Source organism: Vicia villosa, linkage group LG6 (genome assembly GCF_029867415.1).
Source record: "Vicia villosa cultivar HV-30 ecotype Madison, WI linkage group LG6, Vvil1.0, whole genome shotgun sequence".
Lineage (NCBI taxonomy): Eukaryota > Viridiplantae > Streptophyta > Magnoliopsida > Fabales > Fabaceae > Vicia > Vicia villosa.
In genome coordinates this window covers 155,668,528-155,812,706 of record NC_081185.1, presented here as the reverse complement: position 1 = coordinate 155,812,706, position 144,179 = coordinate 155,668,528, and the positions used below count along the sequence as shown (strand labels likewise).

At 33.1% G+C, this 144,179-nt stretch overlaps 4 protein-coding genes and 2 long non-coding RNA genes across 48 annotated transcripts; 3 read left to right on the top strand and 3 right to left on the bottom strand.

Moving 5' to 3' along the window:
- Window positions 1-35,647: 35,647 nt before the first annotated feature.
- LOC131615068 (uncharacterized) lies at window positions 35,648-36,792 on the bottom strand. Its single transcript, XM_058886583.1, has 4 exons — window positions 36,438-36,792; window positions 36,298-36,389; window positions 35,888-36,180; window positions 35,648-35,768 (listed from the first exon to the last, which is right to left on the bottom strand). The coding sequence occupies exons 1-4, from the start codon at window positions 36,790-36,792 to the stop codon at window positions 35,648-35,650; spliced, it is 861 nt and encodes a 286-aa protein (XP_058742566.1).
- Window positions 36,793-39,340: 2,548 nt separating this feature from the next.
- Window positions 39,341-88,040, top strand: LOC131610699 (uncharacterized). 41 transcript variants are annotated; one of them, XR_009286591.1, is made up of 10 exons: window positions 39,345-44,554; window positions 44,655-44,828; window positions 44,943-45,002; window positions 45,196-45,331; window positions 48,133-48,770; window positions 48,861-51,640; window positions 52,140-52,163; window positions 52,315-52,394; window positions 52,525-64,552; window positions 64,623-67,369. It is a non-coding gene; the product is annotated as an uncharacterized LOC131610699 (long non-coding RNA). The 41 variants fall into 41 exon arrangements; XR_009286592.1 differs by having other exon boundaries at window positions 39,346-44,554; window positions 48,861-50,882; window positions 51,582-51,640; window positions 52,315-64,552; XR_009286596.1 differs by having other exon boundaries at window positions 39,341-39,905; window positions 40,604-40,648; window positions 41,544-44,554; window positions 48,861-64,552.
- Window positions 45,327-47,043, bottom strand: LOC131610702 (uncharacterized). Of its 3 annotated transcripts, none has more exons than XR_009286598.1 (4): window positions 46,545-47,043; window positions 46,337-46,410; window positions 46,148-46,248; window positions 45,327-46,050 (listed from the first exon to the last, which is right to left on the bottom strand). It is a non-coding gene; the product is annotated as an uncharacterized LOC131610702 (long non-coding RNA). The 3 variants fall into 3 exon arrangements; XR_009286599.1 differs by having other exon boundaries at window positions 46,337-46,404; window positions 46,545-47,042; XR_009286597.1 differs by having other exon boundaries at window positions 46,337-47,035.
- Window positions 88,041-93,833: 5,793 nt separating the features above from the next.
- On the top strand, window positions 93,834-117,558 carry LOC131610698 (protein ILITYHIA). The gene is made up of 60 exons (XM_058882722.1): window positions 93,834-94,173; window positions 94,329-94,708; window positions 94,809-94,940; window positions 95,036-95,417; window positions 95,534-95,680; window positions 96,551-96,735; window positions 96,827-96,953; window positions 97,061-97,134; window positions 97,214-97,290; window positions 97,386-97,422; window positions 97,498-97,664; window positions 98,215-98,398; window positions 99,400-99,477; window positions 99,929-100,048; window positions 100,177-100,236; window positions 100,641-100,766; window positions 100,842-100,941; window positions 101,039-101,208; window positions 101,431-101,733; window positions 101,810-101,926; window positions 102,015-102,116; window positions 102,217-102,366; window positions 103,328-103,492; window positions 103,560-103,736; window positions 104,342-104,464; window positions 104,602-104,682; window positions 104,806-104,922; window positions 105,387-105,559; window positions 105,727-105,804; window positions 105,885-106,032; window positions 106,771-106,893; window positions 106,980-107,036; window positions 107,111-107,221; window positions 107,297-107,488; window positions 107,569-107,742; window positions 108,850-108,960; window positions 109,053-109,122; window positions 109,225-109,303; window positions 109,458-109,560; window positions 109,635-109,805; window positions 109,897-110,019; window positions 110,105-110,218; window positions 110,327-110,433; window positions 110,515-110,566; window positions 110,682-110,788; window positions 110,889-110,948; window positions 111,033-111,147; window positions 111,294-111,404; window positions 111,501-111,638; window positions 111,720-111,842; window positions 111,958-112,029; window positions 113,088-113,200; window positions 114,138-114,296; window positions 114,857-114,953; window positions 115,097-115,279; window positions 115,822-116,016; window positions 116,093-116,272; window positions 116,351-116,483; window positions 116,963-117,041; window positions 117,219-117,558. Exons 1-60 carry the CDS (start codon window positions 94,053-94,055, stop codon window positions 117,259-117,261), a joined length of 7,896 nt encoding a protein of 2,631 aa, XP_058738705.1. The 5' UTR covers window positions 93,834-94,052; the 3' UTR covers window positions 117,262-117,558.
- Window positions 117,559-127,984: 10,426 nt separating this feature from the next.
- Window positions 127,985-129,412, bottom strand: LOC131612883 (putative F-box protein At3g16210). The gene has a single exon (XM_058884630.1). It carries the CDS (start codon window positions 129,303-129,305, stop codon window positions 128,118-128,120), a length of 1,188 nt encoding a protein of 395 aa, XP_058740613.1. The 5' UTR covers window positions 129,306-129,412; the 3' UTR covers window positions 127,985-128,117.
- A 9,706-nt stretch (window positions 129,413-139,118) lies between these two features.
- LOC131610696 (protein neprosin-like) lies at window positions 139,119-141,845 on the top strand. The gene is made up of 7 exons (XM_058882720.1): window positions 139,119-139,510; window positions 139,665-139,751; window positions 140,024-140,293; window positions 140,474-140,644; window positions 140,750-140,803; window positions 141,025-141,171; window positions 141,263-141,845. Exons 1-7 carry the CDS (start codon window positions 139,307-139,309, stop codon window positions 141,638-141,640), a joined length of 1,311 nt encoding a protein of 436 aa, XP_058738703.1. The 5' UTR covers window positions 139,119-139,306; the 3' UTR covers window positions 141,641-141,845.
- The last annotated feature ends 2,334 nt before the right edge of the window (window positions 141,846-144,179 follow it).

Genomic DNA, 144,179 nt, shown 5'->3' with positions numbered 1-144,179 from the left:
GAGGGCGATGTTGTTTGGAACAATTAATGATTTTCCAACATAGGGAAATCTATCCGGGTACAGCAATAAAGGTCAAAAAGCGTGTCCTGTTTGTGAAGATGAAACCGATACGACACGATTGGATCTTTGTCAGAAGAATGTCTTTCTCGGCCATCGTAGATTCTTAAATTCTAATCATCACTACCGTGGGTGGAGAAAAGCATTCAATGGAAAGGCCGAACATCGTACAGCCCCGCCTTTTTTGTCAGGTGATCAAATTTTTGAAAAGGTGAAAGATGTGAGCACTCAGTTTGGAAGAGATTTTTACGCATGAACAACTAGGCGTCGCTAATATGCACTCATACATCCGGTAATATTCACTCATCCGATATATTCTTTAATTAGTCGAACAATTTATTGACACATTTCAATGAAAATAATCTAATGTTTATTATGTGGTTATTTAAGGTTGTTGTATGACAGAGTGTTGCACGGGACTGCATTGTCAAACAGATTTTGTTTCGTGTCTTCCGCCCATTGCACCGGAATGACAATTTCTTCGGAACCGGAATCAGTTAGACAGAGCTTAGTCGATAGATTCCTGTCCTCCAGCAATACAGAAAGTCTGATTCTTTGGGCGTATAATACCCGACCAGTAGGGTTAGTTTCTCATTCTTGATTCATCTAATATTTGTTTCTTTTGCGTAGCAAAATTTTCATATAACCTATTGTTTTAATTTATAGAGCACACTGGTTGTTGCTTGCTATCAACCCTATAAGAGAGGTGGTATATTTTCTGAATTCGGTAGATGGTGAGTGGAGCAATTATCCGGCTATGAAGGAAATGATTGATTTGTAAGTGGGATCGTTCTAAATATTCGTGTATATTTATATATTTAATTATTTGTGAGATTGATCTAAATAATTGCTTTTATATTTTTGTTAGATCAATACAAGTGTTCCGAAGTCAACGAGACGCACAGGTATCCCGGACAAAATCAAACAACATTACATGGATCAAAGTGCAGGTACATTATTTTTCACAATTTTGCTTATAATATTTATGCTACTTGATAAAACAAGACGTACAACTATAAAATGTTATTTGTTTTTCTATGTAGTCTCCGATACAGCGAAACAGTTCAGATTGCGGATACTATGTTTTGAGATTTATGAAAGAAATCCTTCAAATGAATCAATTAGAGATTCCAATCACGGTATGGATTTATAACTTAATTAGATAACTTCTTATAATTTATTACATTTAACTAAATCATTCATATTATGTTTTTGTTCTGTAGTACTTTGACGAATTCCGTGCTGCTTCTTACACGAGACTTAAGTTGGAAGAAATCAAAGAGGATTTGTGTCAATTTTATATTCATCAGCTATTCATGTAGGATTTGTGTCGATTTGATGTATCAAATTATAGTACTCTAGGATATATGGTTACTAACTTTGTTCATACTGTTGCCAATATTTGAAGTATAATATTGTTGTTGTTACAGATTTAGTTTGTTTGACAGGAATTATAATGATGTATATATATAATTTTGGATATTAATTATAATGGTATTATATTAGTGTATATATATATATATATATATATATATATATATATATATATATATATATATATATATTGTCCTACCTATGGTTGAAAATATATCGTCCAAAATATATTACAGGTCGAAAATATTACAGGTTGAAAATATATTTCAGGTCGAAAATATTACAGGTCGAACTGGGAGGCTTAAATTACAGGCTGCACTTTAAAATACCTCATTTAGCAACGACAGTGCTTTTAAAAAGCGCTCTTAAAGGGCCACATACGAAAGCGCTGCCAAAGATTAAAAAAAAGCATAAAAAAAACAACCTACGAAAGCGCTTTTGGAAAAGCGCTCTTATAGGGGGGGCTATCAGAGCGCTTTTTCCAGAAAAGCGCTCTTATAGGGGGGTCTACAAGAGCGCTTTTCTGAAAAAAGCGCTCTTATAGGGGGGGTCTACCAGAGCGCTTTCAAAAGCGCTTTTGTTACCTACGCCAGCGCTGGCTTTGACAGCGCTTTAAAGTGCTTTTAAAGCCCAAAATAAGCGCTTTAGAAGGCCTTCCGTGTTGTAGTGATTCATGTGCTCCAAGTCTTCCATGCCCATATGTTTCTTCAATCTCTTGAATACTTCAATCAATACTCCTTTGGTCCGCAAATCGGCCACTTGATCTTCACTTCTACAATACCCAAACCTTAATCTTTCTTCACTAACAAGCTCTCTCAAGTAGTGTAACCTTATCTCAAGTTGTTTGTTTTTTCCATGTGCAATGTTAACGACCATGAGTGTTACAGCCTCACCTTTTTCGCATCCTAGCTTCTTCAATAGATTCTTCAACCATAAGACTTGGCACGTGCACGACAAAGCTGCAATATACTCGACCTCACAAGAAGAAAGCGCCACTATCGGCCTTTTTCGAACAGCAAGAGACGAGTGTTTCTCCGAACATAAAGATGTATCCAGTTGTAGGTTTTCTATTGTCTTTAACTCCGCGCAAGTTGGAATAAGTATATCCTAAAAAATTTCACTTTTTGCTCTTTTCCGTTGCGGAAAATAAAATTCTCCGGCCAATAGAACCTTTCACGTATCTTAAAATCCTTTTGGTTGTTTCCAAGGGAGATACCTTCTGTCTCTCCATGAATTTCGACACTAAAGGTCAAATCCGATCTCGTGTTACACAAGTAACGTAAGGATCCAATCAGCCTCCGATATTGAGTTGTACTAACATCCTGTTCATGCTCATTCTTTGACAGTTGCAGCCTTGGTTCAACAGGAGTAATAGCAAAGTTACAACGTTCCATTTCAAACTTCTTCAAAATTTCGAGCACATACCTTCTTTGGTGCATGAGCAATCCCTTCTCGAGCTTGTGAAACTCAATGCCAATGAAGTATGTCATTAGTGTCATACATGTCATGCTCTTTATCAAATCACTTGGTTGATGCATCTCATTCTCCTCATATGCATTACCTTTACATTAGGTCATTCAACACAACATGCATCATTAATTCATAACTTGGCATGGGATCAAGGATCTTTAAGAGTTAGGGTTTCTCTATTGCTTTGAGGCTCTCGTTTTCATTCAAGGTTGATCCAAGATGTTTCTTCATCAATTATGGTTGGAAGCTATGGTTTTGGATTCATGATCATTGTGAACTTCCTTTTCCTCAAGCTACAAGCTTTTCCTCTATCAAGATTCATCAAGAGCAAGTGGATTAGGGTTTTCATTGGCGTGAGTTGGGATTTGGTTTCTTCCCAACATCTCAAGTCATCTCTTTATCAATATGCATCCATGGCAAGAGGATTAGGGCTTACATCTCATCATGCTTGAGCTTGTTAACATTTTATCAATTGGGGTTCATTGGACTTAAGGTTTTCATAATCATATTCTTTTCTATACTTCAAGTCTTATCATTCATCCTCGGGGATTCTTCAAGGAAATACTATGGTGTTAATCATCAAATCAAGGCATGATGTGGTGGATTCATTGACATTATTGTCATCTCAATTGTTTATTACTTGTTGCTTATAGGGCAAGATAATATGGATTTAAGGATGAGGTTAGGGGTTTTATCAAGAAGGCAAGTTGATTTGGATTCATTAAGAATATATCTGTTTTATTTTTTTTATCTTTTTACTTAACACTACCAATTAATCTAGATTAGATTTTGTTTCAAAAAATTTAAAGGATCTTTTTCAATTTTAAAAAAATGATTTTTCATAAAAAATAATTTTAAAAAAGTTATAAGGGTTTTAAATTTTATTAAAATTTATATAGTATATGAAAAAAGTTGAACAGATTAAACATCATAAGTACTAAAATTTATTTTATATTATTTTATATTTTGCTGTTATAGAGAGAGAGTGTGTTTAATTGATATACACTGTCAGTGTAAAAAAAAATTTAGGTGAAGGCATTTTACTTAAAAAAATTAAAAATTAAGGAATCTTTAGGTGAATGCATTTTACTTAAAAAAAATTAAAAATTAAGGAATCTTTGGTCTGGGGGCCTCTAGGGGGTTAAGTTAAAATCAAATCCCCCTAATATTACTGGAGAATTTTGTATATTTAACCCTAAAAAATGTCAATAAATCTAAAAAATTTATTTTTATTTATTTAGTGATTTTTAAAAAGTATCATTAATATATATATATATATATATATATATATATAATTTTAAAATTTATATTTCAAATAAACTATTATTTATAAGAGATCTTATTAAATATTTTGAATATTCTTACGTAAAGTTGAATACTACTAAAAAAATTAGCTTATATATATTTTATATCATTTTATTAAAACTACATTTTATTAAAACTACACACAGAAAAACAAATTTCATCCATTGTTGCATAATAAAAATACAAAATAGTAGTGTTTGAAGTTATAAAATTTAAAGTCCGGGCAAAATATTTTGAAAAGGACAAAACTTAGGTACAATTTTTTAGGTGTGGTTCTTACTATTTTCTAATGAAAATATGACAAGTGTATACTTTTCTCTTACACATATGCAAATTTCTCCTATTTTCACTCACTAAATGATAGTTAAGTATATTTGTCATATTTTTATTGAAAAATAGTAAGAACCACACCTAAAGAATTGTACCTAAGTTTTGTCCTTTTGAAAATATATTTTTTTTAACTATCTAAATAAGGAATGATTATATACAATACTTTAATTCTTAATAAATATTTTATATAATGTTTATAGGAATCATGTCATATAAGGAAACTCCACTATGGGATCAAATGTAATATGGACGGGTCTTTTGTGGGAAACTCCACTTTCAGGTTGCGGTGGCATCTTCCGTTGCGACGATGGTTCTTTTTCCCTTGCCTTCTCTGAATCGCTTCCTTTTAGTTCCTCCCTGTTAGCTGAGTTCTGCGGCGCTCTTCGAAGCATTGAAATAGCTAGTGCTAGAGGTTGGAATAGGCTTTGGATTGAGTCTGATTCTTTGATTGTAGTTAATGCTTTTTCTTCTACTTTTTATCTCAAATTCCTTGGCAATTAAGGAATAGATGGTTACACTGCCTTAACCTTACTTTAAATATGGATTCTTTGATTGTAGTTAATGCTTTTTCTTCTACTTTTTTTCTCAAATTCCTTGGCAATTAAGGAATAGATGGTTACACTGCCTTAACCTAACTTTAAATATGGATTTCATTATTACTCATATTTGCAGGGAAGGTAATAGTTGTGCGGATTTTTTTGCTAATACAGGTCGCACATCTAACACCTTAACTTTTTTTGACTCTCTTCCTCTTGAGATTAGATGTGATTATGTAAAAAATAGGCTAGGTTTGCCTTTCTAGAGTGGGTTTTGGTATAGTCCCAACCTTTTTGTGTATCAATCTTCTTTTTTCAATATAATCCTTTTATCCAAAAAAAAAATCATATTATCTTCTTCATCTTCAAGTGAAACCCATTTGAAAATTCTCATTGTTCAGACAAATTTATACTTTAAAAAAAATAGAAAAATACAAATTATTGGCATTGTTCAACAATTTTTAAAGTTCATATTAGAACAAATGAAATTTTAACAAAAAACACAAATAGTTAAAATGGAAGAAAAAAACATAACTGATTATCAATGTTCACCATCTTAAAAATCGACTTTCAGACCAATCTTTACTTTAAAAGAAAAAACATAAACCTGAAATTTTTGGCATTGTTCATAATATTGCCTAAAAATGACAACTTCGTGAGAAAAGCTCAGACCCCTCTTCATCATCACTCATAAAAACAACAAAAATCTAGACCCGAGAGAAAAACTGTAAATCAAACAAAAAATCTAGACTTACCACTCAGTAACAACAACAACAACAAAATTCAGATCTGAGAGGAAAACTACAAATCGAAATTCATAAAATTTTAAATATTTTATCTTTTACAAATATGAATGTGAATCGCTAAAAATTTATGTTACGTTGATGAAATAAAACATAAAATAGAAGATCAGACATGAGTGGCGGCGGTGGTGGAAATAATGGCGTTAGCGACATGAATTTTAGAAGTGATAATAAAGGAGAAGGAGAAGAAAAAAAGAGAAATTAGGAAAGGGAATTTGAGAAGAAAGATGAGTAAGGGAAAGAAAGAAGTGGAAGAGAGAGAAAGAGTGGGGAAAATGAAGGGGAATAATGTGAAAGAGAGATATAATAAAAGTGATAGAATTGTTTAATAATATAATTGGTACTAAAATTTTCTTATAGATAGATTTAGTAATTTTATAGTAATGATTTTAATACTATATAACTATTTTTTTATTAAGAAGAGGTTGAAAAAACGCCCGGGACAGCTAGAGGAAACTAGAACGCAGCAAACCTAGGGGTTATACTATATAACTGATTTTTTAGGATGATTTCAATAAATTCATTTAAGTTATTGTTAATATTAGTTCAATTTGATTGGACTTATTTTATTTGTGAATTAAATGATCAAAATTATCTCAGAAATGGAGTTAAGATTTATGTTAGATGTGGAGAATTAGGGTTCTGCATTGTTTAGAAATGAAATTTTAAACATAAATTTTCATATTGAACTTAGTCAATTTTATACCAATGATTTTAATACTATAAAATTAATTTTGTAGGAGGGATGACCAACAAAAGGATAGATGACATCGGAGGCAACGGAAGCACTAACTATATCGGAGGCAACGAAAACACTAACTATATCCTCCTAAACGTCAATGTGCAACCGAGGCGGCCCTTGTAGCAGCTAGGGCAACTTATGAAGAAAAAGTAGAAATGGTGGGTATGGACAATGACGTCTGATTGTTCATAATTCGCATTTATACACGTTTTCAAGAAGCTTCTGAGACTATGATCAACTTGCATAATTAGGATGACGCTAATTGGATTCAATGATGATGTGATTATTAAGGTTTTGAGTGGAATTATTAAGAGTGGAATGGTTCTGAGTGAGTATGATAATGAAATATTATAATCAGTTAAATATTTTAATGAGAAAATTTTGTTTTCTTTCTGTAATTGACTTCATTATAAATTAAAAAAAAAAAAAAGTTTTTTCTTGTGTAATTTAGAAAACGGGTGGGTAAATTACCTATAATAATGTGTTGGCAATTAAACATAAAAACTCATTTTTATTTTTATGTATGATTTTATAAAGTATTATTATTTTGTTATTAATAATTATAAATTATTATAATTAATAACTATTTATAAATTCATATACACAAATTATTATACTTGGAAATAAATATATGAGAAAAGTTATCAACTTACTCTTTAAAATAAAATCCATGTGATTTGATAAATTGTTGTTGAATAAAAGTAGAGATCCTGGATATTTTTTGGCATCTAACGCATTTTTATTTATGCTCTTGTTTTCAGAAATACATATCAGAAAATATTTTTTGTCAAAATTTAATTTTTTTCGAAATTACATTTACGGAATATGTCTTTTTTTGAGTAAAAAAATATATGTCCAGAGATACATCTCTAAACAGAATCATATCTTTGGAAGCAAACATAATGCTACGGTGGAGTAAGAAACTCTCTAAAAATACGTGCGTTAATTTTTTATTGTTAAAAGATTAGTTGTTAAAAAATTTGAAATATATCTTTTAAAATTTGATGACCGAAAAGAAAAATAAGGATTTTGTAATGACTATTTTAGATAACTTATATCGGAATTAAAAAAATAATTTTTTAAAACAAAAAAGTGAAAATATGAAGAAAAAATAAAACATGAAAAAGAAGATATGAGTGTTATTTTTGCCAAAATAATAAAATTTATTTATTTTTCAAAGATAAAGAATGTGCAACTAATTTAGTAAATGAAATAAAAAAGAAATATGAATTATTTAAAAAGATATTAATTTTTATGATAATTTTTTTCATTATTAATTTATAAATATCAATAAGTTGTTAGATAAACACCCATTACATAATAGATGTAATAGTTAAACTACTTCATTCATCCCTGAAAATAATTTGAGGTGTTTATTTTTAACAAACTTTTAAAAACATTTAAATATAAAAGTAATAATAGCAATTGAACACAAGTAAATCTTTCCTATGTGTTGCACTTATATATAAAAATCATTATTCATGAAAAAGTTATGATAAAAATTATCAACCAGTTTTAAACACACATTTTCTAAATGATTTTTCGTTAAAATCAACATCGCTCTTAACAAACTAAGATAAAATTCATGCTACTAGTCATTCACCTTGCAATGCACGGGAATATAATATTTAATTATTATTAATGATAAAAATTTCATAACATTAATTTATAAAATTATCAACTACTTTTAAGCACACATTTTCTAAATGATTTTTCGTTAGTTAAAATCCACATCGGTCTTAAGAAACTTAGATAAAATTCATGTTAGTAGTCGTTCACATTGCAATGCGGAATATAATATTTAATTATTATTAATGATATCAGAATATTAATTTATTAAATATAGAACAACATTTTGTAATATTAAGATTTTCATTTTAATTTTTAATTTATTAATTAAAATCCACCTAGATTTTTATTAGGTTGTATGGTACATGCATCACATATTCACATTGACACTTAACACATGCATGGTGATTGTACATGCATCACATATTCACATTGATATATCTTCAAGCCACATATAAGTTCTAGCCATAGTATTGAAACTTAACACATGCATGGTACATGCATCACATTGATATATCTCCAAGTCAAGTTGGTTACATACTAATCTAATGTAAACACATGGCATTAGAGACCATAATAAATCACTAAATCACTTCCCAAGTGAATCCAACAAGTTTCGGTTGGCAGAAAGAGAATACTTGTAATGTAGGAAAAGGCTAGGCTATGAAGCACATGTTGCTAATGCATGAAAAGGCTAAGATATTACAAGATTGTAAATAGAGCTTAATTTTGATTGTGAATCCAACAAGTTTCGATTTCTCTTTTGTTACTAGTTTTTCTAACGATATCAAATTTATTTAGATTGTAAATAGAGCTTAATTTTGATAAAGAATTTTCACGTTTTCTTTTACTCATTTTCTATATTTCCAAATTTAATTTTCAACATTTCACAAACATTGAACTTACTGCATATTTATGGCAACACCAGAAACAGTCCCAAATAAATTACCTCAAAGTAAGCAAAGGCTTTTCGGCCAACATGCGATGAATATAGGCCTCATTGAGACCCTTACACAACTCTTCCTCAACACCTACAACAACTTCAATTTCAGCACTCAATAGTAAAGATTACATACAGTGTTGTTTTGTTGTCTTAGTACTTTATTAAACTGAGTCTCACATCAAAAACTCAAAAAGAAATAAAAGTGTTAATAAAGTCATTTGACACATTAAAATTAAAATATTAAATATTTGGCTGACTTCAAATAATTGGATTGAATATTCCATCACCTATAAGTTGAATACATTATTTTAATGATTAATTTATAAATAGATTTAAATAAAAATTAAAAAATAAAGAATAAAGAAATATTTTATAAATTATATAAAAAATAAAAATAGAGGTAACTAATTATAAAAGTAATAGAGTTAAATATATTTTTGGTCCTTATAAATATCTCAAATATTTTATATTTAATATCGAGTTTAATGAATATGCACTTACAGTGTAAAACAATCATCCAATAAAAAAATCATAAATTTATCATGCATTGAAAGAGTGATTTAATTAGATATTTAGATACATGGTTGTGATTGATTGACAGTATTAAGATGATTCATTGGAATCACAACATTAACGCAACTCTGAAATCGCAATAGAAATCGGAAATCACAATAGAGACGTGTGTCTGCGGGAGAACAGGGTGGAGGAGGATGAACCGGAGAATCTCGCCTGCTACGGAAAGGCGAAGTAGTAGGAGTAGCAGGAAACCCCTTTTTTTATTTGTTTGTTTTATCTTATTATTCTCTTGTTAATTGGGGCAAATCTGTCTTTGCTTTTGCTTGTACACCACTTATGCATCCTTCACATCACCCCTTTATTTTTTTCCTTTTTTATCTTCATTTTTTTAAAATTAATTTTACTTTATTTGTTCAATTAAATTAATCAATTAATATTTATAAAATTCAAATTAAAATTAAATGTTCCAAATTAAATATAAATTATTCAATCAACATCGAGTACATTTCAAAAACCATTTCACCATCAAATGGAAAGATTTTCAATACAATTTCAAGATAATGCAAATCGAACACTTGATCAACATCAAGTCCTTTTCCAAACTTAATCGAACGCGCTTCAAAATATTTTTCACATGACTCGGATTAAAAAAGGAAAATTAGGTGTACACTCTTTTTATCTTCGAATAGTCGGACGCAAAGTGTACAATTTGTTCAAAACGATTATTTGTCTTGAGCCTAAAATGATTAAGTAAACTTGGAATAAAAATGACAATTGGATGAACATCCTTTTGAAAGATCGAGTAAACTAGTGAAAAGTGTACACTTAGTTCCCACCGGTTACTCATATTTTGCAAAGATAACTTTCATAAATCCAACATTGATGCAAAAGAACTATCGGATGCGCATCCTTTTGAAATCCTGAATAATCGGACGCAAAGTGCACACTTTGTTACATCCGAGCATTCGTCTTCCATATAAAAATAATCTCAACTCATCAAACTATCTTTTTTATGCCTTAGCGCGACCGAAAAAAAGTTTAGAGATGGACATTAAAATGAACTGTCTACAACTAATATCTCATAGATATCTTTAACATCTACTCGGGAATCCAAATGAGTTTTCCAATCCTAAAATGTATGATGACAGCTACCGGTTAAATTTCAGTTTTAAAACTTTCTATCTTATTATATCCTATGAACATTTTTTTTAAATCTACCATGTATGATAGCTTCCCGTTAAATTAAAAACCTAAAACTATCTTATTAGATCATATTTAAATTTTTTATAAACATAAAATATATGACAACACTCCGTCAAAATATAATACACTATGTAATATATGCTCATGCAAATTCGAAATGGAGAATAAAATCAAACAGATAACCTAATCTATTTTTTATAAAAAAATAAAAAAACCAAAATAATATCATTAATTTTCTATTAAAAACGGGAGAATAACAAAAAAAAATTAATTTAAAATAGAGAGACTACTTTCGTAAATAAAATAAAATAAAATTGGAGATTAAAATTATAATATAACTTTTTATATTCTTGATAAACCAAGTATTTTGAGACAATGGTAACTTATTCTCATTTATAAAAACAATGGTAATTTATTTGGTTTATAAAATTGACTATATCAATAAATTTTTACCTTTTATCATTAATTTTTTATGATTACCATTTTATCATTAAATTTTCATGACTACCATTTAACATTTATTTATCATGATTACAATTATTAAGTTAATTTGAAAAGATTCTGATAAGTTTTAGTTATTTCATAAGTTTAAAAAAATTACAAAATCTCAATTGGTTTTGTTTTGTTTTATTAACCTTTATATAAAAATCTAAATAATTTCAAAATATATTTTATCTCAAATAAGGATCTAAATAATTATAAAACAATTTTTATTCGTAATAGTAGTTTTTCCAAATACTTTAGTTCTTACCTTTAATATTTTTTAAAAATACGTGATTTTTATTAATATTTTATAAAATACATGATTTTTAATATTTTTTAGTAACAAAATATTATTTAAACTATAATAATACTTACTTTTTTTTTTGAAAATTAATAGAGCTTTGATTAACTTCAAAAAATAATAATTAAAAGCGATCTAACAAGATCCAGCAACCAGCAATTCGTGGAAGACTAAGAAAAAACAAATGTAAAATCACAACTAAAGACCTATAATCCTCTCATCATTAGGATAGCAATATACTTCCTAACCTTCTTGTTATTCCATCCTCTATAAATAAGCGTGTCTACAATTTTTTGTCCTATTTCCGTGTTATCCACATTTTTACCAAAGCTCTTGTTATTCCTCATATTCCATATCTCATATATAGTTTCCGTGATTGCCATTTTTAGAACAGCAACTTTTGTACCCTTTCCACTTGTGTGTTGGATAATCCAATGTCTCTCATTGTGCCACTCTCTAGGAATGTGACATACTTGAATCCACTCCAAGACTTCCAACCATATCTCCCTTGTACTAGGACATTCAAAGAACAAGTGATTTAGCGATTCCATTCCCGAACAAAAACAACAACTCACATTATCAATCATCCCAAATCGGTGTAAACAATCTTTCGTAGCTAATTTTTCATGGCATGCTACCCATAAAATAAAACAAGCTCGGGGACGTGCAATGTTTTTATATAGTAGATTCCTCCACTCAACTTTTAACTCACAGTCTTGCACCACCTTGTAAACTTTACCCATATTGAATTTCTCCCATCACAAAATGTCTTCCCAATCTGCTATATTGTTTACGGTTTGACGTTGCATAAGTACAACCTTCATAATCCAAGTATGGTTATTTTTAACTTCAAGCTCCATCAGATTTTTGGTTTTTAAATAGTATGCTTGTATCCATCGTACCCAAAGAGAATCTGCCTTACCGCTTAAATTCCATAGCAGCCTAATCAGGTTGGTTTCATTCCAAACCTCTATGTCGATAACGTCGAGACCACCATGACTCTTTGGTTTACATATCTTCTTCCACGCAACAGGCAACTTCCGACTACCTTCAAACCCACCCGTCCATAAGAAAATACGGCATATAGATTCAATCTTATGAAGCACACTTATGGGGAAAGGAAAACATTGCAGCCAGTAATTGGTTAGCGTAAATGTTACACTTTTAATAAGTTGTAATCTGCCTGTGTACGACAACATTCGAGCTGTCCAGTGCTTGATTTTCCCCACAATACGGTCAATCAGCGGCATGTAATGATGTGTAGATAATTTCTTTCCAGTCACAGGCACACCTAGGTATTTGAACGGCAGTTGACCCTCCTGGAACCCGGTCGCTCTGAGAATATCTTGTTTCACTTCATTTTCAACGCCAGCGCAATATAATCTACATTTCAGCGGGTTAACCACTAGGCCAGTTGCCTTTGAAAACTTGTTGAAAGCTCTCATCATCATCTCCACAGATACCCTATCACCTCGTGAAAACATCAACAAATCATCGGCGAAACATAAATTCGTGATTTTCAGCTTTTCGCATTTAGGATGATATTTGTAGTTGTTGTCCTTCTGCATAATATATAGGTATCTGTTCAAGCATTCCATCACAATAACAAATAGCATAGGTGATATTGGGTCACCTTGTCTAAGCCCTCGTTTTGCTTCCATGATGTCAGTGTAATGCCCATTAACGTTGAAACGATAGGATACAGTAGTCACAGCTGTCATAATCCATTTAGTGAATTTTCGAGGGAAACCCACTTCATTTAAAATCTTCTCCAGCGCATTCTAATCCACCGTATCGTAAGCCTTTTGGATATCCATTTGCATCAAGCATCTTGGAGTACCCCCCTTCCTTCCATAGCCTTTGATCAATTCATAGGTGAGGAGGATATGATTGTGTATATTCTGACCCTTCACAAACGCGGCCTGATTTTGACCGACAATAGAAGCCACAACCTTGTTCATTCTATTTGCTAATATTTTGGATATGATTTTGTAAAGAGTGCTACAACATGCAATAGGTCTGTAGTCTTTGATTGCTTTCACATCAGAATGTTTGGGTAGCAATGTCACAATGGAACAATTTGCAGCCTTATAAATTCTATCTTTGACAAAGAAATCTTGAATAGCTTTGATTACATCAGTTCTGATTATAGGCCAAGTTTTCTTGAAAAAATATGCCCCATAACCGTCAATACCGGGAGATTTGTCGTTGTCAATACTTTTAAGAGCTGTAGTTATTTCCTTCTCTGTAACAGCAACAGTAAGCATTTCCCTCTGCTCAATATTCAGTTGGGCACCCTCTCGCATTGCTCTTGGATCAATCCCTTCCAGTTCATTGGAAGCACGCCCCATTAATGTTTTATAGAAAGCCATTACTTCATGTTCCAGCTCTGGTTGGGTATTCAGATAGGAACCATCAGCTTTTTGTAAATTTTTCATACATTTCTGTTGTTGTCTAGACTTTATGGTTGCGTGGAAATACTTGTTGTTTCCATCACTTTGACGAAGCCACTCAATTTTTTATCTCTGTCTCAGCATGTTCACCTCCATATCCTGCCAACGAATTAGCTCTGTAGAACAATTTCGAACTCTATCAATAATATTAACATTCATCCTGTCAGTGGTTAATTCCGCCTGTGCATGGTCCAGATTATCTCTAGCTTGTGCAATGTTTATAGAGATATCAGTTAGAATAATAATACTTACTTTTAATTTTAAATAAATCATAGTTTTGCTAAAATAATAATATAATATAATATCTTTCTTATTAATATTTCTGAGAAAAATATAATTTTTTAATAATTATTAATAAGAAACTCTTTTTTTTAAAATAAAATTTGTTTAAAAATGATACAAAATTTTATCGATTTCAATGGTTCACTTTATATATTTAATTTCAAGTTATTCAATAAATTTATTTTATCATTTTGGAATAAATAATAAATCATTTAGTAATTTATATGATTTTTAATATACTTATAATCATAAATCATAATTTATAATTATAGTGTATAGTGACAATTAAGGAATAAGGAGTGCGTATTGTGTGTATTATAAGTTCAATTGAATACGTTATAAATAAAAAATATATTCACGTATTTCATGGTAACAATTATGAGGGTTAAAGTTTCAACTTTTAAAAAAAAATATTAATAACATTCAAAATCATATAATTTTTTTTAAAATACTTTTTAAATGCTATTTAAAATTATATAAACATTATATAGTTTATTTATATTAATTAATTTTAAAGAGTCAATTAAACTTTTAAAAATAATCTAATTGAATTAGTTAATTACTCTTTGATAAAGTTACTATACATATAATGGTTTTTTTTTCAAAACTATTCTATAATAAAATATTAAAAATAAAGTACTTTAACAAATCTTAATAAAAATTCGGTTATAAATATATCAGTAGAGTTATTCTCGTTTACAAATATATTAGTAATTTATTCTTGTTTATAAATTAAAAAATACTTTCTTTTGCAAATAGAACAATAATGGTGTATACACCCGTAGTATCTTATACATGATTGCTTATTTCATATTAAAGTACTATTTCATATTAAAGTACTGTTATGTTTAAGAAAACACTATTCATTTGATATTTTCATTTTTATTTACAAACTGTGACCTAACTGCATATCCAACTATTTCGGTCATCCGAAGATACAATCGTTACCATATTCAACTATTTCGCTCATCCGAACATACAATCTACCACCATGTTAGAGTGCATATAAATATGATATGATAATAAGAGTCCAGAAAACAGACTTCCATATAAACAGAAAATCTACCATGAAAATAGATGTTAGACATTGGTTTAGGGTTGCTAAAATGTGAATAACATAACCAACTTTCTAATATAATGTACCTATGATACAACATGTTAATATCTTTGTAATGGTTTTAGACGCAACAATAACATCCTTGAGAAAATTGTTTCTACAGCTTCATCCTTCGTATCAGTTATTTTCCACCAATTGATATCACCAATAACATCCAAAATATAACTGAATTATTATCACATAATCTCAATAAAACTACTTTCACAGTGCAAATACGTGCTTTCCGGAGCAACCAACCACCAACATTTTTTCTTCGGCTTCTGCAACTAACATCATCATATTTTAAAAAGGAAGATAATCATAAATCATCAACAAAAGTCTTACAAATTCATAAACCGAAAATCAAAACAATGGATAACAGATGGAACAAATCAACTTGTGTTTCAAAATGGAACAAATGGGTAACGAAAAGCAATAATAATATGAAATAGAAATCAACTTTCGAAGTGAAATAGAAATTTATGAAGGTTGTGAGGGTAGATATCAATTTGAGTTTTCTGGAGAAAATCAAAATTGATTTTGATAATAAGTGTCATAATCGATTTAGATTTAGATTTTGAGGTGAAATCATAATCGATTAAGGCAAAAATAAAACATAGAAAAATTGATTAAGAGGAAGAAACAATGTGGGAATGGAGATGGATTTATGAATAGGAAAAAGTGATTGGATAGTTTTAATTTCTCTTCATTTTATAGACTTTCAATGTGATTTTTCAAAAGAAAAATCGGTTGAATGAATCTTGGGAAAGAGTGGTTGCATTTGAATATTGTGTGCCTTCTCAATGGGAAGTTCAAAAAAATTCGGCTCAGTGTTACGTTTCCAAGGCAAATGCAAATGCAAACAATAATGGAGTTGTTTTGTTCAATACGTAAAACAGTGGTATACAATAAATAGTAATCAGTAAAATAGGGTTAATTAATGATTAACAGTGGAATAATATTACGATTTAAATTAAATAAAAATTATTGGAATAAATTTGGTGTTGACACATCACCGGCATTTAATGCCAAATGAATATAAAGCTAGCAATATTCAAAAAGTCAATTTTAACCCTTATAATTAGATTAGATAATGCTTTTAATTAGAGGGGTTAATGTGTAATTTTTAAGTACTTTAATTTTTATATATTTATTTATAATAGATATAATAGATAGATATTCTAAACCCATTATTTAACTTAGCAATGTGGTTATGGTAAATAACATAGTTTTCAATTGAATCAAATAAAAAATTAATATAATTTATCCGTGAGATTTATTGAAGGAGTTAAGTGAAATTTATTTTATATTTTTGAATGTACTAGATAGTATATAGTACATTCAAAAATATAAAATAAATTTCACTTAACCCCTTCAATAAATCTCACGGATAAATTATATTAATTTTTTATTTGATTCAATTGTTTTGAATGTACTAGATAGTATACTAGATTGCCGGTCCGTTCTTCGCACGAGTATATTAGAAATAAAATTATATTTTTTTATAACAAATGATATTTAATTTTTTATTTGCATATAAATTTATTTTGTAGGCCATTTAGATTATGTCTGCAATTATATTATTAATTTTTTTTAATGTGAAAGACAATAAATTAGAAAAAAATTACTTTTTAGTCAGTTATATGTGAGATTAAATTACACGTATTTATATTATATCTACTTACATAGACATATTACCTAGACCTTTATTTGTATAAAAATTTAATTTATAATATTTTGAGGCTATGTATATAACTTGTGTGTTGCACAGGTTTTATTAAAATATACTTATATGAACTTTTTTGTTCAACGAAAAAATATAAATAAAAATTGATGACATTAATGTATGATTGTATATAAATATTTTTTCTCATTTATTTGATTTCTTTTTATCTTTTTTATTACTCTTATGTTACTTTTTCCAAATATTATATTCTCATCATTATTTTAATTATATTTCAAAGAAAATAATAATTATATATCATAGGAAAACAAAATAATATAAAATAAGAGATAATTTACATGGTCGAATTAAATTCCTTACAAATTATTTCAGTTGTTTTTATAACATGTAATAGAATTTTTGATTCATGCACTTTATTATTAATTGTGCACCTTAACTAAATGTATGCGATCATACTATCAATTTGATCAAGTGCTTCTACATAGAAATGTGGAAAATAAAAAAATATAATCTTAATTAAAATTGCAATAAAATAATAAATAAAAAAATTTAAACTCAAGCTTAAATATTTTAATAGAGAGGTATGGATAAATTTCAGAGACGACATGGGTAAGATCATACAAAATCATAACATATTTATTTTATTTTATAAAATAATAATTTATAAACATTTTAAAATCAATTAGATACATATTTTAATAAAAATAAAAATCATTTTTATCATTCTCATTATATCAAGTGAATCACAAATACCTTTTTCTCAATAAAATATTGGCAAATGATACATTTTTTGTATTATTAGATTCTTCATTTTTGTTTATTGAAGATCTCTAATAAATAAGAAAATAAATTTAAATCAAATACACATTTTTCTCAAAGATTATTGTTAAAAATATACTTACATGAGCTACAATTTTTCTCATGATTTTCAAGTAACAAGGATGCAAAACTAATATGAGTTTTCTTATCCTCTTCTTTTCGCTCACATACAAAAATAATTATATTCAAATAAACAATAAAAAGAAGAGAAAATCATAAAATTAGATAGAGAAATATTATATTGATGCTCAAAAAAAATTATTACAAAACATCATAGATAAAATATTTAAATAATTGATAGGATAAATAAAGTTGAGTCTTTAACCTGGAACATAAATAAAATTCATTAGCTAGCATGCAACGTAAATTAAAAAATAATTAACGTGTGTGTGTGTGTATATATATATATATATATATATATATATATATATATATATATATATATATATATATATATATATATATATATATATATATATATATATATATATGGTAGGTTAGGTGGTAGATGTAACCTATTTATATTGAATAAAAATTCCTTATTGAAGAAATTAAAAAGATAAAAAAACATCACAATAAAAATATTTAATGGGGGTACCGTTTATTTTCAATATAATTTTCTATAGAAAATATACACTTGATAGTTTATTGGTCTGTTATAAATATAATAGTAAATTATATTAATTAAATTTAACAATTTTAAAACGTTACACATAAAATTATTAGTTATAATGATTTAAAAGGAATTAGTTATAATGATATAAAATAAATTAGTTATAATTAGCTATAATAATATAAAAACGCTACACATTAAATTAATTAGTTATAATGTTTTACATAAAATATCATTTGAATTATTGATTTATATAAATTGTATGTAATTCTTTAAAGATTACACATCAATATCAATATAATTGTTCAAAACAAATTATTTCAAAACACCATAGATGAGTCTTTAACTTGGGGCATAAATCAAATTCATTAGCATACAACGTAAACTAAAAAATAGTTAAAACATAAGAGAGCTCTGAAAAAGTAATCGAGATATCAATACAAAAGGAAAAGTAGATAGTGTAACAAAAAAAATAGATCTCATTTTTATACGGGTTGAGTGGTAGATATAACCTATTTATATTGAATAAAAATTTTATATTGAAGAAATTGAAAAGATCAAAAAACACCACAATAAAAACATTTAATGGGGTACTATTTATTTTCAATACAGTTTTCTATAGAAGTTATACTTAATAATTGTAAATTATTAGTCTGTTATAAATCTAATAGTAAATTATATTGATTATATTTAAAAATTTAAAAACGTTACACATAAACTTATTAGTTATAATGAATTAAAATTAATTAGTTATAATAATATAAAATAAATTAGTTTTAATTAGCTCTAATAATATAAAAATATCACGCATTAAATCAATTAGTTATAATGCTTTAAATAAAATACTATTTGAATTATTGATTTATATAAATTGTATGAAAATTTTTAAAATTACTATGTTTATTATTATTATAATTTTAATTATTATTATTTTTTAGATTAAGGACAAAACTTAGATACAATTCGTTAGGTGTGGTTCTTACTATTTTCTAATGAAAATATGACAATTGTATTATTTCCTCTTACACGTATGCAAATTTCTCCTTTTTTTACTCACTAAATGATATTTAAGTATATTTGTCATATTTTCATTGGAAAATAGTAAGAATCACACCTAAAGAATTGTACCTAAGTGTTGTCCTTAGATTAATTGGAATACATTGTCAGTGCAAAGCATTTTTACACTGTCATCCAACTAAAATGAATGATTTTGACATATAAGTATGGGATTAAGAATAAAAATAAATAAATTATAATTAAATTATTTTAATAACTACTTCTTCCATAATTCTCTCATCTTATGTGTCAAAATCACTCATTCTAATTGGATGATAGTGTAAATTGTTTTTTATAGTATTCCAATTAATCTCATTATTTTTTTATTTATATAGAATATTTACTTTTATACTTTATTAATAACTAATATATATTTAAATTGTATTCATATTTTTTTGTATACTACTATTGCAAAATAGATAAATACTTATTATTTTTAAAAATCATATTATTTTTAATCGTAGTAGCTGAATAATATATTTTTTTATTAGATGAATATTATATTATAATTTATTAATTATATTATTATTGTTAACAGTGATGGTTGAATATTATATTATTATTATTATTAATATTATTTTAATCGTAGTAGCTGAATATTATATTATATTATTACTATTATTTTTATTATTTTATTTTTTATTATTAGATGAATATTATAATTTATTATTCATATTATTATTGTTGTAAATTATTGGTATGTTAGAAATATAATAGTAAGTTATGTTAATTATATTTAAAAATTTTAAAACGTTACACATAAATTAATTAGTTATAATGCTTTAAAATAAAATATATTTAAAACGTTACACATAAATAAATTAATTACAATAGTGATGGTTGAATATTATATTATTATTATTATTATTTTATTTTAGTTATTTTAATAAAATTAAAATTATTATGTTTATTATTATTATTATTTTTATTATTATAATTATGTTGTTGTTGCTTATTACTATTATTATTATTTATTTATTTATGTAGGTTATAATATTATTATTTCTCAATATTATTTTATTATTATTAGTACTAATTTATAAAATATAAAAAGTATTTTAAAATCTTAAAATATTTAATGATAATATAAGTTATAAAATTTTAGCTACATTTTAGAAAAACATAAAATATTGAGTTATATAAAATATTAAAAATAATTGTATAAAATATAATAATAATGATAATTTTATTTTTAATAATGGTAGTTGAATATTATATTATTATTATTATTAGTACTAATTTATAAAATATAAAAAGTAATTTAAAATTTTATAATATTTAATGATAATATAAGTTATAAAATTTTAGCTATATTTTTGAAAAATATAAAATATTGAGTTGTATAAAATATTAAAAATTATTAGAAACTTAATATATAATTATATAAAATATTTATTATTATTATTATTATTATTTTTAATATTGATATATGAATATTATATTATTTCTATTATTACTAATTTATAAAATTAAAAAAAAAGTAGTTTAAAAGTTTATAATATCAATGATAATAGGAGTTATATATATTACAATTACCATATTTTAAAATAAGTATTCAAAATTTTAGGATTAATTATTTTAATTATATTTATTATTATAATTATTATGTTTATTATTATTATAATTATTACTATTTTAGTTATTATTATTTTGTTGAATGAGATTTCATTAATTGGTAGAATTTTGTGAGTATGACACATAAGCATGAGACTATATGATGATGACACATAAGCACGAGGCTATGTGAAAATGACACATAAACAAATTCTAGGGTGTTTGTCTAGGATTGTCATCATGACAATGTTAGAAATATCGGAAAGACCGAATGGATTCAGGCTGAATCGCGAACGGAATCACTTTCCTTAAAAATATTTCAAGCACACTCTCAATTGTCTTAGAGTTGGAACGGCCTGAATACCCAGGATAATTCAGCCTTACTCGAGTCTGCACAAGACCGGTGAAGAAACTCGAATGCAAGGAAGCTGTCTGGAAAATATATTAGAGGATAATTATTTTGGGTTTTTGATTCCGAAGTAAGAAACAAGATTTGTTCTGATCAATATTCTTAGTTTTGATGATAACAAGGATATGAATTTTGTGTGAGATAATGTGGTACTCTAATACATTGCAATTTCCATTTCAGGAAATATATATAAAGAGTATGCACAAATCAGCGCTCAGAAGCTTCGTCTCAGAAGGTTCAGCATGCAACATCAGAACATGGTCTGGCAAGACATCAGAAGATGGTCAAGGCAGAATCAGAAGTATATATAAAACTCGAATGCAAGGAAGCTGTCTGGAAAATATATTAGAGGATAATTATTTTGGGTTTTTGATTCCGAAGTAAGAAGCATGTATTTATAGTGTTAGAACAAGATTTGTTCTGATCAATATTCTTAGTTTTGATGATAACAAGGATATGAATTTTGTGTGAGATAATGTGGTACTCTAATACATTGCAATTTCCATTTCAGGAAATATATATAAAGAGTATGCACAAATCAGCGCTCAGAAGCTTCGTCTCAGAAGGTTCAGCATGCAACATCAGAACATGGTCTGGCAAGACATCAGAAGATGGTCAAGGCAGAATCAGAACATGGGTCTATGAAAGCATCAGAAGAACTTGAGGTCAGAAGCAGAAGCACTGAAGTTCTCATGGTATCACGCTCAGAAGCACTTCAAGGTCAGAAGACAAGAAGATGCTATGCACCAAGCTGTTTGACTCTGATGATATTCAAATATTATATTCAAACATCAGATCAGAAGAAAGTACAGGTGGCAGGCTACGCTGACTGACAAAAGGAACGTTGGAAGCTATTAAAGGCAACGTCAGTAGACACAGCGTGAACAAGGCTCGAGGTAGTTGACAAAAGCGTGAAACATTAAATGCAAAGCTGTACGGAACACGCAAAGCATTAAATGCGTTCAACGGTCATCTTGTCAAACGCCTATAAATATGAAGTTCTGATGAGAAGCAAGGTAACCAATTCTGAACGAAATTATTCAGAAAGACTTGCTGAAACGCTGTTCAATTCAAAGCTCAGAAACTTCATCTTCATCAAAGCTCACTACATTGTTGTTGTAATATATTAGTGAGATTAAGCTTAAACGTTAAGAGAAATATCACTGTTGTGATTATAGCTTTTAAGAAGCATTGTAAAACTCTTATTTGATTACATTAATTTGTAAGTAACTAGAGTGATCAAGTGTTGATCAGGATACTCTAGGAAGTCTTAGCTTGTGTCTAAGCAGTTGTAATTAGAGTGATCACGTGGTGGTCAGGATACTCTAAGAAAGTCTTAGCTTGTGTCTAAGCATTTGTTCCTGGAGTGATCAGGTTGTGATCAGGATACTCTGGAAGACTTAGTCGCGGACTAAGTGGAAAACCATTGTAATCTGTTGCGATTAGTGGATTAAATCCTCAGGTGAGGTAAATCACTCCGTGGGGTGGACTGGAGTAGTTTAGTTAACAACGAACCAGGATAAAAATAACTGTGCATATTGTTTTTATCGTTCAAGTTTTTAGACTACACTTATTCAAACCCCCCCTTTCTAAGTGTTTTTCTATCCTTCAATTGGCATCAGAGCGTCGGTTCTAAGGTGCAAGCACTTAACCGTGTTTAGAAAAGATTCAGGAAGAGAAAAACGCTTCAGTAAAAGATGGCTGGTGAAATTCCAACAAATACAGTTGCATCTACATCTGGCTCTGCTGAGCAATACAATGGTAACAATGGTTATACTAGACCACCAGTATTTGATGGTGAAAACTTTGAATACTGGAAAGATAAACTGGAAAGTTACTTTCTTGGTCTAGATGCTGATCTATGGGATCTTCTGTTGGATGGTTACAAACATCCTGTTAAAGCTACTGGTGTAAGGCTCACGAGAAGTGAAATGACTGATGATCAAAAGAAAGATTTCAAGAATCATCATAAATGCAGGACTGTTTTGCTGAATGCTATCTCTCATGCTGAGTATGAGAAGATATCTAACAGGGAAACTGCCCATGATATATATGAGTCATTGAAAATGACCCATGAGGGAAATGCTCAAGTCAAGGAGACTAAAGCTCTTGCTCTAATCCAGAAATATGAAGCCTTCAAGATGGAGGATGATGAAGACATTGAAAAGATGTTTTCAAGATTTCAAACTCTGACTGCTGGATTGAGAGTTCTGGATAAAGGCTACACCAAGGCTGATCATGTAAAGAAGATTATCAGAAGCTTACCCAGAAGATGGGGTCCAATGGTGACTGCATTCAAGATTGCCAAGAATTTGAATGAAGTTTCTTTGGAAGAGCTTATCAGTGCCTTGAGAAGCCATGAAATTGAGCTGGACGCAAATGAGCCTCAGAAGAAAGGTAAGTCTATTGCATTAAAATCTAATATTAAAAAATGCACTAACGCTTTTCAGGCTAGAGAAGAAGATCCTGAAGAATCAGAATCTGAAGAAGAAGATGAACTGTCCATGATCTCCAGAAGGGTGAACCAACTCTGGAAGAGCAAGCAAAGGAAGTTCAGAGGCTTCAGAAGTTCAAAGAAATTTGAACGAGGAGAATCTTCTGGTGACAGAAGATCTGACAAGAAGAAGCCTGTCTGCTATGAGTGCAATGAGCCTGGACATTACAAGAATGAGTGTCCAAAACTTCAGAAGGAGAATCCCAAGAAGAAGTTTCATAAGAAGAAAGGTCTTATGGCAACATGGGATGATTCTGAATTAGAATCAGGATCAGACTCTGAAGGAGAGCAGGCAAACTTTGCGCTGATGGCGACAGAAGATGATGGATCAGAATCTACATCAGAATCAGATTCTGAAGAGGTATTTTCTGAACTATCTAGAGAAGAGTTAGTTTCCAGTCTAACAGAGCTTCTTGAATTAAAAGCTCATCTTAGTATCAAATACAAAAAGCTGAAAAAGCAATTTGAATTTGAAACCAAGAAGCTTGAGTTGGAAAATTCTGAATTAAAAGAAAAAGTTTTAAAATTATCCAATAACGTTGGATCTCCTTCTGATTCAGAAAAATCCACTCCCAGTCTGAATCATATTCTGAAAGAATATGATTTAAGTTTCAGGAAGTTCTTATCTAGAAGTATTGGCAAAAGTCAACTAGCTTCTATGATATATGCTGTGTCTGGAAACAAGAGAGTTGGCATTGGTTATGAGGGTGAAATCTCATACAAGCTTGAATCTGTGGATGATATGAAAATATCATACAAGCCTCTGTATAACCAATTTAAATTTGGCCACTCCCATGATATTAAGCACACATCACATGCACAAAGTTTTCACATAACACACAAAGAAGCATGTGACACAACCTAAGAAATATCATGGAACTCAGAATAAGAAATATCATGCTGTTCCTCCTGCTAAATATTTTTCTAAACCCAAGTTCAATCAGAACTTGAGGAGAACTAACAAGAAAGGACCCAAGAAATTGTGGGTACCTAAGGAAAAGATTATTCCTATTGCAGATATCCTTGGCGGCAAAGAGGACAGAAAGCAAAATGTCATGGTACCTGGACTCTGGGTGCTCGCGACACATGACGGGAAGAAGGTCTACATTCCAAGACCTGGTGCTTAAACCAGGTGGAGAAGTCAAGTTTGGAGGAGATCAGAAGGGCAAAATCATTGGCTCTGGAACCATAAGTCTTGGTAACTCTCCTTCCATAACTAATGTACTTCTTGTAGAAGGATTAACGCATAACTTATTGTCCATAAGTCAATTAAGTGACAATGGTTATGATATAATCTTCAATCAAAAGTCTTGCAAGGCTGTAAGTCAGAAGGATGGCTCAATCCTATTTACAGGCAAGAGGAAGAACAACATTTATAAGATTGATCTTTCTGATCTTGAGAAGCAGAAGGTGACTTGTCTTATGTCTGTTTCTGAAGAGCAATGGGTCTGGCACAGAAGATTAGGACATGCTAGTTTGAGAAAGATTTCTCAGATTAACAAACTAAATCTGGTCAGAGGACTCCCAAATCTGAAATACAAATCAGATGCTCTTTGTGAAGCATGTCAGAAGGGCAAGTTCTCCAGACCTGCATTCAAGTCTAAGAATGTTGTTTCTACCTCAAGGCCGTTAGAACTCTTGCACATTGATCTATTTGGCCCAGTCAAAACAGCATCTGTCAGAGGGAAGAAATATGGATTAGTCATCGTTGATGATTATAGCCGCTGGACATGGGTAAAGTTCTTGAAACACAAGGATGAGCCTCATTCAGTGTTCTTTGAATTCTGCACTCAGATCCAATCTGAGAAAGAGTGTAAAATCATAAAGGTCAGAAGTGATCATGGTGGTGAATTTGAGAACAGATTCTTTGAGGAGTTCTTCAAAGAAAATGGTATTGCCCATGATTTCTCTTGTCCTAGAACTCCACAGCAAAATGAAGTTGTAGAGCGAAAGAATAGGACTCTACAAGAAATGGCTAGAACCATGATCAATGAAACCAATATGGCTAAGCATTTCTGGGCAGAAGCAATAAACACTGCATGTTATATTCAAAATAGAATCTCTATCAGACCTATTCTAAATAAGACTCCTTATGAATTGTGGAAGAACAGAAAGCCCAACATTTCATATTTCCATCCTTTTGGATGTGTATGTTTTATTCTGAATACTAAAGATCATCTTGGTAAGTTTGATTCCAAAGCACAAAAATGTTTCCTTCTTGGATATTCTGAACGCTCTAAAGGCTACAGAGTATACAATACTGAAATATTGATTGTAAAAGAATCAATCAATATCAAGTTTGATGATAAGCTTGGTCTTGAAAAACCAAAGCAGTTTGAGAATTTTGCAGATTTTGATATTGACATATCAGAAGCAGTAGAACCAAGAAGCAAAGCTGCAGAAGCTGGCAGTCTCAGAAGCAATGGATCAGAAGATCAAGTTGCTGCATCTTTAGAGAATCTGAGAATTTCTTAAGAACCTACAGTCAGAAGATCACCCAGACTTGCTTCAACTCATTCAGAAGATGTGATCCTTGGGAAGAAAGATGATCCTATCAGAACCAGATCATTTCTTAAAAATGACAATCAGAAGCAGTGATCAGAATCAAAAGGCGTAAAGTCTATTCATATTTTACAGCTGTCATCCATTATCTGATGGTGAACACGTGTCTGTGCAGTTTGTACAAAGCGTGCAGTTGAAAAGACGCCGACCTAGGTAACTGTGTTAAATCATTTCATTTACCATGTTATCTCTCTCCTAATGTCATTTCTCATTAAATGCATATTGATTTCTTTATTTTCAAATCTTTTAAATAACCCGCTTCATCTTCATTCCCTCTTTTTCTCTTTTTCTCTCTCTCTTGTGCATCCCCTTCGTTGCATTTTTTTTCAAACCCTAGTTTTTGATTTGATCTCAAAGCATCATCATCATGAACTCATCATCCTGTTCATCGAACTCAAAAGAAAAGCTCACCTCTACACAGATCCTTCTAAGCAAATATGAGTATGCTCCATTAAAAACATGCTTAATACCCACGAAAGAACTGGAAGTTCTATGTGAATCTGCTGTGGACATCAACAACCTAAAAGCAAATGGCTTTAAGTGTGATGCAAGAATCTTTGAGCAAGGATAGTCTAAGTATCTTGATAGATTGGTTGGTCCAATTTATCCTGAACTTGTGAAGGATTTCTGGGTACATGCAACGGTTACCCCAACTGCCATCATTTCATTCGTGCTAGGGCATGAAGTGGTTATCACTAAAAAGCTCATCAGGAAGCTGTACAATCTGAATGATGAAGAAGGTTGGACTGGTTTTCGGCATGCTTCAGTTGATTGGTCTAAAGTTGAACAACAAATCTCTCAGACTTTTGGAATTGACTCTAATAACACTGGCACCTTAAGGCCGTTTTATAAAGTATGGGCTGAGATTATTCTGGGTTCCCTTCACCATAGAAAGAGGATGCTCTCCTCCTCCTACATCAGTCCAGATCACAAGTATACTCTTTTCTGCATTGGCAAAAAGACTGAGATCAACATCTCCCATATTTTGTTTGAGAATCTGAAGATTTCTATCTTTGAGTCAAGAGAAGACGAAAGGGCGAAGTATCCTCATATTTCAAGAACGACTATTCCTTTTGGAAGAATGATATCAGACATTCTGATTGAAAGCAAAGTGCTGGACTCCATCAGAAAACTCAATGCGTCTCATTTTCTTGGAGTAGTTCAAGGTCCCATTTTCAATGGCGTGGATTTGTTCAGACTGGAACTCATTCAAAATGTACCTTCTGTGTGCACAAGCTTTCCTGACATTCTGTCAAGAAGAGTTGCTGTTGAAGGTTTTGCATCTTTGTTTCAAAAAGAACTGCATCAGGTTGTCAAGCTTTACCTGGAAGATTGTGTTAGGAAGCAATCAGATATTGATCCTGCTTGGATCCGTGGCAGAGTACTTCCGTCCAAGGCTGATCTTCTGAAGAAGGATCAGAAGGAACTAAAGGCTAGGCTAAAAAGAAAAGCCCAAGAAGATGAGGCTAAGAAAGCCAAGAAGTTGAGAGTCACCTATGATCCTGACAAGGTGGACTCTGAAGAACGAAGAGATAAAAGGATCAGAGATTCCTTTCGCAGAACCAGATCTTTTTCTTCTGTACAAACCTCCAGACGGGTTTTTACTCCACCTCCTTCTGTCCCTAAACCATCTTTCCAATCACCTCCATCTGAACCAAAAGTAAACTTCACCTTACCTAATCCTTCTCCATCATCCTTCTCCTCTCCCTTTCTAAACCCCACACCTTTAAGTATTCTTCCCCCAACTCCTTCTGATAAATCTTTCTCACCAATTGCCTTTACAAATAATCCATCCTCTTCTCAATCTATCATTTCTGGTGTTCCATCTTCATCAATCATTCTCTCAGATATCCCTTCTTCCTCATCCTCCGCACCTCCACCTTCTATATCCCATCCCTTACCTACCAGAAAATCCAAACCTTACTGTCTTCTCTACCCTGACTACAAATTCACCTTCAATCCGCCTGAACCTGAACCCTATACCTACCTGGAACTTTTCAGACATGAGGTGATTAGCAGTCTAGACCTTCTGAAGGATGCATTTCTAAATGGTCTGGATGATGTTTCTACAAGAAATCTCTGGAGAAGATTTCGCAAGGATTTTCAAGTAGAAGCAATGGGAGTACAGAGAAGACTAGTGGTTGCTGCTCCTGGTTACCCTGGTTACCTTCTGGAGGGTGATAATGGTATATACTACCATCCTCTCAGAAATTGTGTTGCTGCTGAGGAGAAGCCCTTTGTGGATGAATTGGAACAAGCAAGGCTTGCTGCTGCAATGGAAGCTAACCCTTGCAGGGATATTGTTATCTGGATTCCTGATTATCCAGTTCTGCTCGGGGATTTCAAGACCCTCTTTGAATTTCTGAGGGAAAACCCTTCTAAGAAAGACCCAAGCTTGGTCATTCCAGAAGTTGTTGACCCACCAGAAGTTGAAGGTCCTCCTGCTTCCAGAAATCTTGCTGCCATTCTTCAGGCACTTGAGAATGGAGATTCGGAAATTCCTGCTGCAGAATATGGAGATGCTTCTATGCAAGAAGCAGATGTAGAAGATCATGTTGCTGAATCAGTTCCTGTTGAGGAAATCCCTGCAAATGATCTATCTATGGAAGCTACAGATCACAATGCTATTCCTGTGGTTAGAAGCGGTGAAGCTTCTTCTAATGAATCTTCTCGTCTTGCAACGACTCTGGAAGTTCTTCAGAAGAACCAGGATGAGTTTAGAGCTTTCATAGAGAAGCAGAATGAGTACAATAATGGGGTTCAAGAGATGCTGGCCAAGATCCTGTCAAGGCTAGGGTCGTCTTAGATTGAGTCTATGTTGTTTTTTGCTTTGTGCTGCATCTGTTTTTGTGCATCTTGTCTTCCTTCTCTGCGTGTACTTCTGTACCTGCTGTTTGAACTTCAATGAAATCATCCTTTTTCCTCCGTGTGTTTCTTTTTGTTTGTATCTGAATCTTTTATGTTTTTTGATGATATGACAAAAAGGGGGAGAAATATGTGATAAATGATTTGATTTAATCAGTTGCTTTACTAACAGAAGCTGCAAGCTTCATATGTTTTTAAGTTGTGCAGGAATCAAAGATTCAAGATGATGAATCAAGCTCCTGGATTCTTGAAGCAAGCTGAGTGCTAGGAAGCTTCAGAATCAGAAGCAAGAAGCAAGAATGATCAGAAATTCTGATAATAGAATTTGATCCAAATCATTGTCTATTTGCTCTGATACATTGTCTATTGGATCTGATATATTCTATATGGCTTATATGGCCCTGATACATATTTTGTGTTCTGATACACATTTTATGTTCTAACTCATTCATGCTGACCTTTGTCGTTTAGTTTTGTTCTGTAACATTTCAGGATGTAGAGATGCTCTGATGATGCTCTGGTACATTCAACAATGTTCTGATACAATCTAGCATGAAGTGATGTAAGAAGAAATTCAAAGCTCTGAAGCTATCCGAGGGAAGCAGAAATCAGAAGCTGTGAATGTTCGAAAGATCCAGAAAACTCAAGTTCTGAAGCTGTCCTAAATGGAAGCATGAATCAGAAGCTGTGAATGTTCTGAAGATCAAAGAAATTCAAGTTCTGAAGCTGTCCTAAATGGAAGCAGGAATCAGAAGCTGTGAATGTTCTGAAGATCAAAGAAATTCAAGTTCTGAAGCTGTCCTAAATGGAAGCAGGAATCAGAAGCTGTGAGTGTTCTAAGGATCTAAAGAAATTCAAGTTCTGAAGCTGTCCTAAATGGAAGCAGGAATCAGAAGTTGTGAGTGTTCTAAGGATCTAAAGAAATTCAAGTTCTGAAGCTGTCCAATGGAAGCAGAAGTCAGAAGCTATGAATTATCAGAAGCAAGAAGCTCTTGTGATCGTCTCTACCGAAATAATCAGGGAAGTCTTTTATTATTAAAGTTCTTCGAGTATTTATTTCAGGGGGAGATTGTTAATCTCAGGGGGAGACATATTCACATGCTTATGCTATAGCTGTGTAATTTGTCTTTAGCCGTATGCTCTTTCTGATCGCAAATTCATATCATTTATATATGTTTTTGTCATCATCAAAAAGGGGGAGATTGTTAGAACAAGATTTGTTCTTATCAATATTCTTAGTTTTGATGATAACAAGGATATGAATTTTGTGTGAGATAATGTGGTACTCTAATACATTGCAATTTCCATTTCAGGAAATATATATAAAGAGTATGCACAAATCAGCGCTCAGAAGCTTCGTCTCAGAAGGTTCAGCATGCAACATCAGAACATGGTCTGGCAAGACATCAGAAGATGGTCAAGGCAGAATCAGAACATGGGTCTATGAAAGCATCAGAAGAACTTGAGGTCAGAAGCAGAAGCACTGAAGTTCTCATGGTATCACGCTCAGAAGCACTTCAAGGTCAGAAGACAAGAAGATGCTATGCACCAAGCTGTTTGACTCTGATGATATTCAAATATTATATTCAAACATCAGATCAGAAGAAAGTACAGGTGGCAGGCTACGCTGACTAACAAAAGGAACGTTGGAAGCTATTAAAGGCAACGTCAGTAGACACAGCGTGAACAAGGCTCGAGGTAGTTGACAAAAGCGTGAAACATTAAATGCAAAGCTGTACGGAACACGCAAAGCATTAAATGCGTTCAACGGTCATCTTGTCAAACGCCTATAAATATGAAGTTCTGATGAGAAGCAAGGTAACCAATTCTGAACGAAATTATTCAGAAAGACTTGCTGAAACGCTGTTCAATTCAAAGCTCAGAAACTTCATCTTCATCAAAGCTCACTACATTGTTGTTGTAATATATTAGTGAGATTAAGCTTAAACGTTAAGAGAAATATCACTGTTGTGATTATAGCTTTTAAGAAGCATTGTAAAACTCTTATTTGATTACATTAATTTGTAAGTAACTAGAGTGATCAAGTGTTGATCAGGATACTCTAGGAAGTCTTAGCTTGTGTCTAAGCAGTTGTAATTAGAGTGATCACGTGGTGGTCAGGATACTCTAAGAAAGTCTTAGCTTGTGTCTAAGCATTTGTTCCTGGAGTGATCAGGTTGTGATCAGGATACTCTGGAAGACTTAGTCGCGGACTAAGTGGAAAACCATTGTAATCTGTTGCGATTAGTGGATTAAATCCTCAGGTGAGGTAAATCACTCCGTGGGGGTGGACTGGAGTAGTTTAGTTAACAACGAACCAGGATAAAAATAACTGTGCATATTGTTTTTATCGTTCAAGTTTTTAGACTACACTTATTCAAACCTCCCCTTTCTAAGTGTTTTTCTATCCTTCATATAGGCCATGCACGTGTTTGTTTCATAAGTTGCAACTCTTCATGAAACAACATCATTTAAATGTAAATTTGCAATGGTTTACAAAATACAATGCACCACTTCATGAAGTGTTATGTATTTCAAGTGCTCAAGTGCCGTCTACAAGCCGCCACTAGCACCTCTACGTCCACGCCCTCGGACCCGGTCCCAGAGCCGGTGTTGCCACCGACGAGGGTGTTTTTGGTAGAGACAAGTGGCATAAGGCTTGGGACCACCACATATGTCTATGTGGCACTTTATCCACTTTGGCTCCTTTGGAAAGTACATTGATCCAAGGACTTTATAAATGCTTTTAAAGTTTACTCCACTTCCTATGTGGGACTATTTATGAAGCATTTATTGCCAATTAACATTATTTCACTTTTGTCATTTTGGAACATAACTTTATGAAATTAATTATCATAATTTCCAACAATCCCCCACTTGTTCTAATAATGACAAAGTTAGTAATTCCATAAATGAGATATAAAGAGTGTTAATACAGTTAGATATCTTTCAATTTAAAACTTAACCTTAGTGAGGACAACACAAAGTTTAATCGGAATATTAGGTAGCAAAGCTTTTAAACCATGAATCCATATGATTAGATCGGTGTTGCCTTACACACACTCTTTAAAGGTTCTTCCTCTGCATAACTCGCTTAGCACTTATTTATGGCCATGTGCTATCCTGTTTCATGAATTTTTCATGAGAGAAACTCCAACTCTCACTTTGAGACGGCACCATCTCGAAATTCACATAGGTGAAGTTCATATTGTGTCCTTTTCCACAAGACACGTACCCTCGGTATTGAACTTCATTAAGAGTTTGAAATAAAACTCAACCCTCGTTTAAGGTAAACATTATCACGAAATTCGACAATTATCCAAATCAACGACTTGTTGTTACCCATTGAAAATCTTGAAGTTAATGTTCTGTTAATATAAGATTGGGTTGTCGCCGTTGTCAGAACTCTTACTCAAGGAGTTTCAACCCCATGCTTCTCGAGGTTGTTTTTACTAAGTCTCCGGCAAGTGGCTTAGTAAACGGATCAGCCAAATTATAGCTTGTTCATATATACGTGAGTGAAACGATTACATCCTTAATCAATTTTCTCACGAACGAATGTCTAAGCCCTATATGCCTAGACTTTCCATTATACAATTCGCTGAATGCTCTTGCTAGAGTGGCCTGGCTATCGCAGTGTATCATAACCTTTGAAACATTATCCTTAGCCAATGGAACTTCCAAAAGGAGATCCCTTAACCATTCTGCTTCTTGACCAGCGGAAGCGAGAGCCACAAACTCTGATTCCATGGTCGAAAGAGTAATGCATGTTTGTTCCTTGCTCCTCCAAGAAATTGCTCCTCCAGCTAGTGTAAATATCCAACCAGTTGTAGATTTATGATCTCCAACATTTGATATCCAACTCGCATCGGTATATCCTTCTAATATGGCAGGAAACCTACCATAATGAAGGCCAAGATCTTTGGTTTTCAGTAAATAGCCAAAAATCCTCGTGATTGCCTTCCAATGTTCATTACTCAGGTTGCTAGTAAATCTACTCATTTTACTGACTGCAAATGATATGTCAGGTCTGGTACATTACATTAAGTACATAAGACATCCGATTGCACTTGCATATTCTAGTTGAGTCACTGCTCTTCCATCATTCTTTTCAACTTTGACTACGTGATCAAATGGAGTGGCCACTTCCTTGAATTTCAGGTGTTTGAACTTATCAAGCATTTTTTCAATATAATATGTTTGATTGAGTTCATAATCCCCACTATTTCGCTTGACTTTTATTCCTAAAATTGTGTCAACAAGTCCAAGATCTTTCATCTTAAAAGTGGAAGTTAGAAATGTCTTTGTTTCTAAAATTCCATTCATTTTGTTGCTAATTATTAGCATGTCATCAACATAGAGACACAAGAATATTACAGTGTTGTTGTGCACTTTTGTATATAAGCACTTGTCACAAGAATTAGGAATAAATCCATTTGACAATATTGTAGTATCAAATTTTTTATGCCATTGTTTTGGTGCTTGTTTTAAGCCATATAAAGATTTGACAAGTTTGCACACATTTAGTTCATTTCCAGGAAGCACGTAGCCTTTTGGTTGTTCCATATAGATTTCCTCATCAAGATCTCCGTTTAGGAACGTTGTTTTAACATCCATTTGATGAACTATAAGATCATTCAAAGAGGCTAAAGCAAACAACAATCGAATTGTGGTTGTCCTTGCTACTGGTGCATAAGTGTCAAAATAATCTATACCTTCCTTTTGTCTGAATCCCTTTGCCAATAACCTTGCTTTATAAGTGTTTAAGGTACCATCGCTATGATATTTCCTTTTAAACACCCACTTGCATCCAATGGGCCTCGATCCCTTTGGTAAGTCGACAAGTTCCCAAGTGTGGTTGGACATAATTGAATCCATTTCATCTTTGATAGCGTCCTTCCAAAAAGATGAGTCCCTAGAAGTTATTGCTTCCTTATAAGTTTTAGGATCATCCCCTACTTGAAGAATGACCGGAATACTTTGAACGAATTTTGTACTATTTCCTTCGACCAGATAAAACGAAATGGATTGAGAATCAATTTCGTCTGGTCCTAGATTCTTTGTTTTCCAGACTCTTTTGCTTATCCTAGGTTCGGGTTGTGATTCAATGATTCGAGAAGTGCCTTCAGGTTGTATTTCTATAATCCGAGAAGAATATTCTTCACAAGATTCTTTATTTGTGGCCGACTCTAATTCTTTATCCTTAGTGATAATATTTTCAAAGAATTCTACATCTCGGGATTCAACAATGACATTAGACTCTAAATTTAAGAGTCTATATGCTTTACTATTTTGTGCATATCCAACAAAAGCACATCTTATCCCTCGAGGACCCAACTTGGTTCTCTTAGGATCCATATTTTTGTAGTAAGCCACACACCCCCACACTTTGAAATAACCGATATTTGGTTCCATGCTTTTCCATACCTCATATGGAGAAATACTAGTTTTCTTCAAAGGAATTATATTAATTATGTGACAAGTGGATAGTAAAGCTTCGCCCCACAAATTGAAAGGTAATTCTGAGTGCATTAACATGGCATTCATCATCTCTTGATATGTTTGATTCTTTCTTTCGGCTATGTCATTTTGTTGCGGTGTTCTAGGCGCCGAACATTCATGTATTATGCCATGTTCTTCACAAAATGCATTAAATTCAGTAGAAAAGTATTCACCGCCCCTGTCACTCCTAAGGACTTTTATACTTTTGCTTAATTGATTTTCTACTTTTGCTTTATAAATATTAAAGGCATTAAAAGCTTCATCTTTATGCTTTAAGAGATATACATATGTGTATCTAGAAGCATCATCAATGAATGTGATGAAATATCTATTTCCCCCACGGGTCAACATGCCATTAAATTCGCACAAATCTGAATGTATAAGATCAAGTAGATTTGTCTTTCTTTCAACACTTTTGAAAGATTTTGTAATAATCTTTGATTTAACGCATAATTCACATTTGTTGAAATCATTAATGTTACATGATATCATTCCAGATTTAATTAGTCTCTTCATTGAACTAATACAAGTATGTGCTAATTTATTATGCCATAAAGACACGGAATCAAGCATGTAAGCAGAATTAGAAATTTCATTAATCATACTGTCGGTAATACATAGTTTGATCATTCCCTCAGCAGAACATCCTTTCCAACAAACACACCATTACGGGTCAATATAAGTTTGCCTGATTCATAAACAGATTTAATATCAGGTTTTCCCAATAAATCCCCACTAACAAGATTCCTATTCATGTCGGGGACATGAAGCACATTGACAAGAGTAATTTTCTTTCCGGAAGTAAAGTTGAGTTCGACCAGTCCAGTTCCAACAACTTTAGATCGTACTTCATTTCCCATTTGTACCTCTTGTCCATCATTTCGCTCACAGTAGCGATTATGTCATCATTTGCATGAACAGCATTGATCTCATTTTTTGATTTGTTATGCCTGCAATCTCGAGCATAGTGTCCAGGTTTTCCACAAACAAAGCATCCGTTTTTTGGACCCTTTTGACCCCCAGGATTCTTGAACTTGTTGTGTTCCTTTTTTGGTCCTAGATGACGTTTGTTGCCATCATGCTTCTTTCTTTCCTTGTTGGTCACAGCATTGGCTTTGGAAAGACCCGCAGGTTCTGATTTTTCCCTTGCCTTCGATTCCTCCTCGATTCAAAGATGTTTCTGGATTTTCTCCAAGGAAAAATCCTCAGAACTGTGCAGCAATTTCTTTCTATAGCCTTTCCACGAAAGTGGCAACTTTGCAATGATTGCACCAACTTGAAAAGCTTCAGGGATGTCTATTTTCACCGCTTTGATTTTGTTCACCAGGACTTGCAATTCGTGCACTTGGGGAAGAATGGGTTTGGCGTCTATAAATTTAAAATCAAAGTATTTAGAAATTAAAAACTTTTTCGTACCTTCTTCTTCGGCCTTGAACTTAAACTCGAGGGCTTTCCATATCTCAATTGCGGAGGTATTGTGCGTATAGAGGTCGTAGAGACGATCAGATAATGTATTTAGGATATGTCCACGACACAACAGTTCGTCCTCCTTACGTTTCTTGCGTTCCTTCTTGACTTCGTCAGAATCATCATCTGTTGGTTCTGGAATTGGCGTTAAGTCAGGATCTAAGACATAGTGAACCTTCAGAGAAGTCAGAAGGAATGTCATCTTGTCTTGCCATCTGGTGTAGTTAGTTCCATCAAAACGATCCAATTTGACAAGATCCTGATTCATAACTTTAATGCTTGAAACTGCAGCGTCGGAAGCCATTGAAGAATAAATATTTTTAAGATTGTTAGAAATATCGGAAAGATCGAATGGATCCAGGCTGAATCGCGAACGGAATCACTTTCCTTAAAAGTATTTCAAGCACACTCTCAATTGTCTTAGAGTTGGAACGGCCTGAATACCCAGGATAATTCAGCCTTACTCGAGTCTGCACAAGACCGGTGAAGAAACTCGAATGCAAGGAAGCTGTTTGGAAAATATATTAGAGGATAATTATTTTGTGTTTTTGATTCCGAAATAAGAAGCGTGTATTTATAGGCCATGCAAGTGTTTGTTTCATAAGTTGCAACTCTTCATGAAACAACACCATTTAAATATAAATTTGCAATGGTTTATAAAATACAATGCACCACTTCATGAAGTGTTATGTATTTCGAATTCAAATTCAAAATTCAAACTTTAGGCAATAGTCAAAATCTGGAGCGATAATAAGAATAAATTCGCAGTATTCCGGCCGAAAGCCGGGCCGCCCGCCGGAGCTCCACCGGCGCCGCGAATAGCCCGATCGCTCCGATGCGAAGTGCCTAAGTGCTCAAGTGCCGTCTACAAGCCGCCACTAGCGCCTCTACGCCCACACCCTCGGACCAGGTCCCGGAGCCGGTGTCGCCAACGGCGAGGGCGTTTTTGGTAGAGACAAGTGGCATAAGGCTTGTGACCACCACATATGTCTATGTGGCACTTTATCCTCTTTGGCTCCTTTGCAAAGTACATTGATCCAAGGACTTTATAAATGTTTTTAAAATTTACTCCACTTCCTATGTGGGACTATTTATGAAGCATTTATTACCAATTAACACTATTTCACTTTTGTCATTTTGAAACATAACTTGATGAAATTAATTATCATAATTTCCAACAGACAACATTACATTTATATATATATATATATATATATATATATATATATATATATATATATATATATATATATATATATATATATATATATATATATATATATATATATATATATATATATATATATATATATATATATATATATATATAAATATATTACATTCAAAAATATAAAATAAATTTCACTTAATCCCTTCAATAAATCTCACGGATAAATTATATTAATTTTTTATTTGATTCAATTGAAAACTACGTTATTTACCATAACCACATTGCTAAATATATATATATATATATATATATATATTTATAGGATTGCAAATATTGCTCCTTTTATATATATATATATATATATATATATATATATATATATATATATATATATATATATATATATATATATATATATATATATATATATATATATATATATATATATATATATATATATATATATATATATATATATATATATATATATATATATATATATAAGGAGCAATATTTGCAATCCTATAAATTATGGTGATTTACCTATTCTAGATCTGAATGTGTGTTATAACATTACAATGTTGAAGCTCTTTTGGAACTTAAGTGCAAAAGTTGATAATTTGTGGGTCTAGTGGGTGCACATTTATTATATGAAACATGATATACTAATGGAGTTACAAAGATGTGTCCATCACTCTTTGATTATAAAATCCTTCCTCCAACAACGTGATCTTGTGAACAAAATGCATTGAGATTGGGATAGTATGGTGGCTCGGAAGAGTTTAATATGAAGATTATGTATTTAAAGATGTGTACCGCAGAGTTAGGGCATCTGAGTTGGAATAAGCTATTTAGTGGCAATGTTGCGAGATCAATAACGCTGGTGATTTTATGGCTAGTCTGTCATGGTAGATTGCCCACCAAGGATAGGCTATGCCGCTTTGGTATGCTGGTTACTAAACAAAGTTGTTCATATCCACAGGATGAGTATTAACCATTTAATTTTTGGATGCAAGGTTCTAAATGATATTTGGTGTAAGGTTTTAGAATGACTACAAGTGTGCATGACTCGAGGGAGTGGAATGAAGAAATGAAATGAATTGTTGTGAATTATAAAGGTAGAGGTTGGAGAGCTAATCTCTTTAAATTGTTTGTTGAAGAGAGTGTATATGACATTTGGAAGTTTAGGAATGATGTGTGTTTTGGTAATAATATAAATAATAAAAAAATAATGGATAATATTTTAGAGATGATTGTTTATAGAGAATGGTATAACAAAAAACTTGATATTTTTGTCGGTTTAGTGGGTTGGATCCGAGCGATTAGCTTATATTCATTTGTTTTTGATTTTTTTTTTTTAAATTGTTGATTTATCACTATTAACAACTTATTTACAAATAAATAGTGCTGTCAAAAATTGAATCTTAGATCAACAACTCCTTTAACTCAACTAACAAGTATTGGTTGAGCTCTCTTAACCTTACCCATTTGTAATGCAAAGTTATTTGATTAAAAAAATATAAAGTTTAAAAAAAAACTCAAATAAATAAGATAAATGTGGATGGACTAAAAAATTTGAGTGAGATTGTAAAATAATATAATAGGTACATTAAGTTGGTGTGCTTGCTTGGTACGCAAACCGACTGCGACTCCAACGATATTTTATCCCGCGCATCTGACACCGCCTTATTTGGAAAACGCGTCAAACAGTTTTATTTTAATTGCATCGTCACCGTCAAATGTTCCACCATCTATGTAATCTTAGCCGCCTATCTGGACTCCGGATCCTATATAAACTCCTACAGGGTTCCTTCATTGCTCAAATTTGTTTGCTTCGTGATAGCTCTCGATTTTAGGGTTCGTCATTCTTGTTTTTATCGCTCTGAGTTGTTTTCGTTATTTGGATTGGATTGTAGATATCAAGAATTGCGGTACTCAAGAATTATTTGTATAAATTTTTGATAATGAAGATATACGTTTAACAGTTTTGCAGCGACTCTTTTTGCGATTCTCGATACCACAGATAAGAACGGGAATGGTTTCAGACTTCTTGATTTCAGAGTTTGCTCGTTCTCGTTCTTGTGCCCTACTTTCTCTCTTTTCTTAATTTCTTGATTGCTTGCTTGATTAGTTGCTCAGTTAATTGCTACGCGTAAGGCTTGATTTCAGGTTCTGCTGTTCGACTGGCTGCTATGAACGTGGTTGTTAGGGATTTTCTTATTGATACCTTTTCTGTGGAACCTGTGGTAGGCCGATGTTCATCTAAACTAAAAATCTTCTCTCTCATTTTCTCCATCCATTTCTTTGTGAGTTCCCTGTAGGCCTCACATGGAAATATGTGCTTAGATGATTGTCGTGGACATTCTGCTTGATGTTTCATGGAAGAGAGGCAATGAATGTATCGTGGAATTTGAACCTTCGCATTTGATGCAATTTATAAATTGGAAATAGGAAGACTGTAGATCATCCATGGGGCTTAAGGGAGAAGATGAGCCTTGACAAATATATGATTTTATAATTTCTTTTACTCTCAATATTTCTTTATCAATTCTGAGACCAGATGATTCCTGATGTGTTGTTATTTTCCTATTTTTTATTGTAGGTGAGATGATATATAAACACATGATTCCTTATGGTTCTATCTTTCCTTAAGTTGTTGCATTCTCCAACCTAGTTTTTAGATTTGGTGATCTTTATTAAATTCTCTTCTACAATTTAAACGTCAATGCAATATTGCTCATCAGATACTATATTATTTTGATCTTCCTCATTTTGATCTTCCAAGTTTTGTGTTCTTATTATTTTGGTTTCTTTGTTTTGTTGTTTCATCTGGTTGTTGTGGTTTTCATTTATTGGCATATGCTCTTTTATTTTAATGAATTGCTACTATATTTAGTTCTTCAAATATTCTTCTTCTTTTGATCATGTTTTCATTTGTTGGCAGTATGATGGAGTTCTGATGTGAAATTTCTGCTTTAAGGTGTTGCAGGTAAAGTATCAAATGTTGGTTATGTTTTGCAAACTTGATAGATTTACGTGTTTATCATCCTTTGTTGAATTTGTCAACTGCATCACATATAGTATCCAACAATCAAGTTTATTTTAATACTCTTCTTGGATTGTGCGATATCTTCGAAAATATTGTTATGCAATATAAAGCAATTAGGTTTAGTTTGATACACCTTTTTTAGATTGTGGGTGTTACACAGGAGAGATAGGTCTATTGATGTACGGTGAGGGGGTGGTTATAACTAGAAAGCTAGCCTTAGGGTTTTCTTGAACTTTAATTTTGCAGTGCTGAAGTTTATCTAATTTTGGAGAAATTGGGACAACTTTGGGGGATTCATTTTGTAACCACGTTCTACTGATTAGCGTTGTTTGGAGAATCATGTTACACTCACTTTTTTCTTGGAGATCACTAAATGTCTCAGGGAATTTCTTATTGAAATATTCATGTACATGTGTATGTTAGAAACATGATACATAAATCAAAACCAATAACTTCTAGTTTTTATTTTGTTTGTTTTTGTCACTATAAAATATATATGTACTTGTATCATTCGGTGCCGAGTACACGTAATGCATGTGTTGGTTTGCAGTCTGAATTTTGAGATATTGGAGATGAGTGTCTGAATTTCAAGATATTAGAGATGAGTGCTTCTGCGGTGTGAACTACTTAACATGGTGTCGAGGAGATGTGGATAGTCATGTTTGGCTGGTTGAGCTGTATATTCTGTTGCTATGCTTAATTTTGTGATCCAAACTTAGATTTGGATATTTCTGCATCATCCCTTCTGATTCTTCTATGCAAGTTTGTACTTAGATTTTCACACTTTTTCATTCTTCCTTACATGCTGGTGTTTGAAGTTTTTGTATTTCTTCAGGTGATGAAGCTTTTGTTGTGTCTATATGAGGAACCTAAATTATAGTTTTAGCATACAAGATTATGGAATTACTTTTTCCCCTTCCCAAGTTGAGGAATTTTTACAAGATATGTGTTGTTTGTTTTGATGATTGGTTGGTTGGGGATAACTCAACTTTGTCCGAATAGGTTTTCTATAATCTTCTGTTATGATGTTTCTATTTGTGATTTATGATGATTATGATACATACTCCTAAAAGACATCCTCTCTTCTTTGCTGCAGTGGACCAAAGACTCTTATTAGGATGAAACCAAAATTATCATTACATGATCTCTCGAGTTCCTCATATTTTGTGGGCCGTATACTCCCACTGTTGCTACGCTCTAGTTTGGTCATCTCTACTAATACTCTTTTCATTTCAATATTTGTTTGATTTTGATATTCAATATCTACTTTATTCAACATATACTTTTGTCAGATCCATAGTCTCTCCTGTGTGGATGTTACACCGGAGATAACCTATAAATGTCTTCTTTTTTTGGTGGAACCTGTGGCAGTCAGAGGCTCACATTCTTTTTGTTTATAGCTGCCGTCAGAGGTTAACATTCTTTCTGTCTATAGCTTTGGGAAAGAATATTCAATTTTTTAGTTACATATGGTCTATTAGTTTTGGTATTTGGGATATTTGTCCAGTAATGGTGTGTCCTGTTTTAGTTGGGGGCATACAAGAAACCATACCCGATTCTAGGGAACATCTCTATCTCGAGGATAAGAAAATTTGCGGTTTTATAATATATTAATAAAATATTATATTATATTATAAAATTATGTAAACTATTTTTTTACTTTTAAGCGAAAGTGGTGTTTTCTGTTTAACATATATTATAGGTAAAAACGTGGTTAAAGATGTGAGGTTAACTGAATCCAAATAATAAGGTAGAATCTGTTTTTGAGTTTGGTATAGGATATTTATACTTTTGTTTTTAACTTTCTATATGTACGGCCTATATTTATTTATTGGCTATTTCAATTCAATAATAGTAGAGCTTTTTCAACTTCTTTTTTTTTTTTTTTCATTTCGTAACAAAAGGAACACAGGATGACTATGGCGAAAAATGAAGGGAATATGTCGTGTTACAGCGAAGATGAATGATATAGCGTATTTGATATAAAAAATGAACATTTAGTAAGCGGTGGAAAGCATGGAATGTGTGATGATGCTTTTTGCCCTACATGTCCCGAGTACTTACAAGTTAATCAAGAAATAATATCAGAAGTTTCTATTTTATCACATCAAGAGGTATTTTTCTTCCTAATATAATTGATACTATAAATTAAAGAAAACTTTGATTTATAGTATCAATTATATTAGGAAGAAAGATACCTCTTGATGAGATAAAGTAGAAACTTCTGATATTATTTCTTGATCAACTTGTAAGTACTCGGGACATGTAGGGCAAAAAGCAACATCACACATTCCATGCTTTCCAACGCTTACTAAATGCTCATTTTTTATATCAAATACGCTATACCAATCATCTTCGCTGTAACACGACATATTCCATTCATTGTTCGCCATAGCCATCCCATGTGTTCCTTTTGTTACGAAATGAAAAATAAAATAAAATAGGATTGGGAAAGCTCTACTATTATTGAATTGAAATAGCCAATAAATATAGGCCGTACATATAGAAAGTTAAAAACAAAAGTATAAATAGGAGATCCACTTTGACTATACCAAACTCAAAAACAGATTCTACCTTATTATTTGGATTCAGTTAACTCCACATCTTTAACCACGTTTTTACCTATAATATATGTTAAACAGAAAACACCACTTTCGCTTAAAAGTAAAAAAACAGTTCACATAATTTTATAATATAATATTTATTTATTTTATTAATGTCTTTGAACTGTCTATAGAAATTAATAAAAAATATTATATTGCATCCAAAGAGTATGGAAAAGGTTTTAGAATGAGATAAATATATTAAAAATTATTTTTACACCCTTCTCTATATTTTAAAATTTTATATTTTGTTGTATTTTATACACTACTAAAAATAATGCAATCACTGCAAGAAAAATGTTGATTAGCTGGGTGAGTTTGCCAGGTGATATACACCTCGCAAATTATTGCAGTTGCGGGGTGCAAAACACCTCTCAATCCAGTTTTTAAAAAAAATATATATATAGATGTTTTTTAAGAAATTTGAAATTTTGGGAAAAAACGTTGCAAGAGTGTTAATCACCTCGCAACAATGTTTTAAAAAAATATTGGAAAATCAAATATTACATTTACTAAAAAGTCAGGGTGGCAGGTGACTGTTTGGTGATTTTATTGACACAAAAGTTGCGAAGTGCAAACCACCTCGCAAGTCTCAAGGCCTCTGTGCGTTGTGGGGTGAGGACCACTTCACAAGTTATTTTTAAAAATTTTGAAGAAAAATAAATCTGGCAATTAATGATGGCACGGAGTAGCAGGGGTGCTTTGTCAGACACATAGGTTGCGGGGTGGAATGCATTTCGCAACTTGCAATGGCTTTTTTTATTGCGGGGTGATTAACACTACGCAAGTTTTCTAATAAAATTAGGGGGAAAATAAATCTGAAAATTAATGATGGTATAGAGTAGTGGAGACATGTGTCAGAACAGAGGTTGCGGGGTTATTAGCACGCCGCAAGTTCCAACGTCAAAAATATTTGCTGGGTGTTTCTCACCTCGCAAAATTTCTTCATAATACTTTTCATTTTCATTTCCCACATTCAGTATTCACCCAAAAAAACCCTAAAAGTCATCTTCTTCACCCCGACACCACCAGTCTTCACCCCAACACCATTGTCTTTGGTACTTCCCATCAAACCACCACAAATCTCAGTCTCTTTCGCTTTTTCCCTAAAAATCATCGCCTTCAGTTCATCTTAATTCCATTTTTTTTACAAATCAACACATCAAAACAGCTTGTAATGCCTTGTTGGATTTGTCTATCACCACCTTCGCCTAACAACAACTTCTACATTTCGAAGCATAATGTAAGCTATTGCACTTAATTTTAGGGTTTGTCTGATTTCACTTATTTGAGTTAAATTGTTCAATGTGAGCGATTTTTGTTTTTTGTTTTTTTTGCATCAGCTTATGTTTATAAAATGGGGCTTGCAATTTCTGTTTCATTAGTTCTATAAGGTTGGATTGGAGTGTGAGGGTTATTAGAAAATAGTTTTCTAATCACATTGCTGGGTTCAAGCATTAACAGAGCTTTTTAAGAAGATCTCTAATTCAATTGAAGCTGATGGAAAAATAAGCAAGGTACTATTATTAATATTATGTATTGAAATTCTTTATAGGGTTTTTCTATCAGCTTTTTGGTTAATTTGTTTGATTAAGATTATGAATATGATTATGTGTATTCTTTATTTGTAGGAAGAAATTAAATTAGCAATCTTCAAGGATAGTCAACCACAAAATTTATATGCAGATCAGGTACTATACTTTAGTTTTCTTAATATAATTACTCTTTTTTATGTTATTTATTTTGCTGACTTCATCAAAGCACTCCATGTCTTCTACCCGAATACAGCAGTAGAGGAGAAGATAGATTGTATTATATATGTTAATTTCTTACTAAATTCTTGAATATGTTGAACGGAAGATTTACTGCTTTGGTTTTTTGCAGGAAGTTTTTCTCTTCCAGTTGCTTAACTACTCTTTGATTGTGATCTTCAACTTTGTTTGTGAAGAGACCAGATAGCTCTTGGTATAGATACCGAGAAGTAGAAAAGTTGGCATCTCTTTCAGGAATTTAACTAAGGGTATGAAAGTTCATTTCTGTATTTTCTATGCTTTTTTTGCTTGAAATAATTTTGAGGATTATGCAGTATAGATGAAACTGACTTTATCAATTTCCTGAAATTTGATGTGATTGTTTAGTATCTGTTATGAGTTTCATATTAAATGAGATAAGATCTGAAAATGAAGATCAAACATATGCATGACTTGCTTGTGGGATGGGGTGAGATTAACAAAACAATCCACCAAAAACTAAATATGCTATTGGCAATTCCTTAAACTCTTGTTCATTTCTAAACATGAACATTGTCAATGTTTTTTTTAATGAGCAACAGAGAGAATATTATTAGACCAAACATTCTTAGGTTGAAATACTAAGAAAAGTGTAGACATTAATGTTGTAGATAAAATGAGGGTTATATTACATAAGATAGAATGATTACATAAGTGTACGTCAAACCGGTTAGACTTCTAGATCATGTTCTGCTCAAATTGCGATCAAACCTCAAAAATAACGAACGGTAGTAAATTTTAGTTCAAGATTCAATCACTTAAATCATCTGGTTCGGTTCTTAAAATATAGTTAATCCTGTGACAGTTGTTACTTTTAGTTTACGAGCACATACCATTAGAGGTGTCAATACCGCCAGCAGGTTCTTGGTGAAATGCATACCATTGCATCTTTCCAGCACCTACATCTGACGATACGAAATATTGCTTGTGTCCCAAGAATACTCGGTACCTTTCACCAGAGAAGTTCAAGTCAACTTCTCAACATGGTATGCTTTTTCATATAACTAAATAGGCATTTTTAAGTTAAGAGAAATGGAAAAACTTACCCAACAGATTCAATGTCAGGTGGCACAAAATCTGCTATACCAGTATAACAAGTATATCCAGAGTATGTAGCTTCTGTTGCCCCAAATAACTTTGTCCTCACCTATTCACAAAATAATACAAGTAAAATAACACAAAACCATAAGTTACTATACAAAAAACTCAAAACAAAAGAGAGAATTTTATAGGACCTTGGACCTAATCCCATCTGCTCCAACCAAGAGATCGCCATCATATTTATGACCATTCTCCAACACCACTGTTACTTACAATACAATTGATGAATGTGGGTTGACACAAGTGATAAGCCAAATAATGTCTAATCATATTAGTCTTAAAAATAATATCTATGATAGCAATCTGAAGAGTATCTTCAACATAAAAGTTTTCTTTAAATACCTTAGTTCCATGATCAACAAAATCGACAACATTACTGGCATTCATAACGACATCTTCCCCTACTGCACAAGCAAGAATCTCTTGTAAAGCCATTCTACTAATAACTCTAGTGACTGGAAGTCCGCGTTCTGCTGCAGGAGTGAATGTGTCAAACTTGATGTACCTGATAACCAAACTAAATATCAATTCACAGTAGATGCTTATGTTAACATAACTAGGAAAAAACAAAGTAAGGGAAATTGTAGTGGAATTAATAAGAGACATTGATGACAAAGAAGAGAAAGTGAGATGTTTGAATCACACCAATAATGGAGAATGTTAAGCCATGTGGCAGTCTGTATGTGAGCTGAGTGGCTATTGGTTGGTTAGGCTCCTATGACAACAGACAGAACCTGAAATTGTGGGTTACGTGTCATTATACTATAAGCTCATATACATAAACAATAGTAGTCAGATAGTGAAGTTGAACCGACTGTTACGTAAAATATTCATTCAAGTTGATGATGATAAATGAAGTTGAACCGACTGTTACGTAAAATATTATATTCTTTTTATCTCAAGTTAAGTGATCTAATAGATCATTTAATATGAATAAAAGAGAAAAACTAAATATAATTCTATTAGAGTCTCTATTACTTTACAATGGACAAAGTGTAACTAAGAGTCTGAACATTTGAATTTCAACTAGGCTGAGACTAAAACCTTCCTCATATATATAAGTTCATGTGTTTATACGGAGGAGGCACAAAGTTTTTGAGTTTATACAGGGGAGGTACAAAGTTGAAGTGATAAGAAAGTAAATATAAGACTAATTCTTGTAACAATATTTTTAACTAGAGGCACAAAAATAAATAAAAAATATAACACCGGAATACAATTATTTGGACTCGGAAAACAAAGTTGTCTTGTTTTATTGTGATTGGTATGATCCATCTGCTAGAGGCACAAAAATAAATAAAAAATATAACACCGTAGAGATTAAAATGGACCGAAGGTACAAGCATTATGATCATTTCATCATGGCACATCTTGTCAGGCAAATTTATTACGTGCTCTATCCTTCAATTTTGCGAGCTAAGCGTGATTGGTGTGTTGCAATCAAGTCAAAACCAAAAGGCCATATTGAAACTGATGACCTTGTAGAAGACCTTGCTTATCAAGTCGATGAAATGTCACAAAATAATCATGTGATTGAAGTTGAACAACTTACAAGTTTGTGTGATAACGAAGTTGAGGGTCAGCAAGTTGATGCGTCTATATTGTTGCCATCAAATAATGTGGATGAAGATGACGAAGAGTCGGAATCTGAAGATAATTTTGAATCAAATGAAGATAATGAAGATTTTGAATGATGATGCATCTAGTATTTTAATGAAGCTTTTAATACATATTGTAATGAATCTAGTATTTTAATATGTAGATGCCTTTAATATGTTCAAACTTTTAATGCATATTGTAATGAATCTAGTATTTTAATGAAACTTTTGTTGTCCTTTAATATGTTCAAACTAAATATACATATTGTTTATCTTAATGATGCATATTGTTTATTAAATATGTTATAATCAAATTCTTTTCTTTTAATTAGGTAAAATGCATCCACGTCCTGAGGATAAAGGTAAGAGTGTTAAGAAAGTTCGTCGCACGAGGATACGTGTAGTTGAGGTTTCTTCAAATTCTATGTATTGCCCTTTGCCTCAGTCTAGTCAGGGGGCTCAGCAGACTACACCTCAGCAGACTCAGTCTAGTCAGGGGGCTCAGCTGACTACACCTCAGAGGACTACACCTCAGCAGACTATGCCATATCAGACTATGCCTCAGTCTATGAGCACAGATCCATCTCATAGATATTATACTTCACTTCTCACTTCACAGAATGTTCCACCAGGATTTTTGATACCCGACATGCAGCCTGGGGGTTCTAGCATCCCATATCCCCACCTGGACCCTCACCATCCCATCAGCCCGAGGAATCTCGCATCCCACATGTCGATCCTCGTCATCCCACCACTCCATGGGCTCAGGCACCTCACATTCTCCACATGGATCCTCGACATCCCATCACCACCAGGAGCATGATGATCATATATTGCCCGACTAGGAGGATGAGGAGGAGGAGGAGGAGGAGAAGGAGGAGGAGGACATTGAGGACGTGGATGTGGTTGCGATGGAGTATAAACATGAGAAGCAGAATGGAAGATGGGTTATTAGACCTGTTGGAAACTCGTAAGTTTCTTTCTTATATATTATTAAGCATATGCACTTGTTTCCATTTTTTAAAATTTAATTAATACTTATTCAAATTTTGGTTTTAAGTTTTGTGCCAAGTAGGCCTGCTGCAGTTAGCATAAAGGAAATTATTCAAGAGTTGTATAAAGCATCTTGGAAGACTTTCGGACAACTTGTGAAGAAGGATCGCGATATATATAAATGTTGGTTCGACAAATTTCGGGTATAATATTTTCTTTGAGCAGTTAATTTTCTTCTTCTAGTTGGTAAATAATGCATGTTAGGTACACTATCTTTGCTATGATTGTTAGATAATGCATGTTAGGCTGAGACCAAACAATAGTGCATGTAAGGATTGTTTGTCACTATGTGACTATGTACACAGTCTGGTTGTTAAATAATGCATGTTAGGTTCGACATGCATGTTATTTCTTCTTCTAATTATTTTCTTCTTCATGAATTTATAAGGACCTCATTTGGTTTACATCAAATGTAATAGAAAAAAAGCAATGCAAATAGTATTAATTTAAGCAAGTAATGTCTATGATAGGCAAATCAATTTTAATTAAGGATAAGGGAAGTAATACTGATTGGTGTTGGTCACTTGCTTGAAAAAAAAAAAGAAAACAGTGAGGATTCCACTTAGTTCAAGTAGCTGTATAAGAATTTTCAGTTTAGATCGATGGTGAGTAAAAAAAGTATCTAAACTTATTAAAAAGAAAAAATCTATTTGGTGCTGAGTACACGTAATGCATGTGTTGGTTTGCAGTCTGAATCTCCAGATATTGGAGATGAGTGTCTGTCTGAATTTCAAGATACTGGAGATGAGTGTCTGAATTTCAACATATTGGAGATGAGTGCTTCTGCGGTGTGAACTACTTAACATGGTGTCAAGAAGATGTGGATAGTCATGTTTGGCTGGTTGAGCTGTATATTCTGTTGCTATGCTTAATTTTGTGATCTAAACTTAAATTTGAATATTTCTGCATCATCCCTTCTGAGTCTTCTATGCAAGTTTGTACTTAGATTTTCACACTTTTTCATTCTTCCTGGGATTCTATTTTACTTACATGCTGGTGTTTGAAGTTTTTGTATTTCTTCAGGTGATGAAGCTTCTGTTGTGTCTATACGAGGAACCTAAATTATAGTCTGACTTAGCATACAAGATTATGGAATTACTTTGTTCCCTTCCCAAGTTGAGGAATTTTTACAAGATATGTGTTGTTTGTTATGATGATTGGTTGGTTGGAGATAGCTTAACTTTGTCAGAATAGGTTTTCTATAATCTTCTGTTATGATGTTTCTATTTGTGATTTATGATGATTATGATACATACTCCGAAAAGACATCCTCTCTTCTCTGTTGCAGTGGACCAAATGAAACCAAAATTATCATTACATGATCTCTCGAGTTCCTCATATTTTGTGGGCTATATACTCCCTTGTTTCTACGCTCTAGTTTGGTCATCTCTCTACTAATACTCTTTACATTTCAATCTTTGTTTGATTTTGATATTCAATATCTACTTTACTCGACATATACTTTTGTCAGATCCTTAGTCTCTTGTGTGTGGATGTTACACAGGAGATAACCTATAAATGTGTCCTTTTTTTTTTGTGGAACCTGTGGCAGTCAGAGGCTCACATTCTTTTTGTTTATAGCTGCCGTCAGAGGTTAACATTCTTTCTGTCTATAGCTTTGGGAAAGAACATTCAATTTTTTAGTTACATATGGTCTATTAGTTTTGGTATTTGGGATATTTGTCCTCTAATGGTGTGTACTGTTTTTGTTGGAGGCATACAAGAAACCATACCCGATTCTAGGGAACATATCTGTCTCGAGGATAAGCAAATCTGCGGTTTTTTTGCATCTCTTTTGTTTTGTTGATTTGCCATTTCCTTTGTTATAATTTATTTTTTGTTTATTTTTATTGTCATATGTGATATATCAGAAATTAAAATCTTATCTCCTATATGGGCATCCCTCAGCTGCTACTGGTGCTAGAACTTGGTATAAGGGGAGCCTAATTGAGCACAAGAGGTTGCAATTGGTTGTTGTTGTTGTTGTACTATCATGTGGTGATCTCTACATGTTTTTTTGTATATTAAGGTATTGTTTTCTCGATTTCTTTGAGTTCTCTGTAGGCGTCAAATGGAACATGTGCTTAGATGATTGTCGTGGATATTCTGCTTGATGTATTGCTACATGCAAACTTTACCAAATATCTGAAAAAATATATACGATTCACTAGAAATGTCAATGCAATAATGCACGGTATCCATTTAAGCACTATTATTTCTTTATTAGACGAGATTTTATAAATTTGAAATAGGAATATTGTAGATCATCCATGGGGCTTAAGGAAGAAGATAAAAGCCTTCACAAATCAGAATATGATTTTATAATTTCTTTTACTCAATATTTCTTTATCAATTCTGAGAGCAGATGATTCTTGATTTGTTGTTATTTTCCTATTTGTTATTGTAGGTGAGATGATATATAAGCACATGTTGCGTTCTCCAACCTAGATTTTAGATTTGGTGATCTCTATTAAATTTGGTGATCTCTATTAAATTCTATCTATGGATTTAAATGTCAATTCAATAATGCTCATCAGATACTACATTATTTTGATCTTCCTCATTTTGATTTTCAAGTTGTGTTCTTATTATTTTGGTTTGTTCATTTTGTGGTTTCATTTGGTTGTTGTGATTTTGATCTTGGAATTTCTTTCTTAATTTAATAATTTGCTACTATATTTAGTTCTTCAAATATTCTTCTCTTGATCATGTTATCATTTGTGGGCAGAACGGTGGAGTTCTGATGCAAGATTTCTGCTTTAAGGTGGTGCCAGGAAAGTATCAAATGTTGGTTGAGTTTTGCGAACTTGTTACTTTTACATGTTTATCATCCTTTGTTGAATTTGTGAACTGCAAGATCACGTGTAGTATCAACCAATCAAGTTTATTTTAATACTCTTGTCGGATTGTGCAATACTTTTAAAAATATTGTTGTGCAATATAAAGCAATTAGGATTATTTTGATACACTCTTGGATTGTGGTTATTTTGATTTCACTAATTTCACTAATGCTTTGCATAGTTTTATTGCCCTGTTTATTTATTCCTTAATGATTTTCACTTGGGTGTTACATGGAAGATGGGTCTATTGATATAAGGTGATGGGGGGTTTATAACTAGAAAGTTAGCCTTAGGATTTTCTTACCATATACATATTTATCTTCTCTTGCATTTTAGTTTTTGAACTTTAATTTGGTAGTGAAGAAGTTTATCTAATTCTGGAGAAATTGAACTTTAATTTGGTAGTGAAGAAGTTTATCTAAGTCTGTGCCTTTTCATACATGTAGGATTTTAGACAACTTGGTCACGCCGTAAGTGTGCCGTTTGTTCTGATGATTTGTTCAAGGACAACTTAACTTTGTTGGGAGAGTTTTTCTATATTCTTCTTTTGTTGTTGTGTTTATATTGTTATTTTTTATTTATGATTATGATGCTTCTAAGAATATATTCTCTTGTTTACAGTGGCCCAAAGACTCCTTTGTATTAGGAGGAGGTTGAAACTGTGTATTTTCATAAGGATACATGTCCTTGCAAATTGGATGGTAAATTTGTTCTTTTGTAGTTTGTGGTGCATACACCCTATCGTTGTTATGCTTTAATTTGGTCATATCTACCAAGACTCTTTACATTTCAGTCTTTGTTTGATTTTGATACCTAGCCTCTATTTGCCAGATCCATTGAGTTTGCATTTGGAACCCATGGTTGGCTTAATTGGTTCACATACTTTCCATTCCACCGCTTTGGGATGAAACATGGGATTTCTTACCTGCATATAACACAGAATCTGCAATTGGCTGCTTTGGGATGAAACATGGGATTTCGTTACATGCTTTCCATTCCATGATTTCTTTATTCAAGATCTAGTTTTCTTGATTTCTTCATAAGTTTCTTGTGGATGTCATAGGGGGATATATAATGTGGAAGTTGTGACAAATTTATCATGGACATTTTGCTTGCAAGAGAAGCTATGAATGTACTTGGGTATTTTAAAATTATGCTCGACATTATGAATGAGATGCTTTTTTGTTTTGGTGTGTCCTATGATGTACAATGTAGCAGATTTGTGTGTTTAGAAGTATGGGTTTATGTTTAGGAGAATTTAAGCATTTATGGTTCTATATTATATGTCCACCTCTTTCTTGGATAATTGAAACATGCGTCTGTTTTGCAGAGTGAAGTTTGAATATCTAGAATGTTTAGAGATAATTGATGAAATGGAGAAGAAACAAGAGTTTGTAAAAGTCAAATATCTTCAATGATTCATCCTTCACTATTTTAATATCGAGTTCTATTTATAAGACATGAGTTGATTCGTGAACTTACTTTTCTGTAGTTTGGTTTGGCAAAATATTGTTCTTTGTCATATAGAGCCACAACTTTGATTTGGTGATCTCTAATATTAGGAAGATCCTAAAAGTCCCACATTGATTGGAGATAGAGCATTGAAAGAGTATATATAGAGGGACACTCCTCACCTTACCAACCGGTGTAAGGATGAGTTAGGTCAAACTCTTATATGGTATCAGAGCCTATCGACCGGACCATAGGCCGCCCACCGTTAATATCCACGCACCAAGCCCAAAAAGAGTGCTGGGCGTGAGGGGGTGTATTAGGAAGATCCTAAAAGTTCCACATTGGTTGGAGATAGAGCATTGAAAGAGTATATATAGAGGGGCACTCCTCACCTTACCAACCGGTTTTGTAAGAATGAGTTAGGTCAAACTCTAATATCTAGTAAATTCTTTTACTTCTAGTATTCTTTAAAACCTGAAAGGCATATATTTGTTGATTTGTTAATTTTGTGTCTGGTGTTGCTGATGAACACATGATTCCTTTTAGTTTTCTCTCTCATTTGTTATTCAAGTTCTTGTATTTTCAATCTTTTTTTCCTTGGTGTTGCAGATGAACACACTTCCTTCTTCCCTCTGATTTGCTATTCAAGTTCTTGTATTATCAATCTTTTTCCCTTGACTGCTTTGGTTTCTTGATATTGTTGCTTTATTTGGTTCTTGATGGTATTGGTATTGGAGTTTGTTGTTTGATTCACCGCTGTTGATGAGTTGTTTGGGTTTTGATTGATTGTTCTTACAATTATCTTTGATTTAATGCATAGTTTTTATGAATAATTATTCATTTGATAATCAAGCAATAATTCTTCAAGTAAAATAGTATTGAGAAGTGTTTATCCTTGTTGCAGCATGTTGGTTTTAAGATATCTAACATTTGGCAATTCTTAATGAAGTGGATAAGAACAAGGGCTACCGATATAAATCAATTCCTTCAAAGAGTCATTCTATATTATTTTTATTTTCAGGCTTTGATCACATTACATACAAATTGAATTGTGAACTTGTTTTTCTGCAGTGGTTTGCCAAAATAATCTGTATCTTTCATTACTGAGTGGAGCCTATGAATTTTGATTTGGTGATTTCTTTTAAAATCTCTAGTTTTCAACAATTGTTAAATAATAACTATCTTTCAATAGAATGGATTGGAGCCTGAGTTTTGATTTGAAGATTTCTTTTAAAATCTTTCTGGTTTTCCAACAATTCTTTATCGCCTATTGAAGCCATATTTTTCTTAATTTTTTATTTTCTCTGGTGTTGCAGGGAAGGTAATTTGTGAACACATGTCCCTTGATGTTTTGTATTTGCTTCTGGTATTGATTATAAGCTGAAACGACTCCTTTTTTCTTATGTAGAGTTGTGTGTTTTGAAACAATAAAATCGTGTAGAACAATTTCCAGGTATAGTTTTTTTTATTCTTATTCCACTTCTTCCTGATTTAATCTTTTATGATTTCCACTTGGATAAGTCTTTTGATTTTGATGTTTAATTGAATAGTTCAGCCTTAGAGGTTCTTACCATCAATACTATTTTTTTTTCTTCCGTAAAAGTGTATGCTCTAAATTTAGGTTTTTTATCTATAATTTGACAGGAAAAAAGCTTACACATTTCTGGTGAGCTTCTTAGTGTTTCATAGGTTTGATGTACTTAAAAAGTTTTCCTCTTTCTCAATCAAATTGCACCTGTTTAATTGGGTTAAAAATGTCCCCTTCAGCCTATATTTTTATTTCACTTTATACTTATACATAGAAAATGAGATTCATCTTCTGAAGTGAAGAAATCGAAGTTGGTTTTTCTCTCTCTTTAAACTCGTTGGATGAAGTGGAGATGTAGAGATGAGTGTTTCTGATGCCCTGTACTACATATCTGTGAAAGAATAAAACGGGACACATGAGCCATAATTTTCTGCTGACTGTGTTAGATATTTGCTAGGCATTAATATTGTGATCTCTATTTAGATTATATAAATTTTCCATTCTTATGTATTGTTTCAGCATCCTCGCTTTAGTCATTTTTAAATTATATGCTCTTTAGTCTATTTGTATCAGTTACTTGAGTCTTACTCTGGTTTTGCTGTAACCCCGTCCTTCACAAATTGAGGAATAACCCTGCCCTCCCCAGAATGAGGAATCTTGGTTAGGTTTTATTTGCTTTAACTATCTGTTTGTTGGGGACACTTTGGCAATGGATTGATGATATTATTTTAATGTTTATTGTTTCGGTTTAATTTGTGATTTATGACTTGTACTCTTCAATCAATATCCTCTGGTTTTAAGTGGAAGCTTAAATTTATAATGTTTTAGATTGAGGACAAGATCTTGCAAATTGGATTGACATCTGTTCCGAAGAACCAGCATGTTCTGTAGGCTGTGTTGTATACTTTAATTTGGTCATCTCTACCATGACACTTAACATTTCAATTTTTGTTTTGATTGATACAATTATTTTTCTCAGTTCTTTTGAATTTTCAATTTGGTGTTACAATATTGAAGCATACAAGATTTATTTTCCAGCTCCGTGAATGAAGAATTTTGGGAAGTTTAGTTTGGCGTTGTTATAAATTTTGGTGTGCCTTGGCTCTGTTGCAAGCGGAGGTTAACATTCAATCTGATATCCTTTCAATCTTTTGGACAAAACTAGTCTTTTTTCACACTTGTATTTGTTTTGCAATTGGGATATTTGTCCTTTGATGCTGTATCCTGGTAGTGTTGGGAGTTTTTGCATCAAGAGGTGGAATGTTGAAGCACACAAGGTTTGTCTGCCAACACCAAGGTTGGAGAATTTCGAAAAGCTTGGTTTAGCGCTGTTTTGTTCTACTGGTTTTCCATTTCCTTTGTTATATTTTTTTCTTATAATTTTCTATTTATAAGAATAGGAATACTTTCTCCCAAAACATAATCACTCAGATTTGGAGTATAGCTATGTGGTGGAGTAGAGCCTATGTAGCACCAGAATCTACAATTTTATTTGGTGTCTCTATTCCAGTTATAAGAAAAATAAAAGTGGTCTAATTTTATCAAATCCTTCATGAGTTCTCTTCATATTGCTTGGTTTTTATTGAGGATCTAGTTTCCCGTGGACTTCATACAGGAATACATACAGTGAAGGTTGTGGCAGAGATTATCATGGGCATGGTTTTACTATTGTTACAAGGCTGAGAGGCTATCACTATACTGTGGGATTTGAAAGTTATCGCCAACATTATTAAAGACATGTTTCTAGCCTTTGGATTTAATGAGGGTCTTTGTTTTCCCTAGTGTAATTTGAAAGCCATCTTTTTCTTGGATAACTGGTGGGATGTGTGTCTGCATTAGCAGCGAGTTGATGTTTGGATATCTCTACTGCTTGGAGATAAGAGGAAAGTCTAGATAAATCATATTTCATCCTTTACTATCTTCCTTTTTTTCCTTGATTACTATGGTCTCTAAGTCTCTCGATAATGAGGTTTGTTTTGGTTATTGAGCTTTGCTCTTAAATATAAATTTTCAATTCTTTTGGATTATTTGTTTAATTATCTGATATAATTCTTTGTTCAATGATTGAGCTATGCTCTTTAAAATAAAAGAAAATTGAGAGATATACATTTAACCATTTTGTGGCGATTGATATCTAAATTAGGCCTCTACATGAATTGTGAATTATTTTCACTTCTTCATATTCTTATTGCACGACTTCTTGATTTTCTCCTTAATGATTTACACTTGGTTGTTTCAGTTGAGAAAGTTACACTGATGTATAATAGAAAAGTTCAGCCTTAGGGATTCTTACCATCAGGGTTATTTTTATTTTACAAATGTTAGTTCTACATTTCGGTTTTTACTTTGTATTTTGACATGGAATAAGTTTCCATAACTCCGGAGAAGGTGGGCCTCTCTTTGTTATGTTAATTTGAGAATTGGTGGTTTGAAGAATTATGCGATTATTCTTTCTTTTTTCTTGGTTCTTTTTCTACAACTCGTTTGTCACAACATAATTATTGTGTTGATAAGAGTAACTGTTACTTGGGTTTTGATGTACTACATGAAGTTGTGGTAACTTGGTGGGCCTCTCTTTGTTTTGTTGATCTGCGACTTAGGGGTTTGATGAATTATGCTATTATTATTTTTTCTTCTTGGGTCTTTTTCTACGACCCATTTGTCGCAGTATAACTTTGTGTATATCTATCACGTGTTGACAGAGTAAATGTTATATGGGTTTTGATGTACTACATAAAGATTCACAATTATACTGCTCCTTTTTAATTCGTCATCCGAAGTGGAAAAATTGGAGACAAGTATTTCTTCCGATTTGTACTAATATCCTTCTATGGTTGAATCGACAAGGGCATGATATCTGGATGTGTATTTCAATTTGGTGATCTCTACTCGTATTATGAATTCTTTACAGTTCAGTATTTTGTTTCATCATACACGTTTGATTCCTATCATTTAGAGCATACAAGATTCTAGGGGTAAATGCAATGCGCCTTTCTAAAAATGAGGAAATTTGGATAAGTTGGTCAGGTGTGATGAAATTCTTTTACATTTATACTAACGATATCCTCTTCCTTACAATGGCCTTAGTAAGGGCTTTCTTTGAATTTACATATTTTTTTATTGGTACTCAGCAATTACATAAATTCGATCCGTGGAATTTTCTTGGTGTTGTTATAGGGGAGAGACGTGATGAACTTTTGGTGTTCTGTGGCCTGTGTAGCAAGCAGAGGTTATCATACTTTATTTACAATCTTGGGATAAATCCAGTCACTTTCTTACAATGTTTTTGTTTTGGGATTAAGGATACTTGTTCTCTGATGGTGTGTCCTGGTAGTAGTATTGGAGTTTGTGGTTTTGTATCAGGAATTTGATCATTATAGCATACAATATTGTAGAGTATATCTTTATGCCTGCACTGGAGATGAGGAATTCAGAAGGCTTGTTTTTTAGTTCAGTTAGTTGATTCTTGGGAGAGAAGGAAGAGACAGTCCATGAAGTTGTGGTGTGCTATGGGTCACGGCAAGCAGCGGTTAGCGGTTACCATACTGTCCAACCTTGGGATAAAAACCGTCACTTTTATACATATTTGTTTAGGGATGGGGGATAAAACCCGTCACCTTAGGAATTCATGACGTTTGGCGCTCTCTTCTATTCTGTTGGTTTTCATCCGCTCTCTTCTATTCTGTTGGTATTCATCTTTCTTTGTTTTTTTAAATTTAACTGATTCTTAAGAATCTCTTTTTTATTTATCTGCAGTCTTGGTTACTTCACTCTTCTGTACAGGAGGAATAGCTTGATGGAATCACTTTGTTCCGCTGACGTCGTCTTGGTTTGCAAAATTACACTTCCCTTTTCCTCCTTTTTTATTGACATCTCTGTCACAGTATGTAAGGAAGAATAACTTGGTGGAATTACTTTGTTCTGCTGACCTCCTTCTTAGTTTGCAAAATTACGCTTGGCCATTTTCCCCTTTTTTACTATTGGCATCTCTGTCACAATAATGTAAGGTTCTATTTTCTCAGCATAATGAGCATGTTTTTCTGTAGATGGAGAAATTTGGAATAACTTTTTGTAATCATTTTGTTCCTCTGTCCTGCCACTTGGTTTGGAGAACTACACTTCTAGCTTCATGTAAGAAATAGGCGATCTTCTCTTGAGTTAATACTTATCTTTTTTAACCTTAAAGAATTCTTAGACATGTAGGTTTGTGCAGTGATAGTTCAACATGTCATGGTTTGGCATCATTCTCAAATATCAATTGCTGTCTTCTGAAGTTTGAGATATTGAAGATTTTTCCAGATCAGGCCGTAACAAATATTATAGATGAGTGACCTAATTATTTGTATCCCTAGGAGAGGAATATAAATTTTGAATCTTTGATAATGTTTTCTTATTTTAGTTTTCTGGTTGTTGGTTTTGATAGAGAATGTTGCTTGGTGTGGCGTGGTGTGAGAGTTTCGGTGGAGATTATAGATAATTTTATGTAACTTGATGTTATGTATTTGTTTTGAACTAAAGATAATTCTCTGATGGTTTGAGTTAGCCTGCAGCTGTTATCAGTGTTGGAAAAAATATATATTTTAGAATTTTGGTCAGCTTCGATGGACTTGGGGATGCTTTTCTTTACCCTTTATTTATCTGGTGATGTACATAGAATTGAATCTCTTCTTGTAGGTTGTTATTTTTTTGTTATTGCCACATATTTCTTAGTGCATAACAAACACACTGTCTTGACATCATTAACATTGGCTTGACGGTGATTTCTACTCGGTTATGTATCCTTTGTTCTTCGGCTGATTCTTTGTATTTTAATCTCTTGGAAATTGTAAATGTAATGTCATGCATTATCTAAGAACAACCAAGATTCTAGAATATATCTCTTTGCTTAAACCAGAGTGAAGGACTTCTATCTTCGTTCCTATGTAGATCGCATCGAGCTTGGTACACACTTTGCTCAGTAGCTAGAAACTGTGTGCTAACTCATGTTTTTTGTGAGGTGTCTTAATTACAGTAATCATGTAAGCATTCTATTCAAGATGAAAGGTTTTGGAAAGGAGCTATTACTGTTTATGTGATATTTGTAAGAATCTCTGCTAAATTGAGCTCCATTTACTCGACATAATGCTTGAGCATATACTAGACAAGAGCCTTGCGTCATTGTTGGCGAGTTCTTCATTTAGTTTCTTATCCTAAAGTGTCGGATGGTTATTTGGTAGTGTTAAAGATGAGTGATTTAACAGCCTTCTTTAAAATGTGAAAGTCGTCTTTCCTGATGCAGAGCCAACTAGTTGATTAACTATTAAGCTCTCTGATTGATGTGAATGAAACTGCTAATTATTCACAACAAACCAAACCTATAATAAGTAATGAATTGTAAGAGATTTTACTAAAAAATATATTCTGAGAAAATTAAAGTCCATTGGATTGGAAGAGATTTTACTAAATAGCTATGACAACTTGAAGAATGCTTTGAATGTTAATCTCTTGTCTGCAAATTAATGTTCAAATTTATATATAGAAGGTCTCTACTTGTGCTCTAACTGTCATTAGAATATAATACTTCAACCTTAAACCCATCGTTATCTTTTCACATTTACATGATTTTAGCAAAACTAGATCATGCCTATGGTAAGATAGAAAATAGCTTCAGATAAATTGATTTTGTTTATCTTGTGTAAGTAGTACTATGTCAACCTGCTAAAAGTGATTTAATTTATGAGTTATTTTATTTCATGCAAAAAAATTCAAGGACATTTATACTATGGAAGCTTTGACAGAATTATCAAGGACATTTATTTTATTTCATGCAAAAAATTTCAAGGACATTTATACAATGGAAATTTTGACGTATTTATCAAGGACATTTTGCTTTTTATTTTGCAGGCTAGAGAAGCTATGAATGTATTGTGGTATTTAAAAGTTGTGGTCGATATATTATGAAGGAGATGCTTTAGTTTAAGCCTTTGGTAATGAGTTATTTTATCTCTCTCTCTATATATATAGAATGTACTTGTTTTAGGGTTTCCTATGATGTTACCTTTGTCACAGAGCCTCAACTTTGATTTGGTGATCGCTTGTAAATTCTTTTACTTTGAGTATTATTTAAATCCTGAAAGGCATATATTTGTTGGTTTGTTATTTTTGTTTTTGGTGCTGCACACAATTCCTTAGTTCATCTTTCTCTTATTTGTTATTCAAGTTCTTGTATTCTCAATCTTGGTTGCTTTGGTTTCTTGATATTGCTGTTTTATTTGGTTCTGGATGGTATCGATAATGACCAGTTGTTTGGGTTTTGATTAATTGTTCTTACAATTTCTTTGATTTTTATGGACAATTATTCATTTGATATTCAAGCAATACTTTTTAAAGTAAAATAGTATTTGATATGTGTAACATGTTGGTTTGTAGATATCTCATTTGTCAAATCTTAATAAAGTGGATAAGAACAAGGGCTACCGATATGAAAATCAATGATTTGGTGATTTCTTTAAAAAATTTCCTGGTTTTTATCAATTAATAAATAAGAACTATCTTACAAGAGTGGATCCTCTGAACTTTGATTTGATGATTTCTTTTAAAACCTGTCTGGTTAAATTCAACAATTCTTTATCACTATTGAAACCATATTTTTCTTCATTTTTTATTTTCTCTGGCGTTGAAGGAAAGGTAATTTTTTTAACACGTTTATCTTCTTGTTTTATTTTCTGTTATTTGGTATTCATGTTTTGTATTTGCTTTTGGTATTGATCGCCATACATATATAACTGAAATGACTATTTTTTTCTTATGCAGAGTTGTGTGTTTTGAAACTATAACATCGTGTAGAATCAAATTCCCAGGTTTATTTTGTTCGGATTCTTATTGCACTTCTTCTTGGTTTACTCTTTTATGATTTCCACTTGGATAAGTCTTTTTTTTATGTTTAATTGAATTGTTCAGCCTAGGGGTTCTTACCATCAATACTACTTTTTTTTTGCAAAGTGTATGTTATAAATTTGGGTTTTTGATCTATAATTTGACAGTAAAAGAATTTACACATTTCTGGTGAGCCTTCTACTCTTCTAGTGTTATATGGGTTTGGTGTACTTAAAAAGTTTTCTTCTTTCTCAATCAAATTGCACCTGTTTAATTGGGTTAAAAATGAGAATTATCTTCTGAAGTGAAGAAATTGAAAATGGTTTTGTATGAAGAGGTGGAATGTTGAAGCCTACAAGATTTGTGTGCCAACGAATTTCGATTTACATCCCCAACACGTAAACTTCGAACAGATTGTACATCATCACCACAGCTATCATCACTGTCAAAAACTTATCAACTTTGAAATTCTTCATCACTAGTCTCAATTTTCTCACTTTCTTCACCATCATCAAATTCATCTTCATCATCATCATTATCATATTCTTACAATCCTCTTTCGCCAACAATATCCTTACTTTGTTTCTCATTTTTAACATCAATGTCGTCAATCTCACCAGCATCACCATTATCAACATTTTCTACTTGTTCAACACAAGCCTCAGAAAATTTCTTATTAAAAAATTTCAATCCCCTCTTGATCTCCTTCCTCGTCAGTGTCAATGCAAATAACATCATCAGCATCACCATCAACATTTTCTACTTGTTCAACACAAGCCTCAGAAAATTAGAAAATTTCAACCATTCTTGGGTTCCCCTCATGTTGTTGCATCCTGTTTTTTAAAGAATGGTAAATATTAATACACTAGTATATTCCAAATAACCAAAAGCAAGAGAGATAGAAGGAGAGATTTCATAGTAACATATTGGGTATATTATATAAAACATGATTTGAGCTATATCAATTTTAAATGCATAGAACATAGTGGGTATATTATATAAAACATGTGGTATATTTCTGAGCATATTTGGGCTGTGTTTTTTCTCCCATGACTCAAACCATTTTTATCAATGGATTCCTTCTTAATGTCATGATCACAATTAGAGGATGAACTTCCCATATTTTCCTGCACAGCTCCATTGGTCCCTAAATTTCCTCAGCTCCATTGGTCCCTAAATTTTCTCCAGGAGTATTCAGCAAGGAGACGCAACTCCTTCGGCAAAAAAACTGTGTTTTTTCTCCTATGACTCAAACCATTTTTATCAATGGATTACACTTCTCGCCACTACGGATGTTAGCTTTACTTTTAAAATCCTTTCCCTTCCTCTCCGTGCCAACGAATTTTGAAAAGTTTGGTTTGGTGCTATTTTTTTCTATTGGTTTTCCAATTCCTTTCTTATATTTTTTTCCTTATCATTTGCTATTTATAAGAATTGGAATATTTTATCCCAAAATATTATCACTCAGACTTGGAGTATAGCTATAGGGTAAAGCTTATGTAGCACCAGCAATTATAAATTCTTCACTTTTCTTTGTCTTAATTGAAGGTCTAATTTTTTCAAATCATCCATGAGTCTCTTCACATTGCTCTAGTTTGAAGAATTATGCGATTAAATATTCCAATTCTCTACACTTTTCTTTCTTCTTGGTTCTTTTTCTGCAACTCATTTTCACAGCATAACATTTTGTATATATATCAATTATGCGATTAAGAATTATGCGATTAAATATTCCAATTCTGTATATAGTAACAGTTACATGGGTTTTGAAGTACTACATGAAGTTGGGCCAGCTTGGTGGGCATCTCTTTGTTTTTTTTATATGCGATTTGGTGGTTTGCTTAATTATACGATTATTCTTTCTTTTTTCTTGGTTCTTTTTCTAAAACTCATTTGTCACAGCATAATTTTTTGTATATCTATATGTGTTGACAGAGTAAGTGTTACATGGGTTTGATGTACTACGTAAAGATTCATAAATATACTGCTACCTTTTAATTTGTCATCTGTAACAGAAAAATCAAAGATGAGTATTTCTTCCGATTTGTACAAGTCTCCTTTTGTGATCAAATAAAAAAGACATGTGAACCATAATGATATGTGGATGTGTGTTTTAATTTGGCTATCTTTACTCAAATTATGAATTTTTTACTATTCAGTATTTTGTTATATCATACACACTTGATCCCTATCATCTTTGGGATAAAATACGCATTTTTCTGTAACAGGCAATTCTTCCTGTTGTGTTTCTATATTCGTAACATGAATTTTACTCTGGTTTAGAGCATACAAGATTTCGGGGCAACTCCGCCCTTTCAAAAATGAGGTATTTTGGATAAGTTGGTTAGGTAAGATGATATTCTGTTACATTTATATTCTGAAAATGATATACTCTTCATTACATTTGCCTCAGGGCTCCTCTGTATTCAGGTGGAAGCTTAAATTGTGATGTTTCTTATTGAGGACAAGATCTTGTAAATTTGATGGAAATGAATCATCATGTTTTGCAAACTGTGTTGTCATGCTTTAATTTTGTCAACTCTCTACTAAGAAAGACACTTCATATTTCCGTCATTTTTATTGTTACTCAATAATTACATAAATCCGATCCTTTGAATTTTCTTGGTGGGTTTTATAGGGGAGAGACAGGATGAATTTGTAGTGTTCTGTGGCCTGTGGCAAGCAGAGCTTATCATATTGTCCTTTAAATTTTGGGAGGACCAGAGGAAAAGACAACACCATTGTCGGCAAGATCGCTAATAGAGCGGCAGCTTCCGTTAGAGTTGCTAAGGCAGAGGCTTCTCAGAACGGGATGGACATGCTACAACTGGTTTTCACCGGAAACTGATGGCTGAACAGGTGCAGCGGTAATTTTGTGCACCCCGACGTGGAGCTGCTAGAGTTTCTAATGCTGTCGAGGAGTCTGCTTCTGTGGAGGAGGTACAGGCTGAGTATGTTTCTATTGCTATTGAGGAGGTATAGGTTCCTGTTGCTGTAGATGAGGTACCTGTTGCGGCTGAGCAGGTTAGTGATGAAGTGGTACTTGTTGTGGCTGAGCATGAATTTGTTGCTAATGAGGAGCTATTTGTTGCAGCTGAGCAGGTTCCTGTTGTCGATGAAGATGATACTCCTACAGATACAAAGGCCACGACTTGTGCATCTATAAAGGTATTTGTTCACACAGATGGAGCTATCTCGGTAGGATATAGTGATCGATCTAGTGATCGTTCTGTGCTCACAAAGTAAGTTGACCATGTTACATACAGAGGGTATGGCAGGGAGAGGTATTTATCTTATATTTTTTATTTGCAAAATATTTAATATGGTTTGGTGATGTGTTGAAAGTTAACTGATAATTTTTTAACTTTGTTTCCTACACGAACGTCCATCGCTGAAGGTTGTATCTCATTGGTTGAAGTTGAAGAACTTCCCCCCGAGTCCAATGCCTGCGTGAGTTAGGCGTATTGTTTTTTATTTCAGTCTGTTGGAATTCGCCGATTGCTCATTAACAATGTTCAACGCCTTCCTTTTGTCATCAGATACTATATTATTTTGATTTGTTGCGTTCTCCAACCTAGTTTAGATTTGGTGATCTCTATTAAATTATTTTTTATGAATTTAAATGTCAACGTAATAATGCTCTCATCAGTTGCTATATTATTTTGATCTTCAAGTTTGGTGTTCTTATTATTTTGGTTTCTTCCTTTTATGGTCTCATTTGGTTGGTGTGGTTTCAATCTTGGAGTATGCCCTTTTATTTTAATGATTTGCTACTATATTGAGTTCTTCAAATATTCTTCGTTTGATCATGTTTTCGTTTGTTGGCAGTATGGTGGAGTTCTGATGTGAAGTTTCTGCTTTTAAGGTGTTGCCAATAGAGTATCAAACATTGGTTATGTTTTGCAAACTTCATACATTTACATTTTGTTCTATTGGTTTTCCATTTCCTTTGTTATATATTTTTCTTGTAATTTGCTTCTCTACTGATATGTATTCAATTGCTTACATCACACCGTTTACTGAATAACGTCTGACTACAACTTAACGTCCGACTACAACTCAAATGAGTTCTTATTTTCTCCTAAAACATTTCTATTCTAGTTATAAGTTCTTCACTTTTATTTTTCTTAATTGAAGGTCTAATTTACATGAACTGTGAATTATTTTCATTTCTTCTAGTTCTTATGGCACGACTTCTTGATTTACTCCTTAATGATTTGCACTTGGTCGTTTAAGTTGAGAAAGTTTTCTATTGATGTTTAGTTGAAAAGTTCATCCTTAGGGGTTCTTACCATCAGTATTACTTTATTTTACAAATGTTAGTTCAACATTAGGGTATTTAATCTATATTGTGACAGGGAATATGTTTTCATAATTCCGAAAAAGATGGGGCAGCTTGGCGGGCCTCTCTTAGTCTCTTTGTTATTCTGATCTGCAATTTAGTGGTTTGAAGAATTATGCGAGAAGAATTATGCGATTATTCTTTCTTTCTTCTTGGTTCTTTACGACTCATTTGTCACTGCATAATTTTTTGTATATATATCATGTGTTGATAGAGTAAATGTTACATGGGTTTGATGTACAGTACTACATAAAGATTCATAATCATACTACTACTTTTCAATTCGTCATCCGAAGCGGAAAAATTGGAGACGAGTATTTCTTCTGCTTTCTGTTATCCTCTTGTGATCGAATCAACAAGGACACGTGAACCATAATGATATGTGGATGTGCGTTCTAATTTGGTGATCTCTACTCAAATTATGAATTATATAGAGTTCAGTATTTTGTTTCACGATACACGTTTGATTCATATCATCTTTGGGATAAAATTATGCATTTTTCTATACTACGCAATTCTTCCAGTTGTGTTTCTGTATTCGTAACATAAATTTTACTCTGGTTTAGAGCATGCAAGATTCTGGGGTAACTTAGCCCTTCAAAAAAAATGAGGAATTTTTATAAGTTTGTTTGGTAAGATGATATTCTTTTACATTGATACTAAAATGATAGCCTCTTCATTACACTGGTCTAAGGGCTCTTCTGTATTGAGTGGAAGCTTAAATTGTGATGTTTCATATTGAGTACAAGATTTTGTAGATTGGATGGAAATGAACCATCATGTTTTTCAAACAGTATTGTTACGCTTTAATTTGATCTGCTCTCTACTAAGAAAGACACTTCATATTTTTGTCTTTTTTATTGATACTCAGTAACTACATAAATATGATCCTTTGAATTTTCTTGGTGGGTGTTATAGGGGAGTTACATGATGAATATGTAGTGTTCTATTCTATGGCTTGTAGCAAGCAAAGGATACTTTCCTTTCAACCTTGGGATAAATTCAGTCAATTTCTTACAACGTGTTAGTTTTGGATTGAAGAAACTTGTTCTCTGATTGTGTGTCATGGTAGTGTCGTAATTTGTGTTTTTGTATCAGGAATTGGAACGTTGGAGCATACAATATTCTAGAGTATGTCTTTATGCCTGCACTGAAGATGAGGAATTCGGGAGGCTTGCTTTTTGGTTCTGTTAGTTTTCATCTTTCTTTGTTCTATCATTGATTTTTAAGTTTAATTGATCCTTTGGAGACAAGGGAGAGACATTTCATGAATTTGGGGTGTGCTATGGACTATAGCAAGCAGAGGTTACCATACTGTCCATTAAACCTTGGGATAAAACCTGTCACTTTTTTACATATTTGTTTTGGGATTGGGGATATTTGTCCTTCGATGGTGTGTCCTAGTGGTATTGAAGTTTGTGTTTTTGTGTCAGGACTGTACTAAAGATGAGGAATTCGGGAGGCTTGGCGCTCTTCTAATCTGTTAGTTTTCACCTTTCTTTGTTCTGTTGGTTTTTATTTTTCTTTGTTCTATCCTTTGTTTTTTAAGTTTAGTTGATTCTTAAGAATCAATATTTAATTCATGTGCATTCTTGGTTACTTCTCTTCTGGACAGTATTCAGCTTGGTGGAATCACTTTGTTCTGCTGACTTCATGTTGGTTTCAAAATTACACTTCCCGTTTCCTCCTTTTTTGTGAGGTATCTTCTTAATTAGTAATCATGCACATGTTTGTTCATTGTGATTTCTTTGTGCTTACTTATAGTGATAATTGCAAAATATATGGTCTGTGGAAGCTTTGGGGTTCATGTAAGCATTCTATTGAAGATGAAAGATTTTGGATAGGTCATTGTTTCATGATTTCATCAGGAGCTATTAATGTTTATGTGATATTTGTGAGGTTCTCCTCTGCTAAGTTGAGCTCCATTTAGTAGACGGCGTTACGCTTGAGCACATATTAGGCAAGAGCCTTGCGTCATGGTTGACCTAGTTCTTCATTAGAGTGTTAACTGATGCTTATTTGGTAGTGTAAAAGACGCGTGATTCAACAGTCTGATTCAGCAACCATCTTTTAAATGCTACTGGTATGGGAAGGTCAAGATTATCTCATTTGTATACCATCTCATTCCATATATTTTTAAGCGTCTTTTTTTACTAGTTCTCGTCTGCTTGAGATACCTTCCCGGATGCAAAGCCAACTGATTGATTAATCATTGAGCTTTCTATTGATGCGAATGAAGCTGCTCAATATTCACAACAGACCGGACCTACAATAAGCAATTAATGGTAAGAGATTTTACTAAATAGCTACGAAAACTTGAAGAATGCTTTGAATGTTAAACTCTCATCTGCAAATTAAAATTTAACTTTGTTGTGAAAAACGATACCAATAACAAAGTATAATAGGGAATTAGAGAGGATAAGAAGAACACAAGAATTGGTTATAACTGCTATTCATTCACTTTCTCTTAAAACAAGATTACAAGTTTACAAGAATAACAAATAACCTCTCTCACCCTAAATTAGGATTTGCAGCTTAGCAATGATGAGAGACTAGTATGCTATTTATAATAAAACCTAACATACTAACTAATGGGCTTTTTCAGCAAGGTCCATTACACAAGCCAACTTAATAAACAAGCTAACTTAACAAATTAGGGTTTAAACATCTAAAACCTAATTTAACATGCTAACAACCCTAGCATCTTCGACATCTGCATGCTAGACCCATCTTCGACTACAGCATGCACACTTCGACAGCAGCATGTGAACAATCCTTCGACTTCATGCTTAATTCTGTCGAACCAAGAAGCTACCCTTCGACAATACTAGAGTTCGATCCAATATCTCACAAATCTCCACCTTGGACCTAACTCTACAACGTCAAGGAACAAACTAGCTTTCTTCATGCAGCTTTATCAACTGCATACAGTGGAAAAACTTGCAACTCGGCAATGTCTTGGTGATCATATCAGCAGCATTGTCTTCAGTCGAAACCTTCAGCACTTTGACTTCTCAACGCTCGATTACTCCTCTGACGAAATGCAGCCTCACATCAATGTGCTTAGTCTGCTCATGATAGGCTGAATTCTTCGACAGGTGTATTGCACTTTGACTATCACATTTAACAGTGATACCTCGACCTTGAAGTTTTAGCTCCTTCGCAAAACCTTCAAGCCACAATGCTTCTTTCACAGCTTCAGTTAGGGAAATATACTCCGCTTCAGTGGTTGATAGAGCAACAACCTTCTGAAGTGTTGCTTTCCAACTAATTGCAGTGCCAAACATAGTGAAAATATATTCAGAAATAGATTTTCTGGAATCCATACAACCTGCATAATCAGAGTCGACATATCCTTCTATTACTGCTTTACTATCTTCACCCAAGGCTCCACCATAAATTAGGACTCTATTCAGAGACCCATTTATGTACCTTAAAATCCACTTCAATGCTTGCCAGTGAGTCTTTCCAGGATTCTCCATGTACCTGCTTACAAGACTTACTGCGTAAGCTCTGTCGGGTCTAGTACAAACTATAGCATACATCAAAGAACCAACTATATTAGCATACGGAATGCTATTCATATAGGCTCTTTCGACATCAGTACTGCGACACTGATCAATACTCAGCTTGAATTGAGGGTTTGTTGGAGTCACAACTGGCTTCGAATTCGACATACCAAACTTTTCAAGAATCTTCCGTAGATATGCCTTTTGAGATAAGCATAACTTCGACTTCTTTTTATCTCTTCGAATGTCAATTCCAAGAATCCTGGAAGCAGCTCCCAGATCCTTCATATCGAACTCCTTATTGAGTTCAGCCTTCACCCTCGTCACATCTTCAACATTGTTGCTTGCTATGAGAATATCATCCACATAAAGCAACAAAATAACAAATGAATTACCAGATCGAAATCTGAAGTAAACGCAGTGGTCGAACTGACTTCTAATGAAACTTATGCGTGCCATGAACTTGTCGAATCTCCTATTCCACTGTCGAGGAGATTGTTTCAGCCCATACAAAGATCTCTTTAACTTGCACACATAATCTTTCTTCCCCTTTTCGACATACCCTTTAGGTTGCCTCATCAGGATCGTTTCATCTAGATCACCATACAAGAACGCAGTCTTCATCCATCTGTTCCAGTTCAAGATCGAACTGTGCCACCATGGCAAGCAACATTCGAATGGACCTATGCTTCACAACAGGAGAAAACACATCATTGAAGTCGACACCTTCTTTCTGAGTGAAATCCCTTGCAACTAACCTTGCCTTGTATCTTTTCGACGTCACTCCTTCAATTCCTTCCTTAACTTTGAAAATCCATTTACAGCTGACTAACCTTGCCCCAACAGGTTTCTTGATCAGTTCCCAAGTATGATTATCATGAAGATATTTCATCTCATCATCCATGGCCTTCAGCCATTCAGTCTTATTTCGACTCCTGATAACTTCCTTATAGTCTCTAGGTTCTTCGTCTAGAACCTCACTTGCAGAGATTAAGGCATAAGCTATAAGATCTGCATATCCAAGTCTCTGAGGTGGCTTGGTGACTCTTCTCGACCTATCTCTCGACAATAGGTAGTCATCGTCAGTTTCCTCAACTTCAGCATCTTCTGCTTCTTCTTCATCTGGGATATGCAATTCAGCATCAACATGCTCCACCTCAACAGGAATCTCTACCTGTTCCATCTCTTCGTCAGATGTTTCTGTACTTCGACCAACATCATCAGTTTTCTTAAAAGCCATTTCAGCTTCATTGAAAACTACATCTCGACTGGTGATACACCTCCTGTGACCTGGCTCTAGGCACCATAGCCTATAAGCTTTGACTCCTTCAGGGTATCCCATGAACATGCATTTCAGAGCTCTATGTTCGACCTTGTCTTGCCTAATGTGAGTATAGGCTACGCAGCCAAATACTCTCAGTTTGTCGAGATCTGGTGGATGTCCCGATCAAACTTCTTCAGGTGTCTTCATATCTAACGCTGTCGAAGGACATCTGTTTATCAGATATGTTGCTGTCGAAACAACCTCAGCCCAGAACACCTTTGTTAACCCCGCACTAGTCAATATGCATCTGACTCTCTCCAAAATAGTTCGATTAAATCTTTCAGCCAAACCATTTTGCTGTGGAGTACCTGCAGTAGTTCTATGCCTTGCAATACCAGAGGCAGCACAAAAACTGTCGAATGCCTCATTGCAAAATTCAAGGCCATTGTCGGTTCTCAACCTCTTGACCTTTCTGCCAGTCTGATTTTCAACCAGAGTCTTCCAACTTTTGAAATTCTCAAAAGTTTCATCCTTAGTCTTCTGGATGAATACCCATAATTTTCTGGAATAATCATCTACTATGGATAGAAAATACCTTGCTCTTGAATGTGATGGACACCTTGCAGGCCCCCAAAGATCAACATGGATGTAATCAAGGGATCCATGTGTTCTTTGTTTGCCTTTGTTGAACTTCACTCTGCAAGATTTTCCAAGTACACAGGGTTCACAAAACTTCAGCTTTTCGACTTTGTCTCCACCAAGCAGATTTTGTTTCCCTAATTCGACCAGACCCCTTTCACTGACATGGCCCAATCTCATGTGCCAGATTTCTGTCTTCGACAAAGGTTTCGTGGATACAACATTTGTCGAACCACTTACAACTTCAGCCTCAAGGGTATACAAGTCTTGTTTCTTCACGCCTCTCAAGACTTCCTTCGAACCCTTCATGACTCTTAGGATACTTTTCTCTCCTTGGAAAACATATCCTTTCTTGTCGAATTCACCAAGAGAAAGCAGATTTCTCTTCAAATCAGGAACATAGCTGACTTCAGTCAACAACCTTATTGACTCATCATGGAGCTTGAATCTCACAGATCCAACACCTGCAATCTTGCAAGCCTTGTTGTTTCCCAACAATACTGATCCACCATCTTGATCACATAATTTCTCGAACAAGTCTTTGTTTGGAGTCATGTGTCAAGTGCAACCTGAATCCATAATCCACTCCTTCTTAGAGTCACTGCTTGAAACCACAAGAACATCAGATGATTCGAAATCATCTTGAACAATGGCAGTGTTGCCATTATCCTTACCTCCATGATATTTCGGGCGTTCAGGGCACACCTTTCTTGTGTGACCCTCCTTCTTACAATGGTAGCAGCGAATGCCAGATGCTTCGCCACCGTAAGACTTCGACTGGCTTTTGCCTTTCTTCTTGTCAAACTTACCATCCTTTCGTAAGAGTTTTCCTTTAACGGCCAAACCTTCGCCAACAGTCGAAGGTTTATGCTCCTTTCGTTCATTCAAGTCCTTAGAGTACAAGGCTGATTGAACTTCTTCAAACGTCAGGGACTCCCTTCCATACAAGAGAGTTTCTTTGAAGTGAGCATGTGATCGAGGCAAAGAACACAATAGTAACAGCGCTTGATCTTCATCATCGATCTTCACATCAATATTTTCAAGATCAAGAATCAGCTTGTTGAACATATCCAACTGCTCAGCCAACACTTTGTCTTCAATCATCTTGAATGAATACAAAGCTTGCTTCAGGTAGAGTCGATTTACCAGCGATTTGGTCATATACAAACTTTCAAGTTTCACCCATAACCCTGATGCCGTCGTCTTCTTTGATACCTGCCGGAGAACCTTATCACCAAGGCTCAACAAAATTGCGCTGTGTGCTTTCTCGATCATATTCGTCTTCTCCGCTGCCGTCAATTCTGCATTCATGGCTGCCTCTCCCTTCAACGCTTCCAAACAACCCTGCTGAACCAGTAGGGCTTTCATCTTCAAGCGCCACAGACCGAAATCATTCACTCTGGTGAACTTTTCAATCTCATACTTTGTTGAAGGCATCTTCTCCACGCTCACCGCACCAATTTGTTGTGAAAAACGATACCAATAACAAAGTATAATAGGGAATTAGAGAGGATAAGAAGAACACAAGAATTGGTTATAACTGCTATTCTTTCACTTTCTCTTAAAACAAGATTACAAGTTTACAAGAATAACAAATAACCTCTCTCCCCCTAAATTAGGATTTGCAGCTTAGCAATGATGAGAGACTAGTATGCTATTTATAATAAAACCTAACATACTAACTAATGGGCTTTTTCAGCAAGGCCCATTACACAAGCCAACTTAATAAATAAGCTAACTTAACAAATTAGGGTTTAAACATCTAAAACCTAATTTAACATGCTAACAACCCTAGCATCTTCGACATCTGCATGCTAGACCCATCTTCGACTACAGCATGCACACTTCGACACCAGCATGTGAACAATCCTTCGACTTCATGCTTAACTCTGTCGAACCGTCGAACCAAGAAGCTACCCTTCGACAATACTAGAGTTCGATTCAATATCTCACAAACTTCATAGCAGTTCTCTACCTGAGCTCTAACGGTCATTTAAAACATGTGTATAAATATTTCAACTTTAAACCCATCATTACCTTTTCACATTCTCAAAAGATTTTACCAAAATATACAAGCACTAATGTGCGCAACATATAGTTGCAATAAGAATAAAAATTAATACAATCGAAAGTAAAAAGTAATTTGAATTATTTGATTTGGATTCTGTATCTATAACATTTTTTATTTAGAGGTCTATGGTAAGAATATATAATAGCTTCGGATAAAATAATTTTTGTTTATCTTATGTGAAAGTAGTATTACTGATTTAATTTTATGAGTTATTTTATTTCATGCAATTTTTTTATTTTGTTTTATAAAATTATTTGTGAGGTATATAAAGTGAGAGACGAGAGAATTCAACATTCTCTCCTCTATTTTGTTCTCTTATACAAGCTGAAAGTTAAGTTCTCTCTCTAAAAAGAAGGAAACCTAGTTATAGAGTGATAGACAAGAGAATTCAACATTATCTTCCCTCCTTTTTTGCATTCTAGCACATCAAAAGGAGCGTTATAAGCTTTAATTTAAGGTAAGTTTTCCTCACTCATTCCTCATTACTCGCATTAATTTTTAGTTTGAGCAGAAAGAAAGAACATGTTGCTTAAGAAATGTACTTTCGAATTGAACTCACCTACATTTTTTCGAAAATGTTATTTCGAACTCATCTATTACTGGTTTTAAAAATTATGTTGTTTTGCTTTTTATTAGATATGGTTCACCCAGATATGTTTTTTAAAGTAGTTGTATGTGACGATGTAAAACATGATGTAGCGAAGGTAAATGTTAAACTAGTTGAAGTTAAGGAGGATATTAAACTGAAAAAAGTAAAACATATTGTTAAAGTGATATAAATAGATATTGGTCAATGTTTCATAAATGAACAATTGTATATTACTCGCTAACATATGCTTCAATGGGTCCGCATGATAACCATGAATTTGGGGTTTTGCATTGTAATTGAAAAGCTTGATAATGGTTCTAATATAAGACAAATATTTGTAACCATGATATATAATATGCGAGAGAAGTGGGACATATATTCTCCCAGTTCGAAAGTTGAAACATGATGATACTAGAACGAGAAAGAGTGGTTGTCTGTTTAAGCTGCGCGGATATTGTAGCATCGATGGGATGTGAAAATTTAATGTGCTTTTTGGAATACATAATGAATTACAAACAAAGTTAACCGGTCGTCCCATTGTATGTCGTTTTAAATCGAAGGAGAAGGAAATTGTTTCAAACACGTCTTTAATCAGAGTGGCGTCTAAAAACATACTTGTAGATTTAAAACAGAAACACAAGCAGGTATACAATCAGCATTATAGAAACATGGCGATAGGGGTCTAAGATTCAAAATTCAAAATGCAACTTTTGAAATTTTGGATGAATACTACTATGTTTTTAGGTACGGAGTATGTGATGATAAAGTTAATGTTCATCGCATTTTTTGGACTCATCTCGGAAGAATCAAGTTGATTAACACATTTCTTATTGTCATCATTATTGAATATTGATGCAACGTACAAGACCAACAAGTATATGTTTTTGTTTTTTGAAATTATTGGTGTTACTTCTATGAAGGAGATTTTTTCAGTGAGATTTACATTTTTGAAATTCAAAAAAGAGGCCAACGTTACATGGGCCTTGGAGGTGTGCAAGACTTTGTTGGAGGATCAAGAAAATATGTCGAAGCTAATTGTCACCGATTAAGACATTGCACTAATGAATTTGGTTGCAAAGGTGTTTCTTACTTTCTACGCATTACTTTTTCAAAATCACATTACAAAAAATGTGAGGAGTCAGCTAAAACCTAATGTAGGCACCAAATAAATCAAGGGTGCATATTGGAAAAATGGTCAAAGCAAGTACGGTGGCAGAAAAGATTATGGGTGCATGGTCTGATATATTAAATTCATCCATGGAAGAATTGTATGTTGCTTTCGAAGTGCAATTTAGTAGCATGTGTGTCTGATATCCAGATTTTAAAAATACGTTAAGAGTAGTATTCTGGACTAAGTGAAGGAAAAGAATGTTTGTGCATGAACCGATCAGGTTAGACACCTCGATACTATAACGATTTACAAACTTGAATCAGGGCATGCGACGTAGAAGAAATGGTTGGGTGATAGTAAGGGTGATTTCTATAAAGATTGGGATGGTGTGAATCATATTCTTCAAAACCAGCATTAAAAAATTCAAACCACTTGTAGTCGAGGCATAACGGTGCAAGAACATGGATTCAAAGACAATATTATCTATTTACAATTGGTTGGATGTGTATCTTGGTCGGCGTTGAATTTCATATTTCACGAAGCGAAGCTAGCTGAATAGACAGGTACAGATTTAGCAAAGTACACTTGTTCAATTCAAAGTGCATGTGTTCCTTGTCGTAGTAGTAAGGCACCGTTTTTAAATGGATGTCCTGAAATAGGCCACCTGATAACAAGTATGTATGTCAGAGTGTGTATCAATCTGATAAGACATGAGTTATTGGAGATATTTTTTCTATTACGCAGTAGTCCATCTTAAAACAATAATGGACGCATCATATACATATGGTTTCTTTTAAAGGGTTTATACTTTGTTTAGGTTTATTTTGAAACCTGGGTGTCCAATCTCTATTACATTGATCGAGTGGACGACGCATTCAACAATTGAGGTGGAAATTTGGCTGGTAGAGTTCACAAAACTCATGAAGTTTGAAAGAGAATCAAATAAGAAAGAGTCGAAGGCAGGACCAATTGTAGATTTATGCGGTACTGGATCTTTTGATGCATTTTGGATTGTAATCAATACATCTTTTGTATTATTAATTTTGAAATAATATAATACATATTAATTTTATGGTTTTCTTTTTGTTTACGATGCATGTGCATATTTATAAAGATTTTGGATTTTTTTCTAGTTCAGTGAAGTTTTTAGAAATGTGACCCTGAAGTCACCCTTTTTATAACTAAACGTGTGATTTACTCAGACATGTGACTCCGAACTCACAATTTTTATATTTTTTTTGCATATGCCTTTTCAAATTTTTATCTGATACATGATAAGAATTTTGTGGTCCAAAGTTACCCAATACTTGTATAAATATGGTGTGTCTCAACCTTGCTGCATTAAAACACTAAAACCAGAGAAAATGACTTCTTATCTCCACCTTGTATTTGTGTATTTCAATAGTTAGAAACCACCTCTTCTGTTTAGGGTCACTGAGGAAACATCACTTGCATATCTGATATCCAAACTGAATATTCTGCTACGCTTTTTAAAAAATTGCAGAGTTGTCAAGCTCGAGTATCGCTCACCATTTGACAACGAAGAGAATATTCATTTCACCAACATTTAACTGAAGACGAGTGAAGATGTAAAGGTTATATAGAGTATTTTCTCCGTTATGAATCAAAGGGTCTTATTGAAGTGGATGCGAAGATTCAAAGATCCGTCGAGGATATAATATTATGTTGCGACTTTCCAATGAAATAGTTATTTGATGTGAATTTTATTTCGTGATTATCTATGTAATGAAATGTTGGTGTTGGTATGTTTTTTATTTTAAAGTCATGTTTCCATTTATGCTTGTTTGGTTGAGTTCTGGAAGAAGGTCTTGCTCGGAGATGCATCTCTAAACATCATTAAAATTACTTACGAGATGCATCTCCGATTTTGTTGTGAAAAAATGGTTTTTGGTGTGTCCGGATATTAGGGAAGACAAATGGACATGCCCGGCCCATTTAGGTCCGTCCCACAAAAGCCGCAAAAAATGGGTCGAGACAGGCCTAGTTAAGGGTGCGAGCCTAAAACCTTGATCTGTCCCATAAAAAAGTGAGGGTGAGACAAACTAAGCCCGCGGGCACTATACCTTTTAACTTTTAAGCCTCAAAGTAAAAAAAATTATTTTAATTTTTATGCCCGCATAAAAAACGGGTGGGGCTGTGTCATTAAAGGGTGAGGGTATAAGACTTTGACCCGCCCTGCACTAAAGTGTGGGCAATACGAATATGTCCAATGGGTCGGACCCGTTTTGTCACCCCTATCAAAGATCCATCTCTGAAAATTGAGACATTTTAAGAATTTTGCATAGAACCTGGGAAATGTATAAGGGTAGGATGAAAATTTGTCTAGAGATATGGCTTGTGTTTTGTTTATAGGTGGGGGCGATTCTCATCGTACTATCCGATTTTGTAGGGATGAGTTAAGTCCAACTCAAATTTTGAGATGGTATCAAAGCATATCCTAAATATATTGTTAGACTTTCCACATCGTCCATGCTTCAGACTCATTAGCATGTAATATTATAGTATGTGTATATTTTTACAACATCAAGATTGTAACATATTTAGAAATTACATTCATTCACAAAAGCTCCATCAAATTCTCTTCTTTTTTTTTTTTTGCTCTTATGCTTTGTTTGATTCTTACAAGAAATTGTGAAGAGAGAAATAGGTAAGAGAGAGTAAGGGAAGAGAGAAATTGATAAGAAATAAAGTAGATTTAAGTTATTGTTTGGTAGAATAGAAAGAAAGGTGAAATAGAGAAGAGGGAAGTAGAATAATTTATGAATTTACAAAAATACTTTATCAAGAATTAATTAAACAGTTGATTGATTTATTGGACACTTCTTAAATATTTACTATATTCATTGGTAAATTTAAAATTTTATTATATTTTAATATAAATTAATTAATTAAACCACCAGCTCTTTTATTCACTTTATTTCCTTTTATGTTATTATTCCAAAAGGTGAATTCTTATCTACCCAACTCAAAAAGGTAGGTAAAGTTACCTTCTGTGTAAAATGTCTTGAAAACAACAATCAATTGTAATATTTAATAAATAATTAATTGTGTTAAAATTAGATGGCATTATATAATTGGTCGAATGTACATTACCCAACTTTTTGTGATGGGTAGAGAAGTTGTCCCCTTCCAAAAATGTATTATTCATTCTCCAACTGTTGCCAACTTCACCTTAGTAATACAAAATTTTATTTAAAAAATTTAATTGTTACTATTGTTAGTAGTATTATATAAATAAAAATAAATGTAGCACTAAAGTGTCAGTGTGAAAGTGTGAAAGAATGACAATAAAGTTTTGTAGTTAAAAAACAAAGGACAAATATGGAAAGGACAAATAAAAGAGTGGTTTATGCTACTTTCTTTGCAAATTTTCGGAGAAACAAAAAGGTGGTAGGAACCACCATAATCTATTCTCTCTTCTGTGTTTCATAGCAGGAGAAGCTGCAATTTCTCGCCCCTCTCTCTTCGCTACCCTCTCTCTTCTGCATTTCCCTTAAACCAAACACACTGTTAGCTAGTGTTTATTGGTTTGAGTTTAATATATAAATATTAATTTTTTAAAATAGATAAAATTTAAATGATAATAGTTTGATTCAATTATGTATTTATAGATTTTAAAGTTATTTATGATTATTTAAAAAATCATTGAATCCCAAAAGATAAAAAGAACTATTTAAAAAATGTAGATGGTTTTAAAAGATAAACACCAATTTTCTAAAGCAAAATTAAAAAATTAAAATTTTAAGAATAAATTATAAACGCCAATACTTTTTTTGTTTATTAACATTTAAAAGTGTTTAAGTGCTAAGAAAAATATAAGAAATAATGTTTAGCATTACCTCAAACCATCACTAAACATAAAAAAATAAATAATAATAATAACAATGACAATTTGAACAGTCATAATTCCAAATACGAGAAGGTTAGTAATTGTGACCTCAAACACTAAAATCAAAATTCTTTTCATATGACGTTTAAGTATAAGCACAAATTCCTACGACCAACATAATTCTTTTTAGTATGTTTTGTCCAACTCGCATATTTCTTGAAAACGATTTTCCTATTGGCCAACCATCCCAAAGGTTCTCCAAGTTGAGTATGACAATTATGAAGTCTTCATGATATGGGTTACCGAAAAAAGGTCAATTGTGGAGTCTTCATAATATGGTTACCGAAAAGAAGTTGCATTTGTTTCTATGTACGGAATGAGTCGTTAACTCTTATGCTTCTCTATTCACCATGCAGTCACAAACAACCTTAGGATTTCTCTAGTTCTACTGTGGGTTCGATCTATAATTTATCTAGAGTTGTTCGTTGTTCTTACTTGTACTTTGATGTTTATCACCTCGTTTGATTCATCCTTGGTAATCAATATTTGAATTCTATCTAGCATAACTTACACCTTAGCTCGATAATCTTAAATGCATCCAAAACCGCAAATTTGAGGGCTTAAGAAGTACACTTCCAACCGCTACCATAAATGTACATTTGGTCCTATACAGAAAAAGGCAACTAAGAGACCTATGTTAGCACAAAAGTTATTTGAGAAAAATTATTCTATCGGATATTATTTTTTCCCTTCCTCTGCACGACTCCATGAGATGACATTTCCCATTAAGTCATATTGAGGACAAGAAAAGGATGCTAACCTTTAGAACGACAGACAAACTTCCTACCCAAATAACTCATAGACTTGACTTAAAGGCCGAATAAAATTGACCTGCTATGATACCAAATTGTAAAACCTAAGTAGAAAGAAAATAGGATATTTTTTTCAATGCGGAAATATTTCTTAAAATGGAGCTCGGATTTCACTAATTTTTTTTTTTTCAAATAACTTTATAGTTCAAAGAGACTTATTAATTAAAACATGCCACTTAAAAGAAAGTTTGATAATATTTTACAATCCAGTATTTTTGAAAGCAAAATCATAAAATATAATTTTAAATCTAGACTATGTTGTGATTTGACTCCAATGGACCCAAAGTAAAATCTTATGCCTAAAAAATAATCAGCACAGTGGGATAATATATTACAATCTTAATGAGGTTTCAAAGAGGGATAAAATATAGTATGCCACATTTAATAATACAATTGTAGAAATAGTCCTAAAAAATTAGGATAAGATAAAACAATCAGGATAAATTATAAGTCTATTTTAAACTCATTTACTAACCGAACGCCTAGATTTTGCCTTTACACTGAAACTTAATTTGACCATGTTTATCCCATAGTTCTTATAATTCTCATACACATACGTAGATCTAACACAATATATAATATCTTTTTAATTTTATTTCTAAATACCATTGAGCGTGAGTGTACTAAAAGAAATTTTCTTCCTAGTGAAGTGAGACATGTAAATCACAATAGACATTCTTTATGTTTGCGTACCTTCACAACTCTATCTCACACATTATTAAACTTCTTTAATTTCCTGTATAAAAAATTAGTACTTGTAGCGCTAATAGTCACCTTATTTTATTTACTTGCTAGCCAGTGAAGTGAGATATATAAGTAGCAAACAATCATTATTTTTTATCCTACCTTCACATATCTACCCAACAATGTCTTATTATATTATACTTATTTCTACTTAAATGCATAAAGTGTGATTTTAATTAATCACCCTAATGATTAGTTACTAGATCAAGATTCATAAACATGATCCACTTTTAAAATTATAACTAAATCTAATAAATTATGTATAGTTTTTAATGATAAAAGTTCTACTCCTAAATTACTTCTGTAAGATGATTTATGAACACAATATTGGCAATATGTCAAATACTTCAATTGTAGAATTTTAAAATAGTAGTTAAACTTACAGCTCAGTTTTCTCAGTTATACCACAACCAAAATGAGACAAATTAAAGTTCGCAGTTATACCACAACTAAAATGAAACGAATTAAAGTCTATTTCGTATTAAATTTTCTCTGGTTTCTAATGTTTCAAGTTTTACTCTTAAAAGAAATGTGTAACTAAATGTTTAAGTAAATCACTAACAGGGCATACCAATCACAAGTTGAAGAATTTACATCCTATCTATTCTATTATTAATCCCATATAAGATATCAGTGGCGGAGCCAGGAATTTTATGCAGTCTGGGCAAAATTTTTACACCATTGATTATTCATTTGTTTTAATTTTCACACCTTATTTTTACTAATTTTGCCCCTAATTTGCCCCGGATTTTATCTAAAAATCGACTATTAAATTAGGGGAGTACAAAGAAAATAGGGGTTGAGCCCGGGCGCCTGCCCGGGCTAGTTGGGCCTTGGCTCCGCCCCTGTAAGATATAGTACATCTTATGGTTTTATAGTGCCCCCTAACATTTCATAAACATCAAATACATATAGAAAATTTCGAAGGTTAAAAACATTAAATATGGAATGTGCATATTCATTATGTAAAAAAGATCATTCTAACACTATTATGCATGCATCATGATCGATTCATAATCAAAATCATATCTTTTATTTTTACAGCCCTTAATTCGAAAATAATGATGTGTGAGGGATGGGAAGACCTAAACCTAAAAACACTAATAACATCAATAATGTGAACAAATACAAGGTCTTCATTTAATCAAATATAATCAGGATTGGATAATTCTAATATATTCAATTTGTTTGCACAATGATTGCCTTCTATGGTAAAATGTATTGTTAGGAAACAAATTGACACGAATTTTGTCAAATATATGTAATTGATCCATCCATTTAAGAGGCCCAAGGATTATATAAGTTTCTAAATGTTATAATAACCAATTTAAAATATGTTTCTAACTAAAGTTTATTCCACCCTTTATCACATTTGGTCTAAACGGGTTGGCCCTAGCGGGCCTCGAGCTTTTCAGGGCCATGCCCAAAAATCCCAGATTGAATATGGATTCTAATTTTGCTACCTGAGCCCAATCTTGTATGGACTATGGGCTACCCAGCCCTAAATGGACCCATTACAAAAAATAATGAAATAGTCTCCTTATTTTTGTAAGTAACTATGCAATAATACTTGTAGTATGTATTAAATTTCAAATCCAAAACTAGGGTTTCTAAATAATCCATCTAAGTTAACAATTAAAATCTAAAACAACACATTAACTTAATTTAAAATGATCACAATTTATCCAACCTAGCACACAAATTTAAATAACTTGTTCCAACTAGGGGTGGCAAAACGGTCTGTGGCCCGTTGGGCCGGTCCGCGCACCCGCAAAAAATTGGCAAGTTGGGTTGGAGTTTTGGGTCTAGCGCCCACCAAAGTCCGCCCCGCCAAAACCTGTCGCCCATCAAAGTTCGCCTCGCCTATTCGTTCAGCTCGTCTTGCCTTAAGTCTGCCATTTTTAGCTAATTCTAGTAACTCCAATTTTAGATGGTTTTAATTTATACATTTATTTGTAAATATATGTATTATTTTTTAAGTAAAATTTGTTAAAAAGATGCTTTTATAAAAAAATTGTTTTAAAAAGTAAGTGAAAATTTTAATTTAAAGATAAAAAAAACATATTAATCTATTAAAAAACGAAAAAAATATAAATAAAAAATAGGCGAGCAAGCCCGCCGCCCGCCAACCCATCATTTTGGCGGGGCGAGCATGATTTTTATACCCACTTCACTTGGCGGACTTGCCCACCCCACTCTCTTTTTGGCGGGCTTAAGTCGGGGCGGGCGACCCGTTTTGCCGCTGTTGCACCCCAAAATTTGTCCTCTTTCTCTGTGCTATAAGTTTTAAAAGACGTTTATTTCGTCGCTTGAAAATCAGAAAAGTTATAAAGAGTTTCTTATGCATGATGTGTGCGATCGTTAATTCAACTGGCATTCATTGAATTTCATAGTGAAGTGTTCTTATGTGCTTTAATTTTTATCTTCATCAAAGGAGTTCTCCAAGCCTTATGGTTATGTTAAAGTCTTTTGTTGAGGAAGTACCTTTGTCAGGACATGATATATGACTTAAGAATTCATTTCAATCGATGCATCCTCGTTCTTTCAAATTGTTTGGTTGTTTGAAGTCTAAGCCACTTGCGGTTTGATAATTAAATACGAGTTTTCGTCTAAAGAATTGGATCCATTGGTGATTTCTAAAGGCCGTGAGTTCATGTTTGTTCAGGATGTTAAGTTTTGGTGCCCACAAGGATTTATTGGTGTTCACATTACAAGGCTAAGGCGTACATGTTTATGCATCAAAAGGATTCGTTCAAGTATTGATACAATTTCTTCCGAATTCATTCAATCATTCATTCGTTCAAGTTCTACACATTTTGGTGTTAATCATCATTCAAGTTTTCATACATTTCAACTTTCATTCAAAACTCATTACAAAAAAAATCATGTTATTACATTCAACTTCATTCACAAAACCCTTTCAAATTTCTATCCAATGTTCATTACAAAGCCCACTAAAAAAATTTCCATAGTTCATTGTTCGGATCCTATTTCACTACGCTTCAAATAAACCTATCCCTGCATAAAAACTGGTTCAATCAAACTGAGCTGCAAAAAAGGAAAAACAGAAACCTGCAGCAAAATAAACCAGGTCGGTTCAGAAAGAAGAACAAACCGAACCGTAACACCAAGCCAAAAGAATCAGCATAACAGAATCAGGAAATTAGCAGTAGAAGAAGAACAAAAAAGAAATGAACCGAATGGTAACAAAAGGGGGGGAAGATTCAGAACCAGAGAAGATAACTGAAAATGATAACAAACTCTGCAAAAAGGGATCTCGATCGGAATTCTCAACAATCTTCACAAATCCATCTTCTTCATCTTCTTCACAAATTCAACAAACAACCGTAACAAACCTCCTAAAACTTTTCCAATCTTCATCATCTCTTCTTCGTAAAAAATCATCATCCCCAATCTTTCAATCTTTCTCTCTGGATGCATCACACCTCTAACTAAAATCCTCTTCAAACCTTCTTCAATTTCACCTTCATCAACATCGATTCGACCTTCACAGATTCAAACCTTCATCATTCATCATCTCCATCTTCATCAACATCGAATCTAACCTTCAATTCTCCATCGATTTCACCTGCAAAAAAATCACAAAAAATCTTCAACAAATTCTTCATCACTCTCCCGATTTCATCACAATCATCACCGTATTATCTTGCTCCGTTCAACCTTCAACAAACCTGCAACAACATGATTCATCAATAACCTTCAACCTGCAGAAGAACAAGAAACAAGAAAATCAATTATAACAGAAATCTTCGTGCGGCTTCAATCATCATCAACCATCAATCCTCTTCAGAATCTTTCTCTCTAAACTTCATCGATCTTCAACAACCTTCACGCACATCAATCATCACCATGGCGAAACTGTATCTCCAAGCGTAACTTTCACGATACCTGCGAGTTCAACTCAACCACGCCGCAATTTCCAGAAACGTTTCGATCTTCATCATCAAATCATCAACAAAACCTGAAACGGAATCGAAATCAACGTTTAATAGCAATAACGTTTCATCATCATCAACACGCGAAATGAAAAGAAGAAGAAAATAGAGTAAGAGCACCGGATGTTGGATTTCTCATCGTCTTCATCGGTCTTGAAGAAGCACAGAACACTGTTCCGAGAAGAGATATGGTCGAGCGAGAGATTAGCTAGGCTGAGCAGAGATCGAGAGAGGTCGAAAGATTGAGGCGAAGAGAACTTGATTCGGAGAGAGTGAGAGGTTGAGCCGCGAGAGAAGCGAATCGGAGAGTTTTTGAGAAAACGAGTCCGGAGAAGAGAGAGCCACCGCACCGTCGCCGTTCGCGGCCATACGAGAGAGGAGAGAGCTTTTCAGGTTCAGTTGAATGGTCATAACTTGACCTAATCCCTCTTTTAATTGTCTTGTTTAATTTGAATTAATGTCAATTAATATAGAGTCTAATTTGGTATTGAATCTGATTAATGTGAATAAAAAACTGATTGAATTGCTGTTAATTGAATCATTAATTTGAAGTGATATAAAAAAATCTGAAAAAATGTGTTGGATCATGATAATAATTATTGTGGATCAATAATCCTTGGGCCCTTCACCGAACTACTATTCGAACCTCCCCTAAGCCCAATCACACTCATTCTTTTTTGTGCTAAATGAACTGAACAAAAACAATGATTCTTTGGGCCTCAATCCCCAGGCCTTGCGCTGACCTTGCTGTCTGCACCCTATTTTCACACTTAAACCCCCTGGCCCATATAAATTCATGCTAGAACTTAGTTTTTTGTTTACATAGTTTTTCTCTACTTCTTTTAGATAATAAAATGACACATAAAAACAATTGTTTTGTTAGACTTTTGTATGTTAAAAATGAACAAAAACATGTATCCTTTTCTTGATTAGAATTTAAATGTTTTGTTTCATAGTGTAGTTCTAATTCTTTGATAAAATACCATGAAAAATACAATATTTGATTAGACTTTTGCATGATAAGAAAAGAATAATAAAAAAACATGTAGTATTTTTTTTGTTAGAATTTTATATTTTTGTACATAGTTTTGTTCTTATTCTTAGATAAAAATGCCCTAAAAAAACAATTTAATCTTGTTAGACTTTTGTTTAGGATTTATTTATAATTTAATTTCTCTTATTTTCTATGGTCGGTGCATGCTTCCTTGTTCTTACTGATTTGGTTGTTGAGATGTGCGAGGTACTTCGAGAAAGCCTTCGATTGCGATTCGACTTACTTTGTGTCCCACTTTATTTGTGGGACACGAATTCGCTTCCAGTGCGATTGATTTGAGTCGTGTTCCACTTTATTTGTGGGACACGAACTTATTCCCGATACGATTCACCTGATCTCTCATTCATTGAGATGTATATTCTTGAATTGTCTGGCTTGTGTTCTCTTGCAGGTTTGTATGGTTATGCTCGACGTGTACCACATGTCGCTCGTGATTTATTTTCACGACGACACTTTCTGACTCGCTTTGCTTGATGATGGTTTACGCGAAGTACTTCGGACTTCTCTGCTTACGCTTGCTAGCTCATTGCGGATTTGCTATCCGTTTGGTATTGTCTCCTTGGCCCTTTTACTTCTTTCTGTACTTTATTGCTTTTCGCATCATCCTATAACATGAGAAGTAGGACCTAGACATGCATCTGGCCAAGCCCTCGAAAGAGGCTCTGTTTTTGTTGGTATGTTTACATTTGTGCTTTGCGGCAGGGAGTCACGGTGTAATAAGTCCTATATGGCACTCCGTTAAGTCCTCTTGGAAGGCACGCGGAAAGGGTTAGCAATCAACCCCCGCCCAGTCTCATCGAGTTTGTTCAGTATGCGCACGCTACGCGTGGCTCGCTTCTGAACCTGCACAAGATCTTGTTATTGAGTATGTCAGGAAAAGGGTTCATGCAGCCGGACCCCCGCCTTTCCTATAGGTCGCGTCGCTCGACGTTGATGCTCGGTGTACGCACGCACCGTCTTCCTTTACGATCCGTGACGGCTTGGTTGCTGAGAGGGATCCGCTCCTCTTGTCTATGGCTCGATCATTTTCGCGAGGTCTAATGCTTGGTTGACTTGGGTCGAGTTGCTCCCCTTGGCTATGGAGGGACCGCTTTTCTACCATTCGGTCAGTACCGTTGGTTTTGTTTGCTTTACGAGCGGAGCTCGTTTGTGTGATATTATTATGTGCTTTCCCTTTTCCCCCGTAGGTTGATAGGCTAGTTTAGACTTGTACCCTTTGTATGATAACATTAGGTAGCAAGCTTTCCCCCTTAGCTTAGGTTTTCCTCATGCATTCTTTAAAACACAAACCACACTCTTTGATTTTCTTTTCTTAAGAGCTTGTTATTTCCGCTCCATTCCCAGCATAAGTCTCCAAAGGTCGAGCAGCGGAGTGTGAATGTAACTTGTTCACCTAAAAAACACAAAACAAACAAAAATTAGTTAGCCGAGCTACGGTAACTCTGATTCTGCAAAACAGATACGTAGGCAGCGGGGTAGGCCCCGTGCGAGCACAATCCTTTCTTTTCCCTATATTCTGCATTCATTTTAGTCCAGATTAGCGTAGTTTTGTTACACACCCATAGATATAGACACTAGCGTGGATACCATCGAGTACGATGGGCGTGAGGGGTGCTAGTACCTTCCCCTCGCGTAACCGACTCCCTTACCCTTTTTCTCTGGTCGTGAGACCGTTGTTTTGTTTTGTGGTTTGCTGGCATTCCCTTCCTTTTCAGGATAAATATGTTAGTGGCGACTCTGTTTATTTTTGCGGTAGCGACAACCACCCTTAGTTTCAACAAGGTTTAAGTTACACATTTCATGCAGGGGTGGCAAAGTGGGCTGCCTGCCCCGCCATATGTCCGCCAAAAAAGAGTGGGACGGACAAGCCTGCCAAGTTGAAATGGGCATACAGACCTATCCCGCCCCGCTAGGTGGTGGGCTTACCCGCCTATTTTTTTTCTTCATTTTTTAAAATAAATTAATAGACTTTTTTTACATTTCAAATTCCATGTTCAAATGTTCGTCATGTCACAAAATAACTTTATTCCAACTTTTAAAAATGTTTCCATACTTTAGTTGTATGGGCCTTTTTGTTTTTTGGTAGTTGGCTTGGAAAACTCTTCTTGGTTAATCTCATTGTCATCAAGATCAATTACATCAGACAAAGCAAATAATGGTAAATGTGGAGTTGCCCTAAATTGCCTAGCATTAACCTTACTATTACTATTAATTTCTACAATTAGAGTAGACACAAATTATAATCCCTACATGTAAATCACCAGAATAACAACAACAAGCATTCGATTCAGATCAACACAAAATCATCCCTAATTTTTTTATAAAATCAACAGAGTCACATCACAATCACAACAACATATAGTTTTGTTAAATCAAAATTTCCCTCTTTCTCTTTTCAGCCATAAAAACTTTTTCTCCCTACTTTCTCTAATTTAAGCTACTAGTCACTAAAACAGCATATTCACAGAAACGAAGACAAAGTCACGAATCAAAAACAACATATTCATAGTCACAAAAAACAAACACCAAGTCACAAAAATCGAAAACTGCATATTCACAGTCACATTGTTTATGTAGTGATAATTTTGAAAAAAATAAGTATAATACAATATTAGCTAATATATTATGTATTTTTTATTTTATTTAACTTGCCCAGTAAAACTCAATATTTTATAAAATAAATAAAAAACAAAAAATTAATCATATATATTTTGGACACAATTTTGAAAAAAACAAGTAAATATATAATATTAATTGTCATGTTATGTTTTTTTACCGGGTCATAAAAGGTCGAATTTGTGAAAATGAAAATGGCAAAAAAAATTGCTCAATATTTATTTTAAACTTAGATTATGAACCAACTCATTTATTGAAAATCTGAAATTAACCGATCATTATAATCAAACTAATTTAGTTTGAATTCGAAAAAATCGAAAATTAAACCAGTCGGAAGTTGGGCTTATAAAGTCCACTAGTGGGTTGGTCCGGTTGCAGGTTTGGGCCCGAACCCAAACTGAATCGATGTCCAGCTCTAGGTGTATCGATGTTATTGTGTATGTGGATGATATTGTCATAACTAGTAGTGATCAGTATGGAATACTCTAGTTTAAACAACATTTCTCAAATCAATTCCAAACAAAATATCTTGGTAAACTCTGCTACTTCTTGGGAATTGAGGTGGCCTAATCTAAACATGGTTTGGTGATTTTCCAACGGAAACATGCCATGGATATTTTGGAAGAAACATAGTTATTGAGTCCTAAACTAGCTATAGATATAATCCCGAAAGATATGGGAGATTGGTTGGAAAGTTGAATTATCTCATATTCACTCGTTTTGACATTTCTTTTGCAGTCAGTGTGGTAAGCCAAATCTTAAATTCCCTCTGTAAGGAACACATAAGTGTTGTTATCCGAATTTTGGGATACATCAAACGTGCTCCATGAAAAGATCTTGTGTATGAAGATAAAGGACATACTCATATAGTTGGATACTCTAATGATGATTGGACAGGATCACCAATTGATAGACAATCCATCTCCGGACATTGTGTACTTGTTGGATGAAACCTTTGTTGTAAATTTTAATTATATTTCAAAAGTTTTAAATAAGTTTACTTTTAATTTTTAAGTGACAAATATTTTTAAAGAAAATTATTATTATTATTATTATTTAATTTATTTATGATTTATAATAATATTTAATTTGGTTAATGATTATTTTATTATAATAATGACTTGACTTAGTCAAAGTCATTAAATATATTTTTCTCTCTTTCTTATATAAACGCCTATTCTTCTTTTGGACAAAAAAAGAAAAGGGAACCAATCGTTAGTTGGTCTAGTGGTGATTGGCGCTAGACTTGGTAGGGAGAACCACGGTTCGATCCCCCGCAACTGCGATCGGGAGGGGGCTGGAACCACTTGATGCCAGAACTGACCCCCGAACCGGACTAAACCGGTGATGATAAACCAAAAAAAAAAAGGGAAACAAATAACGTGAATTGTAGATCGCCAAAAACTTGAAAACATTTAGAGATTTAACATCAAAGATTTTTTTTTTGTTGATGTCCCACCATTTCAGGTTTTGTTCTTTCTAACTCTTATATTAATTAATTATTTTTAAATATTTTGCTGTTGATTGAAGTCTATGATTGTAATTTTAAAAGTTTTGTTGTACGTAGTTGATAACTAGTACGCAAACGGTAAGAATATTAATTTTTCATGTTTTATATTTTTTAATGAAAAATAAAACTCATGTATGGTTCACTAAATCATTGATGATATTCACTTACTAAGAGATTGAGAATATTTTAAAGGTGATGATTATTAACATGTAAAATGATATTGTGAGAAATCTCTTTAATTTCTAGGCATGAAAAGATCTCAAAAATAAAATACTAATTAGAAATTTTTACTATATATTATATAATGATAATGACCTTTTCCTTTTGTTTTCGTTTGGATTATTTTTCCTTAACGTTATTTTGACAAAATATTTCTCTACATATTATGGTATAAGAAATGGGTGTATTTAATTGTGGTAGTAAATTTAATTGTATAAGTTAGTGTTAATTGTTTTTTCCTTCGTAATCTGACAATTGATATACGTTTTCTTATCTTTTATGGCTTTTATTAGATTTAAGTTTTGTTATAATAGAAGTAACTGATTTTTTTTATATAATAATGATTAGTGGTTAATATTAATCGGAATTTATATAATTATTAAATTTGTTAATAACTTTAATCAAAATAAAACGTGTCCACTAGTTTTTCTCTCTTTATAGTTAATCTTTGGTTTTATGATATAGTTATATTGAAATTAATGAAAACTAAAATAAACTCTTTGATCTTTGATAGAAGAGAAATAATTGACGATGTATAATATTGAATTTTCTTTTTTTGGTGTTGAGATATTTGAAAAAATTATTATATTAAATTGTTCTTAACGCATGTGTTAATGATCTTGAAAATCAAGCATATATAATGTTACTTATAATTTTTTTTTTATTAATTGTGTATTATTGAAATATTTTTGTTATAACATAAATTTTGTGAGAATAAAATAGATTAATATTTTTTTAATTTGCCAAAGTATATTTTTATTGTGGGGGGCATGCATATAATAGTTATATTATGAGATTTTAATTTAATATATGCGTATATGTATGAATAGTAATATTTAAAATATTTTATTTAGTTTTAAAATAGTATAATTTACTAAAAATCATGAAGTAGTTTTAGATACACATGATTTGATGAGAGATCAAGTGAAATAGAAATGAGATTATTTATATTTGATGGAACCATGAAATATTTGAGATATCATAAATTATTATATATGATATTTGTCATTATTTTAGCATAATATGATAATCCTTAATAAAGTTGATTATATGAGAATAAATATATTTATATGAATTTAATTGTTCACTTTTTATTGAATTAGTGTGTAATTTATTTTTCATTTTTATTGAGTTAGTGTGTAATGAAGGAGTATACTTGCGATTTGACTGGTCAAAAATAAAAGTTGACTAATGATCGTTTCTAGTGTGAGTGAAAAAAGAAAATTATATATTGAAAGGTTAGTGTTTTATTTATTTAATGAGGAATGTGAAAATATTTTATGGTGACATAAAATATATAAAAAGAGAATGTGAAATTACAATATTATTTTGAGTTGATGGATCACTGTATTAAATTAATACAATGTTAATTAAATATTATTCCAATAAAAATAAATATATAGATTTATTTATTTTTAATATGATGACAAGTTGTCGCTCGAAACCAGACCTATAAAATAAATATTTAAATAATGGAATATATTTATTATTATTGATAGTGATGTCGCTTAATGATCATATAAGCAGACCTGTATAAATCTATTGTGGAAATCAGAATACTTTTATAAACTTGAGTAAGTATATGCGATTGATTGACTTAGAGACGTCTTAGTCAATATTTATTAATGGGAGAAAATATGTGTCTTCCTAAATTGTGTAAAGTAGCTACAAAAATACGAGATCAGGATGATCTTGGTCAATACTATGAAAAAAACCATGGGAAGAAATTAATTTGTGACGCATCGAGGGGAATTGGACTTAGCCAATTGAAACTAATAAGTGACGGGAACCCAACCTTTATGATTGGAGATCCCATGAAAAAGGTTCATATGGGTAAGAACAAGTCACTTGTTAGTTCTGCTAGCACAAAAAATTATTTGATTAATTTTTGTTTGCGTCATTTTCCTATGGTGTAATTGAGAAAGTGCTAGACACTGCATTATTGAGAGGATAAGCTTATGTAGCTTTTAATGAATTTCATATCCTTATTGGAGGTGTATGATTTGCAGCATACACTTGATGAAATCACCTATATGAGTGTCGAGTGGGGCCGCTTGTATGAGATTTTGGCGAAATCTCTTGAGCACTCATGAAATAACCAGGCACGCGCATGGCCTACTAGCGCACCACAGCGTTAGCAACAAGAATTGTGGGGGTGTGATGTGAGTGATAGACCTCTAACATACGCTAAGTGATATTGGTTCATATAGCTTGCTACACCAATCTCACTGTATGTTAAGTACTATCATTCTAGGACTAGTTCATATAGCTTGCTACACTAGTTTGATGCATCACATTCATGGTGTGAATCCAGAAAACTTTATTTATTCTACTTTTAAACTTTTGAAATATGTGGGGGATTGTTGTAAATTTTAATTATATTTCAAAAATTTTAAATAAGTTTACTTTTAATTTTTAAGTGACAAATATTTTTAAAGAATATTATTATTATTATTATTATTATTATTTATGATTTATAATAATATTTAATTTGGTTAATGATTATTTTATTATAATAATGACTTGACTTAGTCAAAGTCGTTAAATATATTTTTCTCTCTTTCTTATATAAACGCCTATTCTTCTTTTGGAAAAAAAAAGAAAAGGGAAACAAATAACGTGAATTGCAGATATTTCTTTTCTTCTGGTCACATCTTCCAGTTATTTACAAGATGATTTCTTGTTGTTCTGTTGCCTCAGAATCTCATTGAGAATCTGGGAAGAACCTGTTGAATCCTGGGGGATTTGCGCTTATGAGGCGGATAAATCCTTAAGGACAGTGTATTTACACGCCTCAGGTTTATGTAATGGTTTATTATTTTGCAGGTTCAATGGTTCTTATTCTGAGAAGAGATGATCGAGTTATAATGGTGGTCAAATTTCTACAACAACTTTATATCTTGAAAAAGTAAGAAACAAAATATAGTTGCAAGATCAAGCGCCAAGACAAAGTATTGTGCCATGATAATGGCAACATGTGAACTTATGGTTAAAACAATTGCTCAAGGAGCTTCAAATTGAATAAGCAAAACCAATGGCACTTATTTGTGATAATCAAGCTGCATTCAACATTGCTTCAAATTCAGTCTTTTTCATGAAAGGACCAAACATATTGAGATAGACTGTCAGTTTGTTAGACAGGAGATCACGCCACAAGCTTTATCAACTATAATGATCAATTGACATGTGTTTACAAAATCCATGCAAAGCCCTAAAACCAACTATATATGTAGCAAAGCTTGGTGCATTTGACTTATATGCTCAAGCTTGAGGGAGAGTGTTGATATTTTCATACGTATATATAAAAAGAGAATAATCTACGTTTCAGAAAAATTTTCAATCTACCCCACTTTTAAAACCATAAAAAAGAATTTAAGAGGTGGCGCCAATTGAATTGATGCTTACACATAATATTGTCAACTCAATGGACATTTATGTGTATTATTTCAATAGTAGCGCTAATTGAATTGCCACATTGTATAAAATTGTATAGAAGTAAACTAAAAAAAATTATTACATAATTAAGCCTTTTGTTACAAATTATCAAAACATGCACTTGTGTATTTACTAAACAACATGAGTAACAAACAAAAGTATTTAGTGTGCCTTATAGTTTTGCAATATTTATAACTTTAAGAAATATTTTACATTGTCCACCAATCACAACCATGTATTCAATTAAAATATAATTTTAATTTTAAAAAATTAATATGATATGTAAGGGTTTTGATTAGTTATATATGTAAAGTTAGTTTATAAAGTTGGTTTGGTGCACTACCTTTAAACTCTAACTTTATTTATATTGTGTTACATTTATATTATATTTTATTTATTGAAAAAGAAAAAGAAATGCTCATGGTTTGTTTTCATTTTCGTTACGACTAAATTCCGAAATTGATTGATACAAGATATAACTTTATTTATATTGTGTTACATTTATATTATATTTTATTTATTGAAAAAGAAAAAGAAATGCTCATGGTTTGTTTTCATTTTCGTTACGACTAAATTCCGAAATTGATTGATACAAGATATAGCAGAAACCCAAACCCTAGCCAGTATCGCCACTGAAGCTAAACCACTGCGTCTCTGTGTATTCGCAGCAGAAGAAGACGAAGCTGTTTGTATCAATCCGATTCTCAGCTCCACAGCTTCCATCAGATCTCGTCATTTCTACAATGGCGGAATCACTGCAATCGCTTGTTTCTCTTTCCGAATTGGTTTCTACTTCATCCACTAACCAACGACTTCGAATTTTCCAGCGTGAAGTCCCCGCGTTCTTGAATTCATCCATTTCAGGTCACCACTGAATCGATCATGCTAACATTTCACTTCTCTTAGTGCTTAATCGTTGATTTAGGTCTCAGATTGTGATGTGTTATTCTGTTTGATTGTTGATTAGATGAAAAGTGCACTATCTGAATTCTGAATGCATGTATGCTGTGGTTTTGTAGATGATGTGTCTCCGGAGCTTGCTTCGATGTTGACTGATATACTATTTAGAACGGTTGCGATTTACGATGATCGTGGATCGAGAAAAGCGGTCGATGATGTGATTGTGAAGGCGTTGAGTGGAACGGTTTTTATGAAGACTTTTGCGGCTGCACTTGTTCAGAGCATGGAGAAGCAGACAAAATCTCAATCTCATGTTGGCTGCTTCAGACTTATCAGTTGGTCGTGTTTACTGTTGAGCAAGAGCAAGTTTTCGACTGTTTCGAAGAATGCTTTGTGTAGAGTAGCTGCAGGGCAAGGTTCTTTGCTTAATATTGTTTGGCGAAGATCTTTTCGTGAAAGAAGGGCGTGCAAGAAAAAGATTTTTCATTTGTTTTCTAAGGTTTTGTTCAATGTTTGAATGCTAATGTTGCTTTGGTTGTTTTGTTTTATGTTTAAAGGAGTTATTATAATTTAGATGTTTATGCTTGTTTTGCTTTCAGTCACCGGATATTTATAAAGTTTATGTACAAGAAGTGAAAAATGGCCTAATTCCTTATAAGGACAGTCCGGAATTATTGTTGTTGTTGTTGGAGTTTTCAACTAGATCACCGTCTTTATTTGGAGAATTCAAGGTGAGTCAGTAGGATTCATTAATTTTATGTATTTTTGTTTACATGGGATTGATTTTCATTGTGTAGATTCTAATGCAATTCTCTGCACTTAACAGCCAGCATTTCTTGATATTTATGTTAATGCAATATTGAGTGCAAAAGAGAAGCCAGGAAATAGTCTCACCGAAGCATTTCATCCACTGTATTTGCAAATATCACATGAAGATTTTGGAGTTGTTGTTTTGCCGGCAGCTGTTAAAATGCTTAAGCGTAACCCAGAGATTGTGTTAGAGTCTGTTGGAATTCTTTTGAAGTCGGTTAACCTTGATTTGAGTAAGTATGCTGCAGAAATTCTTTCGGTAGTACTAGTGCAGGCTAGACATGCCGATGAAGGGAGAAGGGACGTGGCATTAGCTATAGTCCGGAGTTTGAGCCAAAAATCCAGCAATCCAGATGCGCTGGACACAATGTTCAATGCTATCAAATCTGTTATTAAAGGTATGAAGTAACCCTATGCTTGTGTTTTTAACTTGTTATGGTATTATCGTTGTTCTAGTTTGACTGCGTTGATGGTGCCTTTTATTATGTTTTTATCTGTGTTTTATTCTTAATAGGTTCAGAAGGAAGACTCGCTTTTCCATACCAGAGAGTTGGAATGGTGAGTGCGATTCAAGAATTATCTAATGCTCCTGATGGGAAATACCTCATCATTTTGTCTCAAACAATATGTGATTTTCTTTTATCATGCTACAAGGATGATGGTAAGTACAATCACACTAATATTCATCTTTATTGTTATTTTTTTTGTGGCCTTGGGATACCCTTGAAACGGCAAACATGTTCACAAAAATCTGCAAAAGCCACTTTCACTTAATCCTGACATTGAAAACCTTTAAAATATATCAAAAGAATTAATTACTTTTCTTGGATGACAAGACCACATTCAATATTCCCTAGGAGACTCAATCAAATACTCACATGAATCATGACAATACAAAGTTGAATACTTTCTTTTTAGATTTGTACGTATCATACAAATTTAGCATAAGTAGTTGCTTTAGGTATGTGGTTATGCGGTATATATTTGAAACACAGTCAAATTCAAATGCCTCTGTCTGGACTCAAGACTTGACCCTAGAATGATTATCATTTGGTATTTATCATGTTCTTAATGTGAATCAATGTACAAAGTTACAAAGTGAAAACATCATTGGTGTTGTTTTTTATGGTACTGTTTTAAATACTATCAACTATCCCCGAAACCAACACAAGTCTCTTTAGAGTGTTTTTACCTCACTCGTACACTTCTTGGGATCTTTCCAAAAAGTCACTAATTCCAAAATTTCTTCGAGCCAAACTCGCTTAACTATGAAGTTCTTATGATATCATCTACCAAAAAGAAGATGCATCTTGTTGGTATAGGTCGTACCAATCAATTCTTATAAGTCATCCTTCAACCATATAGTCCCGTCCCTTACCTGCATGACATTAGGATACCTTGTTCTGATGTGAATTTGGTTCATTCATGTATCCCTTTGAGAAGGATTTTATATTTGAAATAAATCCAAAACAAAGTTGTCCTCATATGGATCATATATGCTGCTGTTTCATGTTCCACTCTGGATTGGCAGGAAACGAAGAGGTTAAAATGGCGACTTTGTCAGCTATAGCTTCTTGGGCGGTTAAATCTTCGAATATTATTACAGAGAGTTTAGTTTCCTTTTTCGCATCTGGTCTCAAAGAGAAGGAAATTTTAAGAAGGGGTTTTCTGCGCTGTCTACATGCTTTATGCAAAAATGCAGATGCTGTCTTAAAGGTGACTGGTCATGTTAATTAACTATCCTTTATTGTCAATTTATAGCATACTGTAAACTTCATCCCCTCACATCCTGGCTAAATATTTTCAGATATCGTCATTGCTTGGCCCTCTTGTCCAACTTGTAAAAACTGGCTTTACCAAGGCGGTGCAACGTTTAGATGGCATATATGCATTGTTATTAGTTGGGAAGATAGCCGCAGTTGATATTAAAGCTGGTCAGTAGTAGTGCATTCAATGTAGTTGAACCTAGAGCTATATCTCTGTCTCGTTTGATTTCTTTTGCCAAGATTTTTCATTTGTTAATTGTGTTTTATCTCCCTAGAGGAAGTATTGGTAAAGGAAAAAGTATGGGCTACTGTATCACAAAATGAACCTTCCCTTGTGCCCATTTCCACGGTAATTACACTACCAAATTTTTTATTAGCATTACCCAAGCTATATTCTACATCTTCATATCTAAAAATATGCTCTACAGGCATCAAAGCTAGGAGTTGAAGATAGCATTGCATGTATTGATCTTCTTGAAGTGCTTCTTCTCGAACATTTACAGCGGTAAAATTGCATATATAGTGCCATAAGACCAGATTATAGTTTATGTCTCATGAGTTGTATGCTTAATTATGTTTTGTTGTGACTTTGTGCTTCAGTACATTATCCAGTTTCTCAGTCAGATCGCTGTTGCAGGTAAAATAAGTTGCATTTCATCAGATCCTGTGTTGGTGTTTATATATTGACTCAGTTATTGTCAATTTGATGCAGTTAATCATATTTTTTATATGCCATCCGAGGTGGGATATTCGAAGAATAGCTTACAATGTTGCTAAGAGGATTATAACTTCTGTTCCACAATTATCTGAAGATCTTTTCTCTGAATTTTTAAAGTATCTTTCTTTGATTGAAGAGAAACTTTCTGCTTTAAGAACAAGGTAAATAGCTTATTGTACATATATCTTCATATTTATCATTTGAATCATTTTTGGCTTGTTGAAAGTCTAGGGTTTTAAATAAGCGAGTGAAGAGAATGATAAACCGATTAATTGACTAGAAAAAAACCGACCCTTATTTATACTAAATCTATTCATAATTCTATGAAACAGGTAAATAGATCAAGTTAATAACTAAGAAATACAAGAATTAATCCTACGATATAATTCAAGATACTCACTAACTGCACCTAAGAGATAATAAGCTAATATCAATATAAGACATTTTTCACATAATCTAACTCTCCCCGAAGATAAAATACATAGTTTTAATCTTAATACAAATATTCCCTTCAGTGAAGAAAATGAACAAGGAGATTATATAATGGCAGAGGTAGGCTGCTTTCCCCGGAACCCCTTTTTTTTTATCAAAAAAAATTCTTGGTTAGAACAACAGGCTTTCCCCAGAACCCATATGCCATTGCAGTGACACTCATAACTTTAGTCTATTTTTTTTGTTTTGTTTTTTGAGCTCTTATGTTTGAATTTGCAGTGACACTGATATTTCTTTGGACCCTCAAGTTCCATTCGTTCCATCGGTTGAGGTTTTGGTAAAGGCCCTACTGATTATGTCATCTTCAGCTATGAAAGTTGCTCCAGATTCATTTGTCAGAATTGTCCTTTGTGCACATCACCCATGTGTAGTTGGTAGTGCAAAAAGAGATGCAGTGTGGAAGGTACTAATGCGTTATCTTATTTTTCTACATGATACTTTTTTTAGTTATTATTGTGTTATGTTTTCATCTTATAATGGAGTTCTAATAAAACATATTATCGAGGAGTTTATCTGAAAATATAAAAAGTCTGGTATCTTGTGCATGTAATCTTGTTTTAGCCTAATCAGTTAGGCATGGGTTGCAGTAGTTTTAAAAATACTTGTATTATTGATACTTTCTCTACTATGGCAGGATCTGTTTGAATTATAAATAAACAGTTGTATGTGTATTGGTATCTTAGTCTGTTTTTGTTCTCTCCTTTATTTATTTCTAGTCTGAGTCCATATCTATCTTTTCCATTTTATCTTTAATAGATCATCTGTCCTTAGGTTTTTATAGCGAAGTAAATAAGCAGCTGCTTCATAGTTGAAGCTGCCAAAAACATCTTAGGAGAGATGACTAAGTATGTCTTTACTCTATAGCCCATACATAAATACACCTCTGCAATGGAATATAGGCAAAAAGAGACTAAATTATGCAAAATATTTAGAAATGTAGTTGATTACATTTAATATGTCGAAATTGGTCAATTGCCTACATTACTCTTCAAGATTAATAATTTAATAATTGGTTCATTAGAAATACAAAAAGTTAAATTAGATGACATGTATTTTAGTGTTACTATCATTAAATAAAAGTGAAGTTATTGATATTTGCTTGTAGTTCATTCCAAGAAATATGTTTTAATTTTTTCATATAACTCATTCCGGAAGTGGTACCATACTTACTATGTGCGTATCTCATACAATATAGAACAAAGTATTTTTGACGCATCTTTGAATGAGTAAACTACTCCAACTTTTGTTATGAGATGTTCGTCATTGTTTTTACCTTTTGGAAGTCTAAATTACATTTCTGTGCATGTCTAATGATATACACGGTGAGTAGATCTGTAGTCACTGTTTTTAGTGTGTTAAATTTCTTTTTGGTTGGTTGGTTGACTCGTTTCATTGTTTTTCCAGAGGCTCTCCAAGTGTCTGCAAGCACATGACTTTGATGTGATTGATATTGTTACTGCGAATGTGGTAAACTTTGTACAGGTAATAAACTGCAAATCTCTGCCGCATTTGAATTTTCTGATGGCATTTATATATTGAATATCTAAACTTTCTTTTCCTTTATAATCTGCCAAAATCTAGTCACTTCCTACAATTGGTTGCACACTTGCACCAATATTGCTACTCACGTGATTATATTTGGTTCGCTAGATAGATTAATATTCAATTGCATCATTCAAAATTTCAACTTATTGTTTGAGATGGTACAATAGTTGTACCATAGAATTTGCTATATATTCTGTTGTTAATTATCTGCATTCGATGAACTGACATTCTAATTTATGGAAACTTCATTTTTTTTTTGTCTATTTGTTTGTCTTGCTATGTATATTGTCTGCTTCAATCCTATTGGTTCGACCACAGTTTCATGTACAAACCGCCTCTAGTTGACAAAGGTTAGTTTTAATTGGTCAGATTTTATGTTGTATTGCAGGTCTTACTGGGACCAATGGGTTTGAGAAGTGCTAATCCACTAAAACAAGAAGCAGCAATATCAGCACTATCCAACTTTATGTCTATAATCCCTGGAGATACATATACAGAGTTTGAGAAGGTTGACATGTTATTCTATATTTTCTGTTTGTGTATTGTTCAATTAGAGACTAAACATTGAAGCTTGTGATTGATCTGTCAATGTGAATTCTTATTGCTGACTCCTATGCCCCATATTCCTGATGCCAGCATTTGCTAAATCTTCCTGAGCGGTTTTCTCATGATACACTTTCAGAGAATGACATCCAGGTAATTCACAGGGTGCCCGTATCATAGTTGACTGATATTATTACTGTGATGTTTTTCAATACTTCGTATCAGGTTTTTGGCCTAAGTCAACAAATAGTTATCTGATTCTGTAGACTGTACAATGGGCATAATGATATTAGTTTGCTTTTTTAGTAAAAGATATTTAGTGTAAGTAAACAGGGAGTTTCTTAGTTCTCTGTAATTCTATTTCTAAAATGAACTCAGAAGGGAGTTTTCTTATTTATACAGGCAATTGAGAAACTGAATTGCAGGGTAGTTGTCAGTCTGTTGTTGTAACAAACTCTTAACAACAATAATGACTATCTGATTGTGTTTGTGTTGACTATATAATGGGAATAACAATATCAGTTTCTTTTTTTTTTTTTCTGGTCACTTGGTTTCAGATCTTTCATACACCTGAAGGAATGCTTTCCGCTGAGCAAGGCATTTATATTGCTGAATCCGTTTCTTTTAAGAACACAAAACAAGCAAAGGGCCGTTTCCGGATGTATGATGATGAAGATGCCTCGGTACTTCTTAGTTTTTTCTAATTTTTTTACTCCATTCCATGCGAATTTTGCTCAGTTGTGTTCTGCTCTGAAAAGGATCATGCCCAATCTAACCATTCAACGAAGAGAGATCAACCTAGTAGAGAAGCTGCTGGTGCAGGGAAAAAGGATACTGGGAAGACAACAAAGAAGGCCGGCAAGTGCTTCACTCCTATTGGCCTTATGTTTGTATTTTTTGAATTTTAAGTTTTCTTAACATGGTTTTGACTGCTGTTGTATTGTGATTCATTTAGACAAAGGGAAGACAGCAAAAGAAGAGGCAAGAGAATTGTTACTTACGGAGGAGGCTTCTATACGTGATAGAGTCCGTGAAATACAGAAAAATCTGTCTTTGATGCTAAGAACTCTTGGAAATATGGCCATTGCTAACTCAATTTTTGCACACAGTAGATTGCCTTCGATGGTATTGGAATGATTCTTACTAATATTTGTTTATTTGTTGCCGTATATATTTGTTGCCACTGAATTAACTACTATCATTCTGAGATTCAAAACTTTTGTTGTATTATTTTGTTAAATTTACAGTGCATTTATTTAAGCATTAATTTATTTATTTCACATTCTGTTCCTTTATTATATGAACGTAAAATATATTAGTGCAATTATGAGTTTAAGTATTTGTCAGGTCAAATTTGTTGAACCTTTACTGCGATCACCTATTGTAAGTGACGAGGCCTTTGAAACCCTGGTGATGTTATCAAGATGCACAGCTCCTCCTCTCTGTGATTGGGCCTTTGACATTTCCACTGCCTTACGTCTAGTTGTGACTGATGAAGTTCATCATCTGTTGGATCTTGCTCCACCAGTTGTTGAAGAGGAAGTCAACCAAAAGCCATCCCATGGCCTTTTTGAGCGAATTATAGATGGCTTATCTACTTCGTGTAAATCAGGCGCACTTCCAGTGGATTCTTTTTCTTTTGTATTCCCTGTAAGTAATTATACTTTCAAACACAATTTAATCAATTTAGCAAGGCTTCTATGTTTCTAATTCTGTTTCTGAATAGATAATGGAGAGAATTCTTCTGTGCTCAAAGAAAACCAAGTTTCACGAAGCAGTGCTTAGGTTAATTTACTTACACATGGATGCTCATCTACCTCTTCCTAGGGTTCGAATGCTGTCGGTAATATTTTCTACTTTTCATGTATTATTTAGTCATATATTTTGTTTCACCAATTGCTTTCCATCTTACTAAAACTATTTTTTTGTAGGTTCTTTACCATGTCCTTGGCGTTGTTCCAGCTTTTCAAGCATCAATAGGACCTGCTCTAAATGAGCTGAGTCTGGGTTTCCAGCCTGACGAAGTTGCTTCTGTGCGTATTCTTTTCTCTATTTGCATTGCTCTCTCTCTTTGTCTGAGTTGTGTATCTCTGTAACAATACTTATATTAGCTCTCAATTTGCAATTTTAAAGGCACTTTATGGGGTTTATGCAAAAGATGTTCGCGTGAGAATGGCCTGCTTAAATGCTGTCAAGTGCATCCCTGCTGTTTCTAATCGCTCTCTACCCCAAAATACCGAGGTTGCAACAAGTATATGGATAGCATTACATGATCCTGAGAAGGTTTGCCCCCTTGTTCTCTCGAAATTAACAAAGTCTATTCTTGCCCTTTCAATTTATCTTGTCCCCGGGGAATATCGTAGCCTTGCAAAGAGTGTGATATGATATATTGGCTTATTTTTTAATTTCATTTCTCTTTAGAGTAGAAGAGAAACCTACTTTCACGAATCTCTGCATGACAGGGTTGTATGGGCAATTTAAGGTTGTTTTGATTCCATTACTCAAAGTTGTTACTTCCTTGTCACATGGAATTTTCTATTTTGTAGTGAATTGATAATAGCTTTGCTGTCTTTGCATTTTGTAATTAATTTTTTTTCTCTATGTCCCTAACTAAATAAATGCTGGTATGTTTAGAGAACTCAAAAAGAGCCAGCCTAGCTCACACACTGCTGCACAAGTGAGTTGAGCTGGTTTGACTTACTTTTTTGCGATCGAAAAAAACCTTAACCCAGCTTGTCAACAAACAACTGTGACGGCCCTAATTTCCAAAAGCTTGACTTGCATTTTGGACAATAATCAATATACTATTAGTTGACTCGATTCTATACTCTAATATGCCGCCCGATATGGAGATGGAAAATTGAGGTGTAAGCTGGCTATCTATGTTTGATAAAGGGAGTTTGTGTGGGAAATGTCAGCATCCTAGAATGGTAATGGTAATCACTTGGCATTCCAATCAGAGATCTATCTTCGCCACTATGGCTGTGGCATTCCAATCAGGGATCTCTGTGCCTTCATCTTTTGCTTCACTTTAACTTTTTTGCTTAAAAAAAGACAAATTAAATTGGCATCAAATATGTTATGGTAATTGTTATTGCTTCTATTTATATTTCTTATATGCTTAAGTTATCCTCTAGTTATGATTTAATTTCATTATGGTTTGGGGAGGTTCTCATTCACTCCGTGTCTCTACAAAAGCTCCAATTATATAAGACGACTAATTTACTATGTTTGACATTTGCAGTCGGTCGCCGAAGTGGCAGAAGACATATGGGATCATTATGGGTTTGACTTTGGAACAGACTTTTCGGGAATTTACAAAGCACTTTCTCATGTTAACTACAATGTTCGCTTGGCAGCTGCTGAAGCTCTAGCTGCTGCCTTGGATGAACATCCAGATTTTATACAAGTATGCTTGCTCAAAACTTTCAACTTGTCATTCGGTATATTTTCTCATAACTACTAATATTTTTCAGGAGACACTTTCCACTTTATTTTCACTGTATATTCGTGACACGGGAACTGGAGATGGCAGTGTTGATGCTGGTTGGCTGGGTAGGCAAGGTGTAGCATTAGCACTACATTCTGCTGCTGATGTGTTGAGAACGAAAGACCTTCCTGTTGTAATGACATTTCTAATATCGAGAGCTCTGGTAATTTTCACTGGCATTTTTGAAAATTTTCATTACATTTTTCAAACTGAAACCTACTTTCACACTAAATTGGTCACATTTGGGGCCTGTTGAAGTTATCTAATTAGTCATTTAAGTATAGGGGGAGAAATAGGAATACTCATTGTTAAGAAATGTGGCTGGGCCAAACTCATCCCTACAAAACCGGCTTGGGGGGTGAAGATTGCCCCCACTTATAAGTACATGTTCATGCCATATATTGTCCGATGTGAGACTAAACACTCATGAAAGTAAAATTATGTTAATATAAATGCGAATGACATGTTAGATATGATAAGGAAATTTAATTATTAAAGATATTCTAACACTTGTTACTTTCTATAATGAAAATATATTATCGAATGAAAAGAAGTATATTGTCATAATAAAAGAATCAGCCTAAATTTTAAACTAAATGTTGAGGCTCTCTTATCTTCACAATTATTATGCGCTGTTGATGGTAGTGTCTGTATCTATTCTGCTAGTGACATTTTATCATGTTCTACAGGGTAATTTTTGTAAAGCAAGTATTTATTTGACATTAAATGCCAAATAACTTTTGACTATGGGGTTGATTTGATTTGCAGGCTGATCTAAATGCTGATGTTAGAGACAGAATGATTAATTCTGGTATATTGATCATTGATAAAAACGGAAAAGACAATGTCTCATTGTTATTTCCCATATTTGAGAACTACTTGAACAAAACGGTGAGTTCCATGTCATATTGGAGATACATTTATGAATACTCCCGTGCTTTTTTTCTCTCTTTGTAACCAGACACTTAATTCATGTATAAGAGTTCTAGGGGATCTTTTTGTTAATAGATTCTCCTCAAATTTCCTAGGCACCGGATGAAGAACAATATGACTTAGTTCGTGAGGGTGTGGTTATCTTCACTGGAGCTCTGGCAAAACACTTGGCAAAGGTTATTACTGAAGTTTCATTCTGTTATTGCTTATTACTAACAACTCATTTTTATTGATTGTTTTTGGTTTTAGTAGCAAGTTGAATTTTAACTTTCTTGTAATAATTAATCTTGTTTGAGCAGGATGATCCCAAGGTTCATGCTGTTGTGGACAAGTTGTTGGATGTTTTGAACACTCCTTCAGAATCTGTTCAACGGGCCGTCTCTGCATGTCTATCTCCCTTAATGCAGTCAAAACATGTATGCACAAAAGCAGTCTTATTGTTATTATTCAATGCATTTAGTTCTGTTTCCATGGAAAATTATCAGATGGAATTCGACAAGAATTCCTCTTTTTTTGCATTATATAAAACCGGGTATAAAAATCCTAATGCATAATTATCCATTTATCCTTACCCCTTTAGTTGATTAGGAAAATCATAGGCTATACTAATAGGTCACTATATTTGGTCTTTTGATACATTTATATACTTGTGCCCTATCAGTTTTCTATAAGTTATACGTGAACCAGTTGGCAAATTCTTACAGTTTCCAGTCCTTGTTTGACAGCAATTCTTCTTTCAAGAGTTCAAATTTGCTAGTTATTCAGTGCACACCTTCATCAGCATGTTTACATTCTTTGCACGATAGATTTTCCATATTTTTTCTGGTTGTTTGCTGAATTGAAATGTTTCGTTTTTTTTTATTTGATATGATACCATTAGGAGGAAGGAGCAGCTCTTGTTACTCGATTGTTAGATCAGATGATGAAAAGTGAGAAATATGGAGAACGCCGTGGGGCTGCTTTTGGACTTGCAGGGGTGGTTAAGGGATTTGGCCTTTCTTGCTTGAAAAAGTATAAGATTGCAATTATTCTTCAAGAGTGTCTTGCTGAGAGGTTGGAGTATTCTCTATTATACAATTTCTTTTTGTATTTTCAAAATTCACAGCAGTGCAAGGAATTTTGAGAAAGTGAAGTTTATGGTTTTATACCAGACATGTGGCCATTGATGTAGAAGAAACGAGAATGTATCTTCCTTATATTCTGTTATTTTCAAACTACAGGAACTCTGCAAAATCTCGTGAAGGAGCCTTACTTGGATTTGAGTGCCTTTGTGAAACACTTGGAAAACTATTCGAACCGTATGTTGACCCTTAAGTTATTGATTCCTAATGTTGTTATTTTAATGGTTTTATATTCTTCTCACCATGATTGTGTTCAGGTACGTGATCCAGATGCTACCACTGCTTTTGGTTTCTTTCTCTGATCAAGTAGCTGCAGTTCGAGAAGCAGCCGAAGGTGCGGCCCGTGCAATGATGTCCCAACTTAGTGCTCAAGGGGTGAAGCTTGTCCTTCCATCTCTTTTGAAGGTGATTTACATTGCTTATCTTTATGAATGGCCAATCATTGTGTGCAGTTCAAGGTTATCAATAATAGTGCATTTAGCGCCGGTGCGGCACAGTACAGTTGCTTGCTGCCATTGTAAGGTCAAGTGTGTAGCACATTAAACGTGGGAGTAGAGAGCTGGTGTTCCGGTTATTTGGTTACTATAACCACATGTTTATAGTATTAATCTTGTAATTTGTCAAAAAAGTATTCAAATAGCAACCATCTCCATGCACACTATCCCAGTTTTGTCGTGAGCTGTGCTGCTCCACTATCTAGGATTGACAACATTGATTCTAACATGCTCAAACTACAAGAACAAATTTTGAAAAAATAGTTGTTGTTATGTGCTTTTTTAAATATATGTACAGTAATTTTTTATTATAAAAATTCACTATATATATATATATATATATATATATATATATATATACACACACACACACACACACACACACACACACACACACACACACTCTACATAATGTATATTGGTTATTGTTAATTATGCTTGGATCTCAACCTTAATTTGTATACATAAACAAAATATAAATTCTTCATATTCAGAAATTCTGTTTAAATTAATATTTTATTTATTCAGCAATACCTCTAAATTTACAAATTCTCCCAACAGTATGAAGTTATAAATGTTCTATGTTTTGTGTGACATTTACTGTGCTTCTCTTGCCAAGAACTATTCAATAGTTAATATATTTGCTCAGGGTCTTGAAGATAAAGCTTGGAGAACAAAACAAAGTAGTGTACAATTACTTGGTGCTATGGCTTACTGTGCTCCTCAACAGTTGTCTCAGTGCCTCCCAAAGATTGTACCAAAATTGACCGAGGTATTAGATTAAACAATCACTTTATGACAATTATGTTTCTTGTACTTTATTGGTTGCATTATCTAAATCTATCTCTATATTTGAAGGTTTTGACTGATTCCCATCCTAAAGTCCAGTCAGCTGGGCAAATGGCCCTTCAACAGGTTAGCTTTGGGTATTATCTGCTGCTTAGATTATTGTTGTGTTTTATTTATATTTTTAAAATTTCTTTTTTCAGGTTGGAAGTGTGATAAAGAATCCAGAAATATCTGCTCTTGTCCCTACACTACTTAAGGGACTCAGTGATCCTAATGAGCATACAAAATATTCTCTTGATATTCTTCTCCAAGTAGGGTTTACGGCATGCAATTTGATGATTTAATTCTTATATTTTGCTGCCTTTAATCTGATCTCTTGGTTGCAGACAACGTTTGTTAATTCCATCGATGCCCCGTCACTTGCATTGTTGGTACCAATAGTACACAGAGGACTGAGGGTACGTAGTGCTGACACTAAGAAGAGAGCATCACAAATAGTTGGAAACATGTGTTCCTTGGTTACAGAGCCTAAGGATATGATTCCGTATATAGGATTGTTGCTCCCTGAAGTCAAAAAGGTACTTTCTCATGATAGCTTTTACAATAGCTGTAATAGCCTCGATCCTTTGTTCATTTCATTTTTATATCATGAGACCAGGTTCTTGTGGATCCCATCCCAGAAGTTCGGTCAGTTGCTGCTAGAGCCATTGGATCCCTTATAGGAGGAATGGGTGAAGATAATTTCCCTGATCTTGTCCCATGGTTGTTTGAAACTCTCAAGTCTGATAATAGTAATGTTGAACGCTCTGGAGCAGCTCAAGGCCTGAGTGAGGTCAGTCCCTCCACCACCTTTGGTTATATTTTTAACTTGAAAATTTATATAGTTACCCTTGGCTTCTATCATAAACCAACTATTCCAAAGACTTAATCTTTTGATTAAAAATGCTTAAATTATTGTCATATTTTTAACTTGCCACTTCACATAAGAGTCCTTTCGGCTTGAAAAATGGACAGTGCAGAAGAAGCCCTTCTTATGCTAATATGTAACTTTTGATGAATGAATGGGGTGACAAATGACATTGATTAACCTCTTGAGTCTAGATCACTTGGACAAAGTTGCTTCAGTACCATGTCATGAATGATGTATTCCATAAGCTTTAGTTGTTGGGTAAATACATGAGTTACTTTTTAATACATTTCTGACGGCTTCTGATTTGATATGACAAGTCGTGGTTTATTTGATTGGTTGGTGAGAAACCTTTTATATAGGTACATTATATAAAATTGAATAAAATACATGCCATGAAGCATGAAATAGGTAAACAAAATTTGTACAATGAAGTTGCAAATATTTTTATGGCTGAACAAAAATTTGAAGTTGACTTGGGTTTGATGCTATGTTCAAATTGGTGGAAAGGGGTGGAATGGTGCTAGGTTCAATTATTTTGATTATTCGAAATAAGGTGAATTGGAATGAAACCTAATCATATGCATTTCATTTAATTCTGTCCAATAAGGTCTTTTCTTTACCTCCACTTGGGTGATGTGGGTTGGAACTGATCTTTCCCTATTCAATCGTAAACTATTCAAACAGTCATAAAACTATACAAACAATATATTGGAAGCTTCATTGCATTCCGCTGTCTCATTTCACTCCTCATCATATAAGCCTAGCTTCATAAGCACTCTCTGTTATGCTAATGGTGGTAGAGGTTTTACTATCAACGACTAGTGTCAAAGATTATATGTACTTTGATTGATGAAACAGAACTGTCTTATGAGTTGGATACTTGAGTAGAACCAGACTTGACTATTTTTCACGTATTAATTGTGATCAGAATTTAATTTATCATCACTCTTTGAGGATATAATTTTACCACCTTGTTTAATTTAACCTATTTGATTTTATGTACTCCTCCATCACCTGAACAAACTTCAGGTCTTAGCTGCACTTGGTATTGCGTACTTTGAGCATGTATTGCCCGACATTATTCGAAATTGCTCCCATCAAAAAGCATCTGTTCGAGATGGATACTTGACACTGTTTAAGGTGAAGCAATTGAAGTGGATTTTTGTTCTTATTTATAAACTTAGAAGATTTCTTTCAGAAGTTTGTTTAACGAGGTTTTCAAAATATTTTAGTATTTGCCACGGTCATTAGGATTCCAGTTCCAAAACTATCTTCCCCAGGTGCTGCCTTCTATCTTAGATGGTATGTTACTCTCTATTTCCGACCTGGTAATATGCTTTCATTTATGTTCATGATCTGTTATCTTTAAATTTACTGCATTCCTTGTGTTTTAAATATTTTTAGGTCTTGCTGATGAGAATGAATCTGTCCGCGAGGCTGCACTAGGGGCTGGCCATGTCTTGGTTGAACATTATGCAACATCGTATGTTCTATCTTTGTTTTTATGAATCACTTTGTCTATGATTCTTATTGAATTATTCATGTTAGAACTATTGCTCTATTTCTCGGATAACATTCATGATGAATATCACAGGGTAGGATGCCTTCCATTAATTTTTTCTTTTAAATTTTCACAGGTCTCTACCTCTTCTCCTACCAGCTGTTGAGGATGGCATATTTAATGATAGTTGGCGTATTCGACAGAGCTCTGTGGAGCTATTGGGTGATCTATTATTCAAAGTATGTAGTAGGCCTATTACAGCAACTCAATCACCAAACTTGATTAGACTTATGAGCCTATTTATTCCTTCCAGGTTGCTGGGACTTCTGGTAAAGCTTTACTTGAGGGGGGAAGTGATGATGAAGGTTCTAGTACTGAGGCTCATGGACGTGCCATCATTGAGATCCTAGGGCGTGATAAGCGCAATGAAGTACTTGCTGCATTGTATATGGTTCGAGCAGATGTTAGTTTGTCAGTACGCCAGGTAACAATTTATCTAATCACTTTTTTCTTGACAATATTGATTACCAATTGGGAATATAATCTCAACTGTCAAAACGGGATGCTTTTCTCAGGCTGCATTACACGTATGGAAAACTATTGTGGCAAATACTCCAAAGACTCTTAGGGAAATTATGCCAGTTTTGATGGATACTTTAATTGCATCCCTTGCATCACCATCATCTGAAAGACGGCAGGTATGCACTTATATCTGTTTAAACTTATGTTTCGTGAGAGCTTTCAGAGATTATAAATACGTCCCTAATGCTGATTTTCATCAAGGTTGCTGGACGATCACTGGGTGAGCTTGTCAGAAAGCTTGGGGAACGCGTGCTTCCCTTGATAATCCCAATCTTATCCCAGGGTTTGAGTGACTCTGACAGCGGCAGAAGACAGGTTAGAATAGTTTATGGTGTTCAAATTAATAAAAAATATACAATGGACATTTGAAAAAGCCAATAGCGCATGTTATTTGATACAATTATAATTTGCATTGCTTGCAAGGGTGTTTGTGTTGGTCTGAGTGAAGTGATGGCAAGCGCTGGTAAGAGTCAGTTGGTGACCTTCATGACTGATCTCATCCCCACTATTCGGACTGCTCTTTGTGATAGGTTTGTGTATTTTAATGAGTTCCCTGTTTGTAGAGTTTTTTAGTCTGCATTTTTCTATATTTAGATGGATTTTTTTTACAGTGAGCCGGCAGTTCGTGAATCAGCTGGTCTTGCCTTCAGCACTCTGTACAAGGTTGTCATCTTTTACCCTCTTTGCGTGATTTTCTGTGTTCAAGATTTTGCTCGTGTCATGTGAGATTAAACCTACTATTTTACCATACCTTGTCTCTGACAAAATTGCAATTCAGAGTGCTGGTCTGCAAGCTATTGATGAGATTGTTCCAACTCTTCTACATGCATTAGAGGATGATAAAACGTCTGACACTGCACTTGATGGCCTTAAACAAATTCTGAGGTAACATGCGACGTTGTTATTATCATAGGCCCTTGAATAGTGGATTTATTATTTCTAACAAATTGTAAATTGACCGACCTTTTATATTTTCTTTTTTTAGTGTAAGAACAAGTGCAGTCTTGCCTCACATTCTACCCAAACTGGTTCATCCTCCATTGTCGTATGTGTCTCTATGTTTGGATTCATTTGTTCTTGATGCTTTATCATTTGCATCTTAATTAAAAATTTGCTGGTACATGGTCAGGGCCTTCAATGCACATGCTCTTGGGGCTTTAGCAGAGGTTGCTGGGCCTGGTCTTGACTCTCATCTTGGTACTGTGCTTCCTCCTTTGCTATCAGCAATGAGCCATGTAGACGAGGTAGAAAATACACATAATTTGAAGATAATACAGCTTTATACATCCTATTTGCAACTTATATGTCTGGTTCATGAGCTTTTATCCAATAGAATGTAGAAGAGTATTACTCGTTTTTAATAAACTTTTGTTGATTATTGAAATTCTAGGAGGTTCAAACTTCTGCTAAGAAGGCTGCTGAAACAATAGTCTTGGTTATTGATGAAGAAGGTGTTGACCCACTCATATCAGAGCTTCTGAAAGGTGTTAGTGATAGCCAGGTACCTGTCTTGTAATAACGATTGAAATTTAATGCTCCTCAGAACTTAGTTCCCCACTCTTCGTTTTTCTTTATTTTTGACAATTTATATGAACAGGCTGCTGTAAGAAGATCAAGTTCATATCTGATAGGATACTTTTTCAAAAGTAGCAAGTTATATCTGGTTGATGAAGCTCCAAATATGATATCTACCCTAATCGTCTTATTGAGTGATCCCGATTCATCTACTGTTACTGTAAGCTGAATTAGTTGTTAATAATATATTTACATACCCTGTTGAGATTGAGTGTATTATTTATAATTTAATTTTTTTAAGGTTGCTTTGGAAGCTTTGTCAAGGGTCATTATTTCGGTACCTAAGGAGGTACTCCCGTCGTATATAAAACTAGTTCGTGATGCCGTGTCCTCATCCCGAGACAAGGAACGAAGGAAGAAGAAGGTAGAACTGTAATTTTTGGAAATTATTCCTTATTGTGGAATTCAGATATTGTTTTTTAAGTTCCTAATGGCTACTTTGAATGTTGCTAATGCTGTTTTGTGTGATTGCTTTGCAGGGAGGACCAATTCTCATACCTGGATTTTGTCTTCCTAAAGCATTGCAGCCCATATTGCCAATTTTTCTCCAAGTACTTTTTTCTTTTCATTGAAATTTCTGCATTTTGTTTTGTATTAGCTTTTCATATGTTCTACTTTAGTTACTTAGTGGTATGCACCGGCAAGAAAAGTTCAGTATCTGAATTACAACAGATCCTTTGCGTAGTGATTTGAATGAATAAAAGTTTCAACGTCATATGAAAGGAACCAATGCAGTTTTAAGAGTGACTTGTCTGTCCCTCCCAACTATTTAAATTCTGGCCAAAACTTCTCATTTTTAGTCATATTTATACTACCAGTCTCTTCTCCTACACAGATTCCCGCCCTTCCCAACCATTATTTAGGAATTGGTTAAGACAACACAACATTTTATCTGGTGCAACACAACATTTAAGATGCTCAGGTGAGTGGCACCTTTTGGGTCTCCAATTGTATACCCACCAATAGTTCCCTAGAATTCTGACACTGCCAATATGTCCTTTCATCAATATTCCTTCCCCCCACCCCCTTTTGCTTCAACTGTTTCTGGTGTCATGTTATTCTCTGTCCCGTCATGTTTTTAACTTTTCCGAGTGAGTTGCACAATGAAAACACCAACATTGGAGTTACTGTGCGCCAACATATGGTGTCCCTAAATGTTCTCCTAATATCTGAAGTCGCACACTCTTTCTATGTTCTCTGGTTTACAATCACAGCCTCCTCCGTGTGTGACGGTTCGTTAGGTGTCGACTCTTCTCTCCTCTCTGGAGTGAGTTTTTTTGTCCTCTGTAACAGTTGTCTGAGCCAAGTGATCTCATTTAGCTGAGATTGACTTGATGTTCGTATCTCCTGAACAGCATGCTCCAAAATTAAATTGTTCAGCTCCAAGCCACTATCTAACCTTTATATGGAAAACCTTTTCATGGATTTCTCATCAAGTTTAATAAATTATTTTTGCATTGGTTTGATGTCATCTGTGCTAAAAAAGGCTTTCTTCAAAAAACTGCTTTGATATCTATTATATAGCATTCCGATCTCAATGTTCCATTGTGTGATATACTTATTGTTAGATTTATACATAAAATCATTCTGTTAAACTTTATGCTCTCAGGGTCTCATAAATGGGTCTTCCGAATTGAGAGAGCAGGCGGCATTGGGACTTGGTGAATTGATAGAGGTGGCCGGAGAAAAATCACTCAAGGAGGTTGTCATCCCAATAACAGGGTATGTGGTGGTATAAAAATGTTCATGTCTAATTCTCTATATTTTAACCAAACAAGTTCAAATGATGTCATTTGATCATTAATATTTGTAATTATGTTTGTTTCTCTTTTCTTAATATACTTATTACGAGTCAATTTGTTTCAAGATTATTTTATTGAAAACCCTTTCTTTAAGAAAATAATCATTTTTTAGGTTAACATGTTTTAAGTTTATGAAAATAATCAAGCTCTGATTATTACGAGTTAATTTGTTTCAAGATTATTTTATTGAAAACCCTTTCTTTAAGAAAATAATCATTTTTTAGGTTAACATGTTTTAAGTTTATGTAAATAATCAAGCTCTGATTATAATGAGAACCTAAACTAGAAATAATTTGATGGTAATGAGTGTGGTAGATTAAAGAAAAATTTAAAAGTGGCTTCTATGGTTGCAAACTGATGTAAATTACCTTATGCTTTGCATGACTTTTTTATACTAGTACGTTTTAAAATCAACTTTCTTTAAATCTTAAAATAAACTGTCCGTATACATATCATCAGTGGTTGGTTTGACTGTTTTACACTTTATTTTTCATGCGACGACATGAAAAATAATTTGATTATGCTTTTTTTGATATTTAGATTTTTTCCGGAAGAAGCCTAATCAAGCAATCTTCATCAGTCCATTATTTTATAATTGTAAAATATGTCAAATTGTTCTTTTTGTAACAACTTAAGCTATTTGATTGTTTTGGTTTTTTTATGGTAAGTGCAACTTTGACAAAAGAGCTTGAACTTGCTCTTCCATTCTTATTATTGTGTTTAATTTCACCTTAACTCATCATCCATAGCAGGGCTTCCATGGTTCACGACCAAATGAGATGCAAGAAGTTATTATTTACTATTTCTAGGATGTTTGATCTCATACATTCTGACTTTGCCGATCTTGTTTGTCACAGGCCTCTTATTCGTATTATAGGTGACCGTTTCCCATGGCAAGTGAAGAGTGCAATTTTGTCTACACTGATCATCATGATTAGAAGGGGTGGCATCTCTCTGAAACCTTTTCTTCCTCAACTGCAAACCACTTTTGTCAAGTGTCTACAGGATAATACAAGGTTAGTATCAGATGATGGTTGATTTCCCCTTCTGTTCTCAGTCTAGCCTTTGTGTTTCACTTATATTTAAAACAACTTACTGCGATATCCTTAAATTTTGATTTATGTCGACTTGATGTTGGTTTGTTAAGGAGTGTTTGATTGAGAGGGAGAAAATGAATTCATTTTTGTATTGAACGATAATATTATGTCTCGATTACAATGAATAGCCTCAGCTGCACAAGGACTACATGTAGCTCTCTCAAATTAAGCACAAGATGCTTGTTTGAAACCACAAATGACATTATTGAGTTTGCGTAATGTATACTTATTAGGGTCTTCAAAACCTTGAGGTTGCAACCAATGACAACAAGTTTGGGAGGTAAAAGAACAAGTGTTCATGTTATTCTATGTGGGGGATATGCTGTGCAAATAAGTCTCATATGTGCTTCTAATAATCTACAAATTTAATTTAATTTGGCTTAACTTGTATGCTTTACTCATACAGTTATTGACGGTGTAGCAACATCTTGTATTGTATGTACTTTTATTGTTGCTTATTAGGTATTATATTACTGCAGAACTATTCGTTCTAGTGCTGCCCTGGCCCTTGGGATGCTCAGTGGACTCAATACCAGGGTTGACCCTTTAGTTAGTGATTTGCTCTCCGGTCTGCAGGTAGTTTTATTACTGTTATTCTAGTTTTCTACTTGTTTGCTATTCTTGACTTAAGCTAATGCAATATTGCAAATCTTAAACATGTAATAATACTGAACATTACTTATCTAATGCAAAACTGTTGGATTTTTGAAATGTTTTAGGGATCAGATGGTGGTGTTCGTGAAGCTATTTTGAGTGCTTTGAAAGGTGTATTGAAGCATGCTGGGAAGAATGTGAGCTCTGCTGTTATAAGTCGTATATACAGTGTTCTGAAAGATTTAATTCATCATGAGGACGATCGAGTTCGAATATATGCTGCAAGCGTCTTGGGCATCTTGACACAGGTTTGTAGATGGTTGAAAAAAATTGCATTTACAAACTGTTAAAACTTGAGAAGAAAAAATTAAGTTTGTGATAGACTTAATTTTACCAAACTAATTAAGCATGCAAATATCAACCCATAGTCAGATAGGTACAATCCCAATTTTGCCTTGCAAGATGTTCTCATGATAGAAACCTTTAGCTATTATAAATGACTTGTAACAATAAAAAATCTATTATAAGTAACATTCTTAGAAATTGAAGAGGGTTTTAGAACAGCAAAGCAATATACATGCCTCAGATCTATTTATGTATTTAAACAACCATTTGTTACTCTTTAACTCTGTTTTGATAGATACAAATTTATTGATATCTGTTGATAATTGTTTCTTGATTATGTCATTACCATTACTATCATTTTATTATGAGATTACCATTACTAACATTTTATTATGTCATTACCATCAGTATCATTTTATGTATTCGTCATAGTTTCTTAATTCTGCCTCATTTTTGGATTATGTCTTAATTATATCTGACTTATTTCTCTGTAATATAACTGCAGTACCTCGAAGCTGTTCAAATCACAGAGTTGATTCAGGAACTGTCAACTCTAGCTAATTCACCAAGCTGGCCCCCTAGGCATGGCTCCATCCTTACAATCTCTTCCCTGCTCTATCACAATCCATCATCCATTTTTTCATCTTCCTTGTTCCCAACTATTGTCGATTGCCTCAGAGACACATTGAAGGATGAGAAGGTGTGCTAATCTGGAACTACTATCTTGTTATATTATATTATTACTATTTTTTGACTTTCAATTTTCTGTATTACAGTTCCCTCTTCGTGAAAGTTCGACCAAGGCATTGGGAAGACTTCTTCTTTATAAAGCTCAAGTTGATCCTTCTGACACAGCGCTTTACAAAGATGTTCTTTCATTGCTAGTTACATCTACACGTGATGAGTCCAGTGAAGTTAGAAGAAGGGCATTATCTGCTATAAAGGCTGTTGCCAAAGTATGCACTCAAACAATTTTGCCTTGTGTAGAATATTGTTGTTAAAAATATATATTTCTCATTAATAAAACTTTGCAGGCAAATCCTTCTGCCATTATGTCACATGGGACAGTTATTGGCCCTGCATTAGCTGAGTGTTTAAAAGATACAAATACCCCTGTTAGACTTGCTGCAGAACGATGCGCTCTACATGCCTTCCAACTAACAAAGGGTACATTCGCCTGCAATTTTTAATTTGCTCTTTATCTTATTTTTATACATTATTACTGAGCAATGCTGGTTATAAGTATGTTCTCATCATAAATTAAATTCACTGTCTAACCTTGAAACCATAAATATAAAATAAGCAATCATAATCTATATAACAGTTCATGTTTTTTTCCCCATCTAATACTTTTAGCAATGTGCTCTAAACCATACTGTAGTTCTCCTTTCAAATTTGAGTGATATGTTTTCTGAATAAAAATCCTCTGTTCAGTTTGTTAATAATTTCTACCCTATCCATCCACAGTTATGATAACCATTTCTTTTAGAACCCTACCCTACCCATAATTTCTCCTTTTCAAGCTATTCTTGTACTTGCATGTCTACAAAAAGGTTTATATCAACTAATATATCTCTAGCTTATCGAGCAATAATTGAAATGCATATATTGCTTCTCACTCCCATCTTTGGTATTGGGTTTTCCAGGTTCGGAAAATGTTCAAGCAGTACAGAAGTATATTACTGGTTTGGATGCAAGACGGCTATCAAAGTTTCCTGAACATAGGTAATTATATTATCAAATATTTATTTGCAGTTCACCACTTCTAATGATAGCATATATAATCTTTGTTGAGTTTTGAAGGAGTTCTATAACAAAATTAGTCACCCGAATCATTATGACTGAAGTTGTGTTCAATGAAATTATTAATGAATTTCTCATGGGTGCATTTTTGCAATGCAGTGATGACAGCGGAGAGAGTGATGGAGATATGTCAACTAGCTAAGAATTTTGTCTTAGAGGTTCACATTAGACAAACCATTATCTGGGATACAGAACATTCATGGAAAACCAAATCTGTGGCAGCATATTTAAGTAAAATATATAGATAGGTATACGCAATGTGAGGCTTTTTACCCAATTTTTTCTAGCTGGGTATTTGATTGTCAATATAATTGTAAATTTTTGGCGAATATCTGTAGCTATACTGCTGTTCTTAGTACTAGTTAGATTTTGGTGGTAATATGTATTTTTTTTTCTGTAATGTATTGTTCATTAGTCAATCACTAGGCCTTTTTTGCAACTGTTTTTCCACTATTGCAGGTTATATTTTTCCATGCCTATTTATTCTGTAACTCTGATGTGATCAATGTTTTCTAAATAAAATTTAAATGGCCAGACCCTTAGTGTTAGAACTGTTTAAATAATTGAATTTGATGACTATATTGTTTTATGGTTGAAGTGAATGAATAATATGAATCGATTTGTTTCTTTGAAACATTAATTGAAATGCATTAAGATTAAAGTGGGTTACTATCCTACTCAATGAGCTGGGATGGTTTTTTCTACATTTTGTTGTACTTCAATAATTTTATCCAGTAATTTGTTCAACTACTGAATAAATTATAATATTGTAAACTATCATGCAAATTTTCCTGAAGTTGACATATGAACTAATATAGAAAAATGTTTATTTAATTGAATGTGTATATCAAAATTTAAAATAACTTATACTTAACAATAAATCTCCAATTTATTGTTTCCAAAATAAATAATTTTACCAGTTTTTATAAATAAGGTTATTATATTTAGATAATTATATTTTTGTTTTGAAAGTAAAGAGTTAAAGGAAGAGAGAAAAATATTAAATTAGTGGTTTGGTTTAATTAAGTGACCTATTTCTCTTTTAAAGAATTCCTTGTGAGCTTGACACTTGTCACCTATGAGCTTTTGACACTATTCACACACGAACTTCTTTATATATGAATTGGAGTTTATTAATGGCTAATTATTTAACTAACACAGTTTTAATTACGGCGACCTCTACAATTAACTGAGAATATTTAATTAGCAGTGTAAATTTTAACTACGTTGTTTTGTTTTGTTTTCTTTAACAACCAATCAATTTTTTTTTTACTTGGTTTAGTTCTCAACTTAAGAGGATTTCTCCCAATGAGATAAATGTATTTCTGATGTGTAAACAATGATATATACCCCTTTATTAATAGAAAAAAGGTGGTTCAAATATGAAAATAATTCACGGATAATCGATTATGCAAGCAAGTCTCGTAATGAAAAGTTTTCAAGAAAGTTGTTGCTCAATTGACTACTAATTTTATATTTTAATATGGGGTGTTATAAAAGATAATAATCAATTATGTGTCCTAAGGGATAATCGATTATACAATGAAAAATGCCTTCATAAAGAATTTTTTGAGCTCTTGGCCAATTTTTTCATGACAAAAACATTTTATAGTTGTTTTCATAAAAGAAGATAAGCTTTTTTTTTTTTCTTTCCAAAAGGTTAAAAATGCATGTGTGTGATTTATCATAGTAAAGTCGAGATATAATATTATATATTTTACAGACACTGATCATTCGACACATACTCGACAAAGTTTCACACTTTCTCTCTTTCACAACTTTAAAGTTTCTAATTCATTGCCATATTATCTTTTACTTTACCACTTCATTGAAATCTTGAACCTTCTTCTGGCGAGGCTTGAGATAATCTTCAAGGTAAACACTGTCATTAGATAAGCCGCATGACATAAGGTTATCCTCTAACTAGATCTCCAATCACCACAAACCTGATTAACACTTGATAAACATAGCTTGATCAACAAGCACATTCGCTAGATCACTAGATCATATGATGTTCAGACACTTCACATGCAACACAACTTCATCATCTCAAACGATACTTCGATCTTAAAGCACAATCATTTGAATAACATATTCGATGATATCATCTGAATCACGCCTTGAACAACAAGACCGATGAATACTTCTCTTAAGAGTGCTGTCAACGTCAAAATCAACTGGATCGATGCAAACTTTATACCTTCAAGCACATAATAGTGTGAAAGGATTTTTTAGAGTGAAACATCTCCAGACGTTATAGAAATGGAGTTGGAAATTCTTGAATATGTAGAAAAAGAGAAAAATGTTGAAAACTGACAGATTATATCAGAGAAAGAAAAACTTGCAAAGCCCGAGTAAGATTTTTTTATCCACGTAAATTAACGAAATCAAAGGCTGGAAATATTTTAAATAAGTTTCTTGACATGTTCAAAAAGCTGCATATTAACATATTATTTTGAAAATCGCTAGAACACATGCCAACTTATGCAAAATTCATTTCTAGAAAAAGATATATAAAAGATAAAAACTAAGAAATTTTATGAGAAGTAAAATGTCATCTTAGAAAGAAATTTCTCTACAGCAAAAAGATTTAAAAGTGTCAACATCCCTTGTACATTCAATAAAGATCTCATTGATTTGGATTCTAGTACAAGTAAAATGTCGTTTTCTATTTACAACAAACTCGACTATAAGCATAAGTTTCTCGCCTGAGGGACTTAGTATCTCCCCGGGCAGGCTCAGACTCAAGAATCACGCCTTAGAGGCGTGATCAATATCCATCCTGAAAATTCTGGTAAGACAGACTCGAATGCCAATCCTGATGTCAAGACATCAGATCTGTTATTAATGTAGCACCAACAGAATAAAAGGATCCCTTATTATTTAATTACTCTTAGGAAAGAGTCAATGAGACCTGGGATCACATATGTTCAGCACACATAATCAGATTATAATTTTTACATGGTTCTGTACAGGATCAGCTAACACTTCTGAACCTGATGTTATAGACAAAGTCATAACATTCATAACTGAACAAATAATGCAGAAGATAAATAACACAGTTAATTATTAACCCAGTTCAGTTCTAACTAACCTACTCTGGGGGCTACCAAGCCAGGAAGAAGATTCCACTATTAGTAGTACTATTTTATATAAACAACCTCTGGTTTACAGATAAATAACCTCTGGTTTACCTAGTCACTACCCAATGCAATCTCTATCTCAGAACTCCATCCAAGATAAGAAAACCTCTGCTCACTCCCTGGTGATACCTAACTGTTACAACCCTGCAACAACTATTTACACAATTAATAATGAACACATACTTGATCTGCTTCACAGCTTCAATCAAGCTTACAATACTCAACTCTTACCTACAGGTTTCGAGTGAGGACAATCACTTCTCTAACCTACAGATTTTGAGAAGGACAAATCAGTGACCTTCCCACAAACCGGGAGGTTCACCTACCCGGCTTACCCTAATGGTTACACCTTGTTGATACTTGACTAGCTTACTGAACTAGGTTACAAAGTTTCCTATTTATAACCTGATCCCAATTGGACTTGGGCTTACCAATCGCAACACTCTGGCTGTTACAAATATGCAGAAAATATTCTGCTACAAATTAGGTATTTTAATCTTGAGTTTCCTAAATTAGAAACTGTTGAATCCAATCTTCTGATCTGATTATTCTGAATCTTCAATCTTCTGTTCTGATTCTTCAATTATTCTTTTGACATGTAAATGTGCGCCACATAGGATTAAATAATATTCACATAGAATATTCTGTATCTGTTTTAAACCAAATTGAATCTTCCTTCCAGTTCTGCAGGCGTGATGTCATGAGTTGATGTCATGACATTCCATCTAACATCTTGCTTGTACCTGTTTTGTTCTTTATAAACTTGCAAGATTCACATTAGTATTATGTCTTACTGCTATTATGTTTTAACCAAACATAGATGCCAATCAGACAATAAAAGCACTAACACATCCCAAGAGATTTAAAATTATTACTTAATGGATCGATAAAAGTCTCGTTCGAGAGGTCAAATGCTTACCTCAAGGGCTTAGTGTCTCATTAGCCGGGCAGTGATTTACCACGCATGAGGGACTTAGACTCCCTAGGCTAAACAAATTATCGTTTGAAGGACTTAGTGTGTCCTTAGTCGGGTGTCAATTTACCACGCAGGCGAGATTAGACTCCTCAAGCTAAACCAATTATCTCCCAAGATTTAGTTATTCCCAGGGCGGGATCTGACTCAAGAATCACGTCTAAGGGGAAGAACCAATATCTATCCTTAGATGCTTGATTACAAATCTTTCTTGGAGGCTTGATTGAAGTCCCTCCCGAGATGTGAAACTTCTGGCCGGAGGAATTTATTGTTTCATCACCTGGTCTATGTGTTACCCCTCCTGGTGACTTAAACTTCCCAAGGCAACCTATGACACCTTCCGAGAGAGAGATAGATAGATAGATAGATAGATAGATAGATAGATAGAGAGAGAGAGAGAGAGAGAGAGAGAGATATTTACTCAAAGAGTAAGTGTTGAAGACTTACTCCAAATCTTAACTATTGATTTTTATTAATCTAACGATTTTAATTGATCATTTAATCTAATTATTTTTGGAAATATTTTTTTAATTAAAAATAATTAAAGTCATTAGATTAATGATAATCAATGGTTAAGATTTGAAGTAAGTCTTCAACACTTAAAGTAATGAAGACTTACTCCAAAAGTAAGTTATCAAGACTTACTTCACATCTTCACCATTAATTCTGCTCAATCTAATGACTAAAAGTAATGAGCATTGATTTTAAATCGTATGGTTGTTATTAAAAGTTCTTAGTTCTCAATATAACCAAAGTTCTCATTTGATACGTCCGATATATATATATATATATATATATATATATATATATATATATATAGGATATTCTTATTCTAGAGTAAGTTATCAAGACTTACTCCTCATCATGACCATTAATTCTTCTCAATCTAATATTTAAAATTAATGAGTATTATTTTTCTCTCTTCACATTTAATTACTTATTAATTTTAACCATTAGATTGAAAAAAATCAATAGTGATGATGAGGAGTAAGTCTTGATAACTTACTCCTGGAGTAAGAATACCTCTCCTCATAATATATCATATATATGTGTGTATGTGTGTGTGTGTATATATATATATATATATATATATATATATATATATATATATATATATATATATATATATATATATATATATATATATATATATATATATGAGGAGGGGTATATTTACTCCAAGAGTAAGTGTTGAACACTTACTCCAAATTTTGACCATTGATTTTCATTAATCTAACGGTTTTAATTGATCATTTAATTAAATTATTTTGGAAATATTTTTCTATATAAAAAATTAATTAAAGCCGTTAGATTAATGATAATCAATGGTACCTGTCATACCCCAATTTTCCCCTCGATTAATAAATTAATGCATTCACTAGACATTCGCATTACTAGCATATCATATCATGCATTTCATCTCGCATAATGCCTAAAATGTCAACCAGAATATATTTTTTTTGGATCTATAGTCAGACCGATTGAATTAATTCTCAAATGTACGTAAAATTAACAGACGGAAAATTTCAAAGTCGAGCTTGCCGACGTCAGTTTTATTAATCTACGGGTCGCGTAGTTTAACCCGGTGTGCTCATTTTATTTTTTCGACTCTTTTAGCGGTCACATCTTTACTTGTCAGGGCCTTTTTAACCGTGTATTTTTTCTGCAAAATTTGGTCAAAACCTGTCTATTTTCCGAAAGTATATTTTGCGCTGATCATTTTGGTGCAGTCATTTTAATTTTTTGAGCATACTCATGCCTGATTTTTATCATTTTGATTCCTTTTATTATTTTATTTTTTTTAGAAAAAATGTCTAAGATAATTAAATATAATTAACTGTATGTTCAGTTTAATTTTATTTTAATTATTTGAATTTTGTTGGAATTTTTAGTTAATTTATTTCAAACTTTTAATGGACCAATTCAACTCTCACGTTTACTTCTGTCTCATTTTCTCCCCCATTTCTCTCTTCCACCAATTGACCCATTCACTCAGTAAATTAACTCAGTCCACCTCTACTCCCTGACTTTTCTCAGTCCACTCCACCCCTAAAAATTCTCCTACAACTCAACCCTCAATCCCACAAGTTCTCAATCAAATACGAAGCCTGAAAGTTCTCTAACCTACACACCATAACTCACCAAACTCCATTTCTTAACCTCCTCTCTCACCATAAAAACTAGACCTCCACTCTTCTACTAACACCATCATCTCTCTACCCCACTAGCAACCGGATACCGCCATGTAAAACCTGTCATCAACACCCCCTTCCATCAATTTCTCACAACCTTTATTTTCAAACTCCAACTCCTCACCTACAATCACCATGTAAATAATCTTACACCATAAACCATACATTTATCATCATTTTATATTCGCCCAACATCATAACACTACCTTCATAACATATGACAACTTTTATCATTATTGAACTTAGGGGTGGCAAAATGGATGAATTGGATGAATAAAAACTCAATCCAATCCATCTATTAAGGAATAAAATCCATCCATCCAAAACATAATTAAAAATTTCATAAACATAATAATTGATTTATTTTAAAATAGTTTTTTCGTTTTTCTGAAAAATAATTGATTTTTCATTCTTCCGAAAAAAAATTGGATTTTCGTTTTTTCAAAAAAAACTCGATTTTTTTGTTTTTTCGAAAAAACTCAATTTTTTTGTTTTTTTTTTTGAAAAAAACTCAATTTTTTCGTTTTTCTAAAAAAGCTTGATTTTTTCGTTTTTCTGAAAAAGACTTATTTTTTCGTTATTCTGAAGGAAAAAAACTCGATTTTTTCGTTTTTCCGGAAAAAAACTCGATTTTTTCGTCTTGCCCAAAAAAACTCGACTTTTTTTGTTTTTCGAAAAAAATATCGATTTTTTCGTTTTCCCCAAAAAAACTCTACTTTTTTCATTTTTTCGAAAAAAACTCGATTTTTTTCATTTTTTCGGAAAAAACTCGATTTTTCCGTTTTTCGAAAAAACTTGACTTTTTTCGTTTTTTCGAAAAAAAATCGATTTTTTTTGTTTTCTAAAAAAATCTCGACTTTTTTCATTTTTTCGAAAAAAACTCGATTTGTCCGTGTTCTGAAAAAAAAACTCAGCTTTTTTCGTTTTTCGGAAAAAAACTCGATTTTTTCGTTTCCCAAAAAAAAACTAGACTTTTTCGTTTTTCTGGAAAAAAAACCCGACTTTATTGTTTTTTCGGAAAAACACGATTTTTTCGTTTTTCGGAAAAAACTCGATTTTTTTGTTTTTCTGAAAAAACACGATTTTTTTGTCTTTCCGAAAAAACACGATTTTTCGTTAATTCGAAAAAACTCGATTTTTTTGTTTTTCCGAAAAAACTCGATTTTTTCATTTTTCGTAAAAACACGATTTTTCGTTTTTTCGGAAAAAACTCGATTTTTCAATTTTATGAAGAAACTCGTAAATAATTTAAACAATTTAAAGTATAAAATAAAAATAATTCATTGAATTATCAAAATGTGTTGGATGGATTGGATCCATTCATGTATATAAATGGATGGATTTAATCCATCCATTAACTTATTTTTTATTTGGTGGATGCATTGGATGAATTTTTTGGTGGATGGATTGGATGGATTTTAGCCTAATGGATCCAATTGCCACCCCTAATTGAACCATTCAATTTTCATACTCACCATAAAGACAATCAACTTCTCCATATCACAAATAGCTTGTGCAGACAATAACATATTCGAAATCTGTAAAACGCATAAAAAACAGAGCCGAAGAATCAATTGAGAGGAAGGAGAAGTCGTCGAAGCCACGAATTGTTCCACTGATCTCCATCGTGTCCTATTAGCTCCGACAAATAGCTTCTTCATTCCGACGAACCGCGCACGCTCGGGAGTCTCTGACCACCGGTACTTGTTGCTCATCCGCAACCGTCTCCTCCGAACAGCTGACGGGACCGCCCTAGCCACCGTCAACCTCCGATTCAGCTACCACCAGCGGCCAACCTTACCCAAATCGCCACCGCCGTTTTTCAATTGGTGAGTTTTCGTTGTTGCTCTTTTAATTCTTTAATCCATGTTGAATTTTGTATGATTTGTTTGTGAGAATTTTGTATAATGTTGTTTGCTTTTAATATTATAAATCACTACCTTTGTGAGAGGTTATTACTGAAATTGTGATAGCATACATCACTACTTAAAAATCTAAAACGTGGAAGTGACGTCGTAAGCCGGTCATAGCAAAAAAAATTGGAGATGCGAAACCAAAGATGTGTGCTAGTCACTTTAAATGTTATCCTAATGAATTTTTTGTCTCTTCTTTCATTGTTAGTATTTTAATTTTTATTGTATTAGCTTGTCCATTTAAATAATAGTTTAAATATAGTTTAATTATTTAACTTTGTCTTATTGTAATTGATTTAGTTCTATTAATTAATTGTCATTGACTTTATGTTTGTATTTTTAATACCTTGGCCGGACTATCATGTCTATCTTAATTCAAGATTAAAATCAAACAATTTCAAATATTTCTGAAAAGCAATTTCTAACACTCGATCCAACGTCGAGTTGTCATTTTCAAAACATTTTCACTATAAACTTGGATGTGAAAAAGGCTGGTTGAGCACTGCTTGCTCCTCCAACTCCGAGTATTTAGATCGTTAGTTGTTAGACCTATTGTCTAAGATTCGTCCTCCATGTGTAAGAGACCTAATAATGTGAATCTGGTTTCACATCACCTTTTCATAAGAAAACTCTTGGGATGAAAACGATTGGTTGAACACATTTTGTTCCTCTGATTCCTCGTAATTGGATCGTTTGTTGTTCTAGACTTGTGATCTAATACTTGTCTCCCACATAAAAAATCTAAACTCATCAAACTTCTTTTTCGCTCTTGTGCGACTTTCCGAAAACCTTTTCAAAAACGAATGTGCCTTAGCCATTTCAACACGAAACAAACACAAAGACTTAGCCTCTCAGACGAGCAAAACAAGTCAAAGTTTAAATGTTTGAGATGTCTAACGCATCATTCTTCTAAAATCAACCAACAAACCTGTGGTTTTTTACCTGAACTACGGAGCTCTGACTTTCCCATTGCACGTGGGAATACGTAGGCACAAGACACGATGTCTTGGCGAGCCCAATAAACTAAAAATAAAAACCTCTTCCGTCTTTTATTTTTCTCACTCATCAAGTAGAAGATTGCAAATAATTCACACTAACACTCAAACACATGACTAACTAAATGGATCCCGTTGAGTACAACGGACGTGAGGGGTGCTAATACCTTCCCCTCGCGTAATCGACTCCCGAACCCGATTTGGTTGCGATGACCATTCTCTTTCCTTTGTAGGTTTTATTCGACGTTTTACCCGTTCTTTAGGAACAAATAAATATCGATGGCGACTCTGTTATTTTTGCCGGCCGCGACAGTACTAAAGCTCCCATTTGATACGTCCCCTATATATATATATATATATATATATATATATATATATATATATATATATATATATATATATATATATATATATATATATATATATATATATATATATATATATAAATGAATAATTACTTTATAGATGGATTGGATTGAATATTTTTATAAAATCTTTAATGGATTGTTAATGGACTAATGAATTATTTTGATTATCTATTAAAAATCTAATACATATCTATCCAATCCATTTATTTTGACACCTTTAAATTATTAACAATGTCACTTAAACACTAATAAATAAATGTGATTGAAAAATGTTTACTACTTTGAAATAGTAATAAAGTCAATGACATGTTTGAGAGACAATGATAAGTTCGACGGTTTAATCTACAAAAATTATACTACCAACTTTTCTTATAAACATCGAGTATACAATGCATATCTTAAATTTACATACAACATATATGAATTGAGTTTTCATATTCAAAATTATTATTAGGAAATGGATATTTTATTTCATTTTTAGACTAATAAAACATATATAAGGACTAAAATGTCTTTTTAGAAAATGACTAAAATGACTATTAATTTTGTTAAAAAACACATAGAAATTGAGATGACACAGTGGCATGCTACATTGGACCCAAAAAAAATTCCGTATGAGCCAATAAAACATAAATTTTAATGATGGTTCATTTTGGGACATAGATGTTTTGATCTTGTTTATAACGGGGATTAAAATGAATATTTTGTTAGTGCGAGGACCAACTTAGATCTCAATTTTTTCTGTTAAGGACCATTTTGAAGAGTTGTGATTTTCTAAAAATTCAAGATGGAGCACATTGACATAAACTCTCCCCAAACATTTCATCTATCTACAGTGGCGGATCTTGAAAACTTTTCTTGGGGGTGCTATAAAAATATAGGATATGTTAAAACTGTTTCAAATAAGTCATATAAGTTAAAATTTATTTAGTGGTTAATTTACTTTTAACTCACCCCTTAGATTAAGGTTGAAGTCTTGACATGATCAGTTTTTTTAAATGATAATATTAAAAAAGGTGTCACAAAGAATTGAACTCAAGAATAAATAGCCAAAATTATTATACATACCACTGCATCAGATGCAAACACACTTACATAAATGCCAAAAATAAAATGTATATAAAAATGTGAGGGGTACCATGGCACCCACCAGCTCCTTAATAGATCCGCCCCTGTCTATCTAACAACTCATATACAAATAAATAAGTTAAGAAATTAATAATATATCTTTTACCTTTCAAGTCATTTCAGAAGATCAAGATAATAATTGATAAATCAAGATACATAACATCAAATGATTTATTGAATACTTAATAATAGTGATGACAAGCACAACTAGATGGTCTCTTTGATTACAAGTTTAAAATCATAATAACCACAATGACATAGCTCTAGGGTGGAAATGCCAAATGATCTACTCATTTATTTCTTCGATTGGAATTGGATTTTCTTTATAAGTAATAATCTTGCCTCTAAATCTATCTCCTTGAAAACTAAACTCCTCCATCATCCGAGTGCTTAAGTCATAATAGACTAATTTACCATCTTCTTTTATAAAGAATATTTCTCCACTCTTTCCCGTTCCAATTGGATACCGAATGCAAGGTAAGTGTGGAACAATAAAGAGTTTAAACCAAGATTCTTTCACACCAATTTCACCCAAAATAGCTACATGGAAAGTATGTATATTTGTGTAATTTGAGATCAAAGCAATTGATCCATTTAACACCATCAAACATCTACATACATAATCCAAATCAAAACTTGCATCTGTTAAGGGTAATGGTGTAATAACGAATTTCTCACAGCTTAGATCAAACGAAAAAATATACGCTTCATCATCTTTATCATCTTCATCGTCACTAGATTCATTTTCACCATACCAGTAAATCACTCCTTTAATGGAAACTTCATCTTCTTCATAATTTATAGGGATATCAAATTCATGTTGCTCCCATGAGTTATTTTTTAGGCTATATATATCCCATAAAGGGTTGAAAAAGACAGAATCATCAAAAATGCCCCTTTTTGGAAAACACAATACACACCTAATCACCTTATAGTCATCTCCAATATAATCATATCCAAAACCATATTGGACAGCACTATAATCTATATATGGTATAAACTCAATAGGACTTCTAGGAACAATCTTTAATTCTTCAGTAGTTGGATTCCATAATACAACTCTTGTATCTGGTAGTGAATTATTAATTAGGCAAAAAAACCCATTAATACTACTAGATCCAGATATTTTAAATTCAGGGTCAGCCTCTTGAAATGGATTTGGCCAATCTAATTTAGCCCTATTCTCAAACCTCTCACCAGAAACAGAATACATCACAGATTTATCATAAGTCACATCTTGGTGTAGGAGGATAGACCAATCATCATAATAAGAACGATTATTGGATAAGAAGCTTTTGCGAAATAAGCTTACGAAATTAGGGTTTTCTAACAAAAGGATCCATGATTTGCAAACACATTCAAAACGCTTCAAAGTTTTCAGTGATAGATTTGATAGAATGGATAAGCGGAGGTCATCATGTATATAACTACTAACCTTTTTATTTTTCGCAGTCACGTGTTTCTCCATATTCATAGACAACTGAATTTGCGTGGATTTGTAGCCAACACGCTGGAAATCAGACTAAAAGATCTCAGTCAATGTTATTTTCATTTTTGACAATGAGATAAGTATTGATCTCATTTTATTTATATAATCATTTTGAAAGTAAATTCATTAATATAATTTATTATTATACACTAGCGTGTATTTTACTAATATATGTTAGCGTATTTGAAACGCAACTATTAAAGATATTTTATTTGAATAAATTAAGATGATAAAAAAATTAGATTTATTTTACATTTTATTTGAAGACTTCTTAAAATATATAGAAAAATTTATTCTGGATTTTTTAATTTGTTATTATCTTTTCAATTTTTTAATCTTTTATGAAATTATCTTTTAAAACTTATTTATATTCACATTTTACTTTTCCTCGACCTAATATATTATTACTTAAATTTATTGATGAAATTCTAGCATATTAAATTTGTCAATAATTTTATTTAAGTATTGAGAACAAAAGCTTGCCAACTACTAAACAAAACCTAAAAGATTTTGGGATGAGAAAATCAATGATTATTGAACCGGAAAGGCTTTGCACCCCATAATTGATTAAAGTATCCAAGAATAATGGAAAAATGATCTGATACATCACTAGATAGAGCCTATTGAGACGTAGATCCCCAAAACTCCCACCAGCCAACAAAAATAAGAATTTAAGCAAACAACTCGCTTTCCCACAATAAGGTTGATACCAATTAAAACTCCTACCTAGAATATGAAAATCTAGCAAAACAATGTCAAAGATGAAGTTACTAAACTTAAGACACTTAATATTACTATAAATGGGCACAAAATCATCCCATCTAATTGTTTCAACTGAAGGACAAACATAATTAAAGTTCCATAAAACACTCCAAATATCCCCTCCAAGATTGGCCATTCTCACCATGAGATCTCTTCAAATGACCCTCATCTCTCTCATTATACACTTTAAATATATATTAACTACAAATTAAATCATCTTAGTGATCCCCCACTTAAGAAAAACACCTCGCTAACCATTACTAACAAATGAAAAGAGAGATGATTTCTTCAAACTACGCCAAATAGAAAGGAGACCACCACTATTGCCCAAATAATTTTAAAAACTCCAATCACAGAAAGATATCTCCCACAAAGCATGGACAAAATAATCCGAACACTCATCGATCTTAGTCTCTTGAATCGATATGAATTCAAAAGACTTAGAAACAATCATCTTTTTCACCTTACGCTGCTTAATCCTACTTCATAATCCACGAAAATTAAAAGACTCTATCAATATCGGATACAACTCTTGGACAACCTAGCCGACCTTAAAGGCCTATATCTTTTTTCCAGACCCACAAACCACTCAAGCTCAACTTTGAAATAAGCAAAAACTACATCTTAACTACTTGGCGATTTTTAACAACCTAAATGTTTCCATTTTGTCTTAGAAAATTCTCAAATGATGTTGGAATAGGACACATGTGACTCAAAGCACGTGAAAGGGAAACATGATTTAGGCTAATTAACAAGTTAAACCCTTATGAACTTAAGCCTTCCTTTAGAATAGAATGGGTAAAACTAGACTGCATACAAACATTAGTAGAAATTAAAAGACAAAGAAATGGCCGGAAAAGGAACGTGACAATTTTTCATATGGATTCACAAAGTCTATTTTCAGCACGTTTTACATCATGGTATTTTGATCATATATAGAGCGTCGTAAATCAGAATGAAGTGAAACTGGTGGAAAATGAAAGCTAACATCAAAAGGTACAACTCTCATGAAGACAATAAAGGCTATTTTTCCGTTTTCTGCCCATGCGCGTATGATATCCCCATACGCGTATGGAAATCCAAAATCATCCCAAAAGTCCAAAATACATGTTTAAATGCTTGAAACCTAATTTTCTTGATCTATCTTGCATTGGCAACGAAATATATCATCTTGGAGCAAGGAAAACATGATAGGAGCAATAGGAAGCACCAAATTCAACAAATTCCTCCATTGAAGTTTCCTTTTTCATGATTATTGTGTGATGTTTATCACTTTTATTTTGTCTTTTATTGTTATTAATATGAGTAGATAAACCCCTCAACTCTAAGGAGTTTCCATGTTCTTGAATTTTGTTGGTTTTTCTGAATCGAACCTTGTAATGACTTATATTTTATCTTTATCTTATTCATTTCTATTTGAGTTTAATGTTTATCTCTCTCGGTCCAATTGAGAATTGATTTACAGTTATCTGTTAGGAAAAACTTTCAACAGTAACACTTGATTGGAATATTTTATTTATATATCACCTAGGACTAGGGATGTCGTATAGAAACTGTTATATTTTTTTATAATTAAATGCCTAATTTTATCCGTAGTTCACTATGGACATAGGACTTGATTCGAATATTTCAAAGTTTATTCACCCTTGAGAACCGATAATTAATAGGGTAAAGTAAGTTCTTACAAGGTCAATTTAGGATTATTAATGATCCAGGTTCAAACACCCATTTCTAGCATGCTTGCTCATATTATTTTCTACGCTATTACATTGCTCGGAATTACTCTTATTTTCTTTTTATTTACTCCCTTGAAACAAAACCCCAATTAAAACCTCTAATTGCTTCTGTTTAACTGAAGTGAAACTTGAACCTTATATCACAACACAGTCCTTAAGATTGATATTTTGGGATTTCCCATTATTAATTACTATTTTGGTAGATTAGTTTACTTGTAATTTACATATCACTTGTCTATATGATGTTAGCCTTTTTGAGGAATAGATTGAAATTTCGGGTACATGCATAACGCATGCTAACACAATTGTCTTACATGATGTCAAGACATATGTAATGACATCTCGAAACGAACCAGATTTATCAGATTGAAATTGATACTCAATTAAAATTACATAGAGATGTTAACCCAGTTCAGTGCAAATAAAACCTACTCTAGGGGGCCACCAAGCCAGGAAGGAAGTCCACTATCAGCAGTATTAATTCAAAGCTATAGAACCCAATTTACAACTTCTCGCCTAATCACTACCCATCGCTACTTCTGCCTATAAGTCGACATCTAAACCTGAGAAATAACCACCCCCCCTTCCAATCACCGCAGTGAAATCTAACAGCCCCAATCCCAGTGACTATGAAAAAAAAACCAATTTAGAAGATCACACTTCCAATACAAGAACTATACTCTTTTTCTTGAAAGCTTTAAGAGTGAGAACAAAGAACTCAACTCATTACCTAAAAGCTTCTGAGTGAGAACATACAATTTGACAAATAGTCAAGCAACATACAGTCTACCATACAGTATCAAAAGATACGTGGGAGACTTTAAACACAAGAGACTCTCAAAACCTAATCTTTATAACCTTCCCCTAATTTTACAATTGTGAAAACTTAGTTACATTATGTCTAAGGAAAGATTTAAATAGTCTTCAACAATCCATGGGCTTCGTGAAACTTTACTTGATCCACAAGCTGAGAGTTGCAACAAATCTACAAAGAAATATTTTTGAATCTTGAAAACAAACATTGCTTCAATCTTCTAATTTTAGAAACTTTAATTATGGTGGAGATTTGATTCCTTTTTTCCAAATTAAATATTCTTGACCTTCACAAATCACTGAAATATATCCAAAGGAAATATCACAAAATAAATTTAAAACAAATCAAATCTGTCAAGATTCCAAACAGCCTGTGTTGATCTTTTGATACAGGATGTCACGATATTAGTCATGACATTTGTTTTTTCCTGTAAGCTTACACTCAGCTGTAACCAGAGATCAAGATGTTATGACATCTTTATTAAAATCCTTCAAGCACCAAGTTTTAGTAAAATTTTGTCAACCCCAAAACCAGTTTTGGTGGTGATCGCGACTTTACATGTCTATTAATCTGATGACTGCAAGAGCAGAGTCGTGTCGTGTAATTTTAAAAGATATCGAATCCACAGGGACTATGAATCGACCTATCGTTATCTAAGGTTTCTATGTAAAGCTAAGGGTAAGGATACTTTTTTTGTTTTCTAAAGGGAAAATTAAAATCTTAATTCTAAGAATATAATAATAAACAGATATCAGTATGTATTTCGTCTAACTTAGGTGATCCGAAGTTCCATTGGCTATGGTTCTCATTTAATTAAATTTTTTTATTAACTATGTCATTTAAAAGTCCTCCTCTCAAACTCTCGCTTTGTTGATTTAGACTACTATCCTAAATCATAATGCACGCTCTCGCAATCCCATTAGATTTAGAAAAGCTTTTTGAAAACATCACAGCTGATAAAATGCCCATTTCATGAAGAGGTTATTTACTTAAATCTCCTAGTCTCAAACTCTCACTCTGTTGACTCGGATCATGCTAGTATTCCCTAACGTACGCTCTCGCTGTCCCGTGTTGGGTTTAAAAACACTTTTTGAAAATAAATAAATTCTAATTAGTTTTAATAAGCTCCCGTTGTCCTTAAAACTAATGTTCCATGTCTACTATCCAGTTAAAGATCTCAAACTCCCGCTCTATTGATTTTAACATTTATTAGTTCTAAAATCTCAAACTCTCGCTTTATTGATTTTATAACTTTAGCATATTTAATTAGACACAAAACCATAAACGAGTGATATTTAATAAAACATGTTTAAGCCAACTTATTTTGGATCCCTACGGTTAAATTACTCTACATACCGATATCTTAATTAAATTAGCCATACATATTTATAAGGTTAAACATGCATCAATAAATTTGGTTCAAAATCTTAGGCATATTAATTGGCATACAATATATCATGCAATAATAATAATTAAGGCGGTAAATAGAAACCTGAATAATATAAACCTGAATTAAATAAAGCTTGAAATCTTCGAGTACTTGAACTTCCACCACAGGTCGATTGGATCGTTCTTCAGAAATTATTCGGCGTAAGTAATAAAAACAAGGAATTAAAACTAAATCTAACGTAAGGTTAGATCTAATGAAGGTTCACAACAATTTCCGATGTAGAAATTGTTGTGAGAAAAGAACAAGGGAATAAAAATTGCTGGAAAGTAAATTAATGGAAAGAAATGAAAGCAAAAAGATAAATTCTGGTGCAAAAACTCGGACCTTGATAATGAATTATCAGTTCCCTTTTATAGCTGGGTAGTAACATCCATTTTCTTCACGTTGTGCCTTTTTCCCGGGTTTCACATGCCCTATTTTTGACTGAGTTAGAGACGTGCGTCTCGACTCTTGAAGTTGACTTGGCACCCACATGGAGACTGGAGTCTCAAGTGGAGAAATTCTAGGGAGCGTGGAGACGGGCGTCTCCCTTCCTATGACGTGGCCAAGAGCCATTGGAGACGGGCGTCTCCCTTTGACTAGTGGGTGTTTCAGCTCCCACGTGGGTTGGGCTTCCACTATGTCATTTGGGCCTTGTATATTTGTACCTCCAGATCTCTTTTGCACCTCTTTTCACTTCTCTTTAATAAAAAACGGATCAATTTTGCACTGTTTCTTCTTCTTTTCACAAATATGCTCGCGCAAACACATTACCTGAAACAAAGGAAAATACCCGCATAATACCATAATAAAATAACATAATTAAATGAAAATGCCAATAATATTTATGGAAATAAAGCTAAGTATATCATATAAATTCGTGTTATCAGGTGGTCAGGTGGTTCTATTGAATTCTATTTCCATCCACCTGCTCTTTCTTTCTTTAATGAAAATTTCAACTTTGGTTTGGAAGAAATTGGTTAGTTTTCAAGGACGTTTTCTCTAGGGGCTCTAAAGTTTATGTGGATTAAGTGGAAGGATGTTTGTAAAACCAAAAGGGTGAGTGGGTTAGGGGTGAAGGATCTTAGACTTGTTAATCTTGTCTTTCTTAGTTGGTGGATGTGGATAATTCTTTTGAATTTGTGTTCTCTTTGGAGAGATATTACTAATGTAAGGTTTGGGTCAGAGGAGTTTGGATCCCCATTGGGAGGTAGGTTTAATGGTCTTAGGAGAGTTTAGATCTCTCATTGGTACAAAGGTGTTTCTCTTCTCGGGGATCCTCTAGATCAAGAGTCTGACTAGTTTGCCTCCTCTTGTGTGGTGAGGGTTAGGGACGGATAGAAGACTAGGTTTTGACACGATGTTTGGGTAGGGAGTATCCCTTATGTGTGGCTTTCGAGAGATTATTTCTCATCTCATAGCAAAAGAAGCATGCGGTGGATTCTATGGGTGCTTGAGAAGGGTATAAATGGGTTTGAAATTTTAGGTGAAAAATTTATTTCCGAGTCTGGGAGGAGGGGCACCTTAAGGATTTTGTAGCGCTTATTTCGGGTTTTGTTAGGTGTGGCCAGTAAGATGTCTAGATTTGGAAGCCATATTAGGTGTGAGTTTTTTTTAGGCAAAATACTCTTTTTGGTCCCTTAATTATACCCTAGGGTCCATTCTGGTCCCTTATCTTTAAAAAGTGTCAAAGTGGTCCTTTAATTGTTCAAAAAGGTCCACGTTAGTCCTTTCCGTCCAATTTTTGCTAACGGCGTCAACTTTTCCATGCTGGCATCTGACATGGCGTTGATGTGGTACGTATGGCATGTGTTCATCATGAAAGGTCATCAAAATTATTATTAAAAAAAAAAAGTAATTAAAGAAACTTATGCCATTTAAGTATTCATTAAAACTATTTTTTTATAAAAAACTTGAAACAAAACTAATTAAAGAAAACTAATGATTTTTACTTATTCAATTTTTAAGTTTAGTCACATCTATTTGGATCGTTCATCTTTCCCATTTGCTTCTAAATTCCATTAATCTTTCTCATCTTCTTGAAAACTCCTTTCTTTCTCACATTATTCTATAAAGATTAAAAGCACAACAAAAAGATTAACCAACGAATTCGTCCTCCATTTTAATTTCTATTTCCCTCTTCTATTTTGATTTCTATTTCCACCCCAAACAAGCAAATCAACCAGTAATCTCTTTTAAATAATTTCTACAACATGCAATAGCAACTCAATGAAATCTGGATTATTGTAGATCTTGATTTTTCTAAAAGAATGGAGGGGAACAAATGAATTTTATGATGATTTCAGATTAGGATTTTTAGGGTTTCAGAATTCCAGAATCCTAATTTCCTTATATGAGATTTATATTCATGAAGTTTCCTGAAGATTATATTCATGATTTTGTAAGATTTATTTTGCGAGGGATGTTTCCTGAAGATTATATTCATGATTTTGCCTAAAATAAAAAACCAGAACCTTCTCTTTCTTATTCTTCTTCTTCTTCTTCTTCTTCTTCTTTTTCTTCATTTCACACACATTTGTAACAACAATGACAGTTATCAAACTCAGATTTGAATCCAGGTCATTCATTTGAAGATGTTTTGAAACAGGTATTTGATAGGTTATGGGTTCGCGTGCCGACTATTGTGGTCTCTCCGTGGATCAAGAAGGGGATTTAATGGTAACGATTCAAATTCTATTCCTTCAATGAATCATAATCCTGATGGGAACACAGGGCCTGCTCCTTATTTCTTTAAGTTTGATAGGTTAGGGGTTCGCGTGCCGACTATTATGGTCTCTCCGTGGATCAAGAAGGGGATTTTCCATCACTGTGGTTGCTTCCATGTTCTGATGATGGATGTTTTTTTTAATGTTTTTTCAGAAATAATAAACTTGATAATAAATGTGAATGAAATAGATAACATCAATTGTAAAGTGGTGTCGTGGTAAGTTGAGATAGCTTGCAGGTAAAGTGGCCCGGGTTCGATTCCAGACTTAATCAAAAAAATTGGAATGTTTTTTCAGAATTTTAAAGACCTTGAAGATTAATATGTGCCAAGTCTCCTGCCACACGTATGACCAAGTGCCACGTTAGATGCCACACAAGAAAAAGTTGACGCCGTTAGTAAAAATTGGACGGAAATGACTAACGTGGACCTTTATGAACAATTAAAGGAACTCTTTGACAGTTTTCAAAGATAAGGAACAAGAATGTACCTTGAGGTATAGTTAAGGAACCAAAAAGGATATTTTTCCTTTTTTTTTATTAGTTCTGCATATGACACTTTGGTGGCTTTGTTTTGGGTCAGGAAAGATAGGTCAGAGAGGGTTTTGAAGGGGATTTTTAAGAATTGGAAAAGCTTGACGTGTTTTAAAGTAACTGTATTTTCCTTGCAATTGTTTCACGATAGGTTGCAAATAAGGTGAAACCTTTTGAAGCGTAACATTATGTCGGAGTCTAATTTTAACGGGTGTTCATTGTGTGGTGGATATGTAGAGTTGGCGGACCATCTCTTAGGTGGATCGGGTAGTCCGGTCCTTTGCCTTGATCAATTTTAGGAATCTTTTAATTGATTCAAGGTTTTGGTCCTGTGAAACAATTGTCTTTTGGTCTTGAAATGACATTTTATGGTTTGTATTATTTGAAAAATATGGAACAACATTATTTCTAGCTAGGAAATCTTGACGATTAATCATTGGATGCCTATGCTTATTAGCTTGACATGGAAATGGATTCAATCACATGCTTCAGGTCTTGTCATATCTCTAGTAGACTGGTAGTGGGATCTACTTAAGTGGTTAGGCGGTTATGGATGTGTTTGGTGGCCAACTGTCCTTCTTTTGATTTGTGCTGGTGTTTAAGGCTTCTTTTCCCCAACTGGCTTTTTCTTGAGATTTGTCTTATTGGAAGGCTTAGGCCAGTGTGACTTGATTATTTGATTGTCTTCTATTTATGTGTTTCTCTTTGGTTGTGGTTCTTACTTTAATTTTTTTTTTTGTCTTTTGTTAGTTTATTTTTCATTTTGTTATTTTTTAACTAGTCAAACTTGTAATCATAGTGCATTTCTGGCGCTCTAGCTATTGTATTTTGTAATATTTTTCCTTTTAAATATATTGATTTTTACATTGATATTAAAAAATTGTTAATAACATATATTTGTATGGTTAGTAAATAATAAAAAATTATTTAATTATACAATTTTTTAGTTAAAAAAACTTTATTTTAAATTTGAAACTTATTATATTTTTTTCTCTGTATATATAATACATAATTGTTCTACCATTTTGAAATTCTAGGAGAGTATATAAAAGTTTCATATCTATCTCCTCATATACATTAAGTAACTTAGTCTTCATACATAAATTTATAATTATTTATAAACAAACCAAATAAGTATAATTTTTGACATTATTTTTTATATAAATTTTGACATCAATGACCTCTATCTTTAATTTGTAAATTTATTATTTCTTAACATGTGTGTCCAAAAATTGAAGGATGAAATATTAGGAAAGTGGTAATAATTACTATGAAGAAAGGAAAGAAGGTATGAATAAATACTAGAGTATACAGATGGGTAGAGTGCTTGGATGAAAACATTAATGGCAAAGTGTATGGTGGCAGATACACATTAAAGGAATGCAATAAAAATGGGATTGTTTTTAGTTGGGTAGGTTTGAGTTTTTATAATGCTTTCATTATGTTTCATCTTTCATCTTTGATGCCAACCATTTCAACCACAAATTTCTCTTTTCTTCCTATCTCCTTAACGTTTGTGCAATCTTCAACAGCTAGCATCACATATTCAATGTGTAATTTATAGTACCTCATTCATCATCATACATTTTTATGTACCATTATTTTTATTATTATTACATGAATAAAATGCAAGATTCAATCATGATATGATAGTCCAACTAGGTCTCTTTGAGCTAACAATTTAATTAACCTCAACCACCATCTTTTCCTCACCATTAATACAATATTTAAGATAGAAAGAGAAAGAGAAAGATTAAAAAATATATTTTTTATTTTTTTTATCTTCTTATGTTTGTTCCTCATAACTCTAGAGAAGTCATTTTTCTACTTCCTTTTTCATTATTTGGTGTTAATTGTTTGAGTATTGTAATAAAATGGAAATGTCCATGAAAGTTAAATTTACTTTGTGCTGATTGTATTACTAGTAATGGTTTTATAGCTCCTTTTTTTACCTATTTTTTTTTCTTGGTATTGAAAGAGAAACACTATGGAAAATATTTCAAGTTCAACTACTCATCTTCTTCTTCTTCTTCTTGCTTTATTGTTCACCTTCCATCATCTACAAACAATTATTAGAGTTGAATGCAGCAACCTAAACTACACCAAGTACAGACAAGTTAGTAGTTTGAGACTTGAAAGAATTCAGAGGCATTTGGACAAGATTAATAAGCCTCCTGTTCTAACCATAGAGGTAATATTTTACTATTTAATTCTTAAAAAAATTCTATAATTAATTTATAATATTATAATGTTTGTGTGTGTCAAACCTAGCAAAATGTTTTTAATTCTATTTTATATAATTATTAAATAATATAAATGCTTGGTTTTGAATCTCTTTGGTATAGAGTGAAGATGGTGATCTCATAGATTGTGTTCACAAAAGAAATCAACCAGCTTTAGATCATCCTCTTTTAAAGAATCATAAGATTCAGGTTTGTTTGTTATGCTTCTGATTCGACATTCTAAAGATAAATAAATGGGATGTTTGCAGAATTCGAATCTGCGTCTTTCTATTTGATGTTTATGATGCAGTGTTAACTTTTTTATTTAAAATTTTTAAGATTTGATTCTATTATTTTTTCATATAAAGTTTGATATTTTTTATTTGGTTAACCATTAAATTGATTTTTATATTATTATGATTACTTATTAAAATTTTATACGATTTTTGTTTAGTTTTGATTTGATTATTGTAATGTTACAGAAAAAGCCATCAATGATGCCAAAGGAGATGACTATGAATATTAATGTAGAGTCTATAAATGAGAAAAATAGTAAGAATGGTGGCGCATGGCAAATGTGGCATCAAAATGGAACAAGATGTCCAAAGGGAACTGTACCGGTACGGCGGAGCACGGTGCATGATGTGTTGAGAGCTAAATCTTTGTATGATTATGGTAAGAAACAACGACGGTCGCCGCTTCTAAACCGCCACAGCGAACCACCTGAAGTTGTTAGCAGCAATGGCCATGAGGTGCATAATATTATTATTATTATTATTATTATTATTATTATTATTATTATTATTATTATTATTATTATTATTATTATTATTATTATTATTATTATTATTTATCAAGTAATTTAGTGCCTAAAAATAATTAGTATTTCACAATAGTATTAATTTATGAATAAAATTGGTTGAGTGTTGTAGCATGCAATAGCATTTACAAAAGCAGGGGAAGAAGTGTATGGGGCAAAGGCAACAATAAATGTGTGGGATCCAATGATAGAAGTTGTGAACGAATTCAGTATTTCTCAAATATGGATACTTTCTGGATCCTTTGATGGCTCTGATCTTAACAGCATTGAAGCTGGTTGGCAGGTATATATTCTAAACTCCAATCTTCATTTATCTCAATTCATGAAAAAAATTATATATTTATTTGATACATAAAGTTTTTGAAGTTTTGATAATTGTACTAGTCAGGTCAGTCCGGAGCTTTATGGTGACAGCAGGCCAAGATTATTCACTTACTGGACGGTTAGCATTCCTTGATCTTTATTTTTCACTTTGCCTTAATATGTAGTATTTGGCCATTCATGAATATCTCTTTAGACACCTCTGAAAAATGTTTCTCCGTCTGTCTATTATTTTTTAAATTATTATTGATGTCGACATGTTAATATCAGTGTTTGGTGTCTTGTTATGTATTTGCTTCATAGATAATATTGATTATTATATATAAGCTTGCATGCATGCAGAGTGATGCATATCAAGCCACGGGATGCTACAATCTTCTTTGTTCTGGTTTTGTGCAAACAACTAGCAAGATAGCCATTGGAGCATCCATTTCTCCTCTCTCTTCTTATAATGCCAAACAGTATGACATTACTATCCTCATTTGGAAGGTTCATATTTCTCATACATACTATTTTTTTTATATAGTTTAATTTTAATAAAAATTATACTAAATCTTATAATTGTCAAATAACTAATTAGGATCCAACAATCGGAAACTGGTGGATGCGTTTTAGTGACAACACATTAGTAGGCTATTGGCCGGCTGAGTTATTCACACACTTAGCCGACCGTGCCACCATGGTCGAATGGGGTGGTGAGGTTGTAAACTCTCGCGCCAACGGCCAACACACCTCCACTCAAATGGGATCCGGTCATTTCGCCGATGATGGTTTTGGAAAAGCAAGTTACTTCAGGAACCTCGAGGTCGTCGACACGGACAATAGCCTCACATCGGCGAGCAACATCTTAACCCTAGCTGAGAACAAAAATTGTTACAATATCAAAAGCTTCTACAACAACAAATGGGGAACACATTTCTACTATGGTGGTCCTGGAAACAATCCACGATGCAAGTGATCATGAAATTATTAAATCAAACTCATGATTATTACCCTTTCTTCCATTCTAGCTAGTACTCAATTATATATATGTAGTATTGTAGAATTTTTAATTAGCTAGTTGATTCATATCATATTTCTCTAGTTAGCTTTGTGTTTCATATTCTTTACTTGTACGTAAATATATAATTGTTATTGAGCCATTTCCATCCTTGTTTCTGCCACTTACTTCCTTCTTGTTTGTTTATTGAGTGCATAAAACAAGACTGGAAATGGCAACATTTTAATGACTTTTTAATCTATGAAATGTCATGCTTAATTTCCTCCTATTTCTTTTGACAATATATTATTTATTTTTCACTTTTTTTTTCCTAGTAGTTTGTTGTTGCAACTTGCAAGTAATGAAGACTTTGAAATACAATTTGGGACCCCAAAGATTTTTATATTTTATCGTCAATCCTAAATTCTTTATAGAGTAAATGCTTACCAATTTTTCAAAAAGAAGGTAAAAAATATTAATTAAAATGTTTAACTTTACAAATTCGCGCACATATTTGTTACTCCAAATATCAATAAATTGGTGATCAGCCTAGTGATGAGTATAATAGCATGAATCCTACCGATGATATGTCAATGATATGTCAAGTAAGACGTTTTTAGTTGATGATGATATGCTAATTAAGACGTTTTTGGTCAATGATTTGTGGATGTGATATCTGAGGTAGCCTTTTAAATAAGTACTTATAATCCTTTAGATTTAAAAAAGTCCCAACTTTCTAAGACTCTTCCTCGGTTTCAATCAACCAGACCCTCGATTCATCAAGGATCACGTCATGTGGCCTCTTTTCCAAGATCTCAATGACGTGAAATGACATGTTAATCTCGTCCATGTGTCAAGCATGTGATCACCTCGCGGCTTTTTATTTAAGGCCTCTCATGTGTTCTATGTGACTAAAACATATAAGGCCAAAGTCAGTTGTGGCATGTGAGTCTTGGGCTATGATGTTTATGACGAACCACTTCTCCCGAGCACAGGGTATGTAAGGGTAAATTGTTTAAAAGAAATGTTTAAAGGAGTGGTCTTATGCAAAACAATGGGATGATCCATGGTCCAAAGTATAAGGCCTACAAGGGCAGAATGGTTGAGGGAGAACATGCTTAGTGAAATAGTTCACACACATCCTCCATTTTTCCAAGGATTTATTTACCATCAGAGGGACTCTAGGAGAAAAGGTGTGTGTTATGGTGTATTAGGCGAATTAACTATCATTCCTTAATTTACACCAAAGAAGTGTCCAATGTTGTGGTTTGAAAGCGTTGGGATCCAATTTCAACTTCTTTAAGATTTTTGGTGACAACTAACATGTCTTTTATATATATATATATATATATATATATATATATATATATATATATATATATATATATATATATATATATATATATATATATATATATATATATATATATATATATATATATATATATATATATATATATATATATATGTGTTATTCCTTTGGGTCCAAATCTACGAAGTTGACACAATGGTGATTAGTCTTAGTGGTGAGTTGCCATTTGTAGTTATCTCAAAATCCCCTTTTACAATACCTACTTGTTTATTTTCTAGAAGATACTTCAAGGTGGGGTAAAGTGTGGACAGGATTGCCTCGATAACGTTTGATGTTGGGTGCCTTATGATCATGTTGTACCTAGGTTTGGTGGTCTTCGTGTTGTCGCCAACACCAATTGTTGTTCTGGTGGAAATGCATCTCATGATGTGCACTTGTTTGCCCGAAAACTCTATTAATGAGACTTTAAAGGGTTGTAGGTGTTAAGGATATAGTTGTAGTCGCTTAAAGACTTCCTGGTAAAATACGTCAGCGAAACTAATAGGGTCTATCAAGATTTGCACTAATGATTTGTAGGGTATATCAAGCCTTACATTGATGGTTTGTAGGGCCTATCAAGACTTGCAATAATAGTCCATTGTCTCTAACTGGTTAATGATTATTTTATTGCACTGATTATAGGAGTTTGTCCCACCAATGTTCTTTTGTTTGGCATCCCTTGTCATTTTCTTTATGTTAATTTCAGTTGCTTTGACGTAACATTATGCTCTCACCCGTTATCTTCTCCATTGAATCAGTGGGTTACTAGGCTAGCGATTTATTCAAGTGTCCGTCCTTCAGGCTATTTTGAAAAGATCTTACAAACATATCTTGGTTAGGATTCACCACTTTGATGGTGGATTCGTTGAAGCGCATTATGTATTCATGTAAGGATTCATAGGTCATGTTAAATAGACTTGTGGTGGATACCTTCAAGTGTTTACTTGCCGAGAATCTTGTCTATATTTGTGCTAAGGCTTATTGATCCTCATCAGGGGATTGTAAAATGTGTCTTGTCGACTTGTCGCCATTGATGAACTATAGTTGATTGAATGAAAGCTTTTGTTGAGAGGTTGCAACACAATAACGTTTTACCGGGTTCTACGGTGGACTCCAACTATACTTGCGTTAAGTACAAGAGTATGGTCCCTACCAGTGATATACCAA

Coding starts and splice junctions, on each gene's coding strand:
- LOC131615068 (XM_058886583.1), bottom strand. CDS start 36,792: ATGGCTTCCGACGCTGCAGTTTCAAGCATTAAAGTTATGAATCAGGAT. Junction 36,390..36,437: donor GTTCAAGGCCGAAGAAGAAG/GTACGAAAAAGT, acceptor TTAAATTTATAG/ACGCCAAACCCATTCTTCCC. Junction 35,769..35,887: donor AGCGAAATGATGGACAAGAG/GTACAAATGGGA, acceptor CGACATGAATAG/GAATCTTGTTAGTGGGGATT.
- LOC131610698 (XM_058882722.1), top strand. CDS start 94,053: ATGGCGGAATCACTGCAATCGCTTGTTTCTCTTTCCGAATTGGTTTCT. Junction 95,681..96,550: donor ATCATGCTACAAGGATGATG/GTAAGTACAATC, acceptor CTGGATTGGCAG/GAAACGAAGAGGTTAAAATG. Junction 96,954..97,060: donor CGCAGTTGATATTAAAGCTG/GTCAGTAGTAGT, acceptor TTATCTCCCTAG/AGGAAGTATTGGTAAAGGAA.
- LOC131612883 (XM_058884630.1), bottom strand. CDS start 129,305: ATGAATATGGAGAAACACGTGACTGCGAAAAATAAAAAGGTTAGTAGT.
- LOC131610696 (XM_058882720.1), top strand. CDS start 139,307: ATGGAAAATATTTCAAGTTCAACTACTCATCTTCTTCTTCTTCTTCTT. Junction 139,752..140,023: donor TAAAGAATCATAAGATTCAG/GTTTGTTTGTTA, acceptor GTAATGTTACAG/AAAAAGCCATCAATGATGCC. Junction 141,172..141,262: donor TTACTATCCTCATTTGGAAG/GTTCATATTTCT, acceptor ATAACTAATTAG/GATCCAACAATCGGAAACTG.